General features: G+C 42.3%; 1 protein-coding gene and 1 long non-coding RNA gene across 8 annotated transcripts; one reads left to right on the forward strand and one right to left on the reverse strand.

The window, feature by feature from the left end:
• Positions 1 to 21,696: 21,696 nt before the first annotated feature.
• On the reverse strand, positions 21,697 to 84,623 carry VPS26C (VPS26 endosomal protein sorting factor C). Of its 3 annotated transcripts, none has more exons than XM_067739480.1 (8): positions 84,355 to 84,623; positions 50,088 to 50,231; positions 48,836 to 48,985; positions 43,713 to 43,793; positions 41,545 to 41,619; positions 39,666 to 39,816; positions 39,231 to 39,383; positions 21,697 to 35,985 (listed from the first exon to the last, which is right to left on the reverse strand). In XM_067739480.1, the coding sequence occupies exons 2-8, from the start codon at positions 50,226 to 50,228 to the stop codon at positions 35,903 to 35,905; spliced, it is 834 nt and encodes a 277-aa protein (XP_067595581.1). In that variant the 5' UTR covers positions 50,229 to 50,231; positions 84,355 to 84,623; the 3' UTR covers positions 21,697 to 35,902. The 3 variants fall into 3 exon arrangements, with proteins under 3 accessions (XP_067595581.1, XP_067595579.1, XP_067595580.1); XM_067739478.1 differs by lacking the exon at positions 84,355 to 84,623 and adding an exon at positions 83,906 to 84,299; XM_067739479.1 differs by lacking the exons at positions 21,697 to 35,985; positions 84,355 to 84,623 and adding exons at positions 36,010 to 39,024; positions 83,906 to 84,302.
• Positions 84,252 to 118,262, forward strand: LOC137225449 (uncharacterized). 5 transcript variants are annotated; one of them, XR_010943850.1, is made up of 5 exons: positions 84,252 to 84,387; positions 91,957 to 92,023; positions 96,805 to 96,905; positions 101,435 to 101,549; positions 102,504 to 102,956. It is a non-coding gene; the product is annotated as an uncharacterized lncRNA (long non-coding RNA). The 5 variants fall into 5 exon arrangements; XR_010943852.1 differs by lacking the exons at positions 101,435 to 101,549; positions 102,504 to 102,956 and adding an exon at positions 118,034 to 118,262; XR_010943848.1 differs by lacking the exon at positions 101,435 to 101,549.
• The last annotated feature ends 840 nt before the right edge of the window (positions 118,263 to 119,102 follow it).

Below are 119,102 nucleotides of genomic sequence, written 5' to 3' on the forward strand. Positions count from 1 at the left end.
CCCTTTTTTCCTGTGATGTCCAATTACAGGAATATTAGGCTACTTGAAGTTATCTTACAGCTCAATGATATTATGTTCATTTTTTTCAGTCTTTTTTTTTTCTCTCTGTTTCATTTTGGGTAGTATTCGTATGTCTTTAAGCTTACTAATATTTTTTTTACTACAGTGTTTGATCTGTTTGTCACCCCACCAAATGTATTTTTCATCTCATTGTAATTTTCAAGTCTAGAAGTTCACTTTACGTCTTTTCAGTATTTCTGTGTCTCTACTTAACATGCTTAGCCTTTCCTCTACCTTCTGGAATGTGGTTATAATAACTGTTTTAATGTCCTTGTCTAATTCTATCATCTCTACTCTTTTTTGGTCTGTTCCTATTGATTAATTTTCTCATCATTATGGGTCACGTTTCCCTGCGTCTTTGCATGTCTGGTAATTTTTTATTGAATGCTTGACAGTATAGCTTTTATCTTATTGTATGGCAGATATTCTTCTATACCTATAAATATTCCTGAGCTTTGCTCTGCAGTGTAGTTAAGTTACTTGGAAGTAGTTTGATACATTTATCATTTGCTTTCAACTTTGTTAGTTCAGACTAGATTTTAATCTGGGGCTAATTTTTTCTTTACTACTGTAGCAATACCTTCTGAGTATTCTATCTGATGCCTTGTGAATTACAAACCTTTGTGTTCTAGCTGTTTGGAACAGTTCCTGGTCCTGAGTGAAGCTTAGGGGTTATCCCCTCCAGTCCTTTTGAGTGATTCTTTCTCCAGTCTGTTAGTTTCTTTATTTGCATGTGTTGGTCAGTACTCAGCTGAAGACTCAAGGGGGACCCTCTGCAAATCTCTGGGACTCTGTATGATTTCCTTTTCTCTGGGTACTCTGCCTTCTCAGACTCTGGCTGCCTTGGCCTCTTTCAACTCTCAGCTCCATTTCCTCAATTCAGGGAGCCCACGGGCCTCCATTGGGGTTTCCCCTCCCTATGCTGTAGTCTGGAAACTCCATACAGTGAGTTGGGGACATTATATGGCTCACCTCATTTTTTCCCCTTTCTGGAGGATTAGTCTTGTGCTGCCTGATGCCCAGTGTCTGCGTATCATTGTTTCTTTCTTTTTCTTTTTTTTTTTTTTTTGGTGTTTCAGTGTTTGAGTAGGAGAGCACCTCTTATCCTTGTTATTCCTGGAAGCAGTAGTCTTAGAAGGCATTTTTAAAAATGGTGGTAAAATGTACGTAACATAAACTTTACCATTTTAACTGTTTTTTTTTTTTTTTTTTTGGCTGCATTGGATCTTTGTTGCTGCAGGCAGCTTTCTCTACTTGCGGCGAGCGGGGGCTACTCTTCGTTGCGGTGCGCTGGCTTCTCATTGCAGTGGCTTCTCTTGTGGCAGAGCACGGGCTCTAGGCGCACGGGCTTCAGTAGTTGCAGCACGTGGGCTCAATAGTTGCAGCACGCGGGCTGTAGAGTGTGTGGGCTTCAGTAGTTGTGGCTCGCGGGCTCTAGAGCACAGGCTCCATAGTTGTGGTGCACGGGCTTAGTTGATCCGCGGCATGTGGGATCAAACCCATGTCCCCTGTGTTGGCAGGTGGATTCTTAACCCCTGTGCCACCATGGAAGCCCCTTAACTGTTTTTAAGTGTACAGTTCAGTGGCATTGAGTACGGTTGACCCGTGAATGACTGGTTATCATCATCCCCCTCAGCTGAAAATCCATGTGTGATCTTACACTTGCCCGCTGTATGTGAGGGTCCACATCCGTGGATTCAGCCAGTCGTGGATTGTATAGTGCTATACTGTTTATTGAAAAAAATCCACATCGTACTGGACCCATGCAGTTCAAACCCATTTTGTTCAGGGGTCAACCGTACGTTCATATTTTTGTACAGCCATCACCACCATCCATTTCTAGAACTTTCCATCTTCTCACACTGAAACTCTGTCCCCATTAAACACTAACTCCCTTGGATTAGATACTTGATACTGTGGATGCTCCACTGTTGAGAGTCTGTAGTTCATTGTCTTAGTTCATTGTCTTCCCTTAAATAATGTGTAGTTTTATGCTGGAAGGCAGTTCATTTGCTGATAGAGCTTAACCTTCCCAGTCTTGTTAGTAGGCTTTGCGAGGGACAGATGGCCCTTGCCCTAAATGACTGGGTTGTTAGCCTAGGGGTCTCCGCTCTGTCTGGTCAGAACTCCAGCACTGCGTGATTCCCCAAAGCTCCCCTCGTCGCACGGCCCCGCGGTAGCTGTTCTCTGCCGGGCCTGTGGAGTCCTGTCCCGCACACACAGCTTAGCATTTGGCTGAGGTACAAGGGAGCTTCGATGGCAGTTTCTGGAGCCCCTTCTCTGTGCAGGTTTTCTCCTCTCTTGTACCCTGCCCTGCGGATTCCAGCCACCTCAGCGGCCTGAACCTCCAGTCTCTCTTACTTGTCCCCAGTGGAGAGCCCAGCTGCTGTGGGGCCCCTTCCCTGTGCCCCGGGTTGGGAAGTGTCCCCAGGCAGAAAGCCACGGTGAGTCTGCACTCACCTCAGGTTTCACTTTCCTCCAGGGTCATCATGGTCCTATGATGGTTTTTATCCAAAGTCCAGAAGCAAGTGCTTCCTATTTGTCCAGCTTTATAGTCTTTTATTGTGAGGGAATAGGTCCTATACCCGTTCTTCAGTTCTGACGAGACCTGAAAGTCCTGGAGGGCATTTAAAACACAGGATGTCTAACTCGCCATTTGAAGTTGTTCGCGTTTCTGTAATACAGACTCCTACTTCCCAACCCTCCCACTTCTTCATGAGGTATATCGCAATTACATATCTGTGTAGGGCAAGGTTGTGTGGAAGGAACAGATGGAGGAAGAGTTTCATGACTCAGTTGAGGTGTCAGAGCAGCAGAAACCCGGAGCAGCAGCCACTCTGAGGACAGAAACCCCCATGGAACTTGCCAGTATATTGAGGGGAAATTTGGATTTTTGACGAGGCCGGGCAAAAAAAGGAATGGATTCAACTTAACCTTGCCTGACTCAGAAATCCAAGAAATCCTGCTGACATCTTAGTTATCTTTATATTCCCCATAGCACCTAACAGGGGCTTCCAGTTAGAAAACGGAAAGAAGTTATCATAGAAACACAACAAATAAATGAATGAGTTTATGGTCTCGCTTGAAAGGCAAAAGAGAATTGTTTCCTATATATTTTTGTAATTTGTTTTCTCGAGTGGTCACAGGATTTTAGATTTAAGTTCCAATAGCAAACTCTCTTATATCCTAACGCTTTTCCCCTGTGCCACACTTTAAAAGAGGTTGGCTTTTTCTGTCTCAAGAAGCTTCTGCGTGGGCTTCCCTGGTGGCACAGTGGTTAAGAATCTGCCTGCCAATGCAGGGGACATGGGTTCGAGCCCTGGTCTGGGAAGATCCCGCATGCCACAGAGCAACTAAGCCCGTGTGCCACAACTACTGAGCCTGTACTCTAGAGCCCGCGAGCCATAACTACTGAGCTCTCACACCACAGCTCCTGAAGCCCATGCGCCAGAGCCCGTGCCCCACAACAGGAGAAACCACCGCAATGAGAAGCCGGTGCACTGCAACCAAGAGTAGCCCCTGCTCGCGGCAGCTAGAGAAAAGCCCGTACGCAGCAACGAAGACCCAACACAGCCAAAAATAAATAAATAAATCTACTTTAAAAAAAAAAAAAAAGCTTCTGCATGTCAGGGCAGCCTGACCGCCCCAGAGGCAGGTCATTAGGCGTCTGGAGCGGTGCCCCTGGCAGGGCCTGCGCTCCCTTGACATGGCAGCTGGTGGAAAAGGGCCTCGGGGGACAGGGAGGAGAAGAAAGGAAAATGATTGTGCAGAATGGACTCTATAGCTTGTCTCCACATGCCTGCTGCTTTGACCAAAGCCCTGAGGCTCTGCCAGCCTGGGGACCAAGCCTGTGACTGTGGAGCCCAAAGAGCCCTAATACGGCCTTCTCGTCTCAGGGGGAGGCGGGGGCCTGGGGCGCTGGCTTTGGGGCTCTGTGGCAGTCCTGGTTTCCTGTCTTCTCGCTGACCCTCCACTGCTTTCTCAGCAACTTCTGCCTCCCTTGCTGGCCCGTCAGGCCGGGAGCTGTTCTGTGGGCAGCAGTAGGGCCTGCGGAGCCGCCCTAGTTGTCAGTCTGAGGAGGCAGAGCCGCTTTCTGCTGGGACGGGACTGCGGGGAGGGGCGGGGGGAACCTGCAGACCAGACCCCTGTTGCCACCGAGAGGAAATATAAAGAGTGGCCTGGATGTGTGTGCACTACCGAATGTAAACTAGATGGCTGGTGGGAAGCAGCCGCATAGCACAGGGAGATCAGCTGGGTGCTTTGTGACCACCTGGAGGGGTGGGATAGGGAGGGGGGGAGGGAGGGAGACGCAAGAGGGAGGAGATATGGGGACATATGTATATGTATAACTGATTCACTTTGTTATAAAGCAGAAACTAACACACCATTGTAAAGCAATTATACTCCAATGAAGATGTTGAAAAAAAAAATGGGGGACAGTACAAGGGGTGAAATGAGCCCGGAGCTCAGACAAAGGAGATGTGAACACTGGAAACTCCTTCCACGAGTCTTGCCAGTTGTCACCACATCAATCCTAAAAATAGTCTCTTTAATCCTGAAGAAGCAGCTAGAGGAGAAATTGGCTGGTTGGCTTTTAACCCTTCCGTGTCTGTTAGATGGGCTGGCGGTCAAAGCCCCTGACCAGGGGCTGTGCTTGTGGAGAGGAGGAACCAAGAGGTGGTGAGGCCGACACCGAACGGCTTTTGGCCGGTGCCCCCCAAAATGAATAAACCCCACTAACATCCAAACACTGGGGCTAAATAATACAGGCCGCTCCCTCCTCCTCTTCTGCTGCCGTGCTTCCCTCGCAGCCTGGAGATCACTAGGGTTTAGTGGAAAGAGTCAGAATCTTGGAGTGGAGCAGATGGGCGTTTAATGCCTGGCTAATGGCTTCTGTTTGGTGAGCCTCGCTCTGGGCTGTGAGTATGTTACACAGCTGATCCCAGGACCGTGCAAGGTGGAGGAAGTGCCTGAAATAGAACCCTTTCCCATCACAGACTTGTTCACAGAGTATCCTTCAGGGTGTCCAGCTGCTCTCGTCACTCGGTTGGAGTTTGCAGGGCCCGGGAGAGCCTGCGGACTCAGCTCATCAGCAGGTTGATGAGACTTCAGTCTTCACCCAGTGGTTCTCCACTGTGTTCTACTCATTAGAATCCCTGGAAGCCTTGAAGCGTCCCATGACCAGGGTTCCCAGACCAATTAAATCTGACTCTTTAGGGGTGATAGCCACGTTATAGACTGATTTTGTGTTCCCCTAAGTTCTGAAGCCATACCCCCCTGTGTGACTGTATTTGGGAGTGGAGCCTTTAAGGAGGTAAATAAGGTTAGAAGAGACCATCAGGTCAGAACCCTAGTCCAACAGGATGGTGTCCTTGTAAGAAAAGGAAGAGACACCGGAGAGGCTCGTGCCCAGAGAAAGGATCCTGTGAGGGCACAGTGAGAAGGCTGTTTGCAAGCCAAAGAGAGAGGCCTCAGGAGTAACCAACCCACAGCCATCTTGATCCAGGATCTGGAACTTCCAGCTCCCAGCACTGTGAGTGAGAGAATAAACGTCTTGTTTAACTCAGCCCATCTGTGATATTTCGCTGTGGCAGCCCTTGCAGATGAACACAATCCAGCATCAGCATTTTTCCTTTTTCAAAATAACTTTGGGGCTTCCCTGGTGGCCCAGTGGTTGAGAGTCCGCCTGCCGATGCAGGGGACACGGGTTCGTGCCCCGGTCCGGGAAGATCCCACATGCCGCGGAGCGGCTGGGCCCGTGAGCCATGGCTGCTGAGCCTGCGTGTCCGGAAAAACCTTTGGCTCTTCTAGGTTTTTTGCATTGCCAAATACAATTTAGAAGCAGACAGTCTAAAGCCTGCTGGGGGTTTTGGGATTGCACTGAATCTATGGATCAACTTTGAAAGACTAAACACCTGAATAATATGGATTCTTCCAATTTCTAAATACGATATATCTCTCCATTAATTTATATCATTTTTAATTTTTCTCATCAGTTTTTCTTTCTATATCATTTTTAATTTTTCTCATTGATGAGACACCAGTTTTCAGTCTGGTGTTTCATATCTTTCATTAAATGTATCCCTAAGTAGTCTATGTATTTTGATACTACTGGAAGTGCTATTTTTAAACTTTATTTTCTAAAAAAATAAGTTTTTGCTGGCACACAAATATAATTTTTGTATATTGACTTTGTATCCTGCAACTTTGATAAATGTTATTAATTCTAGTAGTATTTTTTATTCCTTAGAATCTTCTATGTACACAACCATGTCTGCAAATAGAGACAATTTTACTTTTTCCCTTCTAATCTTATGCCTTTTACTTTTTTCTTAATACACCGGCTAGGACCTCTGGTACAAGACGTTCTCACCTCGTTCCCAGTTTTAGGGGAAGAGAATTTAGTCTTTCACCATTAGTATGATGTTAGCTGTAGGTTTTCCATTAGATGCCCTTTCAGTTAAGGAAGTTTCCTTCATATTCCTAGTTTGTTGAGAGCGTTCTGTTGTTGTTTTTTAATCATTAATGTTGAATTTTGTCAGGTTTTTTTTAGTGATCATATGATTTTTCTCTTTTATTCTGTTGATGTGGTAAATCACATTGATTTTCAAGTGTTGAACCTCCAAGAAACCCTATTTGTTCAAGATGTATAGCTGGATTATATTTGATAAAATTCTGATGAAGACTTTTGCATCTGTGTTCATGAGGGAGCTCAGTCTGTAAATTTCTTTGTTGGAATGTCTTTGTCAGGATGTGGTATTAGGGTTTTGTTGACCTCGTAAAATGAACTGTAGTGTTCCCTTTTCTGAAAGAGTTTGCATAATGTTGGTATTATTCTTTGTTAAATGTTTGATAATTTGGATTTTTCTCTGGGGAAAAGTTTTACATAGTGATTATATTTTAAAAATGCAAGGCCATTCCCATTTTCCATTTCTTTTTGAATCAGTTATGGTAATTTGTGTCTTTCAAGGGATTTTTCGTTAATCTGAATTGTCAAACTTGTTGGAATAAAGTTGTTTAAATATTTCCTTACTATCGTTTTAATATGTAAAGGACCAGTAGATATTTCTTCATTCTTACTATTGGTTATTGGTATTTTCTTTTTTTTTTCTTCATTAGTTTTGCCAGTTTATCAATTTTACTCATATTTTCAGAGAACCAACTTTTGGCTTTGTTAAATTTTTCTATTGTTTATAGCTCTTCTTTTTCTAGCTTCTTTGATCATTTGTTTTAAACTTATTGTCTTTCTTATTACATGCATTTAAATGGCAAATTTCCCTCTAAATCATGCTCTAGCTGCATCTTACAAATTTTGATGTGTTGTGTTTTCCTTTTTATTCAGTTCAAAATATGTTCTAAATTCCCTTATGATATCTTCTTGGATCCATGGGTTATTTAGAAGTATATTTAGTCTCTAATATTTAAAGTTTTTCTAAATATCTTATTGTGATATTCAATTATATTGAACTACTGTGATCTAATATAATTCAGTTGTGATCTGAGAGCATACTTTGTATGATTTGAATCCTTTTAAATGTATTGAAATTTGCTTTATGGCCCAGCTTTTGAACCATGTTGGTAAATATCCTAAGTGACCTGAGTCTGTGCTGCCAGAGGGAGATATGAAACATCATCAAAGAGGAATCCAGGGGCAAAACGGGGGTGTGAGTGGTGTCCAAGGAGTTCAGGGACATGGAAGCATGGAGTGTGCAGCTGAGAGTGGGAGGGAGCTGGGCGGTGGGTAGGCCCTGGGAGCTTCGTCCTGTAGGGCAGGGTGGTGCCCCGCCCCTGCCCCAGGGTGGGTGCTTTGGAGATATGTGAGGATGTTTATGGTTGTTACAATGATTGGGAGTCAGGTGGGGAAGACCAGGGATGTGGGATATTGTGCAAGGAGTTGGGTAATCCCATAGAGTGAGGACTGGCCCATTGCCCAGCAACTTTCCAAAGTCCCACCAAGCTCAGTCTACACATCAGTGTTGCTGTCTGGTAATGCAAGTCACGTATCACATTTTAAATTTTCTAGTAGCTACATTAAAGAAGTAAAAAGAGGGCTTCCCTGGTGGCGCAGTGGTTGAGAGTCTGCCTGCTGATGCAGGGGACACGGGTTCGTGCCCCGGTCCGGGAAGATCCCACATGCCGCGGCGCGGCTGGGCCCCGTGAGCCATGGCTGCTGAGCCTGCGCGTCCGGGCCTGTGCTCCGCAACGGGAGAGGCCACAACAGTGAGAGGCCCGTGTACTGCAAAAAAAAAAAAAAAAAAAAAAAAGTGAAAAGAAACTATTAAAATTAATTTGGGCAATATATTTTATATAACCCAGTATATCCAAAATAATATTTCAACCGATAGAAACATTATATGTGTTACTATTGAGATATATTACGTCCTTTTTTAAAAAATTCTAAATCTAGCCTACAACATTCAGAGTAGCCACACTTCAAATGCTCAACAGTCACATGTGGCTAGTGGCTTATGAATTGGACAGTACGAGTTGAGACCCTAAAACTTCATTTTATGTATATAAATATCAAGTACCTTTTGAATTTTAATGTACTTGAATTTTCCAGGAATGTGTTACCATGCAAATAGAGGTTTGAGGGTTTTTGGTTTTTTGGGTTTTTTGTGGCCGTACCTTACAACTTACGTCATCTCAGTTCCCTGACCAGCGATTGAACTGGGTCCACAGCAGTGAAAGCCTGGAATCCTAACCACTAGGCCACCAGGGAACTCCCGAGGTTTGAGGTTTGACTCTACTTTTTTCTCTGAACGTTACCAAGAGTTGTTCACCATTTTGGAAAGTGGTATCATCCATCAGCACAACACACTGAATCAGCTACATTTGTAGCTGTCGCATTCATGGTGATCCTACCTGTGCATATAGGCACTGAGTATTTCAATATTCTGTCTTGATGTCTTCTAGTTTATCTATGTCTAAGCATCTACTTATTGAAATACATATTTTGTAACATTACTTTTTTTCTATTTAATTAATTTGGCTGCATTGGGTCTTCCTTGCTGTGTGCGGCTTTCTCTAGTTGTGGCGAGCGGGGGCTACTCTTCATTGTGGTGCGCGAGCTTCTCATTGTGGTGGCTTCTCTTGTTGTGGAGCATGGGCTCTAGTCGCGCAGGCTTCAGTAGTTGTGGCACACAGGCTCAGTAGTTGTGGCATGCGGGCTCTAGAGCGCAGGCTCAGTAGTTGTGGTGCATGGGCTTAGTTGCTCTGCAGCATGTGGGACCAGGGCTCGAACCCATGTCCCCTGCATTGGCAGGTGGATTCTTTTTTTTTTTTTTTTTTTTGCAGTACGCGGGCCTCTCACTGTTGTGGCCTCTCCCATTGCGGAGCACAGGCTCCGGACGCTCAGGCTCAGCGGCCATGGCTCACGGGCCCAGCTGCTTCACGGCATGTGGGATCTTCCCAGACCAGGGCACGAACCCGTGTCCCCTGCATCAGCAGGCGGACTCTTAACCACTGCGCCACCAGGAAAGCCCTGGCAGGTGGATTCTTAACCACTGCGCCACCAGGGAAGTCCCTATACCACATTACTTTTATTTCTTCTCTGCATTATAGTTGAACATGATATTGATTTTTAAAAATTATGTGCATGGTGGCTTATACTATGTGTTCATTTCTTATCAGGTTACTATAGGAGATACTTAAATATATTCAACTAATATTAAACTATTGCAAACCATGTAGATATTGGTTATAAGTAAAAATATAAAAAGTACTAGTTATTAAAAGGAATATCCTTTCCCCTGTGCTGGAGACAGGGAAAGGCCCTGGAGGCCGTGCAGCAGAGGAAGGGCCCCGAATTAGGTTTTAAGTCCCTCTCTGTCTGGAAGCAGGATAGAAACCAGAGCTGGTCTCGAATGTTGGGACAGAGAAAAGGGACAGATAATTTGCTTTATTCACTTTTTTATCTGAAAGCCACACCAGAAGTTCCCTGACTGTAGAAAACTCGGTGATGCCTTCAGATTGTTTTCCAAGGTGAAGGCCTTCCCAGAAAATATCTCCTACCATGTAAAATAACTTTTTAAATGCCATTTTTTCTTACTAAGCCAAATATTTACTTTAAAATATCAGGACCACCGTTCATCCTCTCATCTTGGAATCAATGTCCTGGTCTTAATCTGATTACATCCACCAGCATCTTATGAGTTTCCTCCTCTGAGAATTTTCCCTCTTAAAGTTGGGTGGAGAGTTAATGGTTCATCCGAAGGTCCAGAGGAGCGTACTATGAAATCACTTAGTCTCGTTATGCTGCCCAAGAAAATATGTTTTATGCTTTTACATGTTTCTCAATGGCAATAAAAAGAAAACATGACTCCTTAGTATAGATGTAGTAACTAATAGAAGAAAATGAAAATTTATTTTTAGGATATTACGAATATAAATTCAGGATTTCTCAGACCCTGTAACTGTTTTCTAGTCTGTCTTACCCTAAAGTGAGAGGCCAGTGAAAACAGAGATCATCTGCTTGACCACAGGGCCCGTCCCCAGCATAATGCCTGCCCCGCGGTGAGTGGCCAATAGATATTTGTTGATTAAGTTGCTCTGTTTGTCCCTGCCTCTCCGTTGCACACTTTGAGGGAATGATAATGGCCACGTTTACCCAGCACTTTTTAGGGGCCGGGTCTTGTGCCAGCTGTTTGAATCCTTCAAGGCGGAAGCTATTGTCCATATTTCATAGATGAGGAAAGATCTGATTTATCTTTCTACGTGCTCCAGAGGCAGGTCTGGGGATTATATGCAGTCACTAACTAAATATGGTTGAGATAATTTAGGTTTTAAGCTCATCTGTTCTTCAAAACAGTGGCCAGTTCAGCGGTACTAACCACAGGTTGGTGATCTCATCAGCTCTCCTCCAGGCCCTTATTCAACAAACTATTGTTGAGCACCTGCCCCATGCAGGGCCCGGGAGACTTATCGAAGCCTCTCATGCTGTGTGATGTGAGCTGGGCCCAGGGGTGGGGTTGGAAAACCTTGTCCCCCCCAAATTACTGCTCCATATCCGAGGGCGAAGTTTTAGAACTGCCAGAAATCACTGTCTTCAATGAGCGAATCCCCAGCACAGGCTGTGGTCCTCTGGCTTCAAATGAGAATCAAGAGCTGCCAGCCTGGGCTCTCTCCTCAGTGCTTAATCAGTCCAACTGTGGCCTGTAGGCTTTTAAAAGCCCTGCCCTAGATACTTCCAACATGCAACCCAGGTTGAGGACCAGGGTACCTGCAGATGTTGGCCACCTGGACAAGTGAATCACATGCATATCAGGCCTGGAAGGGTTTTCTTGAGAAGTGGCCTGGTCACCTCCCTCCCCATAGTCAGCGGCGTATTTGGGACCAGCAGTGACTGGGAGTGCCAGCTCCAGCACTCACCGCTAGGTGACCTTGGGCAAGTTGCACTGACCTCTCAATGCCTCAGTTTCCTCATCTGTAAGATGGGGACATAAGAATACTCTCTTTACGGCCTTGTTGTGAGAATTAGCAGTTAATACATATAAGGCATCTAGAACACTGCCCGGTGCATGGTAAGCACTAGATAAGTGTTAGCTGTCAGGAGAGACTCTGCCTCTCCTACCTTTAGAGACTCAAGCAAAACAAAGAAGGAAACAGCAGCCTTCCTCACTCCTCTCTTCTCGCCTGGGAGGCTTCGTCTGTACACAGATATGACTGCCCAGGGGGGGTGGGACCCATGGTCATGGACTTAGATGTGCTGACCAACACCTAGGTGAGGACCATCCTTGAGTCCTGAGGCTGCTCTGAGTTACACAGTCTCTTCTTCCCAGGTCTCACGCCTTTTTCTAGCTGTTTTTTAGGCACTCTCTAAGCCTTTACTCCATTTTGTCGGCTTGTTTCAGGTTTATATAAATCCCAGGATGAACTGTATACGTTGACAAAGGTTTAACGTCACATGTAATACGAAAATTATCACATCATACTTTACCTTTAAAAAATATTTTTGTAGATATTTTTTATTTTTCCCTTAACCTGAACCATAAATATATTTGTATATGTGTGTGTACATACATCCAGATATATGCCAACTTACAGTCCCATCAGCAATGCATTAGAACCCATAATTTTTTTTTTTTTGCCACACCACATGGCTTGCAGGATCTCAGTTCCCCAAGCAGGGATTGAACCCAGGCCACGGCAGTGAAAGCTCCGAATCCTAATCACTAGGCCACCAGGGAACTTCCAAAATTAAAAAAAAATTTTTTTAATTCTTTTTTTTTTGGAAACATAGTGGATTTATAATATTGTGTTAGTTTCAAGTGTACAGCATAGTGAGTGATTCAGTATTTTTTGTTTTTTTGGTTACACCACACAGCTTGTGGGATCTTAGTTCCCCAACCAGGGATCAAGCCCAGGCCCCTGTAGAGAAAGCACTAAGTCCTAACTGCTGGACTGCCAGGGAATTCCCATGAGTCAGTATTTTTGCAGATTATTTTCCATTATAGGTTATTATAATACAATGAGTATAACTCCCTGTGCCCTATGGTATATCCTTGTAGCTTATCTATTTTGCATATAGTAGTTTATATCTGTTAATCCCATACCCCTAATTTGTCCCTCCCCCTTCTCTCTCCCATTTGGTAAACACAAGGTTATTTTCTGTATCTGTGAGTCTGTTTCTGTTTTGTACATACTTTCATTTGTATTATTTTTTAGATTCCACATATAAATGATATCATATAGTATTTGTCTTTCTCTGTCTGACTTATTTGACTAAGCATAATATTCTCTAGGCCCATCCATGTTGTTGCAAATGGCAGTATTTCATTCTTTTTTTATGGCTGAGTAATATTCCACTGTGTGTGTATGAGTGTGTGTATTGCACATCTTCTTAATCCAATCATCTGTTGCTGGGCATCTGGCTATTGTACATAGTGCTCCTATGAACTCTGGGGTGCATGTATCTTTTTGAATTAATGGTTTCATTTTTTCCAGGTATATATCCAGGAGTGGGATTGCTGGGTCATATGGTCAAATAGAGCTGGGTCATTGCTCTAGTTTTAGTTTTTTAAGGAACCTCCATACTGTTCTCCATAGTGGCTGTACCCATTTACATTCCCAGCAACAGTGCGCAAGGAGCCCCTTTGCTCCACACCCTCTCCAGCATTTGTTATTTGTAGACCTTATGATGATGGCCATTCTGATAGGTGTGAGGTGATACCTCATTGTGCTTTTCATTTGCATTTCTCTAATAACTCAAAATGTTAAGCACCATTTATGTGCCTGTTAACCACCTGTATGTCTTCTTTGGGAAAATGTCAGTCCAGGTCTTCTGCCCATTCTAAATATTAATTAATTAATTAATTTTTGGCTGCATTGGGTCTTCGTTGCTGCATGCAGGCTTTCTCTAGTTGTGGCCGGGGGGGGGGTACTCTTTGTTGTGGTACGTGGGCTTCTTATTGCGGTGGCTTCTTGTTGCGGAGCACAGGCTCTAGGTGTGCGGGCTTCCGTAGTTGTGGCACGCAGGCTCAGTAGTTGTGGCTCATGGGCTCTAGAGCGCAGGCTCAGTAGTTGTGGCACACAGGCTTAGCTGCTCCATGGCACGTGAGATCTTTCCAGACCAGGGCTCAAACCCGTGTCCCCTGCATTGGCAGGTGGATTCTTAACCACTGTGCCACCAGGGAAGTCCTTGTCCTTTTTTTCTTTTCTTTTTTCTTTTTTTTTTAACATGTATCTATTCTTTTTCAAATTCTTTTCCCATTTAGGTTATTACAGAGTACTGAGCCGTGCTCCCTGTGCTATACAGTAGATCCTTGTTGGTGCTGCCCATTTTTTGATTGGATTGTTTAGTTTTGATATTGGATTGTATGAGCTCTTTGTATATTTTGGATATTAACTCCTCGTTAGTAGCACCATTTGCAAATATTTTCTCCCATTCCGTAGGCTGTCTTTTTGTTTTCTTGATGGTTTCCTTTGCTTTGCAAAAGCTTTTAAGTTTAATTAGTTCCCATTTACTTTTGCTTCTATTTCTTTTGCCTTGGGAGACTGAGCCAAGAAAATATTACTACAGTTTATGTCAAAGCGTGTTTTACCTATGTTCTCTTCTAGGAATTTTATGGTTTCATGTCTTACATTCAGATCTTTAAACCATTTTGAATTTATTTTTGTATATGGTGTGAGGGAATGTTCTAACCTCACTGTTTTACATGTAACTCTGCAGTTTTCCCAGCACCCCTTGTTAAAGAGACTGTCTTTTCTCCATCATATATTCTTGCCTCCTTTATCATAGATTAATTGACCTTAGGTGAATGGGTTTATTTCTGGGCTCTCTATTCTGTTCTGTTGATCCATGTGTCTGTTTTTGTGTCAATACCATGCTGTTTTCATTGGTATACCTTTGTAGTGTAGTCTGAAGTCTGGGAGGGTTATACCTCCAGCTTTGTTCTTTTTCCTCAGGATTGCTTTGGTAATTTGGGGTCTTTTGTGGTTCCATATAAATTTTAGGATTATTTGTTCTAGTTCTGTGAAAAATGTCCTGGGTATTTTGATAGGGATTGCATGAAATCTGTAGATTGCTTTGGGTAGTGTGGCCATTTTAATAATATTAATTCTTCCAATCCAAGAGCCTGGGATATCTTTCCATTTCTTTGAATCATCTTCAGTTTTCTTCATCAGTATTTTATAGTTTTCAGAGTATAGGTATTTCACCTCCTTGGTTAAGTTTATTCCTAGGTTTTTTTTTTAATGTGATTTTAAATGGGATTTTTGTTTTTAGTTTTTCTTTCTGATATTTCAGTATTAAAGAAATGAAATAGATCTCTGTATATTAATTAATCTTGTATCCTGCAAACTTGCTGAATTAATTTATTAGTACTAATAGTTTTGGGGTGGAGACTTTAGGGTTCTCTATGTAAAGTGTCATGTCATCTGCAAGTAGTGATAGTTTTACCTCTTCCCTTCCAATTTGGATACCTTTTATTTCTTTTTCTTGTCTGATTGCTGTGGCTAGGACTTCCAATACTATCTTAAATAGAAGTGGTGAGAGTGGGCATCCTTGTCTTATTCCTGAATTTAGCAGGAAGTCTTACAGCTTTTCACCATTGTGTATTACATTGGCTCAATGGGTTTGTCATAAATGTTCTTTATTATATTGAGACATGTTCCCTCTATACTCACTTTGATGTGAGTTTTTATAATGAATGGGTATTGAATTTAGTCAAATGTTTTTTCCACATCTATTGAGATGATCATGTGGCTTTTGTCTTTTGTTAATGTGGTGTGTCACACTGATTGACTTATGTTGAACCATCCTTGTGATCCTGGAATACATCCAACTTGATCGTGGTGTATGATCCTTTTTATGTATTGTTGGATTCAGCTTGCTAATATTTTGTTGATTTTTGCATCTATATTCATTAAACATATTGACCTGTAATTTTTTTTTTTTGGTAGTGTCTTTGTCTGGTTTTGGTATCAAGGTAATGGTGGCTTGTAGAATGAATATGGGAGTATTCCCTCCTCTTCAATTTTTAAAAATAGTTTGAGAAGTATACCACCTTCTTTATATGTTTGGTAGAATTCCCCCATGAAGCCATCCAGTCCTGGATTTTTGTTTGCCGGGAATTTTTAAATTACATTTCACTTCTAGTTATCGATCTGTACAAATTGTCTGTTTCTTCTTGACTCAATCTTGCCAGGCTGTATGTTTCTGGAAATGTGTCCATTTCTTCTAGGTTGTCAAATTAGTTGGCATATAACTGTTCATAGTATTCTCTTAGGATATTTTTGTATCTCTGTGGTATCGACTGTTATTTTCTCCCCTTTCATTTCTTTTTATTTTAATTTTTTAATCGAAGTATAATTGATTTAAAATGTTATGCCAACCTGCTGTACGGCAAAGTGACTCAGTTATACACATATATTCTTTTTTTAAATATTCTTTTCCATTATGGTTTATCACAGGATATTGAATATAGTTCCCTGTGCTATACAGTAGGACCTTGTTGTTTATCCATCCTATATATAATAGTTTACATCTGCTGATCCCAAACTCCCAGTCCTTCCTTCCCTGACCCCCTCCCCCTTGGCAACCACAAGTCTGTTCTCTATGTCTGAGTCTGTTTCTGTTTTGTAGATAGGTTCATTTGTGCCATGTAAGTGATACCATATGGTATTTGTCTTTTTCTTTCTGACTTGCTTCACTTAGTATGATAATCTCTAGTTGCATCCGTGTTCCTGCAAATGGCATTATTTTGTTCTTTTTTTTACGGCTGAGTAGTATTCCATTGTATATATGTACCACATCTTCTTTATCCATTTATCTGTCAATGGACATTTAGGTTGTTTCCATGTTTTGGCTATTGTGAATATTGTTGCTATGAACATAGGGGTGCATGTACCTTTTTGAATTATAGTTTTGTCTGGGTATATATCCAGGAGTGGGATTGCTGGATCATATGGTAGCTCTATTTTTAGTTTTCTGAGGAACATCCACACTGTTTTCCATAGTGGCTGCACCAACTTACATCCCCACCAGCAGGGTAGGAGGGTTCCCTTTTCTCCACACCCTCTCTAGCACTTGTTTGTAAACTTTTTAATAATGGCCATTCTGACTGGTGTGAGTTGGTATCTCATTGTAGTTTGATTTTCATTTCTCTAATAATTAGTGATGTTGAGCATCTTTTCATGTACCTACTGGCCATCTGTATGTCTTCTTTGGAGAAATGTCTATTAAGGTCTTCTGTCCATTTTTCAATTAGGTTCTTTGGTTTTTTGTTGTTGAGTTGTATAAGCTGTTTGTATATTTTGGAGATTAAGCCCTTGTCTGCAGAATCATTTGCAAATATTTTCTCCCATTCTGTAGGTTGTCATTTCATTTTTTTTAATGGTTTCCTTTGCTGTGCAAAAGCTTGTAAATTTATTTTTGTTTTTATTTCTATTGCTTTGGGAGATTGACCTAAGAAAACATCAGCAGGCTTCCCTGGTGACGCAGTGGTTGAGAGTCTGCCTGCCGACGCAGGGGATGCAGGTTCGTGCCCCGGTCCAGGAAGATCCCACGTGCAGTGGAGCGGCTGGGCCTGTGAGCCGTGGCCACTGGGCCTGCGCGTCTGGAGCCTGTGCTCCACAGCGGGAGAGGCCACAACAGTGAGAGGCCTGCGTACCGCAAAAAAAAAAAAAAAAAAAAAAAATTGGCATGATTTATGCCAGAGAATGTTTTGCCTATGCTCTCTTCTAGGAGTTTTATGGTGTCATGTCTTGTTTGTCTTTAAGCCATTTTGAGTTTATTTTTGTGCATGGTATGAAGGTGTGTTCTAATTTCATTGATTTACATGCAGCTGTCCAACTTTCCCAGCACCACTTGCTAAAGAGACTTTTTCCCATTTTATATTCTTGCCTCCTTTGTTGAAGATTAATTGACCATAGGCATGTGGGTTAATTTCTGGGCTCTCTATTCTGTTCCATTGACCCATATGTCTTTTTTAATTTTTTAAACCAATACCACACTGTTTTGATTACTGTAGCTTTGCAGTATTGTCTGAAGTCTGGGAGAGTTATGCCTTCTGCTTTTTTTTCCTCAGGATTGCTTTGGCAATTCTGGGTCTTTGATGGTTCCATATAAATTTTTGGATTATTTCTTCTGGTTCTGTGAAAAATATCATGAGTATTTTCACAGGGATAGTATTTAATCTGTAGATTGCTTTGGGTAGTATTGCCATTTTAACAAGAAAGAAAGCAAGAGAAAAGATGTGGTTTTATTTATAATTCAGGTAAAAATAAAAAGCACAGATAATGAACACTATTTTATTTAACTTTTTTTAATTTAAAATTTGAAAAAGACAGCATATCTCACTTTATCAAGCAATTTGTTTAAACCTAGAAGTTAAAGAATACGTTGGAAGGTGTTTAAAGATTGTTCAGATTAAGTTTGGCAGGAAGACAGTACTTATCTTTTGTCTAATTAATTTATAAATTAATTGACTGATGTGTAATAGTTATTAGCAAAGAGTAACACCACAGAGAATTTGATTATCATGGAGCAGAACCATGTTTTAAGTTTTACTTAGTGTTCCAGCTTGTTTCAATCTGATTCATTGGCAATAGGTTCTTTGTTTACTTCCCTGAGTTATAAATACTTTGTATTCTTAGTTTCTACTGGGAGGAAAGAACAGAAATGTGTAACACAGAGCTTGAATGGGAAAAGGATTATAGGTCATGTGACTGGCATTAGTTATTCTTTTTTTAAAAATTATTCCCACATTTCTGATTTCATACATTTCTGAATCAAGGAAAGAACTTACATAATTTTATTCCCACAGAAATCATGCTTTTTACCCCTATCACTAGGTATTCCAGAACAGTGGCTGATAAGTAGTATTGCTTAAATGTTTGCATACATGAAGAAGTTAATGAGGCTGACCTTTTTTTCATGAGTTTATTGGCCACATGATTTTTTCTTTCTTTTAATAAATTTATTCATTTATTTATCTCTGGCCGCATTGGATCTTCGTTGCTGCACGCTGGCTTTCTCTAGTTGCGGTGAGCGGCAGCTACTCTTGGTTGCGGTGCGTGGGCTTCTCATTGTGGTGGCTTCTCTTGTTGTGGAGCACGGCCTCTAGCTATGTGGGCTTCAGTAATTGTGGCACACGGGCTCAGTAGCTGTGGCTTGTGGGCTCTAGAGCGCAGGCTCAGTAGTTGTGGTGCACAGGCTTAGTTGCTTCACGGCATGTGGGATTTTCCTGGACCAGGGATTGAACCCGTGTCCTCTGCATTGGCAGGCCAGGGAAGTCCCTGATTTTTTCTTTCTTTTCTGAATTGTCTATTCATATTTTGACCTACTTTTCTTCTGAAATGTTATTTTTCTTACTGACCTGTGTGAGTGCTCTTATATGTACACTTCATGTCATTATGTGAATTTTTCCTAACTGGTCTTTTTTCTCTTTTAACTTATAGAAAAATGTAATGTATTGAAGGTTTTTACTTTTTCCATCAATATTTTCTTCATGATTTTTGTCAGTGTCATGTTTTAAAAGTTTCACCATCCAACAGTTACATATTATCTATATCTTCTTGTGGTATTATGATGTCATTATTTACTTTCATATCTTTATACCTTTGGTATTTACTTCCTTTTGAGGTGCTTATTGGTAATATAATTTTTTTAAATTAATTATCTTTGGCTGTGTTGGGTCTTCGTTGTTGCACGCAGGATTCCTCTAGCTGTGGTGAGCAGGGGCTACTCTTCGTTGCGGTGCGTGGGCTTCTTATTGCAGTGGCTTCTCTTTTTGCAGAGCATGGGCTCTAGGCACATGGGCTTCAGTAGTTGTGGTGCACGGGCTTAGTTGCTCCGCAGCATGCAGGATCTTCCTGGACCAGGGCTCGAACCCGTGTCCCCTGAATTGGCAGGTGGATTCTTCCTTGCTGAATTCTTACATATACACATGGGTCCAATTATGGATTTTATATTTATTTAATTGACCTGTCTCTTTTGGCACTACTACCACACTTTTAATTTTCATATAATACTATCTCACATCTGGTTTGTATTACTTTGTTTTTCAAGATGTTATTGAATATCGTAACATATTTATTCTTCCATGTGAACCTTAGATCTAAAGAAAATATTACATTAAGCTGTGCATGGAACAAAGTTAAATGTTAAAATTTAAAAATTAATGAGAACTGATATCTTTACGCTTGAGTCTATATATAATAACATGGCATTTTCCTCAACTTTAAAAAGTATTTCTAAATGTTTTATAGATTTCCTTAAATGTCTTGCAGATGTTTTATTAACAAGTTTTATTAAAATTATTCATTGTATTTTATAGTTTTATTTCTATTGTGAATGGAAACACTGATAAAATTAAATCTATTGTTTAGAAAGCTATTTTTACAGATCTATATATATAACAGGCTATTTTATTGAAGTGCCTTTATAGTTATAATAGTTTTTTTATTCAGTTGATTTTCTTGGGTTTCAAGGTTTTCAATCATATTATCTGCTAATAATGATAATTTTATGTCTCCTTTTGCAGTGTTTATACCTAATATAGGGAACAGAAACTCAGATTAGTTTCAGTGGAAAACTTGTTAGGATGCATCTAGACAAGATGCAAGGGAAGTCTAGGGATTTTTATTTTCCTCACCTACTCTCACAGTCCCCATGATCTCTGCATGCTGTGCAAACGGATCTATATCCTTTTCCCTTAGCATGAACCCATGGAAGGGGTCCTGGATTGGATTATCACTATGTCAGATGGAACTACCCTCTTGGGTTATCATAGTTGAAGTACCTGATCTAATCAATCAGTTAAATCCAGATTAGAAGGGTTTCTTTTTTTTTTTTAATTTTTGAATTTTATTTTTTTATACAGCAGGTTTTTATTAGTTATCCACTTTATACATATTAGTGTATACATGTCAATCCCAATCTCCCAATTCATCACACTACCCCCCCCCCCCCGCCGCTGCTTTCCCCCCTTGGTGTCCATACGTTTGTTCTCTACATCTGTGTCTCAGTTTCTGTCCTGCAAACTGGTTCATCTGTACCATTTTTCTAGGTTCCACATATATGTGTTAATATACGATATTTGTTTTTATCTTTCTGACTTACTTCACTATGACAGTCTCTAGATTCATCCAGGTCTCTACAAATGACCCAATTTCGTTCCTTTTTATGGCTGAGTAATATTCCATTGTATATATGTACCACATGTTAATATCTGAAAATCAATGTAATATACCATATTAACAGAATAAAGGTCAAAACAACCACATGATTATCTCAGTAGATACAGAGAAAGCAACTGACAAAATACAACACCCTTTCCTGGTAAAGACACTCAGCAAACTGGGGATAGCAGGGAACTTCCTCCACCTGATAAAGAGCATTTATGAAAAACCAATGTCTTACAAACATCATACTTAACGGTGAAGGACTGAAAGGTTTCCTCCACGATCAGGAAAAGAAAAGGATGTCTGACCTTGGCACTTCTACTCAAAACCAGAGGATCTAATCTGGGCATTTGGGTAAAAAAAGAAATGGGACATTCAGATTGGAAAGGGAAACATAAAACTATATTTGCAGATAACATGATCTTGTATATAGAAAATCCTGAGGAATCTATCAAAACAAAAAACCCCCCAAACCACCAAAACCTTTTAGAGGTAATAAATGTCAGCAAGACTGCTAGATACAAAACAATACATAAAAATCAATTGTATTTCTATACACAAGCAATGAAGAACCTGAAATTAGGTTAAGAAAACAATTGCATTTACAACAACATCAAAAAGAATAAGATACTTATAAATTTAACAAAAGAAGTATTAGAATTGTACGTTGAAAACAATAAATATTGTTGAAAGAAGTTAAACAGGGTGTAAATAAATCAAAAGACTTCTCATGTTCATGAACTGGAAGACATAATATTATAAAGACGATAATACCCCCAAAATTGATTCTTTGTAATCCCTATCAAAATACAAGCTACCTTTGTTGGCAGAAGTTGACAAGCTGGTCCTAAAATTCATATGGAAATGCAAAGGACCTAGAATGGCCAAAAGAATTTTGAAAATGAAGATAAAAGTTACAGGACTCACACTTGACAATTTCAAAACTTACTATAAAGCTACAGTAATCAAAACAGTGAGGTACTGACATAAGAATAGACTTGAGAGTCCAGAAACCAACACATATCTATGGTCAATTTTTTTTTTTTTTTAAAGGAAAGAGGTGGCTGCGTTGGGTCTTTGCTGCCGTGCATGGGCTTTCTCTAGCTGCGGCGAGCGGGGGCTACTCTGCATTGAGGCACGCAGGCTTCTCATTGCAGTGGCTTCTCATTGCGGAGCACGGGCTGTAGGTGCGCAGGCTTCAGTAGTTGTGGCATGTGGGCTCAGTAGTTGTGGTGCACGGGCTTAGCTGCTTTGCAGCATGTGGGATCTTCCCGGACCAGGGATCGAACCCGAGTCCCCTGCACTGACAGGTGGATTCATAACCACTGCACCACCAGAGAAGTCCCTATGGTCAATTTTTGACAAGGATGCCAAGACAATTCAGTGGGGAAAAAAATAGATTTCTTGACAAATGGTGCTGGGACGACTGGATATCTACATAGAACAGAATGAAGTTAGATTCCCTACTTCACACCATATAAAAAATTAACTCAAAATTGATTATAGACATAAATCTAATAGCTAAAACTCTTTTTAAAAAAACCATAGGAGTAAAATATTCATGACCTTTGGATTAGGCAGTGGTTCCTTAGATAGGACACCAAAAGCTCAAGCAACAGGGACTTCCCTGGCTGTCCAGTGGTTAAGACTCCATGCTCCCAATGCAGGGGGCACGGGTTCGATCCCTGATTTGGGAACTAAGATCCCTCATGCTGCATGGTGTGGCCAAAAACAAACAAAACTCACGCGACAGAAGAAAAAAATAGATAAACTGGTCTACATCAAAACTTAAAACTTTTTCTACTGCAAATTACACCATCAAGATGGTGAAAAGACAACCCACACAGAATGGGGGAAAATACTTGCAAATCATATATCTGAAAAGAGACTTATATGCCAAATATACAAAGAACTCTCACAGCTCAATAGTAAAAAGACAAATAATCAAATTAAATAATTGGCAAAAGATCAGCATAGATATTTCTCCAAAGATGATATATCAATACAAATGGCCAATAAACATAAAAAGATGCTCAATACCATCAGTTATTAGGAAAATTAGAATCAAAATCACAAGATACCACTTCACACCCACTAGGATGACTATAATAAAAAAGGTGGACAATTACAGGTGGTGACAAGGATGTGGAGAAGCTGGAAACTTGTGCATTACTGGTGGGAATGTAAAATGGTGCAGATGCTTTAGAAAACATTTTGCAGTTCCCCTAAAGGTTAAACACAGAGCCATCATATGATCCTGCAATTCTATTCCTAGATGTATATCTAAGAGAAATAAAAACATATGTCCATACAAAACCTTGTACATGAATGTTCATAGCAGAATTTTTTCTTAATAGCGAAAAAGTGAAAACAGTTCAAATGTCTGTTAACTGATGAATGAATAAACACAATGTGGTATGTCTATACAATGGAATATTATTTTGCAATAAACAGTAATGAGGTACTAGGGAGATCAGCCAAGATGGTACAGTAGAAAGACCCTGAGCTCACCTCCTCTCATGGGCACACAAAAATTACAACTATTTACAGAACAGTCATTGATGAAAAAGACCTGAACCTACCAGAAAAGATCTTCTGCAACTAAAGATATTAAGAAGGAACCACAACAAGATGGGTGGGAGGGGCAGAGTTGCAATACAGTCAGGTCCCATACCCTGGGGTGGGTGACCCACAAATGTGAGAATAATTACAATTGCAGAGGTCCTCCTAAGGGAGGGAGGGGTCTGAGCCCCACTGTGGGCTCCGCAGTGCCTATGCTGGGAAAATGAGCCCCCAGAACGTTTGGCTTTGAAGGCCAGCGGGGCTTACTTTGAGGAGTCCCAGAGGGCTGGGGGAAATGGAGACTGCTCTCTTAAAGGGCACACACAAAAGCTCACACTCCAGGATCCAGGGCAGAAGCAGTAATTTGAAAGGAGCCTGGGTCAGACCCACCTGCTGATCTCAGAGAGTCTCCCAGAGAGGCGGGAGGCAACTGGAGCTCACCCTGTGGACACCGACACAGGCAGCAGCCATTTGGGGAGCTCTTTCTGCCACATGGATACTGCTGCTGGGAAGCAGCATTTTGGAATCCTCCCTCTAGTTTCAGGACCCAGCCCTGCCCCACCCAATAGCCTGAAGGCACCAGTACTGGGAGGCCTCAGGCCAAACAACTAACTGGGTGGGGACACAGCCCCACCCACCAGCAGACAGGCTGCCCTAAGTCCCCCTGACCCCACAGCCACCCCTGGACATATAGCCCTGCTTACCAGGGGGTGCAGAACCTGGCCCCATAAACCAGTGTGCAGGCACTAGACTTGGGATCCCCCAGGACACAGCTCCACCTACCAAGGCACCAGCCCTGGAATCTCTGGCCTCTCTGCCAGCGATCCTGCTCTAGCCTTACCCACCAGCAGGCAGACAACAGCCCAGGACAAGCACAGACTGCAGACCCAGCCCGCCCACCAGCAGGCTGGCACCAGCCCTGGGGCTGGCTGGGCCCTGGACCCACCACTGGCAGGCTAACACGAGCTTCAGGACACTCCAGATCCTGCGGCCAGCTGTATCAGGGACTGGCCCCACGTACCAGCAGTCCGACATCAGCTCTGCTTGCCAGTGGGAAAGCACCAGCCCTGGGGTCTCCTGGACCCCAACGCTGCCCACCAGTGAGCCAGTACTAGCCCCAAGGCCCCCCGGGGTTCCACAGCCAGCTGATTTATTACACTGCCCTGCCAGCCAGTGGCCAGCAGCCTCTGCACAAGACAGGGCCTGCAGCCAACCAGACCGAGGGCCAAGCAAGCCTACCAGATGACCCACAGTCATCAATCTGCCACAACAGGCCCCACACAGCCCACAGAGGGGGCACCCCTAGAGCATACAGCTCGGGTGACCAGAGGGGAGTGCCCTGCTGGGACACACAGGATGTCACCTACAAAAGGCCACTTCTATAAGGTTGGGAAACATAACCAACTCACCAGATACATAAAAATAAAGACAGCAAGTTAGGCAAAATTAGGAGACAGAGGAACATATTCCAAGCAAAGAAGCAAGATAAAATCCCAGAAGAACTAAGTGAAGCGCAGACAGGTAATCTACCCAAGAAAGAGGTCAGGGTAATGGTCAGAAAGATGATTAAAGAACTTTGGAGAAGAATGGATACACAAGGTGAGAAGTTAGAAGTTTTTAACAGAGTTGGAAAATATAAAAAACAGAGATGAATACAATAACGGAAATCAATAATATAGTAGAAGGCATCAACAGTAGACTAAATTATAAAGGAACAGATCAGTGAACTGGAACACAAAGTAGTGCAAATCAATGCTGCTGAACAGAAAAACAATAAAAGAATGAAAAGAAATGAGGACAGTTTAAGAGACCGTTGGGACAACATCAACATACTACTACTTGCATTATAGGGTTCCCAGAAGAAGAGACAGAGACAGGGACTGAGTACATATTTAAAGACACAATAGCTGAAAACTTCCCTAATCTGGAAAAGGAAATAGTCATCCAATCAAGGAAGTGCAGAGCAGCCCCAAAAAGATTAATCCAAAGAGGAACACACTGTAACATACTGTAATTAAAATGGCAAAAATTAAAGATAAAGAGAGAATATTAAAAGCAGCAAGGGAAAAGCAACAAGTTACATAGAAGGGAACTCCCATAAGGCTATCAATCAGCAGACTTTTCAAAGGAAACTCTGCAGACCAGAGTGGAGTGGCATGATATATTTAAAATGATAAAAGGAAAAAACCTACAACCAAGAATACTCTACCCAGCAAGGCTTTCATTCAGATTTGATGGAGATGTCAAAATTTTACAGACAAGCAAAAGCTAAAAGAGTTCACCACCACCAAACCAGCTTTACAAAAATGTTAGAGCGACTTCTCTAAGCAAAAAAGAAAAGGTCACAACTAGAAATGTGAACATTACAACAGGAAAAATCTCATTGGTAAAGGCAAATATGCAGTAAAGGTAGTAAATCATCCATGCACAAAGCTAGTAGGGAAGGTTAAAGACAAATGTAATAAAATCATCTATATCCACAATAGGCAGTTAAGGGATACACAAAATAATTGTATGTAAAATATGATGTCAAAAACAGTAATTGTGAGGGGAGGAGAGTACAAATGCAGGGTTGTTAAAATGCATTGCAATTCAGAGATCAACTTAAAACAATCACATACATATATAGATTGCTATATATAAACATCATGGTAACCACAAACCAAAAATAATAGATATGCACCCAAAAAAGAGAAAAGAATCCAAACATAACACTAGAGAGACTCATCAAATCACAAGAGAAGAAAACAAAAGAAGGAAAAAGGCCTACAAAACAACTCCAAGACAATTTTAAAAAACTGCAGTAAGAACGTACATATCAATAATTAAATGTAAACGGACTAAATTCTCCAATCAAAAGACATATAGTGGCTGAATGGATACAAAAGTAACACCCAGATATATGCTGCCTACAAGAGACTCATTTCAGATCTAAAGACACACACAGACTGAAAGTAAGGGGATAGAAAAAGGTATTCCATGCAAATGGAAATCAAAAGAAAGATGGGGTAGCAATACTTCTTTTTAAAAAATACATTTATTTATTTATTTTATTTTTGGCTTCTCTTGTTGTGGAGCACGGGCTCTAGGCACACGGGCTCAGTAGTTGTGCCTCGTGGGCTCTAGAGCACAGGCTCAGTAGTTGTGGTGCATGGACTTAGTTGCTCCATGGCATGTGGGATCTTCCTGGACCAGGGATCAAACCCACGTCCCCTGCATTGGCAGGCGGATTCTTAACCACTGTGCCACCAGGGAAGTCCCAATAATTATATCAGTCAAAACAGACGGATAGAGACAAAGACGGACATTACATAATGATCAAGGGATCAATCCAAGAAGAAGATATAACAATTGTTTATTAACAATTGTTAATAAATACACACAAACACACACACACACCCAACACAGGCCACAGCAGTGGTCAGAAAAGAAAAAGAAATAAAAGGAATCCAAACTGGAAAGGAAGAAGTAAAACTGTCACTGTTTGCTGGTAACATGATATTATACCTAGAAAATCCTAAAGATGCCTCCAAAAAACTACTAGAGCTCACAATGAATTCAGTAAAGTTGCAGGATATAAAATTAACATAAAGAAATCTGTTGCATTTCTATACACTAACAACAAACTATCTGAAAGAGAAATTAAAGAAACAATCCCATTTGCAATCACATTAAAAAGAATAAAATACCTAGGAATGAGGCTACCTAAGGAAGTAAAAGACCTGTACTTAGAAAACTATAAGACATTGATGAAAGAAACTGACGATGACACAGATAAAAAGATACACCATGCTCATGGATTCAAAGAATTAATATTGTTAAAATGATAATACATCATGATAATACAATCTACAGATAATGATAATACAATCTACAGATAATACAATCTACAGGCAATCTACAGATTCAATGTAATCTCTATCAAAATACCAATGGCATGTTTCACAGAACTAGAACAAATAAATTTAAAAATTTTATGGAAACACAAAAGATCCTGAATAGCCAAAACAATCTTGAGAAAGAAGAACAGAAGAATCATGCTTCCTGACTTAAGACTATACTACAAAGCTACAGTATTCAAAAACAGTATGGTACTGACACAAAAACAGACACATAGCTCAATGGAATGGAATAGAAAGCCCAGAAATAAACCTACCCACTTATGGTCAATTAATCTACAACAAAGGAGGCAAGAATATACAATGGAGAAAAGACAATCCTTCAATAAGTGGTGCTGGGAAAACTGGACAGTTACATGTGAAAAAATAAAATGAGGACATTTTCTAATACTACATACAAAAAAAAAACTCAAAATGGATTAAAGACCTAAATGTAAGATCTGAAACCATAAAACTCCTAGAAAACATATGCAAACACTCTTTGACATAAGTCATAGCAATATTTTTTTGGATCTGTCCCCTAAGGCAAAGAAAAAACAGCAAAAATAAACAAATGGGGCCTAATTAAACTTAAAAGCTTTTGCACAGCCAAGGAAACCAATAAAATGAAAATACAATGTACTGAATGGGAGAATATATTTGCAAATGATATGACTAATAAAGGGATAATATCCAACATACATAAACGGCTCACACAACTCAACATGAAAAAAACAAAAAACCTGATTTAAAAAATGGACATAAGACCTGAATAGACATTTTTTCCAAATAAGACATACAGACAGCCAACAGGAACATGAAAAGATGCTCAATGTCATTAATCATCAGAGAAAATGCAAATCAAAACTACAATGAGATATTACCTCACACCTGTCAGAATGGTTGTTATCAAAAAGACAATAAATAACAAGTATTGTGAGGGTGTGGAGAAAACAACGAGGTATCACCTCACATCTATCAGAATGGCTATCATCAAAAAGTCTACAAATAACAAAAGTTGTAGAGGATGTGGAGAAAAGGGAACCCTCGTACACTGTTGGTGGGAATGTAAATTGGTGCAGCCACTGTGGAAAACAGAATGGAGGTTCCTCAAAAACTTAAAAATAGAACTGCCATACAATCCAGCAATTTCCCTCCTGGGTGTTTATCCGAAGTAAAAAAAACACGAATTCAAAAAGATATATACGCCCCTATATTCACTGCAGCATTTACAAAAGCCAAGATATGGAAGCAAATAAGTACCCATCTATACATGAATGGATAAAGAAGATGTGGTGTGTGTATATACACACACACACACATATATATGAACAATGGAATATTATTCAGCCATAAAAAATGGATTGTTACCATCTGCAACAACATGGATGGACTTAGAGGGTATTATGCTTAGTGAAATAAGTTCAGAAACACAAATACTATATGTTAATCACTTATATGTACAATCTAAAAAGCAAAACTAGTGAATATAACAAAAAAGAAAAAAGACTCACAGATATAGAGAACAAACTAGTAGTTACCAGTGGGGAGAGGGAAATGGAGAGTGGCAAAAGAGGGGCAGGGGATTAAGAGGTACAAACTACTATGCATAAAATAAATAAGCTAGAATATAAAGCTTGATATATTATATGGCACAGGGAACATAGCCAATATTTTATAATACCTATAAATGGAGTATAACCTTTAAAAATTGTGAATCAATATGTTGTCTGTATACCTTAAACCTATATAATATTGTAAATCAACTATACATCAATAAAATCAGCCAACTTATAAAACAAAAATAAAATGACTATTGAAAAAATAATATCTACTTTACAAGCTTCTGATAATGAGAACATGAAATAAGCTATGTAAAGTTTATAGCATAAGACACCTGGCACATAATAAGTACTCAATAAAGTTATTTTACTTATTGTGGTAGAAGATTTTTCTAACTTCCATGTAGTCTATTCAAATATAAATAAAAGCTGCCACGGAATATATTTATATCCATATTCTAGAATGGATTTAGGTCTGCATGCCCAGGAATGCAGGCAGTTCATTTCCATTTGATAGTCCAAACAAAAACATCTGGCTCTGGTATCTGAAAGAAACTGCATGAAGTTTTTTTTAAGTTAAGAGTGTTCTATTTGTAGATCACAAACCCTTATCTCCAGCTTTTTACTCTATAAAGAAAATGCATGTGTGAACTAACCATTTGGAATCCTCTCGTAAAAGGTGGTCGTTACCCACTAATTAAAAATACATCTAAACTATTAGGTATAAAATAAGCTACAAGGATATATTGTACAACACAGGGAATATAGCCAATATTTTATAATAATTATAAATGGAATATAACCTTTAAAAATTGTGAATCACTATATTATACACCTGTAACTTATATAATGTGGTACATCAACTATACTTCAATAAAATTTTTGTGAACTAATAACCTATTGAGTGACAACTTAAGACTCTACAGTTTTTTTAATTCAAGTACTTTATGTATTCCTATGTATATATTCAAACACTATATAAATAAAATGCAGTAATATACATATATACATATATTACTGCATTTAATTCTCATGATGTTCTTATGAATAAGTATCATTGGTCCCATTTTACAAATGAGAAAACTGTGGCTTATGGAATTCAGTTATCTTGCTTAGGGTTACACAAGAAATAAGTATCCCAGTGCCCTAGTTCTTAGTACAATGCCCCACATATTAAACTATTTAATAAATAATTGTGGAATTAATGACTGTTAGAATAAATTAATTTAAAAAATACATCTAAAAATGTAAAAAAAAACAAAACCAAAATACTTATGAGGGAGGGGGAGGGAAAGGCCAAGACAGAAGGAGCACGACGCGGCTGATAGGAGGAGACTAAGAGGCGGCGCTGCACTTGACAACCAGCATGCCAAGATGTCAGAAGAGGCAGAAGTAGATGGGAGAGAGAGACTCAGAGAGACAGAGAGCCAAAGAGGGCAAGAGACTGGACTCTAAGAGACCCCTGGACTGACAGCTCTATGCAGTTCAGAACCAGAACGACTATGGCTGAACCCGGGTTCATGGTGACATGGCAAAGCACTGATACTAACCTCTTATTCAGAATGTCCCAACAGGTATCAATGTTAAGGTACCAGAAAGAACCAAAACCAAAGCCCTGCTCTAGACTTTGTGGAAAGACTTACTGTCCTGCTGTGGAAAAAAACTGTAAAACCCCACATTGTCACGTGGTAGTGCATTTGTAGGTGGTGCACAGACAGGCAGAAAGTGTGCACCTGTCCTTTGCTTGGTTGTGGGAACTAAGTAATTCATTTCTAGGTTTGTTGAGGATTTGTCAGTAGCTGCCTCAAATGCAATGAGTGATGGATGGCTCACCCTAAAAAGGAATTCCCCATTTCAGGAATGTCAGTTTAATGATTCCTTACTTTGTAGCCATTTTGCTCCTTGAGGGTAGTTTTTTGGTGAAGCTCAGTGTCATTCACTGGGAAACAGTTTGATTGATTCTTACTTTGTGAATTGCCATTTTAATCCAGGGAAAAACTAGTTATCTTCAAATGAGTTAGAACTAAGCTGGGATGGATATACTGAGATTAGACTGACTCACACTTCAAACATCTCATCATTTCCCTTCCCAACTGCTTCTTTTTAGTTTTCTTGGACAGCTTTGGAAAGTAACTATGGGACTGAATAAATCTTAAAATATGCTACCCCTCCCCCCCCCCAAATAAAGCAGTTATGAGGTAGTGACAAACGTTACAATGCAAATGAACCTTAAATACATTATGCTAAGTGAGAGAAGCCAGTCACAAAAGACCACACAATATATGATTCCATTCACATGAAATACCCAGAATACACAAACCTATGCAGACAGAAAGTAAATTAGTGGTTGCTTGGGGCTGAAGAGGAAGAGACTGACTGCTAATGGCTTCAGGCTTTCTTTTTAGTGAAGAAAATAATCTAAACTTAGATTTTGGTGATGGTTCCACATCTCTGTGAGTGTACTAAAACTATCAAATTGCATACTTTACATGGGTAAATTTTATGGTCCATGAATTATATTTCAATAAAGATGTTAACAAAGACATCTTTTGGGTATGACATAATCTATGACTCTGTGCTTTTCTATACGTTTGAAATTTCCAAAATAAAAGGTTAAAATAATATATACCTTATGGCATCCATCAAGATGATCCTCAATAGAGTTGATACTTGACCTTTGACCTTTTTCCACCTTCATCCTTTCTCCCATTCTGATGCCTGGAATGCGGATGTGATGGCTGGAGCTCGCTGCTACTATCTTAGAACATGAAGACAAGGGTCACACCCTAGAAAAGGCATCACAGTGCGCTGGAAGTAGCCTGGATCTCTAAGAACATCTTGGCTCTGAGCTGCTACGCCAGCTCTGGACTACCTACCTGTGGACATTTATACGAGTCCTGTTTAAGCCACTCTTCACTTTGGGTCTCCCTTACTCACAGCTAAACCTAATCCTAACTGATAATGTCGTATTTTTATATTAGGGCTATGCTGGTTTCATAAAATAAATTAGAAGGCTTTTCATCCTTCTCTATATCCTGCAAAAGGTTAAATAACAGAGGAACTATCTAATCTTTAAAGCTTTGATAGAAACCTGCCATAAAACCATCTGGGGCCTGGCACCTTTTCAGTGATACTTCTTTGGCAGTTTTTTCAATTTCTTCCATAGGCTATCATTTTATTCTGGTACCCCATCTTTTCTGGAGTCACTCTGCATTTTATCGACATTTGCAAATTTATTAGCAGGAAATGCACATACTGTAATATTATAACTCTTATCAGGTTCCTTTTAATATGAAATTGTTCCTAGTGTTACATATTTTTCTCCCTTCACTTCATTTTGTTCTATTAAAGATCAGCCGGTTGAATTAGGCTTTTCAAAGTATAAATTTGTGGACTTATTTATAAATTTCCAGTGTTTTAAATTTCATATCAATATTAATTGGTTCCTGCTTTTATCATGTTTATTTCCTATTTATTTTGCTTATCTAGAGTTTTAATTTGAATGCCTAACTCATTAGTCTTCATTCTCTCTGGTATAATAAAAACATTTAAGGCTATGAATTTTCCTCTGACTGCAGCACTGGCCATAGTGCAAAGCTCTTACTAAACAGTATGCTCATTTTCATTAAATCTAAAAGGGTCCATAAATGAAGTTTTAGTTTCCTCTTTGAAGAATGTAATAAAATTTACAAGTGGTTATACTGAATTTGATTTTCCTTTTAGTATCAATTTCTAATTTTATTGCATTATGATAGAGTATGTGGCTTGGGCAATTTCTACATGTTAACATTTTACTGAGTTTTTTTCTTTCATTGATTTTTGCAATTTTTCCATGGATTGAAAAGTATGTATTTTCTGTAAAATATAAAGGAACATGGTGGTGAACATTTTAGGAAGTAAATACTCAATTCTTAAACTTGTCTGCTCTTTTACTGTACTGGGTTTTGAATTTGAGTTTTCTTAATATATACTGATGTTGAAGCTATTTTAAAACAAAAATGAGTATTTAAGATTTTTATTTTTCTGCTCTTTTCTACCACTTTTCCACAGCTAAGTCTGAGCACACCCCTTTCTTGGTGTATCCAGCAGCAGTAGGTCTGGGTTGCTGGCCCAGCCTCCCCCAGGTGGCTGCTCATCTGAAGACAGAAAAAGCTCCTCCCACTTCTGTCACGTAAGACCCAGAGGTTGTGGTCTTAAAACTCTAATCCTTGATCGAGATGGGAGGCAGTGATCACATCCCCTGTCATGGGGCCCTTGCTGAACAAACCCCATCTCTCAGAAATCCTTTTCTCTGGAGCTGCTTCTTCATGGACCTTCACAGAGCCTCCTGCCACTACTGGACTTTGTCAAGGGAATCAAACAGAGGCCTCTCCTGGAGAAAGGACAGCTGATCCAGATGACAAGCAACCAAACATTCTAGTGTTATCTCAACCCTTGGTCTTCAACAAGCAGGTGCTCCCCCAAATCTGATGAGTTCTGAAGAAGCAGGCACAAATGATGTCTTTGTGTCTTTCCATCAGCCGCAATCCCCTCAACTTTAAATGGGGATAAGAGTTCCCTCCTCATAGTGTTGCTACACAATTAAGATAATACATGCATGGCACTCAGCACAGGGCCTGATCCAGAATAACAATGAATGCTCACAGAGCTCCTGCTCTCATTAGATGCACAGACATGGCCGGTATCTATCAACACTCCAGCAACTGAAACCATCTGCGTGGAGGCCCCTGAGTGGGAGCGGCCCAGCCCTCGGGGAGGGTGGCCTCCCTTGAGGAAGCAGTGTCTGCAGGTTTCAAGGATGTGTGGGAACCAGCACCAGACAAGAGTAGCACCATACTCACCAGCCCGCAGCAGCTCTCCTCCCAGAACACAGGATCAAAGGGCTGCGTCACAGCTGTCATCACAGAATTTATCTTGGTATTGACATTTCTCCCAGGAAAACATAACCAAATCGTTTAGATCTCTAGAACAGTTAGTGACAGTGAAAACCAGCCTGTTTTCCTTCCACTCTGGTCAGGGAGGTTTTACTGGGTAGGGCTGGGTCAGCTGGGTCCTGGGGTGGCTGGATGAGGTCAGCAACAGCTCCGGGGAGTGCTGGTCTACACCCGCTCTGGTGTTTGACCAGCTGGGCTCGGGAAAGGTTCTGGACCCATCAAGAATCTTGATGCAGAGGGTGGGCATGAAGATAAAGGAGCATTTCTTCATACTACATGCATGTGGACCTCGGGCTGTACGAGAGGCATGGGTGGGATTGGACCCTACGTCACAAGCTCCAGGGCAGGACAGGGCAGGGCTGCTGCAGCCCAGACACCCAGCAATCCCGTGCTCTGAAGATGACCCATTCCTTTCCCTCTCCGGTGACCGCGACACAGGTGAGAGGCTAGCTGTTCGGCTCACACATTCCTTGTGCTCAGCATGGTCTAGGTGGGGAGTAGGCCTGTTCCCGTCCAGCCACGGGAAGGGGCCCACATCCTCCCTGTCACATGACCACACCCTGCTGCAAAGGAGTTGGAAGTCAGTCCCCAGTCAGGTGGGCATGGCTCCACGGAAATGCAACCCTATTTCTGAACTCGGAAGGGAATCAGAGAGGGGCTGTGGAGAGCACTGGTGATCTGCCATAGCCCAAAGTGCCGCCAGTATGTGGGGGGTAATCTTACCCCAAAGGTCTTAAAGGTAATTCAGACTCAGGCTCCGGAATTATGAGCCTCAAGAAGGCAGAAATGACACCAGGGACCCACCTCCCCCCAGCTACCGGAGCAGGTAGGCTCCGGACATGAGCTCTGGGTGAAGACAGGCACAATATTTTGGCTTCTTTTTTAAACGTTTTATTTCTGATTGACGTCTCCACCTTTCCTGCGGAACTCACGATGCAGCTGAGAACCAGAGCAAGGCCCCATTTCTGCTGGAGCTCCAAGAGCCAGAAGGTGCTCCTGCCTAACCGGGCATTTCCCAAAAAAATGTACTGTTTTAGGTTCATGGCCTCTCTCCTTCACCTCCCCTTCCTCCTGCTGTAATGGGAGAACCTGACAACGGACACCCCCAGCTCCAGCCAGGGACTGCTGCTGCCCAAGATACCCAAACGTCCGAGTTTTCCTTAATAACTTATGGTGGAGGTGCCCGTCCAGGAAGCGCAAGGAAATGGCCCTCACTCGGGCCCCTCGAGGTTGAATAAAATGATAAAGGCGGCCGGGCTGCTGGCAGCTCTTCAGGTGATGATTATTCCCTCAGGAGAGGAAGGCCAGGCAGCGTGCACGGCGCGCGGCTTACTTCTGAGGTTAACTGTGGACCCAGAGAAACAGCAGGATGTGAAGGAAGAAGTGTGTTGTAACAGACCCACCGTACACGGCAAATCCCAACAGGAGGCGAGGGAGAAAATGGCTTCAGGCCAGACTACCTCCCCCGACCCCGCCAACGTAGGTCCCTCAGGTGGGATGGAGGTGGGCCAAGTTCATCAGGTCCAGGCCCCGCCCAGCACAGAGGGCTCTTCGCTGCTGGCCTGGGCCCGGGTCCCCTGCCACTCAGAACCCAGCCAACAACGACGGGCGTGGACACGTGTTTTTATCCCCGACAGAACCTAGCACTTAAGCGGACTCTGGGAAGACGGCAGCAGGCAACTTCACACCAGGTCCTGAGACTCAGAACTACTCCAGCACCAGCCGTGGTCACCAGATCCCCTCCCTCCTGGGAGGGCGAAGCATACTTTCCCCAGGTCCCCAGAAGTTCTGAAGTTATCACGACAAATGTTATAAAAGACAAGAGAGTGGGAAACACGCTGCGCATCTGCAGCGGCGCCGCAGCACCCTCCTTGGCGGGCGTCCGCCAACGTCATGAGCAACCAGCACGCCTGTCGCCACCCTGCGGGGTCGGGGAGCTGTCAGGAGCCCTGGCCACAACCGTCGGCCAGACGGGAGGTTTCCTTTGTCCCTGACCTCACTTTCCAGCAAAGCTCAGACTCCGTTACAACTGTGCTCTGAACCTAAGAAGGAGCAGGTTGGTCAGGAGTCACAGGAAATTTACTCTCTGGGAAACGATCTTGCCAGCGCCATGAAGAAATCCTGATGAATTTCAAAGGGAAGCTCTGACTAGAGGGGCCTCGAGGGAATGAGGAAGAAGGGTCAGACTCATTTCTGATACAGAACCATCAAGAGAGCGAGTTCGCTGCCGCCGGCTTCGGCTCCCGTAGGTCGGCACGGCTGCATCTCCCCCTGTTCCCGCCTACATCCTGCAGAGCTTCAGCGGGAAGTTCTCTGTGATGAGGTGCTCAGGGTGAAGCAGCACAACGATGTTCACCTCGAACTCTGGGAAGAGAAAGGACAGGCTTTATGCCCACCGGCCCGGAGCAGCGGGAACCAAACACCAACCCCGCCACGGGCGCAGCGAGCTCTCGATAGAGGGAGCACCGGGCGCTGCGTGGCTTTGCACGTACGTCATCCCAAGCGTCCAGGAGAATCAGTGTAGATGCTACACTGGCGGGACTGCCTAAGTAAGCTGGTCTTCTCACCTTGGAACACGCTGTAAGGCCTCAGCTTCCCCAAACACTCTCCTTGTCCTTCGTCTTTACTGCAGAGAATCTTCTAGAATCCTGTCAATTCACGTGTACTCTTTGGCTTTATTTTTACATTTCCTACAGTTCTTAATGGGAGAGTGGACTCCAAACTGGCCCACCGCTGTCTGGGGACACGTCTCCCAGCCCAGGCAAGAAACAATGTTCAGAAACAGCAAACAGTCTAACTGTACTTCCTTTGGATACTGGTTGGTTTCCCTACAACACCTGTTCAAACATTCCTCTTTTACCTTTCAGAAAACAGGAGTCTTCTCCCCAGCTCTCCAGCCGCTAAGGGTAAGCTTACTGACAGGAGGAGGGGCGTGCGTGACGAGGGAGTCCCCGAAGAGAGTCCAGCCCGGGTCCCTCCCCAGCATGAAGAGCGAGGCAGGCAGCACTGCAGCGCAGGGCTCAGCTGGGGAAGGGGCTGGGGGTCAGCTCGTCCAGGACCCCGCCTGCGGCCCAAGGACAACGTCCCCGTGTGTGGCTGTCACCTTCGCCAAGCATCAGCCGGGACAGGAGTTGTGCACCAGCAGCACGCACCCTGTTCCTTTCCTTTCTGTTCCTTGATGATGGTCAGGCACCGGAACAGCCCCTGGCCCTGCCCGGCACCATCCCTCCCCAGGTCCTCTAACCACCTCACGGTCCTCCCTGGCGGGGGGCACCGTGAGCTGGGCTGGAGGACGCCACGGGCCTGGCCGTGCACACGAAGCCCCCTGCGGTCAAGGTGAAGGGGTACACCCAGATGTGCGCCTAACGCAGGACGCGGGGCTCACCCCGCCCGCACCCGAGACCCAGAGCCCGACCTCGCCAGCCACGCGACAGCAACCCAGGGGCTACGAGAGGCTGTGGCGCTCAATGACCGTGGGCCACCTCCTCCCTGCGGGACCCCCCCAGCTGACGGGGCAGCCACTGCGCAAGCCCCCAAATAGACGAAACAGGAGCCACGAGGACAAAAGCATCAGTGATGTCTTGGCTGAGGGACTGAGGGCGTTATTTCTATGGAAGAATCACAGGCACCTCATTAAATCTTATATGGACACTTGGTAAGTCTGACAAATACAACACACAGAAAATAGAGGTGCCTAATGCATAGTACAGCAGAAAAAAATAATTTTTGGACCTTTTTTGAAGTTTACGTAGGAAAAACAAGTTGAGAAATCAACAGACAAGCTCCTCCTCAACTTCAAATCAAGTACAGCCGACCTTTGAACAACGCCGACCCTGCACACGGCTGACAGTCTGCAGAGTTTACAGGCTGCCCCTTACTCAGCAGTTCCTCCACAGCTGTTCTGCGTCTGCAGGTTCAACCAACCACGGCTCATGCAGCACTGTAGTGTATGCTCCCCAATAAACACCCGTTTCAGAACACGGTGTGCAGCGTGGCAGGGAGCACCCCGGGGGGACACGCGAGGCTGGCACGAGGCTGTGGCTGGGAGGCTCCTGCGGGCTGCAGGCACCGACTCTGCACTCGAGGCCCTGCGGCCTCTGGACTGTGTACAGTGGGCGTATACCACCTACTCAGTAACCATACACAGTTTTTGAGAAAAAGCATGGTACCTTGTCAGCTCGGGTCAAGTCTGACCCTATGTCATCTTTCAGCTGACCGTGCTCTGTATTCGGTGAACAGCTGGGTCTGTCGCCCTCATTTCTATTGACAAGGGTGTCCTGACCGCATTATGTTCTCGCTACAATATAACGTTTCAGATAAAGCACTCGAGGGCTCCACTGTATTAGACTGTGCTTCTAGCCTGCCGGGCTGGCGGGGCTCCGGGGCTCACGCTCACACAAGGGCACAGCAAGGTCCGAGAGGCACCCCGTGATGCCAGGTGTGACCACCTTTCCCTCTCTTAAAACAAAGAGCATACACTCAACTTCGGTGATGAAATTCTACTTACTTCAATTTTTTTTTTTTTTTGGCTGTACCATGCAGTTCGCGGAATCTTAGTTCCCAGACCAGACACTGAACCTGGGCCACGGCAGTGAAAGCACCAAGTCCTAACCACTGGACCGGCAGGGAGTTCCCTCTACTTTCTTCAATTTTAAATTACATTATTTGTAATTATTTAAAGTAAAATCACAGTCTAATTAAAAAAAAAAAAGATTGTCTCTGGACTAGTAATAGTGTATGTTAGATGATTTAGGGGGAGTATGACATTAAGAAAACACACTGGCCTTAGGGACTGTGCTCCCATTTCTCAATGAAATGGGTATAAAAACAACCATTTACCAAAAGCTCCTTATTCTATCTATTCACCAGTGAGCCTGCGCGTGGCACAGAGGCCGGGGGCACTTCTGTGGTCTTTTGGTCAGGCTGCAGAAGGTCGTGTCAGCCAGGGCAGAGGCCCGAGGGTCCGTCCTGCTGTGTCTCTGTGGAGAGTAAGCTCTCCGCTGAACTTCGTAAGCAGGAACATTTTATTAGGATGAATGCACCATCAAAATACTTTATAAAAACACTTAAAACCATGGAAAGGTTCATAATATAAAGTGAAGGGAGGAAAAGCAGGATAGAAAACTGCATCTGTCATGTGATTCAGATCTTGTGGTCAAAATATCTACCCACGCATTCATGGACGCATTCATGGAAAATGGCCGACACACCTTCAGCTGCTGGAGCTAAAGCCCTCGGGAAGATTACCGTTCACACTGGGCTGTCTCGGGTCTCGCGCCTCCGTCAAATGCCAGCCCATCAGGGAGCCGACCTGACCTCCTCATGCGCCCGGCCGGCTGGTCCCTGGCTGAGTTAGTGTCCTTCACAGAGCTCGTGGTCACCTACCCAGCCCACGCTGTCCCCCTGGGGGGGGGGGGGGACACAAGTTCCTCGGAGCCGGGACTGCTCACCAGGGACCCTCAGCGCCACACAGCTGCTCTGCCTGCGTTTTTGTTGAGTGACCGAAGGACTGGGTGCGCTGGGCTGCATCTGACCCCAGCAGACCAGCAGGCCTGTCCCCTCCGGTGGCTGCACCCCTCCCGGGGGCACCCCAAGGGCAGCACACGTACCCACTTTGAAGTTGGTGGTCTCCAGTGTCGGGCAGGTGAAGAGCCGGGGGAAGACCATGTATATGGGGACAGAGAGGCCCCGACACACGTCCCCGTCGGCGATCTGAATGTTCTGAATCTCTGTGGCATCGCGGGCGTACCCTTCTGCACAGCCTGGAGCAGGGAGAAAGCATCACGCGGTCAGAACACAGCAAACGTCCAAACAGGCTGAGCCATAGGCCCTGCGTGGGTCTAGGAGAGCCTGCATCAGCCCACTCACCTGCTCTCCCCCCGTCTCTGCAGGATTCTGGAGTCCTCCCTCCCTCCACATCCCACGCTCCTCAAACATACGTTTCTTGGAATCGAGAGGTGAGCTCGTGGCTAAGGGCAGGCGGCAGCGGGGGCAGGGAGGATGGAGGGGAAGAACGGGAGACGGGGACGGAGTGGGGACCTTACCGCAGGTCTCCACGCGCACCAGCTGCAGCTCGATGCTTTTGATGGCGGCCTCCGAGCTCTCCACCACCAGCTCTCCCGTTAGTGGCTGTGTGATAACACAGTTGGTCGAGTTGAGATGTCCTCTGATGAGAAATTTGGGGAGCAGGGCTCTCTAAAACAAGACAAAAACAGACACATCAGGAGTGGGAGGCGCCAGGAGAAGGTACTCAAGTCACTTTGGTACAAATAAAAACTGAAAACAGGGTCAGATAATTTTTATAAAATCCACTGGGACCCTGGTTTACAAAATGGGAAGCAAGGTACAATAGTACTTACATTTTCTGTCAACTTAAGTAACAGACTGAATTATTCAACAGCTATCTACAGGCGTAAGGCACCTGATGTTGCTGGCACAGAATGCCCAGCTCTCTCACAGAAGCATCCTGATTGCCTAGATCAGGTCTGGAGCACTCCTTCTCACCAAGGACACGACATAAAAATGTCTAAAGAAGTTGCTGACAGTGTTTAAGGACAACCAAAAGGAAAAAAGAGGTTTTAAAAAGATAATCAATTTTTAAATGTTCCCAATTATACAATTTTGAAAAACCAAGACATTAATTTTATTTCAAGGAAATTTAAAGAGAACAATTTTCTTCAATGCTTGACTAAAAAACCTATGGACCTTTTCTCTTCAGACAGAGAAAAATGGTCATGGGTGAGTGACGATGCCACGGGAAAAACAGAACTAAAGAGTTAGAGACATCTGTCCTAGCAGTCTTTCCTATGGCTGTGTCCCAGTTACTGCAGGTAATTCAGAGTTTAGAACACCACTGTCCAACAGAAACATAATGGAAACCACAAATGTGAAGCAACTGTGTAATTTAAAATTTTCTAGTAGCCACATTAAAAAAGTAGAAGGAAACAGGTAAAATTAATCAATATATCCAAAATATTATCAATTCCACACATCATCAGTATTTTACAGTTATGAATGATGTTTCACATTCTCTTTTTCATACCGAGTCTTTGAAACCCAGTCAGTATCTCACCCTGAATCTCATCTCGATCTGACCAGCCCCACCTCAAGGGTCAGTGGGTCAGGCGTGGGTGGTGCCCTGTACTGGAGGTCAAGAGCAAGGGCGCTCTGTACCTGGTAGCCCCCAAAGGCAAAGAACTCTAAAAAAAGTCTTGATTCAAGACAGAATTCTAAAAAAAACTGAAAGAGGCTATTTGTTTAGAAAAAGGAAAAGCAGTAGCAGTTCCCATTAAAATTCTCTTAGGCAACTGCATGTTTCCAATCAAGGTTCAAATTCCTGAGAAGAAAATCTGACTGGCCTCCTGGGGTCACTGCTCCAGAAACCAGAGAAGGGAGAGATGTTCAATGGATTTCTGAAAGGCTCCCCATGACACACCCCCACCTCAGCTGTGCCTCTCGCAAGATGAAGCCAATAATCCTCCCAAATTGGCCTTTGACCCGACCCCAGTCAGGAGGGTCCAGGGAGCAGAATGCAGGGTTAGGGTAGGGAGGAAAAGCCACGTCCACAAAAGACAAGTGACCAAGGGCCCAGCTGAAAAACCAGGGTATGTGGCCCCCCTGACAGGCAGTGGCAGCCCCGGGGCTCAGGGGAGGGGTCTCTGGCCACAGTGCAATAAAACTGGGAGAAGACAGTAAAAAATTATAAACATATACCCTCTCTTTTAAAAACAATCCTTCTGCTAAGTAGTTACCGAATTTAAAAAGAAAGTAAAATTGAAAATACAGACTATTTCGGGTAGAGACAAAAATTTCCTCTTGCTGATGACTTGATACCCAAGTAAAGAACAGGTGGGCAACAGTCTGTCAGTGGGATCCGGTTACTAAGAAAGCCTCCCTGGCACTGGTGTGTAAGGAACACGTTACCTCTTTGACATTCTGTAAGGTTTCAGGCGTGACAGTGAAGGCCACGGGACTCGGAGTCAGTTTCCGCTTCTGAGGCTACAGAGGAGGAGAAACCAAACTCAGCAGAGAGTCCACAGGTCAGACTTGCCTTTCCCCATTTAAGGAAACACAAGGTAGCATCGTGAACCAGGAAGACCTTGGCACTAAGAGGCAGGACGCTTGGATTCTAAACACAGTTCGGCCAAGAAACAAGGAAGGCTGTGTGCTGTCCAAGGTCCTCATCCCCGTGACTCAGTTTCCTCATCTGTAAGATGAGGGGACAGGCTTCTTAGTCTCTAGGGTCCCTTTCAGGTCCAGAATTTAAAAACAGAGCAGTATTGTTGGGAGACATTTATTCTGAACCTCTTTCTGAGAATAAAAGCCACTGAATCGGCACCATGACCCTGTGCAGAGCTGTTACTGGCCCTGGTCCCACTTCACAGATGACAGTGAGGCACAGAGGGCTCACATGGTGGCTCAAGCATGGGGCAGAGCTGAGGTCCAAACCCAGGCAGCCTGGCTCCAAGGCCGGGGCAGTTAGCCACTCAGCTGTACAACTGTCTACCAGGAAGAATCACACCTATAACGTAGTTATATGTTAACATAATTAATTATATGTTGCCGTAATTAGTTAGCAAGGATCATCTCCACATTACATACGTGCGGAACCCATCAGTACAGACAAGCTTCACGGGGCCTGCCCAGTGTCGTTTACTCATGGGCTGGGGCCCAAAGGCCACTGGCGCCCAGACGGCCGGGGAGCCGTGGAGGAGAAAGGGCACCGACCGATTTGCCAAGTTCACTCACTCACCAAAAGCTTCTTCTAGGAAACATTCTTCCTGAATATATTCTTTTTACTAATAGGTTCATGAACGTGTTCTTTAGGGAGTAATGTATTCCTCCTCACAGTATACAGAGGAGTATGTAACTTCATGTACTACAGGTCACAGCATGGTTTGGCTTCTAGTGAAATCAGTCCCGAAGACTCTTGAAGGCCGAGTGCGGGCGGACCCCCAGGAGCAGGGAGGAAGCCCGAGCTCTGCGGCCACCCGTGGGCCGGGGGCCAGGGTCTGCGGGCCCAGCTCTGGGCGGGGGGCTGGGTTCGGGCTCATTCTTCTTCACAAAGTTGGAGGCGCTTTTGATTTAGCACCTAAAATGGCAGGTGACTTTTTTAGGGGATAATCTACATACGAAAAAGTTTTTTTGCTTCACTTTGAAAACCCTTGCTGGAAAAAGGGAAAATATCCATCTAAATCAAGTTAACTTCCAAAAAGGATAAATATTTTCATCATATTTTACATAAAATATTGTATCACTGAAAGAAATACTTAACACTATGATTATTAAAAATTTATAAACAGGGAAACTACAAATATTGGAAATCCTAAAAAGTCACAAAATGATGCAAGGGCATCAGCGATTTTGCCAATCTTATGCACAAGAAATCGGTCTTACATTTTCACTTAATCTTCACTACAAGATACCCATGGACATTTCATAATAGTGTAAAAGGCCCCGCCCCAAAGGACCTGGAGAGGCTGAGACACAAAGGGATCCAGGGCCGTGGGCACAACTACTCACCACCATGTGTCACCTGCAGCCCTGGCACGTGAGAGGAATCTTTAAGGACACTCTGTCACTGCAAAGTACTAGCAGAAGGTGTCAGGAGGGGCTCCCCACCCCGGCCCGAGCAGCCCTGCATGTTCTTGCTGTACAGGCCGAGAATGCAAGGCCCTGGCCTTCTCTCCCTGGGCTGGGCCATTTCCCCCAGCTGTTCGCTGAAGCTGCCTTGAGGGACGAGGTGAGGTCTCCCTCCAGGACAAAGAGCAGGCTTGCTCACTGCCTGCTGTAACAAAGGCGGATTCCCCAGCTTGGGGCTCCGCAGCTGAGGCACAAACCCCTCAGGTGCAGTGCCCCTTTGGGCCCGTGGCGTCACCCCACAGGGCTCTGGCCCAGGGGAATGACACACATGCTGACACCAGCCATGCCGGGAGAAATCCAGTCCCCTGTCTCTAACCCAGGAGTCCCGAGTCTCTCCCCAGCATCCACAAAATACTACCAGGATAACTTATTGCTTGTAAGTGGGGTCCAGTCCCAGACCCCACAGAGGATTCCTATTACTGAGCCCAGAGCCCCCGAGTGCAGCTTACAGCAGAGTGGACGATGAATTCACAGGTCTTGGTCAAGTCCTTGGCCAGCAGGGACCGCCTCATGTCACAGCGCAGGGTATACTGGAGGGAAAGGCAGAGGAGAATACATCCTTTCAGATGGTTTGCTTTCATCCAGGAATTTCTTACAAAGAGGCAAGTCAGTCAACATATTTTAGGGAAACTTTGTCCAATTAATGTGTTATATGAAATTAATGTACATAATGGGGGGAGTTAATGCTCAGAACAAAAACAGTGCTATTAAAAAAACACTTTAAGGTTATTCCTCAGACCATTCCCGCGGCCATTCTGTAGCTGGACCCCCTGGAATACAGGTGCAGAGCCTCCCCTGTAGCACAGGACAGAGCAGAGAGGCAGAACGGGAGGGCAGGCCTGGAGCAGCAGCTCGCTCACACCCGGTCCTCTGCCTTACCGGACGAGCCCAGACAAGGAGCACAGCTTCCCTGAGCTTCAGCTTCCTGCTCGCTAACACCACCTTAGTGAGGACCCAGCGAGGTAACGTGTGGTAAGCCAAGGCCTGGCACACAGCAGCTCTGGGTAAAACGGCTGCTGTTTCGTAGTAAGGATGAGAAAACACAGCAGCAGGACTGCAAACCCCTGGATGGCATCTGGACTTCACAGGCCAACCTGGGAGACGTGGGTCAGCCCCCGACTCGCTCTCACTCGCTGCGTTCTCTGCATGGGCGGCACCGCGCTGGGTGCCGGCGCAAGGGCAGAGCTGCGCCCCACGTGGGGAAGGGAAGCGATGCTAGTGACAGTGCTGAGTCCTGGAGCTCAGGCCTCCAGGGCATCTCAAAATGAGCTCTTCATATCTTAACCTTAGGAGGAAAAAAGAGGGGAAAGTCTTTGCAAAATTGTCATTTTAGAAAATTCAAATGTATGCAAACGTAAAGAGAAGCGTATAAGGAAGCCCCAGATCCGTCAGCCAGCTTCCCCAACGGCCAGTCCTGTTCTTCTCCTCGGCCCCCCCCCATTGGCCAGCAAAGAAGTATCCTGCGAGCAAAAGAACGTGGACAGGAAAGGGATGGAGCATCACGCTTGCTTTGAACTTGGCCGTATTCAACTCCTCTGCTGTCCCTGTGCTGTCCTTCTGAACTAGCCACTGCCGGTGCACCTGCTGCAATGGGCCCTGAGCCGAAAGCTTGGCTTCACCCGGGACTGTCCCTTCACATCCCGGTCCACGACAGACTGTGTGGTAACAAAACTCTACAGCACGATCACTGTCTTAATGTTAATCTTAAACAAAAAAATCACAGAACGTATGTTGGATAAAGTGAGCTGTTGTTTTAATCATCCGAGAAAAACATTAAAATAATTTGTAGAACTGGAACTATATGCACAGTTGAGTCAAGAAGCTACAACTATTATGACCAATCTGTCCACGTTAAATAAGAAGCTGCTATGTATTTAAGGTACTCCTGGGAGATTAAAACATTAAAGAAAAAAAGAATCAACCTTTGTCTGCAAGGGCCTTCATATATATATATACAGAGATATAGATATAGATATAGATATTATCTATCGAGATTTCAATCTGGTCTCCCCAACCAGACAAGCTCAGCGAGGGCTGTACCATATATGTATATGCTATGTTTGTGTGTATAATATACAATATATACATGCACGTATGCACGTCCATTGTCTCTCCCCTGTACAGCCCACACGCTGCCTAGAAGAGGCAGCATTTTACTCGGGCTTTGCCTGGTCTCCTTGATGGTTTTCCCGATGGGAACGTCCCTTCCTCATTTTCAGTCTCAGGGCTTTGGGCGGGGCTGATTTCCCCCCATCCCACGGGGGTGTGGAAGTGACCAGAAAGGCAGGACTGTTGCTTGGCCACAGGAAACAGTCCCTTCTGCTGGGGCTGCCAGGCCAGGAGATTGTAAGCCTGTGGCCGCCGGCCAACAACCAGCTTCACCCCCGAGAACACCGAGCTGGGGGCTGACCGGTGCCCGCCCTGGCCTAGACGGTCCCCTGGAATGGAGAGTTCCATGATCCAATATCCCTTTTTTGGCTAAGCCAGTCTGAGCTGGATTTCTACAACTTGCAGATGAGAGAGTGTAACGGGCACCAACTTTTGGTCACTGAAGGTTTTTAAGTGTGAAAGCAATAATTACTAATATAAGGCAGCTGGTGGTAAGTGGGGGGAAGGGGAGAAAGATGGAGAAAAGAGGAAAAACACTGAGAGTATGTTTTAGGAATTGTGTTAAGTGCTTAAATTTTTTTTCTTTTTTTTTGGCCACACAGCACAGCTTGTGGGATCTTAGTTCCCGGACCAGGGATGGAACCCGTGCCCCCTGCAGTGGAAGCGCGGAGTCTTAACCACTGGACCGCCCGGGAACTCTCAAGATTTGATTTTTTTCGACTGTCAGTAAACACAGGACAGGAACGAGGAAAGAAAACGCGTGTCAACAGATTTAAAGCAGACTCCTAGAAAGGAGTCTGTCAACAGGAGGACTACCACCTCTACCATTTGAATCTGAACACACAATTTCAGCAGACATGTTGGTACTGCTGTATTTTGTGTTTTATAGTATAAAACCTTGCTAGTATGGCCACAAGAGTAAAACAACCATAATAAAACTTCCCTGTGATTTAAACAACTTTTAAAGGAAAAAGTGGCTGCACAGGGGACGACTAGAAAGACTGCCGGCTTCCTGTATGCTCTATCTACTAACAAGGATGAGAAATGGATGCAGGATGGCTGAGAAGAAGAATCAGAGCAAACAGGATCAAGCCCTCTAAGAAGTTACCACGAGTCCAGCCCCTGCAAGCTGACAATTTAATACCGGCTACATTTTAAATCCTTTATTCTGTCTTATGATTTTTCCTGTTTTTACATTACGTTACTATAACACAGTTCAGAGGATAAATGCAAAATGTCTTTGCACCCGTATAATCTGAGAAAGATGTTATTAGGGCTCAACAACAACACTTTCTATCCCAAGTCACACACCCGGGACTCTTCACGGGAAGCTCGATAAGCGATGGCACTGAGAAGGTGATGCCCCGTGTGGCGCCTCTCTGCAGGGCACCTGCTCCACTGTCCAACAAGGAGGGTAGAAAAAGCCCCATCTAGAGACTGAGTGAATGAGTGAACTGATGAATGAAAAAGAGATCAAGAAGCTATAATCCTAGTTTCTCTCAAGAAGTATATTTCTCAAAAGAAGCAATGACAAGTTTGAATAAGAGCTGACAATTTGATGATATTGGGGAATTTTTATTCATTCTGATAGCTGTGAAAATAGTTAACTGGGATTATGTAGAAGAATGTCCCTATTTTTTGGTGATAGATATTGAAGTATTTTGAAACGAACTGTCAAGATTCTGTAACTAACTTTGAAATGATTCAGAAAAAAAATAAATACAGATGAAACAAAGGTGGCAAAATTCTAATAAATGTTGAATCTAGTGGTAAGTGTAAGGTGACAAGCTCTTATAAATTTGAGGTTGAGAAGACACCTCTACGTTTTCAGAAATTTATGAGATATCTGGGGAGGTGCAGGATTCCAAGTTGTAGCCTTCTGAGGTTCACCCTCCAAGTGGTAAAATCTGATGACCAGAATAAAGGGGGTCGGGGTGATTGTTTACCTTACTAAAGAACTAACCACATGTGAACTCTTCTTCTGCATTTTAGCTAGTCTCCAACTCACACACAGCTACACAGGAACCCAAGTTTTGTATGTATATCTGTCTGGTTTCTTGTCAATATTTGGAAAAGGGTGAGATTTCCAATTTTATTTTAAACAAATTAATCTTTTAACAAGAATGATCAACACAGGAAAAGAAAGTGACAAGTAAGAAGTATGACCACAGAGAATCTGACGTTATTCTATTCAGTTTCTAACGAATATATGCTTCTGTTGCTAAGTGAGCAGCATCGAAGAACGACTGTGCGGGTAAAGCAGGTTGATGCTGATTCCGGCAAGAGAATACAAATAATTTTGAAAATGCAACGTTTGAGATATTTTCAGTCTAGCTAAAAAGTAAAAAGGCAATACTTTCTTTCATGGTGAAAGTATTCCCAGCCTAGAAAGCTGGTCAGAGGATGCGGGTCTCTACAGCAGCGATCTGTATGTCTATGCAAGGGGTCTCCTTTGAAGCTAGACACTTTACTGTCACTTCTTATGAGCTGCCCAAAGCCTTCAGTATATTTATTGCCTGAAACAGGTGCACCGATAACAAAGGACTCGAAAAGTTTTTCTTTACAGAAAGGTATTTATTGCGATAGAGTACATCATACTACATGAGTTTCTTCTTGACCGATCTCTTAGGCCATACATAAAACTCACATACAGACAAACCTTTGGTTTAACTCTCACAAGTGTTTGCAGGATTTCTATTTTAAAAGTGCTACATTTTAAGCAGGGGAATGGTCTCTACCAAGACCAAATTATCAGCTAAAAATTAATAAATCAAAAAATTTCCTAACTGCCAGCCCTCTTGCACATACGTAAGACAAAATACTTTTGTCTCATCCAGCAGGGGAACCGCTGCAAGGCTGATAACACAAAAGTACCTTTCTTTCCGCTGAATCAAGGAAAGGCTCTCTTTCTCTCGCTCTGAGTCATGACTCCAAACTGCCCCTGAGACAACAATAGGGACTGTGAAAGAACCCTGAACCAGCGGAGGTAGACGGGAAGTCATAAATCCACTTCCCCCTCATTTACAAGGTTTGTTCAATAAAGAATACAAGCCTATGTCAGAGCGGGAGCCTTTGGGTATGAAACAAAGAGATATTTATACGTATAAAATAGAAAAGTTAGTGCGGGTGCCAGAGAGAAGTGAGGGCACGTCTACTACCAACAATAAAAGCACCCCTTACAGTGTCAGCGTCGCCTGAACAGAGCCCCAAAGAAACAACGGAATTCTGGAAAGAAGCTACAGATTGGGTCCTCCTAGATGCCCATCAAAGATAATGGTCATACATGACATATGTTCTGCAGGGCAAAATGAGAAATCAACACCGAATATACATGGGAGGGCTCAGCAATAAACAGAGTATTCAATTCTTGGGTCCACCTATGAACTTTCAGTGAAAGAAAGACCAAGCTGTTTTGCAGAAGAAAAGTTGTGAAGTCAGCTTCACGGGATAAGGAAACGCTCACCTGGATGTTGACAAACACGCCGTGGTAAGTCTCATACAGGACTCTGTTACCCTTCACATGCAGGGGAAATTCGAAAGGAATTTCTGTTCTGCCGCTGGGAAATTTACCTGGTTTCACCATTTCGATGGTGCTGTTGATAATCTGGATGGGCTGTAAAAAAAACCCAAGTCAGTCCATCAACAAGCACTTCTTGATGCACTTTCTTTCACGTTACTGCGTCTATTAAATAAGCTCCTGAGACACCGCACCCCAGCCCTCGGCCGCTACCATCCTGATGCCCTGTCAGCGGTGAGTTGGCCCAAGGTCTCTGGTTCATTTGCAGGACTGGATGCTTAGGCGTTTGGTGCACAGTAGGAAGTGATCTGATATACGTCCCTCCCTTATCCCGAAGTATCTCAGTTGACTGTCCTAACGACGCTTCCGGCGGGCACCTCCACCTTCAGAGTGAAGCAGACGTGCACGACACTTGGCAAGGTGCGGGGCCCTCGCGCAGCCCAGGGCACCCGTGCAGGCCTCCTCGGCTGGGCCCTTGGAGGGAAACAGTACTCACACCTGGAACCTGCCTAAAAGGCAGGTGTTACACCTTACTTAGTTAAGGTACTCTAAGCCATTGATTTACAATCACTTTGAGAAAATCCACAGCTTCTGAAGTGAGTCTCTAAGTGTTGATGGAAGAAAATAAGAAAACTGTGGAAAAACCTGGGAAGGTCCTGAATCTGAATACTCTTAATGAACCTTTCTTTCCTCTCAACTCTTTCCCCTTCAAAACTTAAAGAGTTAATAATATGTCCTTCAGGAAAAGGAAACTATAAGTATAGAAAAAAGACTTCACTTTCTAGAACACAGAACTTTAAGTGACAGAAAAGAATGGCTCTACCTGCATCTTACCTGAATGCCATATCCAACAGCAGCTGGATTAAAATAACAGTTAAAAGAACAGTTTTGTTTCAGGAACGTAAGTGCCAGAAGGCCCAGGCACAACTTCTCAGAGAGCTCTTGTCTCCTTAATGGCTGATATTAGTCCCCCCCACCAATCCTATCTAATGGGAATAAAAACAAGCAGACTTTCAATAACAGAATATATTCAAAATCAAAACATCTGAATGTTTTTTCAGTTTGATTAGTAAATAGTAAAAGCATGACTACCACCATTCCTTGCAAAATAGCGACAAATAACAAGCCAGACAGCAAGTAAAAACCACCACAGACGTTTGAAAAACGAACTAAAAACGTGCAACGCTAGCATTCTTACCTTAACAGAATTATAGAATGCTTCGAACACACCCACACTCTTGGCACTGAGTTGGAGGTTCACGGTTCCTTCCACTGTCAAGGAGACTCCCTGGTGCTGGACCGAATCCTTCCCAGATACGACCACCACCCCGGAGAGCATTTCCTGGGGGAGGGGAGACAGCCACCCAACACGTTAGCACGGCTCTTTCATCCACCTGGTCTACTAGCAAAGTCAGCCTCCGTAACCATCAATTTGTTCAAAGATGCAGACACTCATTGAGTGCTTATCACAGACCAGATGCCTGGATACCAGGATGAGGAAGGGCCGGCCCTGGGGGGTCCCGGGGGAACGGGGGGCAAGGAATCTCATCCCATCACCGCCTTTCGGACACACCTTCGTTCCTGCTGGAGAATCCAAACAAATGTCTGATTTCAAAAGGGCAAAGAGAAGGGCCTGGGGGAAAGGCAGATTCACAGACCGTTACACAGGAGCGTGTATGGCGATCTCCTCAGAAGGAATATGACACAATAAGAGCCTTTTCTTTAGGTTCTTTCTCAATTATGCTGACTAAGATGATTACACACTGTCAAACGCATGAGTAATTGAGCACGGCTGCTGGCCGGGTGTCCTCTGCCCAGAGAGCCTCGTGGGGGGCCTGGAGGTCGTGGATATACCACCCGACGGCCACACGGCCCTTCACTAAGCCCCCAGCCCCTCTGTGCCTGCTTCCTGCTGGTGGACAGTCGAGCCCAGATTTCCCTGGTTCATGAATCATTTAAGAAAGACTTCACAACAGAGCATCCATTCACATCCATTCACTTCTCTGGAGATAATCACTGAGTCACAGAATATGGACATTAACTACATTCCTTCCTGTCACCGTGGGCTTGACGGTCTCAAGTTGCGACTGGGGTTTGCGTGGAACAGGAAGTTGAGAAGATTAACTAGCACCAACCAAAGGAAATCCACAATAATCACAAAACAACGTGTTTCTGAAATGACCTCGAGAAACGGTTTGTGACTGTTCTCAAATGGTAATGTGATGGCAGAACTGTTGACAAAAAGATGAAAAAAAGAAAAACAACAAAAATGGCCCCACAAAGCAATTATACCCCAAAAAAGATGTTAAACAAAAAATGGCCCCACAGATCAAAGCATTAAAAAAATCTGTCCTCCTGGTGTTTAAATCTGTTTACCTTTTATTTTCTCTAGTCATCTGGTGAAAAAACTTTCACCAAGTTCTTACATTATGTGAAATTTTGGGAGCGGGGACTATTCTATGTCCCTTAAATATGCTAAGTATTTTGGCTTTGTTTCCCATTCCCCATCCCAAAGCGCTGAAGTCTAAATTAAACAAACACTCTCAGCTCCCTTTTAAGCAGAATTCAAGGGGTAGAACTCATTTTGTTCTTAACATAAGAAGCTCGTAAGAGAATTTAAATGAAACCCCTTCTGAAATACTAATTTTACTTTTAAATTTAATTAAAATTAATTCTATTAATTTTTGTACAACCTAAATGAAATTTAAAAATCTGATTTTTAAGAATTTAAATCCACTAGTATATTTTAAGAAATATGCTTTACTAGTATGTCCCAGAATTAAAATCAGAGAAAACAATTCATGAACTTTATCAATTAAACAACACAATAGTACTTGGTTCTGCTTCTATTTAATTGTAATGTATTCAGTTAATCTCATGGGAACAGGATCTGGGTTGACCACTGAATACCATATTATAATCACGACATCAATAGAACTGTTTCCTTCCTTTAATCCCTATGGCATAAGAAGGAAAAAGCAGTGAAGTACCCTGGAAATTAGCAGAGTAAATATTTTATGATTCTTTTGTCATTCCTTGATTTCAATTAAGAAATATAGTAGAGAAAATAAAAAATTCATATAATATTTGCAGATAAATTAGGCATTCTAACAATACACAGGTCCATTCAATTCCTACCAACATAAGAAAGATAAAGAATTAGTCCAAGTACAGCCCACGGAGCCAGGAATTTTAAAACAGATATTTCAACAAAGAGTTAAGACCCATGGTAAGAAGACGACTGACACTTTTTTGTTTTTTTAAATTGAGGTATAATCGACATACAACACTGTATTTGTTTTAGGTGTACCAGACAATTCTTGGTTAATCCTGGTGAGAGAGGAGAGAATAACTTGTATAACTGAAATTAACGAGAACCCAAGACCTCACCAAGAACTTCCCGCTCAGACTTCCACCTAGAAGGGTCAACAGGGAGAAAAGATCAGGGCCGTGGACAGCGAGGGTACCTCGCTGGTACCGTGATGTGATAAGTGGGGTCCCTCACTGAGGGCCATGATTTCAAAGAGGAGCCCCTCCTGGACGTAAGGATGACAATGAACCCCGGAAACAATGTACAGCGTGTGCTGATTTTCGGGGGGAGAAGAGCCATGGCTTTTGTCACATCAGCAAGGAGGCCCTTGCCCTGAGAAAGGTTAAGAAACAGAGAAAGACGCAGGCTCCGCACTCGTGTGCGTGTAGCCGACACGAGGAGACAGATCCCAGCGCTCTGGCCCGCCCGTGTGGCCCTCAGAGGGGACCCGCAGCCGCCACACTCCCACCAGCATCGGCAGAAGCCGGGCCCTGCGGGGGTGCGTCCCGCGCGCGCCCGCGGCCAGCCCGCAGCAGGGGGGCTCCAGGCTCTGCCCGGAGGAGCCGAGTCCAGAGGAAGGCCTGGAACCCCGGCACCAGAGCCAAACCAGAAGCGGGGGCGCCCGAAGTCTCCGGGTCTCCCCGGCTGACCGGCCGCCGGCTTTCTCCGCAGAAGCCACCGCGGAGGCTTCCCGAGGGGGCTGAGAGGCTGCGGCTTGTAACTTTGTATTCTCTAAACGGAAGAGGCCGCTAGCGAACTCCACAACTCTTTTCTTCTTTGTTCTCCGGAATCTAATGCCAAACCCATAATTAGGGCTCTGGGCTGCAGGAGGGCAGCGTCGAGTCAGCAACGCCCCCGCCCGGCCTCCTGGAAATCACCCAGAAGAACAAGGCACAAAACCACAAACGCCCTTCTCGGTGAAGCAAGGAGACGGCTAAGTGCCGTGAAATAGGTGAAGACGAGCAGGGGCCGCGCAGTCAAAAGGCGAAGTGAGGCCCGCGGCTGCAGGAAGCCGCTTCTGCAAGGTGAGGGGCACCTGGGAGGGAGCCTCCCGACGCCCCACGCGGGAAGCAGGAGCTGTGACCCGCCCCCCAGCTGCTTCTCACATACGCGGGCCGGGGGTAAAGGTTAGAGAGACTCACGTCAAACCTCAGCCCGCGCGGTGCAGGAATAAATCATCTCCTGCAAGAAGGAGACACTGAGAGAACCAGCAGAGGTGCCTGGACAGACAAAGCACAGACCACGTGGCTCTTCTACGTAAAGGAACTCCACAGGGTAAAAAGGCCAGTCATTTCCACGGCCCTACAGCTGGGGGGCTCCAGCCCCACCTGTGTGACCTCATCTCTAAACGCTCCCCCTCAGCCACTCCTCTCCACCGTCCTGGCCCCCGCATCCAGCCTCAGGACGTGTGCACACACTCCTGCCCCACCTGGATGCTCTTCTTCCAGAACCCACGTGGCTCGTGACGAAGACTCTCTCCTTGACCAAACTCAGCCTCTCTTTTTTATTTTTATTTTTTGCGGTACGCGGGCCTCTCACTGTTGTGGCCTCTCCCGTTGCGGAGCACAGGCTCCGGACGCGCAGGCTCAGCGGCCATGGCTCACGGGCCCAGCTGCTCCGAGGCATGTGGGATCTTCCCGGACCGGGGCACGAACCCGCGTCCCTTGCATCGGCAGGCAGACTCCCAACCACTGCGCCACCAGGGAAGCCCTATTCAGCCTCTCTTGAGCTCTTTTTCAACTAGGCCTCGGCTTTTGATTTCCGTGTTCCTCTCTGCATCGTCTGATTGTAGCAAGAATTCTGCTAAGCCAGCTGAACCATCCTCCATATCCATCACCCTCAACACCTGACCAGGTTCCTCATTCTCCACCTCTCCTGGCCCCGGGGGGTGTCTGATGAACCTGGCCTGCCTTCAGCAAGAACCCTGTGAGCTGGTTTATTCCTTTACCCTCCTGATGTTTCTTCTCAGTAATTTTCCATCCAGTGACCCCCCCCCCCAACACTCTGCTCCCTGGCGATAATTACCACTTGCCCACACTGCACTCAGAGTGGAGCCTCTTTTCGCCACTGCAAGACCCCACTGCAGTGGTCCCTACATCTATCGCAACAGTTCCCCCCTGAATAAAGTCTGCTTTACCATCTTCAACAAGGGCCATGGATAATTTTTTCTCTCACACTCGCTCCCTCTTCTCCATCAAGTTGGTGCTCAAATGACAGCATCCTCATGAGGACTCCCCTGACCACTCCTATTAAAACTGCACTACCCGCTTTTCAACACTCACTTATCCCCCCTCCCTAACTTTGCTCTGCAGCACTTGTCGCCTTCTAAAATACTCCGTAAGTGCTTATCTATTTTACTTATCATCTGTACTCCTGGAATGTAAACTCCACAAGGGTAGAGTGAGAGCAAGAGCAGGCACTCGATGTTTACTGAACAAATAAATGACTACCCACCAGAAAAACACAGCACCATCAAGCACATGGAAACTGTGAGCATGCATTTCACCGTGAATTTTTCAACGCCATGATGCAATTGCTTCTCTGAGGGATGAACACAAGACAGAGCTATGAGAGTTCAGGGATAAGATGGTGAGGCAAAAGAAAGAGATAAAAATATAAGAGGAGCTCAGAAAAGAAGTGGAAGGAAAAAACAAAACAAAACCATCACAGAAAAGGAGGTGAAACTGAAAGGGGTTCAAAATACATACAGGACAGAAATGAGAAGATTCAAACAAATCGTGTGAAAATTTAAGAAAGAATTAAAAAGAATCACCAGAGAAAAAGATAAATACAAGAGACCATGAGGAACATCCAACATATGCATAATGAAGTTCCCAAATAAGAAAACTGAAATAATGGAACACAACATGTTTACCGATGTAATTTGCAAACACTGAAAAAGCAAATGGATTAGGAACGGTTAAGAAAATGATAGACTCTAGTAGAACTATTCTACTTAAAAAAAGAAAGAATCCTTTAGGAGTCAGGCAAAAGAAAAGTCACTTACAAGAGGGGGAAAAGCAGACTTCTTCACAGCAAAATACAATCCAAAATGAAAGTACAGCAATACTCATTACAATGCTCAAGGAAACAAGTGTGATGATACTAGGGTTTTAGACTTACCTAAACAATTGCTCACATATAAAAGAAGTTTTACGTGTGCAGAAACAAACAAACAAAACCCCAAGGAGCACTGCATAAAAAGCCTTCTTGAGGAACTGATTAGATAGTGAACTATAACTCTTCAAGAGAAACCCTCCATCAAAACCAATTGTGAGGACTGGGTCCATTCAACTGAAAGAATAAGACTAAGAGGTATGTGATGGTTATGGTGAGAGAGCAGAGTGCAAAATACAAGTCCTGACAGTGCAGAAACTACTTAAATAACACCAGTTGGGCAACTAAGGGGCTAGAAAGTGGGAGGCAGTACAATGTACGTGGCTTCCTTGTCCTTGACAGCTGGGGTTTAAAAACGTATCATTGAAACCATGCTCTCCAATACGGTAGCCACTAGCCATATGTGGCTATTTAAACTTAAATTTATATTAATTAATATTAAGGAAAATTTAAAGTTCAGGTTCTCAGTTGCCCTAGCTACATTTCAACTGCTTGCAAGCCACATTATGGCTAGTGGCTATCACAACGGACAGGGCAGATAAATAGCACATTCACATCATCACAGAGAGTTCTACTGCACAGTGCTGATTTAAAGTTAATAAATCAAATAATGTTGTACAAATAAAGTTAACAAGTTAAACACCAATAAAGGTAATATTTGTAAATAACTAAGATCAGTTGGTAGAAGAGAAGGGAGAAGGAAAGAAGAGGAGCTATACTAATTTCACCATTGTTCATAGTAGAGAATTAATAAGTAACATCTAAAACAGAGAAGATTTAGGGTACAATAAAAAGCTGTAAGGATAAGAATTATAATAAAACTGCAAATTATTAGAAGATCATACAAACAACATAAAGCAAATAAGACTGTAGAGAGGCAGATGTTCTAAAAGCTACTTTAAAAACAACACCCCAAGGACTTCCCTGGTGGCACAGTGGTTAAGAATCCACGCTCCCAATGCAGAGGCCCGGGTTCGATCCCTGGTCAGGGAACTAGATCCCACATGCATGCTGCAACTAAGAGTTCGCATGCCACAACTAAGGAGCTGGCGAGCTGCAACTAAGGAGCCTGCCTGCCGCAATTAAGACCCAGTACAGCCAAATAAATAAATAAAATAAATATTTTAAAAAATGTTTAAAAAAACCCAATCCCTCAATTGATAACATAGTGGCAGAATTAATGCCAAACATATGTCATATTAATAAACAGGCTAAATTAATACCTATTAAAAAACAGACATTCAGATTTTATCTCAAAGCAAAACCCAATTTTATGTTGTACGACAAAGAAGCACCTAAAAACGGCAGGGGTGAGGGTGGATTTGGAAAGGCTGCAGAAGAAAGGATAAGCAAAGGTATATGAAGCAAATGGAAGAAATAAATCGCGGGCTGTAATCTTAATATCAGACAAGGCTGAGTTCTGAGAAAGAAGGATTAAACCAGACAAAGAAGGGCACTGTATGCTTTTAAAGGGTACAGCCCTCAGGAGAGACATGCGGCATCACTATCTGTGGATCAAATAACACAGCATCAACACTCACAGCAAAAACCACAGGGGATACAGGAGAAAACTGAGTAAAACACATTCATTGTGGGAAATGTTAATTTACCCCCCTTAGCCAGGATGGAAAAGAGGACAAAAAGAAGAAAAGATATAAGCATCTTAGTTACACATCAATAAAGTATAACTAACTGAACTCAATATACAACATGCTGACCTCCACACCCTGAATGGAGTAAGTCCAACAGGTCTTTCTTTAGGAAAAAAAATAGCAAAACAAATTATTAATCTAATCGAGAAATAAATATCAAAGATATAGCAGTAATTAAAATAAGAATAAAAGAACACATTGTTCAATTGCATATAAGGAAATTTGAAAAGTTGGTAAAGTGAATTACTTTTCTAGGAAAATATAATTTACCCAAACTAACTCCGAAAGAGACAGGAAAGCTAAAGCAAATAAATCACCATAGAAAAATCAGAGAAAGTTATACATAAGCCCCCCCAAAGCACCAGGCCCAGAGACTTTCACAGATCATTTCCAAATGTGTAAAGTACAGAAAATTCCAATGTTAAACTACTCCAAAGCACAGAAAAGTAAAGAATTTCTTTTAAAAAATAAAGCAAATATATCAGTGACACCACAGTAAGACAGTATCTATACACACAACACACCCATACAAAAAGAAAACTATATTTTTCTCACTTATAAATACCAGTGCAAAAGCCCTATATAAGATACTAGCAATACAATCCAGTAGCAACTTAAAGGAATATTACACCGTAAGTATGTGGGATTTAGTCCAGGAATGTATGGATAGCTCAACTGTTGAGGAAAACTATTAATACAACTCACAATTAATAGCTCTCTAGAGAAAAATCGTAGAGTCATTTCCATAGATGCTAAAAAGTCACTTGCTAAAATTAATATCCATTCTTGATAAAATTCTTATTAGTAAAATAAGAATAGAAGGATATTTCCTTACCCAGAAGCCAGCATCAAACTTAACGGGAAATGAAATACACTGCATTTAAGTCAGGAATAAAAGAAGGATGACCACTATCATCACTATTAACATACTATATGTACTAGTTAATGCGATGAAACTAGAGAAAGAAGTATGAACTGAAATGGAGGCAAAATTATCATTATTTGTAGATGACATGACTGCATGCCTGAAAGAACCCAAGAGAATTTACTGAAAACTATCAACATGAAGAGAATTTCAGGAAGGAAGATAGCTGGGTACAAAATTAATATACAGAAATCAATAAGGCAACATGTACACAACAACAATCAATGAGAAGATACATTGGAAGAAAATACTTTCTTTTTAAAACCAACAAAAAGTTAAAACATTATAAATCAATTTAACAGGAAATGTCTAAAACCCTTAGAAGATGAAAACTTAAAACACAGTTGAAGGGCACAAAAGAAACAAATGGAAAGCCACACCATGTTTTTACACCCTTTACATGTCTACTTTCAGTCTGTAAAGGTAACATAATCCAAAGAAAACAACATCAGAATTGTTTTTTCTTTTTTAGAGGTGGGCTGGGGTGAGACAGACTAGACAAGCTGATTTTAAAACTCATCTGGAATAATAAATAATAATAATAAATAATAAATAAATTTTGAAATGAGGAGAAATGAGGGGAACTAGCCCTACAAGATATTATAACACCTCAATAACTTACAAAGTGAGGTGCAGGGCATGTACAGGCTGAAAGATCAATGGAACAAGAGGGAAACTCCAGATATAAACCCAGATACATGGGAATTTAGTAGGTGATAAAGGAAGCATTTTAAATCCAGAGGGAGAAGTTGGAACATTCACTAAATAATACTGGAAAACCAGCCAGAGGTCTGGGGGGAAAAACTGTCCAGAAAACTGGCAAAAAAAATTAAGCTGGATCCATACTGCAGACCTTTGCAGGTAAAAAGTTCTAAATGCATCGAAGACTTAAATGTAAAAATTGAATAACCAAAATTTTAGAACCACAGGGAATGATTTTTATCATATCAAAGTGGGGAAGGCCTTTCTAAGAATGACTCAAAACTCTGAATAATAAATGACTACAAATACAACCAAAAATAGTTTGTTACATAAAAGTGATTACAAGCAACATCACTTATATAAATGATAAACTAGAGAAATAATGCAACTTAATATAACAGGTAAAAGGCTAATTTCTCTACTATGTTAAGAACTCCTAAAAAATAAAACAAAAACCACCTAACAACCTAAGAGAAAAATTGAACGATATGAAAACAGGTCACAGAAAAGGAAAAGCAAATTACTCCTAAGCCCATGAAAACATGCTCAATATCAATGATAACATGAGAAATGATCATTAAAACTATACTAAGTACCATTTTCCACCTATCAGATTAGCAAAGACCAAAATATATGATCATATTATGGTAGGGGAGGGGGCAACAGGCACTCTCATACATTGCGGAGGGTAGCTGAGAATACCACAGTCTTGTACGGGCCATTTGGCAAAACCGAAAACACTCTACAAACACCTGGGCCCAGCAATACCACTTTTAGGAATTTTCCTCAAAGACATTTGCACGTTGAAATGATTATGAACAGTAGTTACTCACTGCAACATTGTTTGTAATAACAAAAGAATGTAAATAACCTAAATTCCAACAATAAGAAAATGGTGGGTTTTCCCTTTAATATCTTGGAGATATTCATATTAGTACATATATGTTCTTTTTTTTTTAAAGGCTGCATGTTGCACCATTGTGAAAAATGGGGAGAAAAAGAACATTTATATATATTTACTTGTATATGCATAAAATAACTTTGGCAGAAATGACAAGAAATCGAGAGCTTTTAGTTGCCCCATAGGAGAGGACCTTGATGGACAAAGGAGGGCAGACGCATCCATCCTGGAACTCATGAATTTTAAACCATCTGCACTGATGTTAACTGGTAACATAATAAATCAATTTTAAAATAAGATCAATCCCAGACTGGGTGACCTCTAAGTGTAAAAGTGTACAAAGTTCTAAGCCCCTTAAATGCTGATGACCCAAGGGCACAGTCGTCTTCCTCAGTAAAAGATCTAAAGATTGTACGCTAGAAAGTCACAGTCTCTGGATTACCTCTTACTTTGGACTTGAACACAACTGCTAGGGAAGTGAAAGTCTCTGGGTTAATGCCTCAGCCGCTCTCTAATATTTTCCTCTCTGATGAGCCCAAGCAGCATGAGGAGCCTCACAGCCATCGTTGTCCCCAGGAGTCCTCTGAGTCTCTGAACAAGTCCTTCCTTCCTAACGTTTCAGCGATACTCTTAGAACCGCCTGGGATCCTTATACCACATTGGTCTAGAGATCCTGTACCCCAAGAGTGAGTTGCCCTTTCATTTACAGACAGTGAACCAAATGTGTTAAGCAGTTCACTAACATAAAAAAAAAATCACAAGGTAAATCACTGAGCTAGGTGGGAAAACACAAGTGGACTTTGGCTTGTTGAGACTCTAGTCCTTAGTGGCACTGAGAGACCCATTTTGGTTGGAAAAGGGAAATCAGACCCATTGAAGAGATTTCAACTTCTTAGGTGTCCCCATCTCCATTTTTCTGTAAAACAATTGTTTTCCATCGTGTTTTAAAACAGAATAAACAATCACCAGATATTTCTCCACATATTAAGTAATGGGCCAATATTGTGTGGTGTTTACTAAGGTTCTAGAAAGGAGAATTTTGAAGAGATGCATCATCTCCAATTTATCATTAAAACCAAGACAATGCTGTTGAGCAATCCCATTCCTAGATTCTACTCAAATGAAATCGGAGATTATGTTCACACAAAAATCTGTACACAAGTATTTCTTGTAACTTCACTCATCATCACCCAAGTGTCCTTCAACGGGTGAATGGAGGAACAGTGGTACATCCATGAAAGAGAAGACAACTCAGCAATAAAAAGGAACAAACTACTGACACACAGCAACTTGAATGAGTCTCAAAGGCATTATGCTAAGTGTTAAGGCCAGATTCAAAAGGCTGCGTGTCGTACAACTGCATTTATGTCACATATGTGACCTTCTGCGAAAGGCCAACTATAGGGATTAAAACCACATCAGTGCTTGCCTGAGGCTGGGGCGGGTGTGGGGGAAGAGGCTGAGTACAGAGGACACGAGGGAATTTGGGGGAGTGCCAGAACTGTTTCATATCTTGATTGTGATGGCGGCTAAGGTCTCGGAAAAACTTGCAGTGAAAAGAGCAATCTATTGTATGTGATATACGTCAGTTAAGAAGCTCCCAAAGATAATCAAGAAAGAAACACAGTTATCCTACCTTGTTGACAACAGGGTCATATTCTTAAAGTGATTAATATTTAAGTAAAAATCAAGCAGTTCATTAGCAATGAAACTGTAACAAAATACTGAGATACTAATTTGTGTGGCTTATACACACTTACTGCCAAAACAGTAGAAATAATATAATCATTCAGTCAACATATATTTTTGGCATGCGTACCATGCATCAGATACCGTTCCAGGCACCAGGGACAGGGCAGTGAACAAAAGAGGTAAAGCCCTTGTTCTCAGTGGGCTTACATTTCAGTACTGCATTCTGATGGTGTACTAATATGGTAAAACAAAGCAGGTTTCTTCTAGGTCAGTATAGTACAAGTATAGGTCTAAATACTCAGTAAAATGGGCTGACAAAAATCACAGCTACTGTCCGATGGAGCCATCTCTGAAATTTCTAGTTCTGAAATTTTCTTGAGAGTCTGGAAAAGAAACCTGAGCCCCTGAATAAAAGTTTGGATGAAAGGGGCAAAATGAGATTGCCAATACTAGTCAGAAAAGTAAAAATTAATAAGAGTAAGTAAATATGAGGTCTTTAGCGCAGGAATATTAAAATCGAACCTTGGTGTGCTGTGTGGTTTCACGGGTTAGATACTACATATTAGCAAAATTATGAGTTAATACAGATGACTAGATTTCAGATTTCAATAACATTAAAACTCACAGAAACTTTATAGTGTTGATATTCGTTTGGCACTATTGGCCTAAGTGAATGCAAAGACTCCAGACTATAAACCCAAGAGTTTAGGAGAGCTCTGACCGCAGAGGCGTCTGGGAGATGGTCTGATTACAGGCCAAAGTAATGACCGTGCAATACAGGCAGATGGCCAAAGAAAATGCTCTGAGTAGCCAGCCCAACACTTACATAACGAACCACCACCACCAAATTGAATAGCAGTCAGAGGGAACTCAAGTATGAGACCGACGGTGCACCATCCAAATCCAAGGCACAGGCAAACTCCAGGAACAGAAGAGCGAGCGGTGAGCCCTGCAGCAAACTAGGCCACGCCAAGGGCTGCTGAAAGCAGGAGCTCACAGAAGAGCTCAGGGCAGTCACGTGCTGCCCAGCACAGGTGCAGCCTCCCTGCTTCAGACTGGCCCGGCAGCTCCCAGGGCCACCGTTCCATCCCACAGCAGAGGCTGGGAATGTGGAGCATTAGTCCTGGGAAATGCATACGGAGCAGTGAAGGGGAGACAGAGAATATTACTTCTCATCTGATACTCCCTCCTATTACTTGAATGTTCTCAGCAAGTTAAAAGAAAACTTTTTTAACGTACAAAACAAATATAAACTCTTTTGAAATATCCAAAACAAATGGACACTATTATATCTTTTTTTAATTTTAAAAAAGTTTTTTTCCTGATTATTATTGAAGAGGGGAATTTCGGTCCATCTGCCCCTTACTTTTCCACTGATGGGACTTGTGCTCCTTTCCCAAAGATTATGATTTGCATTTTAGAGTAATGGTCCTAAACGATCTCTTCTGATGAAACAAAGGAAGGGCCGGTTTTTGGTTGACGACATGACTAGTGTGTGACAGTAAAACTGTAAGCCTAAGTAAGAGTATCATCATGGTGGGACAGGGTAGTGAGGATTAATGGAACCCAGTCGTCATTAGAAAGCATGAGTGCCAATGTCATACAGCACAAGAACCTGCCAACAGCTGGGAGGACAGCTGGTGTAACCCTTCCAGTTCCTCAGGGGCAAGCTCTTTCTGGGCATCAGAAATCCAAGGTCAGAATAGATTAATTAGGTACAGGTTCCCATCAAGAGTTAAAGGCTACGTACAATCTCATACTACCCTTCCCAGGATGAGTTTAAACACCAGGGAGAACAGTGAAGGACAGACTCCATCAGCTTCTGCTGGGTCTACTGGCCCAAGAACCCCAGGTGAGCAGGTTTCAAGGAGGAAACTGGCAGAAGCCTAACCAAGGATGCTCAGTCCATGGGTAACCTTGGTACTCATGGATGGTGGGTCTATGATCTGTATGGAGTTAGAAGGCTACCTTTTTTTGACTTAAATCCTCCAATAAATAAAAGCAAAATGCTTGAAGCCTGGTTGTACGCACTGTTATATCAGAAAGTTAACAGAGCCTGTAAGCTTTGGCATAAAACAAACTAAAATGGGATGATATGAAAAAGCTTCAACCTTGTTGGCTCTGGCTAGTCACTACATCCTACAACTAGTAGTTAGTTTCAGTTAGTTCCACATGTGTGCAGATGCCTCAGCAGCCACTTTGGGATTTGAGGAAGAGTCAGGGAGGGCAGGGTGGGGGGCTCACTTCAAATGAAAAAGTTCTGCTTTTATCTGCTTATAAAATGAACTATTTTAATGGATATTATATTTATTAAAATTAATGTATCAGAATGCTAATTGATAAGACTTCATTTAATAAAAGAGTCTCACTGCTTCGAATTGCAGCAGGGAGGAGTGGAATCGTTATTCTAAACAATGTTGTTCACTTTCTTGAGCTGTTTATGAGGAAACATTCACTGTAGTTTGTGAGATGAAGGGTAAGATATAGTTTCCGTCACCTTTAGAAAGGCTCCATTTCTCTGAGCCTGAATCTTCTCCTGCCTGCAAGTGAGAGAGTAAACTGTCTCTTCAAAACAGACAATAAAAGACAAAGGAAATCCTTGTAAAAAATTTTTACTGAAATATAGTTAATTTACAATATCGTGTTAGTTTCAGGTGTACAGCAAAGTGATTCAGTTACACACATATATGTTCTTTTTCTACATTCTCTTCCATTATAGGTTATTACAAGATATTGAGTATGGTTCCCTGTGCTACACAATAGGTCCTTGTTGGTTATCTATTTTACATATAGTAGTGTGTATATTTTAATCCCAAACTCCTAATCTATCCCTCCACTCCTCCCCTGTGGTAACCGTAAGTTTGTTTTCTATGTCTATGAGTCTATTTCTGTTTTGTAAATAAGTTCCTTTGTATCATGTTTAGATTCCACACATAAGCAATATCATATGATATTTGTCTTTGTCTGGCTTACTTCACTTAGTATGATAATCTTTAGGTCCATCCGTGTTGCTGCAAATGGCATTACTTCATTCTTTTTTATGGCTGAGTAATATTCCATTGTGTGTGTGTATCTCACATCCTCTTTATCCATTCACCTGTTGATGGACACTTAGGTTGCTCCCACAACCTGGCAATTGTAAATAACGCTACAATGAACATGGCGTGCATGTGTCTTTCTGAATTATGTCTTTCTCTGGATATATGTCCAGGATTGGGATTGCAGGATCATACGGTAGCTCTGTTTTCAGTTTTTTAAGGAACCTCTATACTGTTCTCCATAGTGGCTATACCAGTTTACATTCCCACCAATAGTGTAGGATGGTTCCTTTTTCTCCACACTCCCTCCAGCATTTGTAGACTTTTTGATGATGGCCATTCTGACTGGTGTGAGGTGGTACCTCACTGTAGTTTTGATGTGCATTTCTCTAATAACTAGTGATGTTGAGCATCTTTTCATGTGCCTTTTGGCCACCTGGTCTTCTTTGGAGAAACGTCTTTTTAGATCTGCTGCCCTTTTTTTTTTTTTTTGCGGTACGCAGGCCTTTCACTGTTGTGGCCTGTCCCGTTGCGGAGCACAGGCTCCAGACGCGCAGGCTCAGCGGCCATGGCTCACGGGCCCAGCCACTCCGCTGCATGTGGGGTCTTCCCGGACCAGGGCACAAACCTGCGTCCCCTGCATCGGCAGGCAGACTTTCAACCACTGTGCCACCAGGGAAGCCCTCCTGTCCATTTTTTGATTGGGTTGTTTGTTTTTCTGATATTGAGCTGTATGAGCTGCTTGTATACTTTGGAGATTAATCCCTTGTCAGTTGCATCATTTGCAAATATTTTCTCCCATTCTGCAGGTTGTCTTTTTGTTTTTGGTTTCTTTTGCTGTGCAAAAGCTTTTAAGTTTGATTAGGTCCCATTTATTTATTTTTGTTTTTATTTCCATTACTCTAGGAGACGGATCCAAAAAGATACTGTTGCGATTTATGTCAAAGAGTGTTCTGCCTATGTTTTCCTCTAGGAGTTTTATAATAGCCGGTCTTACGTTTAGGTCTTTAATCCATTTTGAGTTTATTTTTGTATATGGTGTTAGAGAATGTTCTAATTTCATTCTCTTACGTGTAGCTTTCCAGTTTTCCCAACACCTCTTAATGAAGAGACTGTGCTTTCTCTATTGTATGTTCTTGCCTTCTTTGTCATAGATTAATTTTTTTAAATAAATTTATTTATTTTTGGCTGTGTTGGGTCGTCGTTGCTGCACGCAGGCTTTCTCTAGTTGCGGCGAGCGGGGGTTACTCTTTGTTATGGTGCACGGGCTTCTCATTGCAGTGGCTTCTCTTGTTGTGGAGCATGCGCTCTAGGCACGTGGGCTTCAGTAGTTGTGGCACGTGGGCTCAGTAGTTGTGGCTCATGGGCTCCAAAGCTCAGGCTCAGTAGTTGTGGCGCATGGGCTTGGCTGCTCTGTGGCATGTGGGATCTTCCTGGACAAGGGCTCAAACCCGTCTCCCCTGCATTGGCAGGTGGATTCTTAACCACTGTGCCACCAGGGAAGCCCTGTCGTAGATTAATTGACCATAGGTGCGTGGGTTTATTTCTGGGCTTCCTATCCTGTTCCATTGATCTATCTTTCTATTTTTGTGCCAGTACCATACTGTTTTGATTACTGTAGCTTTGTAGCATAGTCAAAGGCAGGGAGCCTGATTCCTCTAGCTCTTGTTTTTCTTTCTCAAGATTGCTTTGGCTATTCAGGGTCTTTTGCGTTTCCATACAAACTTTAAAATTTTTTGTTCTATTTCTGTGAAAAACGCCATTGGTAGTTTGATAGGAATTGCACTGAATCTGTAGATTGCCTTAGGTAGTATGGTCATTTTGATAATATTGATTCTTCCAATCCAAGAACATGGTATATCTTCCCCCCTGTTCCTTTTATCTTCAATTTCTTTCTTCAGCATCTTATAGTTTTCGGAGTACAGGTCTTTTGCTTCCTTAGGTAGTTTTTTTCCTAGGTATTTTATTGTTTTTGATGGAATGGTAAATGGGATTGTTTCTTTAATTTCTCTTTCTGAACTTTCACTGTTAATGTATAGAAATACAACAGATTTCTGTGTGTTAATTTTGCATCCTGCAACTTTACTGAATTCATTGATGAGCTCAAGTAGTTTTCTGGTAGTGTCTTTATGATTTTCTGTGTATAGTATCATGTCATCTGCAAACAGTGACAGTTTTACTTCTTCTTTTCCAATTTGGATTCCTTTCATTTCTTTTCCTTCTGATTGCTGTGGCTAGGAATTCCAAAACTATCTTGAATAAAAGTGGAGAGAGTGGACATCCTTGTCTTGTTCCTGATCTTAGAGGAAATGTTTTCAGCTTTTCACCAGTATGATGTTAGCTGTGCTTTACCATATACGGCCTTTATTATGTTGAGGTAGGTTCCTTCTATGCCTGCTTTCTGTGGAGTTTTTGAATTTTATCAAAAGCTTTTTCTGCATCTATTGAGATGATCATATGGTTTTTATTCTTCAATTTGCTAATGTGGTGTATCACAGTGATTGATTTGTGGATACTGAAGAATCCTTGCATCCCTGGGATAAATCCCAATTGATCATGGTATCTGATCCTTTTAATGTATTGTTGGATTCGGTTTGCTAGTATTTTGTTGAGGATTTTGCGTCTATGTTCATCAGTGATACTGGCCTGTAATTTTCTTTTTTGTGTGGTATCTTTATCTGGTTTTGGTATCAGGGTGATGGTGGACTTACAGAATGTTTGGAAGTGTTCCTTCCTCTGCAATTTTTTGGAATAGTTTCAGAAGGATAAGTGTTAACTCTTCTCTACGTGTTTGCTAGAATTCTCCTGTGAAGCCATCTGGTCCTGGACTTTTGTTTTGGGGAGTTTTTAAATCACAGATTCAATTTCAGTACTTGTAATTGGTCTGTTCATATTTTCTATTTCTTCCTGGTTCAGTCTTGGGAAACTGTACCTTTCTAAGAAATGAATAAAGCAATCTTTTAAAGAGATTAATGTGCCCAGAAAGTCCTATGTGCAAGTAGAGGACAATACTTGAAATTGATAGGCATTCTTCACTTCACAAAAGTATTTTACAAAAATTATACCTTTACTTGCTTGTGCTTATATGGAAAAGTATCTGAAAAGAGGCAGGACCCCAAGGCCAGAGAGCAACAGTGTACAGCTAGCTGGGTCTACCGCCCCACGCAGGGATTCAGACAGGCCTGAAGCAAGTCACTGCATGAACTGACCTCTCCCTAAACCCTCCATCCAAACAGGCCAAAGTTTATTTCTGAGCTTTGGAACGTTGTGCTTTTCTTGTTGGCATAATACCATCCGTTGTTGATTTGCTAATAATGTTCTTCTGCAACAGTCCGGGCTTCAATGTGCTCACTGGGAAGGGAAGCAGGTCAGCCCATCTGGCCGACGGCTAACGAGTAAGTCGGTTCTCCCAACAGAAGTTGAAGCCTAGAACCCTAACTGGGGGAGGGGGTGGTGTCACAGATTTGTCTGGTAAATGAAGTGCATTTACAGATAACAACTGCCGATTAAAATCTCTGAATGAAATGAAAACATATTGAGAGCTAGGGGGTTAAAAATCCCCAAAGTGGAGCTGAGATGAAAAAGGAAAGCAAATAGATAACTGGCTTCAACTTACAACTTTTCTGGAACCTGCCTGTACTAAGAGGGCAGCTGACAAGCCAAGAGGCCTGCAGAGCACACGGGGGCAGAGGTGCAGGGAGAGTGGTGGGAGTGAGAGGGGGCCAAGGATGGAAGTCAGGGAGGACATCAGAGAGTCTGGTTGGCTGAGCCCAGAGGATGGTGGGGAGGGAGAGGGCGCAGGTTTTAGAATCGCAGGACCAGGGAGGGGGAGGTAAGCAGGACAGTAGCAATTAAGCTCCTGGCAGGTTGAGAGCGGGGACCCTCTCTAAGGAGGGTCACCTAGACTGGACACCTATAGAAGAGAGCAGCTGGGCTCTGCCAACTCAGGCTGGGGCAGCAGTGGGGAGGGGGTCAGAGAGGGGGAATGACAGGAGAAGACGGGTGCTGCTCACTCTCCAGCCTGCGAGCAGCACAGCTAGGAGTTCAGCACTGGGGGACAGTCACTGCAGGAGTGGCTGGTGTCAAAGACTGCAGGTTTCGGCCCACGGAGAGGGCACTGCTGGCTGCACGGGCTGAACCCAGGACCACACAAGGCCAGGAGGTCTGGACTGTGGTCTCGGCATCAAGAAGAAGGTGGGGGAAAACCCAACCACCCTGCAAGAGTCAGAGCAGCCGGCAGGGGGAGGGGAGTGTCAAGGGTGTCCCTAACATGTTGAGACTTGTCCCGAGTCTAGACATGGACACGCCCACAGGGGCCAGGCAGGCGTCACTAATGCTCAGGCCAGGACAGAATCTGCTGCAACAAACACCAAACGGAGAACTAACGAACACTCTGACTGCATCCCACGGTTCAAACGGCATTGGACAACTCTGAAAATACTTCTCATGCATTATATAAGGGTTGGACAAACCTTTTCAGGAGTATTAGATAATTAGTGAGAAAAAACACCCACTGAAGGTTCAGATGACTGCGTTCCTTAATGGGTTCATACCTCCCACAAAGTTATTTTGAGATCCCTCCTAGCTCAAAGTTCTACCCTCAGAATTTGCACCAGCATCCAACTATAACTGACCGTTCACAAATCAAAAATCCAGCAGAACAAAGTAGAACAGTTAGGCTTCTTTTTTTCATACCATTCTAGCTTTGCAATTTTTCTTCATAATAATGAACTGGCATATAAAGGATTTTTCCTCTTTAAATTTTTCTTTTTTTAAACAAGAAATTACATGAAAGCCAAACAAGACAAAACGCAAACCTAGAAGTTCTTGTGGTAACAGTGATCAGCCCACCGTGCATAAATCCTTTATCACTGTAACCTGGCTATGCTGGACAGTAAATCTCCCATTTATATTTTTCACAACCGTAATATATAACAGTGTCATTTTCATGAGTACACGTGCCAGGGTTTCAGAAGGTAAAACATTCTGAATTTATAAAAACAAATGAACTATATTTACATTGCAAAAAGATTTACTGTAGGTCTCTTTTAGCCAATAAGCTCTAGTACATTGAAAATATAATGCAATTTAGAATGCATTTGAGTCAAACTTTTGGTTCAAGAATACATCTACTGCACCCAGCAAAGAAGTACATAACAAAGCCCAAGCCACACCCAGCTTGCAGTGCCCAAAATGCTGTCATCTGTATGCTCTCCCGGGTCCCTGGCCTCCGTTCTCCAAGTTCACCACGGGGAGACATCCAGCAATCTGTACAGCATCTGATAAGCCCTTACTGTTTGTAAGGTGCACCATTTGTAAGGTGCATGAACGACATGATTAACAACAAGGCAGACAGAGCATTCTAGGTGCAAACTGAGATTGTGGAAAAGCGTAAGGATACCACCACCTACCGTTTGACCCCTACTTCGGGTCAAACCTATAGTAAATGTCTTGAAACTTTCTCTCATTTAATTCTCACAACAAAGCCTCTGAGCAGGTATCAGCCCCATCCTCCGGATGAGAATTAAGACCTGGAGAAGGCACACAGAGTTCCAGGCTTGGGAATAAAAAGACGTGATTTCAAACATTCACTCTTACATCAATGCCCTTGACATGTCGCTGAATTCTCTGAGCCTCAGTCTTCCCACACATAAAATGGGAGAGAAATGCCATCTCTTCAGTATTTGTGAGCATTAAAGCAGTCTGTGTGTTGGAAAGGGCTGTACTGGTACCATGTTATCATAAATAAGTGTTCTCTTCCTCAAAATTTCCAGGAATTTTCTCTGGAAATACACAAGTAGGGAATTTTTTTCACATTCCTGATTGCTCTGTATCATATATGGGGCTTTGGAAACACAAATTAACTTTCTGGATTCAATGAGTCGTCTCAGGGAGAAGGTTGCATTGCTCAAGCTCTGAGGAAGGTCTCCTGTCTCTGAGCTGTGCAAATTGTGACAAAGACTCTGGGGAATCAAATTCTGGACAATTTTCTATTTCTGAGTTAGAAGATAACCATATATACAGGAAGTCTGAAGTCCCTGTTCCCACATTTATTTGAACCATTCTCTTATGAATGACCATCCTAGGGACTTCCCTGGTGGTGCAGTGGTTAAGGATCTGCCTGCCAACGCAGTGGACACGGGTTCGAGCCCTGGTCCAGGAAGATCGCACATGCCACGGAGCAACTAAGCCCATGCACCACAACTGCTGAGCCTGTGCTCTAGAGCCCATAAGCCACAACTACTGAGCCTGTGTGCCACAACTACTGAGCCCGTGTGCCACAACTACTGAAGCCTGCACGCCTAAAGCCCATGCCCCGCAACAAGAGAAGCCACTGCAATGAGACGCCCGTGCACTGCCACGAAGAGTAGCCACCACTCACCGCAACTAGGGAAAGCCCACGTGCAGCAATGAAGACCCAACACAGCCAAAAATAAATAAATAAATTTATTTTTAAAAAGAAGAATGACCGCCCTAAAGCAAATACAAATAATGGGGGGGGCGTCATGTGTAGCTGTGGGGATACATCAAAATAAGAATCTTACCAGCATCTGTCTAGAATTTATGTCTAGAATATTATTTATAATTACAAAGCAAAATCTGACTATACTTATAAGACAATAGTTTTCCTTTTCTGATCAATGCATTCATAAAACTATCAGTCTCATGAATTTTGCTTAAAGTCTATGTTTTAAGGCTTCAACTATCGTTTAATAAAGTTTCTGAGCACTTACCAAGTGGCAGGTACTGAAAGGCCTAGGAATACAAATATAAACAAATTATTTTAGTTAGGCCGACTCAGAGAACAAATTAATTACAACAGAAGTTAATCAGTGTGATGACTACGGTATATATAGAGTATGCTAGTAACCCATTATAGGTCACTACTAAATTATAGAAAACAATCCCGTGTTAGTCTTTCTTTTCTCTGACCACTGGAATTTCCTGGCATTCTTTTTCATCACAACCTCACTTTCTGGTTAAAGTTACTCTTCTCATAAGGACTTCTCTAAAATTTAAATATTAAACTTGGGAATTACTATAAGCCTCTAGTGAGAGTTTTTATAACAGAAATTAGAACACACACTTCTAAGCAAGTCACATGTCAAAGAAAAAGATCATAATGGAAATTAGAAGAAATTTACGTTGACAATCATAAAAATACTATGAATCAAATCTTGAGGGACAGGGCAGTGGAGCTTCTTTTGGGGTCTTCCCACATCCCCACAGCACCATCTTTTGAAACAGCGCCTTCTGCCAGCATCTAGGCAGTGATTTGACTTCTTCCAATCTCTCCCTCTCTCCTGGTCCCCTACTCCTTTCCTGCAGGACCTGGGTGGGGTTTCAAGGGCGTCTGCTTTACAATAATTCGCCAACCTATTAAAAACAAAAACTTACGGGATGCAACTAAAGTTGTACTTAGAGAAAAGTGTCTGCATTTTAAAAAGATGGTTACAATTTAGTAAGCTAAACAGCCAATTTATGAAGTTAAAAAACGAAAACAGGGACTTCCCTGGTGGTCCAGTTGTTAGGACTCTGCGTTTCCACTGCAAGGGACATGCGTTCGATCCCTGGTCAGGGAACTAAGACTCTGCATGCTGCCAGGCTTGGCCAAAACAAACAAACAAAAAAACAAACAAAAAACACAGGAGAAGAGCAGAGTAAACCTAAGGCAAAGAAAATAAATATTCTGGGAAGAGAATATAGCAAAGTCACTTAAAAAAAAAAAAATCATTGTCAAGTGGGGGAGGGGCATGAAGAAATGGAAGGGAACGCAGCCAGTGCTTTCCCCATCCACTTAGGCACTGGGGAGCCTCTTGGGCTCCCGGGCCTAAGCCTCTGCCCTGGGAGTCTCCCTCCTGTCGGGCAGAACCTGAGCCCCGCACCTGCACCCCTACCCGGGGCCCCACCCCTACACGCGGAGACCCCCTCTGAGACCACCTCCAACATGCGGGGCCTAAACCCCACCCACACACACCCACCAGGGCCCCACCTCCAAACTCTGGAAGCCCACACTCCAGAGGCCTTGCTTCCCACAGGCTGCCTCTCCCCTTCCGCGCAGGCCCTAAGCAGAGGCCCCGTCCCACGCTCGAACGTCACCCCCCACCCCCACCTAGGCCCCGTCCCACCTTGAACCCTGCCCCTGCCTAAGCTCCACACCACCCCCACGCCCGGCTCCTAAACTTTGCCCCCATAGCCAAGGCTTTTTTTTTTTCTTTCTTTCTTTTCTTTTTTCCTCATTTAGATCAGGGTTCTGTTTTACCTTGTTGATTCACTGTTGTAGATTCTTTTATATTTTTATTCTTTCTAATAAATCTTTTATTTTTCTAATTTTATTTTATTCTTTATACTTTGTTATATATATATCTCTTATATATATCTCTCCTTTTGGCTTGTTCCCCCCGCCCACCTTTTCTTCTTTTCTCTGCTGTGGTTTTATTTTACCTTCTTGCAGTTGTTTCAATTATAGCTTAATTTTTCCTAATATACTTTTTATCTTTCTAATTTTATTTTGTTTTTTATTCTTTGATATCGTACTGCTCCTTTTTTTCTTTCTTTCTTCCTTTTTTTTTAACCACTCCAAAAAGCTTGCAGGATCTTGGCTCCCAGACCGGAGGTCAGGCCTGAGCTCCTGTGGTGGGAGCTCTGAGTCCAAACCACTGGACTAACAGAGAACCTCAGACCCCAAAGAATATCAATTGGAGTGAGGCCTCCTGGAAGTCCTCATCTCAGCACCAAGACCCAGCTCTATCTAACTGCCTGCAAACTCCAGTGCTGGACATCTCAGGCCAAACAACCAGTAAGACAAGAATACAGCACCAGCCATCAAAAAAAAAAGAAATGACAAATGTATGTTACTGACGAAGGAGCAAGGTAAAAACCTTCAAGACCAAATAAATGAAGACAAAATAGGCAACCTACCTGAAAAAGAAAGAAAATGATAGTAAAGATGATCCAAAATCTTGGAAACAGAATGGAGAAAATACAAAAAACATTTAACAAGGATCTAGAAGAAAGAAAGCGCAAACAAACAGTGATGAACAATGCAACTACTGAAATTAAAAATACTCTAGAAGGAATCAATAACAGAATAACTGAGGCAGAAGAACGGATAAGTGAGCTGGAAGGTAAAATGGCGGAAATAACTGCCAGGAAGCAGAATAAAGAAAAAAGAATGAAAAGACTTGAGGAGAGTCTCAGAGACCTCTGGACAACATTAAATGCAAAAACATTCGAATTACAGGGGTCCCAGAAAAAGAAGAGAAAAAAAAGGGTCTGAGAAAATATTTGAAGAGATTATAGTCGAAAACTTCCCTAACATGGGAAAGGAAATAGTCAATCAAGTCCAGGAAGCACAGAGAGTACCATACAGGATAAACCCAAAGAGAAACACACCAAGACACAAATTAATCAAACTATCAAAAATTAAATACAAAGAAAAATATTAAAAGCAGCAAGGGAAAAGCAACAAATAACATACAAGGGAATCCCCATAAGGTTAACAGCTTATTTTTCATCATAAACTCTACAACCAAGACAGGAGTGGCAGGACATATTTAAAGTGATGAAAGGGGAAAACCTACAACCAAGATTACTCTACCCAGCAAGGATCTCATTCAGATTCAATAGAGAAATTAAAACCTTTATAGATAAGCAAAACTTAAGAGAATTCAGCACCACCAAACCAGCTTTACAACAAATGCTAAAGGAACTTCTCTAGGCAGGAAACACAAGAGAAGGAAAAGACCTACAAAATCAAACCCAAAACAATTAAAAAAATGGTAATAGGAACATACATATCAAGAATTACCTTAAATGTAAATGGATTAAATGCTCCAACCAAAAGACATAGACTGGCTGAATGGATACAAAAACAAGACCTGTACATATGCTGTCTACAAGAGACCCACTTCAGACCTAGCGACACGTACAGACGGAAAGTGAGGGGATGGAAAAAGATATTCCATGCAAATGGAAATCAAAAGAAAGCTGGAGTAGCAATTCTCATATCAGACAAAATAGACTTTAAAATAAAGACTATTACAAAAGACAAAGAAGGACGCTACATTATGATCAAGGGATCAATCCAAGAAGAAGATATAACAATTGTAAAGACTTACGCACCCAACATAGGAGCACCTCAATACATAAGGCAAATGCTAACAGCCATAAAAGGGGAAATCGACAGTAACACAATCATAGTAGGGGACTTTAACACCCCACTTTCAACAATGGACAGATCTTCCAAAATGAAAATAATGAAGGAAACACAAGCTTTAAATGATACATTAAACAAGATGGACTTAATTGATATTTATAGGACATTCCATCCAAAAACAACAGAATACACTATCTTTTCAAGTGCTCATGGAACATTCTCCAGGATAGATCATATCTTGGGTCACAAATCAAGCCTTGGTAAATTTAAGAAAATTGAAATCGTATCAAGTATCTTTTCCAACCAAAATGATGAGACTAGATATCAATTACAGGAAAAAGTCTGTAAAAAATACGAACACATGGAGGCTAAACAATACGCTACTAAATAACCAAGAGATCACTGAAGAAATCAAAGAGGAAATCAAAAAATACCTCGAAACAAATGACAATGAAAACACGACAACCCAAAACCTGTGGGATGCAGCAAAAGCAGTTCTAAGAGGGAAGTCTATAGCAATATAATCCTACTTCAAGAAATGAGAAAAATCTCAAATAAACAACCTAATCTTACACCTAAAGCAATTAGAGAAAGAAGAATAAAAAAACCCCCAAAGTTAGCAGAAGGAAAGGAATCATAAAGATCAGATCAGAAATAAATGAAAAAGAAATGAAGGAAACAATAACAAAGATCAATAAAACTAAAAGCTGGTTCGTTGAGAAGATAAACAAAATTGATAAACCACTAGCCAGACCCACCAAGAAAAAGGGAGAAGACTCAAATCAACAGACTTAGAAATGAAAAAGGAGAAGTTACAACTGACATTGCAGAAACACAAAGAATCATGAAAGATTACTACATGCAACTATATACCAATAAAATGGACAACCTGGAAGAAATGGACAAATTCTTAGAAAAGCAGAACCTTCCAAGACTGAACCAGGAAGAAACAGAAAATATAAACAGACCAATCACAAGCGATGAAATTGAAACTGTGATGAAAATTCTTCCAACAAACAAAAGCTCAGGACCAGATGGCTTCACAGGCGAATTCTATCAAACATTTAGAGAAGAGCTAACACCTATCCTTCTCAAACTCTTCCAAAATATAGCAGAGGGAGAAACACTCCCAAACTTATTCTATGAGGGACCATCACCCTGATACCAAAACTAGACAAAGATGTCACAAAAAAAGAAAACTACAGGCCAATATCACTGATGAACATAGATGCAAAAATCCTCAACAAAACACTAGCAAACAGAATCCAAGAGCACATTAAAAGGATCATACACCATAATCAAGTGGGGTTTATCCTAGGAATGCAAGGATTCTTCAATATATGCAAATCAATGTGATACACCATATTAACAAGTTGAAGCATAAAAACCATAGGATAATCTCAATAGATGCAGAAAGGCTTTTGACAAAATTCAACACCCATTTATGATAAAAGCTCTCCAGAAAGTAGGCATAGAGGGAACCTATCTCAACATAATAAAGGCCATATATGACAAACCCACAGCCAACATCATTCTCAGTGGTGAAAAACTGAAACCACTCCCTCTAAGATCAGGAACAAGACAAGGTTGTCCACTCTCACCACTATTATTCAACATAGGTTTGGAAGTTTTAGCCACAGCAATCAGAGAAGAATAAGAAATAAAAGGAATCCAAATCAGAAAAGAAGAAGTAAAACTGTCACTGTTTGCAGATGACATGATACTATACATACAGAATCCTAAAGATGCTACCAGAAAACTACTAGAGCTAATCAATGAAGCTGGTAGATTAGCATGATACAAAATCAATGCACAGAAATCTCCTGCATTCCTATATACTGATGAAAAATCTGAAAGAGAAATTAAGGAAACACTCCCATTTACCACTGCAACAAAAAAGAATAAAATACCTAGGAATAAACCTACCTAAGGAGACAGAAGACCTGTATGCAGAAAACTATTGATGAACTAAGACACTGATGAAAGAAATTAAAGATGATACAAACAGATGGAGAAATATACTATGTTCTTGGATTGGAAGAATCAATACTGTGAAAATGACTATACTATATATATGAAAATGACTATATATTGCTACCTAAAGCAATCTACAGATTCAATGCTATCCCTATCAAACTATCAATGGCATCTTTCACAGAACTAGAAGAAAAAATTTCACAATTTGTATGAAAACACAAAAGACCCCGAAGAGCCAAAACAATCTTGAGAAAGAAAAACGGAGCTGGAGGAATCAGGCTCCTGTACTTCAGACTACACTACAAAGCTACAGTAATCAAGACAGTATGGTACTGGCACAAAACCAGAAATATAGATCAATGGAACAGGATACAAAGCCCAGAGATAAACCCACACACAGATGGTCACCTTATCTTTGATAAAGGAGGCAAGTGTATACAATGCAGAAAAGACAGCCTCTTCAATAAGTGGTGCTGGGAAAACTGGACAGCTACATGTAAAAGAATGAAATTAGAACACTTCCTAACACCATACACAAAATAAACTCAAAATGGATTAAAGACCTAAATGTAAAGCCAGACACTATCAAACTCTTAGAGGAAAACATATGCAGAACACTCTATGACATAAATCACTGCAAGATCCTTTTTGACCCACCTACTAGAGAAATGGAAATTAAAACAAATATAAACAAATGGGACCTAATGAAACTTAAAAGCTTTTGCATAGCAAAGGAAACCATAAAAAAGATGAAAAGACAACCCTCAGAATGGGAGAAAATATTTGCAAATGAAGCAACTGACAAAGGATTAAGCTCCAAAATATACAAGCAGCTCATGCAGCTCAATATCTAAAAAACAAAAAACCTAATCCAAAAATGGGCAGAAGATCTAAATAGACATTTCTCCAAAGAAGAAATACAGATTGCCAACAAACACATGAAAGGATGCTCAACATCACTAATCATTAGAGAAATGCAAATCAAAACTACGATGAGGTATCACCTCACACCAGTTAGAATGGCGATCATCAAAAAATCTACAAACAGTAAATGCTGGAGAGGGTGTGGAGAAAAGGGAACCCTCTCGCACTGTTGGTGGGAATGTAAATTGATACATCCACTATGGAGAACAGTATGGAGGTTTCTTAAAAAACTAAAAATAGGGGCTCCCCTGGTGGCGCAGTGGTTGAGAGTCCGCCTGCCAATGCAGGGGACACGGCATCGTGTCCCGGTCCGGGAAGATCCCACATGCTGTGGAGTGGCTGGGCCCGTGAGCCATGACCGCTGAGCCTGCACGTCCGGAGCCTGTGCTCCGCAACGGGAAAGGCCACAACAGTGAGAGGCCCGCATACCACAAAAAAAATAAAAAACTAAAAATAGAACTACCATACAACCCAGCAATCCCACTAATGGGCATATACCCTGAGGAAAACCATAATTCAAAAAGAGTCATGTAGGACTTCCCTGGTGGCACAGTGGTTAAGAATCTGCCTGCTAATGTAGGGGACACGGGTTTGAGCCCTGGTCCAGGAAGATCCCACATGCTGCGGAGCAACTAGGCCCGTGCACCACAACTACTAAGCCTACTCTCTAGAGCCCGTGTGCCACAACAACTGAGCCCACGTGCCACAACTACTGAAGCCTGCGCGCCTAGAGCCCATGCTCCACAAAAAGAGAAGCCACCGCAATGAGAAGCCTGCGCACCACAACGAAGAGTAGCCTCCGCTCACTTTAACTAGAGAAAGCTCGCGTGCGGCAACGAAGACCCAATGCAGCCAAAAATAAATAAATAAACAAATTTATATAATAAAAAAAGAGTCATGTACCACAATGTTCATTGTAGCTCTATTTACAATAGCCAGGACATGGAAGCAACCTAAGTGTCCATCGACAGATGAATGGACAAAGATGTGGCACATATATACAATGGAATATTACTCAGCCATAAAAAGAAATGAAATTGAGTTATTTGTAGCGAGTTGGATAGACCTAGAGAGTGTCATACAGAGTAAAGTAAGTCAGAAAGAGAAAAACAAACACCGTATGCTAACACATATATATGGACTCTAAAAGAAAATGGTTCTGATGAACCTAGGGGCAGGACAGGAATAAAGACGCAGACGTTGACAGTGGACTTGAGGACATGGGGAGGGGGAAGGGTAAGCTGGGATGAAGTAAGAGCGTGGCATGGACTTACGTATACACTACCAAATGTAAAATAGATAGCTAGTGGGAAGCAGCCACATGGCACAGGGGGATCAGCTCGGTGCTTTGTGGCCACCTAGAGGGGTGGGATAGGGAGGGTGGGAGGGAGACGCAAGAGGGAGGAGATATGGGGATATATGTATATGTATGGCTGACTCACTTTGTTATACAGCAGAAACTAACACAACACTTTAAAGCAATTATACTCCAATAAAGATGTAAAAAAAAACCAAACATTAAAACAAATCACTGTCAAACGAGATGAACATGAGCTGCAGTGAAAGGTGGGGAGATGGAGTAAAAGAAGCCGTTCACTGGACTCACTGCCCCACAAATGTCTGCTAGCTCCTGTCCACTGTGCTCGCACTGTCTGTTCCTTCTGATGGAAACACACAGTGCCAGGTGGGGAGGGAGACCCCGGCCCCGCACACAGCTTTCAGAAGTAGGCTGGAGCCTCACTGCCTCAGTGAAGCTCCAGAAGGGCCCTCCCCCACCCCCAAACGACTACACATTCCTCTGAGCTCCCTCACACACCAGAGATGCACCCATTCCAGCACAAGTACGTTAGCACCTTTTGTTTTCTCTTTATCTACTTCTCTCCAGACCTGTAAGGAGATTCACAGACACTGGTTGAATACAACTGTTTTGATTCAGTAACAGTCTGAAAAGAATGAGCTGATGAAGATGTGGTATAAGGAAAGGTATCCAAGGTAAGGATATACCATTCAGCAAAAAGAACAAGTTTTGTGTATGTCTGCGTGCGTGTCTGCGCACACGTGCAACTATTACTCACAGGAAATGTCTGGAATAGTACATAAACTGTCAGTGGATACGTCCAGGGACAGAAAAAGGGGTCAGAAAGAGGAAGAACTTGACTTTTCACTTTCCAGCCTTCTGTAAAATGTTATGTTTATATTTTAAAAAATTATTCAACTGTGATTTTTTAAAAAAACACCACCACTTTGAATGAGCGTCTTTTTCTAGGAAAAACCCAAATGACAATTTTAAACCCAAGAATAACTTAGGCTCACTGGTGTCCACAGAATCAAAACCATTTTCAAATGCTTCCACAACAACTAAGATACTGAAAAGCACAGGAACAGACTTGGCTGCACACGTTCCGAGGAGTCGTCACAGCAGCTTTTTAACTGAAATATTACAATGCTATTCACAGCACTCCTAGGAAACTAATAACTACTATTCCTACGTAAAAAGCTCCTCCATTTTGCACAAAAATGGGCGCTCTTAGGGAGGAGGTGTAATAAGAGTGTTGGCTGGACACACTTTGCAATCTGATGACCTGCACTGGAATCCAGGCTGTCATTAGCTGGGTGATCTGAGGCAAATTCCTTAACTTGTCTAGGCCTCAGTTTCCTCGTTAGTAAAATGGGAGTGATGCTGCCAGGCTCACAAAACCCTACACCAGTGTTTCCCGAGTCCCTCAGGTGGAACATAAGACCGTCGTTACATGGACAAGTATGTTTCACTTGAATGACAAGCACTTAAAACCAGAGAGCACAGGTGGCAGCCACCTCGAGCAAACCAGGACAATTACAGGTGCTGTGTTCTGGCAGGCGCATGGATGAGTCCAGTTTATAGCAACCGAATCTTTACCAATGCTGTTGAGCTGTACTGAGAAAACTGGAAATTTGTATTTATTAGTCCCACCTGCCGCCAGCCAAGAGTGGAGAGGATGAGAAAGACAGGACCCCCCCTTGTACAACCATGGTGCAAACTGGGCTTGAGACACGCGCTGTCTGCAGGCACTGAGACCTCGGAGGGTCCTTCGCCCTGGAGCTCTGGGAGCAGCCCTGACGGTGCTGGTTGCCTCCTCTACCCATCCTTAACCACAGATGACGGAGTCCATCCAACACATGAGTCACAGCATGTGTTTCCAGGTGTATATTTTTGTCCAGTGATTATATTTATTCCTTTAATAACTTTTTTTGGCTTTAAAAAATATACAGTTGACCCCTGGACAACATGCGTTTAAACTGTGTGGGCTCACGGTGGATTTTTTTCAATAAATATACTGGAAAAAGTTTTTGAGATTTGTGACGATTTGAAAAAAACTCACAAGAAAAACCATATAGCCTAGAAACATGGAAAAAATTAAGAAAAAGTTAGGTATGTCACGAACGTGACATTGGTGTATAGGCTAGGCTACCACAAAGCAATCATACTGTCGCTTTTTTATTATCAGGGCATGAACTGTTACGCCTGTAAATAAATGTGAATTTATTTTTCACAGTATCTCTTGACTTTTGATGTCTAGTGTTAGTAATACATATAGCATCTACAGTGTTTTGTATAAGACAATATCGATGTAGGTACTGACAGACGAGTCACCTTGTAAAGAGACAAACTATGGTATTGATAAACACAGTACAATGCTCTGTAAATGTTATTTTTTCTTCCTTACAATTTTCTAAATAACATTTCCTTTCCTCTAGCTTACTTCATTGTAAGCATACAGTACATGATACATATAACACACAAAATATGTGTTAACAGTGTATGTTATTGGTAAGGCTTCTGGTCAGCAGTAGTCTATTGGTAGTCAAGTTTGGGGGGAGTCAAAAGTGAAACATAGATTTTCGACTGCACGTGGGGTTGGCACCTCTAACCCTTGCATTGTTTAAGAGTCAACTGTACACAGCAACCCTCTATTTAGGAGAAGTTACACAGGGTTTTCTTTCACAATGGCCATATGAGGTCTCCTTTTAAAATGCATTTAGTGTAAAATACATTAAGGGTAAAAGTGAAGACTGGGAAACACTGTCATAAGCCAACAGGTGCAGATTCTGTTCCTAATCCTGGCATGAAGAGATGTGCACCAGATGAGCAGAGCTAATACCTGCTTCTACCCTGCCACCCACAAGGAGTGGTCCTGGCTGCGTTAAGACTTCCAGCTGGGTCAAATGGATGATTCCATCTCTTCAACTTTTTCAAATGTACTTTTCATTACTGATACCATATTTTAAACCACAGAAAACGTTTCAGCATCTCAGCTGCTATAACATCCTTGAATGGAATCTGCGAACTTCTGAATGAAAATAATAAGTATTAAAGTTAAGTGTACATATCGCCTGTCACTGCCTCCCCCAATTCTTATTTTGATATTTTCCAAGCTACAAAAAAGTTATGAGAATACAAAGTAGAGGAAAAATTGGAACTCTCACACACCGCTAGTGGAGTGTGAAGTTGTGCTTTGGAAAACAGTTTGGTAGGTCTTCAAAAAACTAAACATAGAGTTACCATAACACCCAGCAAATCCACTCCTAGGTATATATCCAAGAGAAATGCAAACATATGTTCACACAAAAACTTGTACTAGAATGTTCATAGTAGCATTATTCATGATAGTCAAAAAGTGAAAACCACCCAAATGTCCATCAGCAGATGAATGGATACATAAAATGTGACATATCCATACAACAGATTACTATTCAGCCATTAAAACAAATGAGGAACTGATACATGCTCCAACATGCATGAACATTGAACACATTATGCTAAGTGAAAGAAGCCAATCACAAAAGGCCACACACTGTATGATCCCATATACATGAAATGTCCTAATTAGGCAAATCCACTGAGACAGAAAGTAGATCTGTGATTGCCAGGGGCCAAGAGGGAGAGGGAATGAGGAATGATTACTCATGGGTACAGGGTTTCTTTTGGGGGTGATAAAAATGTTCTAAAATTAGATGGTGGTGACGGTTGCACAACCCTGAATATATTACAACCACTGAATTGTACACCTGAAAAGGTGTATTTTTATGGTATTAGATCTCAATAAAGAATACAAAGTAGACCCATATAACTTTCAACTAGAGTCACCAGTTAATATTTTGGCACATTTGCTTTCTTTCTCCTCATATGTGCGCACACGATACGGCTGGACCATTTAAAATTTAGTTATTTTGACCCTTCACTCCTAAGCACTTCAGTATGTGGAGTATTCTCTCACATAACCAAAATATGAATATCATACTGGGGAAAATTAACACCAAAACAAAACTTGTATTTAACATATAGCCCATATTCAAATTTATCAAAAATTAGGTACTGTATTTGGTTTTCAAATCCCTTTCATCTCTTGAATCTAAAAAAATTCTTTTTAATGACACTAACATATTTGAAGAATCCAGGCCAATTACTGTACAGAATGTTTCTCAATATGAACATGCCTGTTTCCTTATGAACTGAGGGAAGTTAAGCACTTTTGGCAGGAAGGCTACATAGGTGAGTTGTATCCTTCTCAGTTTTTCATGCCAGAACCCTCTATTGTTATGCCAGAACATGTCAATCTCATTAGTGGTGACAGTGATGGAAAGGTGGTATTCATTGTTGGTCTTGGTTAGGATGGTGACTAGCAGATTCCTCCACTATAAAGGTAACTTTTCCCCTCTGTAATTAATAATCTGGAGATGACCGATTGAATCTGTAAATATTAGGTTTCCGCAAATATCTTGCACCGAAAGGCTTTAGCGGCCCTTTTGAGACCTCCCTGCATTCACGTGACCAACCACTACTCTCAATTTTATTCCACCGAGTGTGAGAGCTGGTTGTGATTTCAACCCCGGCTGCACATCAGAATCACTGGTGTCTCTGGGTGTGAGACCCCAGTTAGCGTATTTTTAAATTCCCCTGAGTGATGGATTCTGAAGTACAGCAAGGGTTGAGATTCCCCGACTTAGAGGTAGAGGAACCTTGCATCCTCATTTGGCAAATAAGGAAACTGACGCCCTAAGAGATTAAGTAGCCAGTGGCCCAAAACTTGTTAATGGCATAGTTAAGATTTTTTCTGACTTGCATTTTAATATGCTATTCCTTTTGTATGTTATTAAAACAACAAAACCAGAGAAATGAATAACTTTTGTATGGTGTTAAAGCTGAGCACGGCCTAAAGTGCGTATTTCTGCTTCCAAGTTTATTTCTGCCTTTCTGTCCTTAGACCTTTGCACTCAACTTAGAAGTGAGGAACGGGGCGTTTGGTCATCAAGCTCCTCCCCCCTCAGTGCTCTAGGCGACAGCTCAAGCCCGGGGGCCAAGGCCGAGCTGGATGTTCAAGGCGCCCGACGGTTAGCGCTGCAGCCCTCGGGCCAGCCTCTCGGCCTTGCATGCCTCCCCAACCCCGGCGGCGACTCCGGCGGGGGCCGCTCTCAGAGCAGCCAGCCGCGCAAGCGAGACGCACCTGGCAGGGATGCACCTGGCTGGTCCGCACCTGACCGGGACTTACCTGGAGGTGCGCCTTGCCCCCCCCAAGAAAACCCAGAAGTATGCGGGACCTGGGAGACAACAGAACCTGCAGGCACACCCACCCCTACTTACCCCGGCGTGATAAACCTTGTTCGCTCTTTTAACCTTAATGTCCAGGACGGTCCCCATCTCGAATACTCCGTTTCGGGAACCACTTCCTGCCGCGCGTGACCCAAGGGAAGGGAGGGCACCCCACCCCTCCGTCCGGGGTCCCGCCCTTTTCTTCTCTCCACCAGCAGTTGCGACACGTGACACCGCGCCTGACGCCTGTTCGACTCCCCCGCCTTCCTCCTTCCGGTGCAGGGGCGGGCCTTAGCTCTTGCCGAAGACTGTCAGTCTTCGCCCCGCCGGCCAGGAAGGGCGGGACAGGATTAACCCCACCTCTTCCGTAAAGATAGTCGTTAACACCGGAAATACCCTTCGTCTCGCCCGTTTACTAGAGAAAGGGGGAAACTCGGCTCTCCCGGCGTGCCCCGCGGCAGGGGGCGGTGCCAGGGACTCGTTGCGGGCGCAGCCAGTACCTAGAGGCTGAGGCTCCCGTCAGGCTGTGCGGGGTAAAGAGGCGTTGCGCTGTTGAGTTGGCTTTAAGGCGGTGATAAGTGGGGGCTGCCTTCGCTTCCAGTCCCTTCCTCTTGTTGTCTCTCGTCCTCTCTCGCTTTCTTTCGGGGGCTCTGAAGGCGGAGGCCTTGTGTCCGTCCTCGGCTAGGCAGTTCTCCCTGCCCGTTCCGAGGCCCCGCGCTCGCTGCCTGCAAAACGTGGATTGGCGGGCGGCTCGGCCGTCCCGCCCCCGCCGCCGAGCCGGGGGCCAAGGTCTCGGGGAGCGCGGGTGACCTCGCCCAGCCTCGCAGGGCCGCGGGGGCTTGTGGGTACTCCCTCGGCGCGCGCCCTGGAACGGGGTGCGCAGAATGTGGGGAGGCGCGGCTCGCAGGCCTTGGGTCCTGACAGTGCATGGAAATGAAAACCTAAAAGCAGAAACGGTCCTGCCTAATCTTTTTTTTCCCAGGAAGAGCTGACTACACACAAGGAGTACGTTGCTTTGTGGGAGGATTGCCTCCAGACAGGGCAGCGGTACGGTGCTAGGCAACATACTACGTTGGTTGAAATAAAATCCCTTGTCAATGTTTTAAACAAGAACTTTTCTAATAAGCAGAGAGGTAAATCTTCATTGTTTTGGTAGCTGACTTAATACAGTGCTTTTTGTTTATTTAAAATTCTTTGATTCTGCTATTTGTTTTTTTAAGTGCGTTACTTTTAGAATTACATGAGAATTTTTCCGTAAAACGGTATCCTGAATTAGTATCACGAGTGCCTCTCTCTTGGGAATGTAAGGTACTTTACAGGACAACAGTGATGGTGCTATAGCTACAATTGCTTTTGAAGGTTGATACATTGGTGTTTCCCAATATTCAGTTTTCAGCTCCTCCGTGCCCTCGGGGCTTCGTCTCGGTCTTAGATACCTTCCTGACAACTCAAACTCAGCAATTCTAAAACAATTCATTACGGACTTAATAATCACTGTCTAGTCTATTTGCAGTTCAAGACGTGGATCCGTTTCCACCAGACTCACCCATCATTTCCAAATGGTAAAATGTCAGTCTCAGTAGACAAAGCTGGGAAACAGGAAAAGAAACACCTTAAAAGGATCCACATTCCAGACTTGTTTGCTTCAGCAAACCTGCTTTAAACTTATTTTGTAACAGAACATTTCTTGTTCGTTGAGGACAAGTGTGCTATATTTCACTCATCTATGTAGGTTGTACACAATTTTTCTGGAATGCTGGTGCACTGCAGAGAGCTTTAGTTCCGGCAGTTATCAGTGTAAACAGTTTGTTGGACCCTCTCCGTGTGATGGCTTCCAAACATAAGAACAGTCCATTTTTTCTCCGATCGCTGTTCTTTTGAATCTTTTCTATCCCTTAACCACACCTTAGGTGATACTGTTCTGGTCAATTCAGTTACTAAAATCAGACCCTGTTAGTGTGTTGATCTCGTGGCTTGAGTGGGATCCTAGATTCTTAGAGTGCTAAGGTACAAGTCATGGTTCTGGTTCTCAGACACTTCCTCAACATCCTCTTGAAGGCCTGGCTTCTTCTGTGTTGAGGCAAGTTTCTCTTAACTGGCCACTGCTAGAGTTCTATCTTAGTTGATCCCTGCTTCTCTGGATAACAGGCTCTTGTTTGAAACTCCTTTCATGGGGTACATATGGGAAGACCTGATGGGCCTTGTCCTCTCCATACGTTTTCATGGAAGATCTACCTTCAGCTCGATCTTTTCCATCACCCCACTGACCGCACCGAGCAGTATACCAAGTCTTGTGGGTGAGGGTCCAGCAAGAAAGCTGGAGACGATTTATCTTCCACAGAGTCCACCCGACTCTTGAGAAACACGCGCCCTTGCCACACAAAAGGGCCAGACTGGAGGCTGCCCGTGGCCTCTGCTCTCCACTCTGCCATCTCTCTTCCATCCTCTTCCTCCCTCCTGAAACACAGAGAGAAGTAAATCAGCAAGAATGCTGACTAGACAGGTTTGCAGGTAGGAAATGGAACACCAGCCTCTCCTTCCAGTAGGCCCTACTGATAGCGGAGAGATTATCGTACAGCCTCCCCACTACATCACTTCCCACCAGAAACGCTCCCCAAGGCCAACTACCTCCTTTCATTCCTTCGCCTGCCTTCCGATATAGACTGAGAAGGAGAGGATTGAGAAAGTATTCCGTGGAAGCAGGGCTAGATCTGCAGCTTTTATTAATCCGTGCGGAAAGTGTCTGTCTCCGATTGTGGCATCTTTTGTTAGAAGATGGGGTACTATGTTGTTTTCAGCCGTGAGCTTAGTGCTCATTCTGGGACAAGAGGAGAGGCCCCACTAAACATCTTTTAGTGGATGCTGTGATTCTCTGTTCAGACCTTTCAGGACTGAAGGACATGTTCCCTGATCTACTCAGAATATAGCTCTCAACAGTTCTCAGTTACGTCACTCTTCAAAACTTGCCCTCAGCTGAAGAAAACTGCTTTGCCCTAAGTCATGGTCCCTTGGGGAGGTGGGGGAGGGGAGGGGGGCGGGGACAGCCCATATCTAACGACTGGTCAGTTTAGAATATGAAGACCTCTTTCCCTCACCACAGTTTGGGACAGTTCCAACTCCAAAGCTCCCTATATTAGTATCTACTGTGCATAACAAGTTACCGCAACAGTTAATAAAGTGGGTAAGAACTTAGGAGCAGCTTCACTGAGTCGTTCTGGCTCAAGGTCTCAGGTAGTTGCAGTCAAGATGTTAGGGCCACAGTCATCCAAAGCCTTGACTAAGGCTGGGAGATCCAAGATGGCTCCCTCCCGTGACTGTTGGCTGGAGGCCTCAGTTTCTCAGCATGTGGGACTCTCCAAAGGCTGCTTTTTTTAAAATTAATTTTTATTGGAGTATAGTTGCTTTATAATGTTGTGTTAGTTTCTACTGTACAACAAAGTAGATCAGCTGTACATATACATATATCCGCTCTTTTTTGGATTTCCTTCCCATTTAGGTCACCACAGAGCACTGAGTAGAGTTCCCTGTGCTATACAGCAGGTTCTCATTAGTTATCTATTTTATACATAGTATCAATAGTGTATATATGTCAATCCCAATCTCCCAATTCACCCCACCTCCCCGCTCTTCCCCCCTTGGTGTCCATAGATTTGTTCTCTATGTCTGTATCTCTACTTCTGTTTTGCAAATAAGATCATGTATACCATTTTCTAGATTCCACATATATGCGTTAATATACAATATTTGTTTTTCTCTTTCTGACTTACTTCGCTCTGTATGACAGTCCGCAGGCTGCTTGAGAGTCCTCACAGCATGGCAGCTAGCTTCTCCCAGAACAGGCAATCCCACAGGGAGAGCAAACAGGGAGCTACAGTGCCTTGTATGGCCTGACTGCTCACATTCACTTTTCTTCTGTTCATTAGAAGAGAGTCACTAAATCCAACCCATACCTGAAGGAAGGGGAATTTGGCTCTACCTTTAAAAGGGGGCATCAAAAAATTTGTGACATATTTTAAGCCACTTAGCTCCCATTGGATGGGGAGCCTTTGTTGTAACTGCGTGACAGTTCAACTTTTCCCTCTGCCCAACCCAGTCCTGTTTCTTCACCCTATCCCTCCATTCCTGTTGCTCACCCCCAATATTCTTCCTGAACATTAATCTCCATCCCGAGCCTGCTTCCTGCAACAATCCTGTCACGCTAGCTTCCTGACTTAACTTCTCTGAGCCTCAGTTTTCTTCATCTGTAAAGTGATCTCACAATACCTTCGTTACAGGGAAGTTAATAGAATTCATAACAGTTCATATATCTATCAAGTACTTACTGTGGGCCAGGCACTGTTCTAAGCACTTTAAATGTTTTGATTTATTCCATCTTCATAACAGTCTTATGATACAAGTACAATTACTGTTTACTCACTTTATAAAAGGGAAAAACTGAGGCATTGAAAGACCATGTAGCAACCAAATGGCAGCCACCCATTTTGATTCCAGAGCTCACATATGCAATCACCAATCACCGTGCCACAAATGTGTGTACAACAAAGGCCTGGGGTTATAGCAGAGAGGCACAGGACCTTAATTAAAAGACTGAGCAAAGGACTGCCAATCAAATGTGAAGATCAAGCAGGGGTACAATGTTACAGTACAAGGTGATTTTAAAGAAAGGACTAGGGGTCATTTATCAATTGATAGTGAAGACTATTAAAATTATGGCAGAATTTTATAGTTATTAGTTTACTAGTGCAGCTGTAACAAAATACAGTACTACAAATTGGGTGGCTTAAAACAACGGAAATTGTGCTTTCACGTTAGCTTCTGGAGGCTGGAAGTCTTAAAACAAGGTGTTGGCAGGATCGGCTCCTTCCTAGGGCCATGAGGGAAGGATCAGTTCCAGGCCTCTCTCCTTGGCTCGCAGACCGCTGTCTTCTCCCTGCGTCCCTTCACATTGTCTTCTTTTTCTGTGTCTTCACTTTCACAGGGCGTTCTCCCTTGTATGTGTATATGTCTCCAAATTCTTCCTTTTTGTAGAGACACTAGTCATACTGTATTAGGGCCTACACTAATGACCTCATTGTAACTCCATTAACTCTGTAAAGACCCTGTATCCAAATTCTGTCACATTCTGAGGTGCTGGGGGTTAGATCTTCAACATATGAATTTGGTGGGGACACAATTCAACCTGTAACATATAGTAACAAAATATATACAACAAAAATATTCAGGCATATAAAGATAAATAGGTACAGTAAGTAAAAGATTTTAACACAACACAGTGTATCAGCGATCAAGCAGATAAAAAACAAAGACATAGAGGATTTTAACAAAATAAATAAGAAGAGCAATTAGCAAATAAGATGGAATTACAGGGAATTCACTTTTTCGAGTGTCCATGATGCATTTATAAGCATTGATTGTACACTAGGCCACAAAGACACTCTCAAATTCAATTAACTAGGTATAGTACAGAAACTTTAACCACCAAAACATTGACCACTTGGAGATTAAGACATACTTTCCCAAATACATTAGGTCAAGGAGTAAATAAAAATACAATAACCAGCTAAAAAATAACAAGGTAAGAATGCTTCATATCAAAACCTATGGGATACAGCCAAAGGAAGAAAAATTATTAGAAAAAGTGTTTGAAAATTTATTAAAGAAACCGTTTGGGGCTTCCCTGGTGACGCAGCGGTTGAGAGTCCGCCTGCCAATGCAGGGGACGCGGGTTCATGCCCCGGTCCAGGAAGATTCCACAGGCCGTGGAGCGGCTGGGCCCGTGAGCCATGGCCGCTGAGCCTGCGCGTCCGGAGCCTGTGCTCCACAACGGGAGAGGCCACAACAGTGAGAGGCCCGCATACCGCAAAAAAAAAAAACAAAAAAAAAACTGTTTGATGCAGCAACGAAGACCCAATGCAGCTCCCCCAAAAAAATTGTTTGAAAATTTGGCCAGAGTAAAATGATATGAAATCAGGGATTTGCTATAAAATAACTCCAGGCCGAGGGAGAGCAGCAGGAAGAAGGGAGGAGTTGTGACCGGCAGGATGATTGTTGAAACAGATGTTGATAATTACTGAAGCTGGGTGATGGGAACGTAGGGCTTTATTGTACCATCTCTCTGCTTTGTATGTATCTTTGAATTCCATAGTAGAAGACAAGGTAAATATATGCAGTAGGATAATATTTTTTAACTATTAGCTGAAGTATTTTTTATGCCCTGTAATTCCTAGTAGGTGACCCCCAAAATTCCTTACATCAAATTTATACCTTGAATCAAAAAATGTGTGATAAACAGCACTTTTCCAAAGATATGAAATGTGTCTGGTCTAGAGGAAGGGGTGTCAACAGAGAATGGAGCAAAAATATCCTGGGGTGAGGTCTGGCTATCTGTCCTCTGAAGTCAGCAGCCCACTTGGAGTTGGGGATGGACAGGGCTGCAGAAAATGATGGAAAACTCAGAGAGGCTGAGTGAGCGTGAAGGAGCAGAGGATGAGCAGATCCAGCAAGAGTGCGTTGTGAGCTGGGTGGGGAGAGCTCAAGCTTACTCTAGAAGCCCTCTAGCGTGGTGTTGCCTTTGCTGAAATGCACTGCAAATTACTGCAGCTGGGTCACTGGCCAAGATACATGGCATTTTCTTTTTTTGTTTTTTATTGGAATATAATTGATTTACAATGTTGTGTTAGTTTCAGGTATACAGCAAAGTGAATCAGATATACATATACATATATCCACTCTTCTTTAGATTCTTTTCCCATATAGGTCATTAACGAGTAATGAGTAGAGTTCCCTGTGCTATATAGTAGGTCCTTATTAGTTATCTATTTTATATACAGTAGTGTGTACATGTCAAGTCCAGTCTCCCAATTTATCCCTCCTCCCCTTCCCCCCTTAACCATAAGTTTGTTTTGTACATCTGTGACTCTATTCCTGTTTTGTAAATAAGTTCATTTGTACCATTTTTTTAGATTCCACATGTAAGCGATATCATATGATATTTGTCTTTCTCTGACTTACTTCACTCAGTATGACTATCTCTAGGTCCATCCATGTTGCTGCAAATGGCATTATTTTATTCTTTTTGTGGCTGAGTAATATTCCATTGTATACATGTACCACATCTTCTGTATCCATTTCTCTGTTGATGGATATTTAGGTTGCTTCCATGTCCTGGCTATTGTAAATAGTGCTGCAATGAACATTGGGGTGCATCTATCTTTTTAAATTATGGTCTTCTCTGGATATATAACCAGGGTGGGATTGCTGGATCATATGGTAGTTCTATTTTTAGTTTTTTAAGGAACCTCTATACTGTTCTCCATAGTGGCTGTATCAATTTACATTCCCACCAACAGTGCAAGAGGGTTCCCTTTTCTCCACACCCTCTCCAGCATTTATTGTTTGTAGATTTTTTGATGATGGCCATTCTGACCAGTGTGTGGTGATATCTAATTGTAGTTTTGATTTGCATTTCTCTAATAATTAGTGATGTTGAGCATCTTTTCATGTGCTTTTTGACCATCTGTATATCTTCTTTGGAGAAATGTCTGTTTAGATATTCCACCTATTTCTTGATTGGATTGTTTGTGGTTTTTGATGTGGAGCTACATGAGCTCTTTGTATATTTTGGAGATTAATCCCGTGTCAGTTGCTTCATTTGTAAACATTTTCTCCTGTTCTGAGGGTTGTCTTTTCATTTTGTTTATGGTTTCCTTTGCTGTGCAAAAACTTTTAAGTTTAATCGGGTCCCATTTGTTTATTTTTGTTTTTATTTTCATTACTCTAGGAGGTGGATCAAAAAAGATCTTGCTGTGATTTATGTCAGACAGTGTTCTCCCTGTTTTCCTCCAAGAGTTTTATAGTATCCAGCCTTATATTTAGGTCCATTTTGAGTTTATTTTTGTATATGGCATTAGGGAGTGTTCTAATTTCATTCTTTTACATGTACCTGTCCAGTTTTCCCAGCACCACTTATTGAAGAGACTGTCTTTTCTCCATTGTATATTCTTGCCTCCTTTGTCATAGATTAGGTGACCATAGGTGCAGGGGTTTATCTCTGGACTTTCTATCCTGTTCCATTGATCTATATTTCTGTTTTTGTGGTACAGGGCATTTTTGAACCACACGACTCTCCCATCCCAGCCAAGAAGGAGAATGGGGATGTGAAAGGAGAAGGTAAGACACTATCACTTGAGTTCCAACTGAACAGTAAGATTGAATTTTTTCCCCCACCCTCAGCAGAAATGATTGCTGGAGAGCTAAACTGGGTTAAGTTATAGAGAAATGAAGATTGTTACTTTTTTGGCCATTTATATGTTGTGCCTGTAAATCTTAAAACAGCTACATACACAAAAATCAATAGACATTTCTATTTAACAGCAATAACCAGTTAGAAAATAAAATGAAAATGGGGATTGTATCCTAAATAGCAATAAAAATCTAAAATACTCGGGAGTAATTTGAATGTAACATATGCTTGAGTTACATGAATAAAGTTATGAGGCTGAATTAGGATATATGAGTTATGAAAAATGGAGAGATGTGTAGTATTTCTGAATAGAATATCTAAATACTTCTAAATGCCCATCCTTATAAAATTAATTTTTAGTCTTCATTAATTCCCTTCAATATAATTTTTAATGAGGGAATTTAATGAAATCACGTTAAAATTCTTCTGAAAACATAATGAATGCTAAAAAATGATGTATCTTTTAAAAAAGTTAATTGCAGGGAAAAGAGTCCTACTTAGCACAAAGTAGAGCTATAAGAGTTAAAACCACATCATTCTGGCATAAGATCAGTTGGACAGGATAGCTCAGAACAGACACCAATATATTAGTATTTAAGATTTTAATATATGATAAACGAGTTATCACAAATCTGTAGAAAACAGAGGATTATTTGGCAAATGATATTAGACTAAATGACTTGATAGAAGAAAAATTCATTTAGATTTTGCTCTCTCACCATAAGCTCTCCTATCCCCTCCTCCTGCCAAAAATTAGTTGGATTAAGAGTTCAGGAAATGACAAAACAGGGAATTCCCTGGCAGTCCAGTGGTTAGGACTCGGCCCTTTCACTGCTGGGCCCAGGTTCAATCCCTGGTCAGGGAACTAAGATCCTGCAAGCTGTGCAGTACAGCCAAAAAACAAATAATAATAATAAAAGGAAATGATAAAACAAGTTAGGCATAGACTTTTTTTTAATATAGTTTTTTTTAATGTTTATTTTATTTTTGGCTGCACAATCTCCCTATCTTAAGGTTAACCATGCCACATAACAACATAATCCTGGGAGAGATATTTCATCGTATTCACAGCTTCTACCCACACTCAAAAGGGATGAAATTATACAAGGGTGAAAGTCATTGGGGGATCATTCTTAAGATTTTTTTTTTTTTTTTTGCATTACGCGGGCCTCTCACTGTTGTGGCCTCTCCCGTTGCGGAGCACAGGCTCCGGACGCGCAGGCTCAGCGGCCATGGCTCACGGGCCCAGCCGCTCCGCGGCATGTGGGATCCTCCCAGACCGGGGCACGAACCCGTGTCCCCCGCATCGGCAAGCGGACTCCCAACCACTGTGCCACCAGGGAAGCCCCATTCTTAAGATTTTGACTGTCAAATCTATAAGAAGAACTTTAAAACGCAGGATATGAATAACACTTGCAAAAGAGGAAATTAAGTAGTAAGCAGACATATGCAAAAATGTTTAACTTAAAAGAAAAAAAAAACCCAAAGAAATGCTAGTAAGAATCTTCCATTTCAGAGATTCATTTAGCAAAAAATACTCAATATTGGCAGATAAGAGGTGGAACAAACATCTTCATTCATTTATAATAGTAATGTGAATGGTATGACAAAGGTAGAAAAAGATTTGGCAATATATACCAAAGTTTCTTAAATGTTAATATTCTCTGACTTGGTAATTTGACTGTTGTAAATCTATCTAAACAATATAATCCTAAATTTGAAAAAAAAAACCTTAAACATCACAGTATTCACAGCAAATTATTAGTAATGAAAAATTGGAAAAAACCTACTTGACAAAACAGTCTTGTTTTGGTAAACTATACCTTCAAATCAGTGAGAAATTATCAGCCACTAAAAACATGGTTATGCTTAAAGAAATAAAAGAAGACCTAAACTGATGGAGAAATATTCCATGTTTATTGAGTACAAGACTCAATATTATTAAGATGACCATTCTTCCACTCAGTGCAATCCCATTTAGCAACCTCAGTAACCTTTTTGGTAAAAATGGACAAACTGATTTAAAAATTTACACGATAATGCAAAGAACTCAAAATAGCCGACGTAGTTTTGAAAAAGAAGAACAAAGTTGGAGGATTTATATTGTCTAACGAACAACCTTATTAATAAACGGTCAAGAGACTTCAGTAGGCACTTCACAAGAGAAAAAAATATGAATAGCCAATAAACACACTTAAAGATGATCAGCATCATTAACTATTATGGAAATGCAAATTAAAAGTATGCCGAGATATACTACACAGCACTAGCATGGCTAAAATGAAAGAGTTTGACTATACCAAGTATCGGTGAGGCTGTGGAGGAACTGGGACCCTCACTTGCTGATGGGAATGAAAAGTGAAACAACCATTTTGTAAAACAGCTTGGTAGCTCCTTATAAAGTTAAACATACCCTTATGATACGGCTGAGCACAATCACTCCTAGGTGTTTACCCAGAAAATGAAAACATATGTCTACACAAAGACTCGTACTTGCATGTTCGTAGTAGCATTATTGATAATAGACAAAAACTGGAAACAACCCGAATATTCATCAAGTGGTGAACGGACAAACAAATAGCAGTATATCCACACAATGGATCCCTACTTATCAATACAAAAAACAAGCTATTGGGACTTCCCTGGTGGTGCAGTCGTTAGGAGTCCACCTGCCAATGCAAGGGACATTGGTTCGATCCCCGGCCTGGGAGGGTCCCACAGGCTGCGGAGCAACTAAGCCCATGCACTACAACTACTGAGCCTGCGCTCTAGAGCCTGAGAGCCACAATTACTGAGCCCACGTGCCACAACTACTGAAGCCCGTGCGCTCTAGGGCCCATGATCCACAACAAGAAAAGCCACCACAATAAGCAGCCTGCCCACTGCAACGAAGAGTAGCCCCCGCTAGCTGCAACTAGAGAAAGCCCGTGGAGCAACAAACACCCAAAGCAGCCAAAAATTAAAAAAAAAAAACAGAACAAGACTACACAGTATTACAAGAAAAAGACAAAACAACCACAACAACTAAAAAACAAGCTACTGATACATACAACAGCATGGATGAATCTCAAGACATGCTGAGCAGAAGCCAGCCATAAGACTACATAATTAATATAAGTTCCAAGCAGGCAAAACTAACAAATAGTGACATAAAATGGATCAGTGGATACCCGTGAGGAGGCTGGGGGACAGACTACAGACAGTCAGGAGTGTACTTCTTAAGATGAAGGAAATAACCTATATCTTGAGTGCGAGTTAGTTACACAGGTTATCCATTTGTTAAAATTCATCAAACTGTGTATATATACGGTAGGTGTGGCTTATTTTATATAAATTATATTTGCATAAGTTGACCTCAAAAGTCATACAGTTATGCAGATCATATTCTAACATAGAAAATGGTTGTGCTAAAATAAAAATTTAAAAAGAATTCAGAGTTTTAGCTATAATATGATTACAGCTGTGAAAAACAGGCAAACAAAAAAGTACATGCAACATAAGTCTCTAAGTTAAACAAACAAACAAAAAAAGCACAGAGGGCTTCCCTGGTGGCGCAGTGGTTGAGAGTCCGCCTGCCGATGCAGGGGACACGGGTTTGTGCCCCGGTCCGGGAAGATCCCACATGCCGCGGAGCGGCTGTGCCCGTGAGCCATGGCCGCTGAGGCTGCGCGTCCGGAGCCTGTGCTCCGCAACGGGAGAGGCCACAACAGTGAGAGACCCGTGTACCGCAAAAAAAAAAAAAAAAAAAAAAAAAAGCACAGAAATCCTAGCAGAAAAAGAAATGCCCCCCAAATATTAACAGTGTCTGTACTGGGGTGATTAGGACTATGAGTACCTTTTGTTCTTTTTTAGTTCTTTTCACAAACATGCATTATTTAAAAAAATATTTACCATCAAATTTAAAGTATTTTCTATTAAATTTAAAAAAATAGTTACCATTAAATTTGAGAAGCGGAAAAAAGAATTCATAAGGGCAGAGTCAGCATTCTTTCAACTGCAAGAGCCAGAAACCTACTTAAATGATCCTAAGCCACACACAGGTATGTTGGCTTTTGTAATTGAAATGCAAGATGGAGTCAAGTTATACACAAGATTAATTTACTCATTTCTGGATATTCTTCCTTAGAGAGGAGCCTTATCATTTATGGGGGAGACATCTAAAATATCTCTCAAATAGGCAAATTGATGAATACTACACCATAAACACTTTCGGTATTAAAAAAGCTGTAAGGAAAGGAAAACTTGTTAAGACCATATATTTTATCTCCTACGTTAATTTCATTCCCACAGCCTTCCAATAATTCAAATTGTGTAAAGTTCACATTTGGTGCCAAGCTTCTCCTTTCCTGGTTTGTTATTTCCTTTCCATTTACCTACCTGAAGTAGAATGTCTGTTTACCATGTCGATTACCAAGGAGATATTGCTGATGCGCCAACTGTAAACTTCATACAGTGTATCAACAATGGACCATCATGCCCTGAGAGTTAGTGTACTGGAGTTATCCAAAATTCTACAGTGTGAACCCACTAAGAAGAAAATAGAACAAGATGATGTTTTGTAAAAGATTTTCGTGAGGAAAATCACTGAAGTTAACTTGATTTCCTGCCATTGCTCGTGAATGCCTAAGGACGTGTCAGGGATGGAGCTTATCAAGGTTTAAATATGGCAGTGGCCAGGTCCCCACTCCAGCTCCTGTATCCACTATAGGAGTGTGGTGCGCTGGACTCCTCCACAGACTACTGGGTTTTCCTGGACTTCCAGGCGGGCCAGGTGGCAAGGAGATATCAGGTGCTACCACAGCCCTGTAGGTAAGTTCCACCTTTTGGTTCACCCTCCCCGACCCTAACTGAGCAGGCCAATGGCTGCCCACCAAGGGGCTCATCCTCCAGATGAGGTATCCTCTGCTCTGTCTCGGTTATGGTGCCAACTGTTTATGATTTTTTACAGTTTTTTTTTACCTGTAATTGATTTCTAATCTCATAGCATTGTGATCGGAAAAGATGCTTGATATGATTTCAATTTTCTTAAGTTTACCTAGGCTTGATTTGTGACCCAAGATGTGATCTATCCTGGAGAATGTTGCGGGTGGACTTGAGAAGAAAGTGTATTCTGCTGCTTTCGGATAGAATGTCCTATAAATATCAATTAAGTCTATCTGGTCTAATGTGTCATTTAAGGCTTGTGTTTCCTTATTAATTTTCTGTCTGGATGATCTGTCCACTGGTGTAAGTGGGGTGTTAAAGTCCCCCACTATTATTGTCTTACTGTCGATTTCCCCTTTTATGGCTGTTAGCATTTGCCTTGTATACTGAGGTGCTCCTATGTTGCGTGTATATATATTTACAGTTGTTATATCTTGCCCCATTGGTTTATGTTCTCCATCATCACGGAGCTCTTCTTGGTTTTCCTGGGTAGTTTCCACACTAATCCTAAACTGAGAACAAAATGTTTTGTTAGATACTCTCTGCTAAATACACACCAAAACTGAAAATAGGTAAGGATCTGGAATAAAAGAAATGCTAGGTAACTCTGCAGAGCTCCACTTTTAAAATTCCAATTTTAAAATTATAAACCCACATGATCCTAGCGCTAGTGCAAAGGGCCAAGGATATGACTTTCAGGAAGACTGGCAGTCTGCTGTCCTAGAGCTATCTACTAAACTGAACAAGCATGTTTGCCAGGCACCCTGAAGGCCCTTATGATTCACAATTCATAACCATATGAGAGAGATTGATGGGTAGATAGATATGTGATAAAGCAGATCTAGCCAAGTGCTAATTCTAGGATCTAGGTGGGAAATGCCTGGTCACTGTACAATTTTTTCAGTCCCTCTCTATGTTTGAAAGTTTTAAAATAAAAGTTGGGGTGAAAATGGAAGTAGAGATACTTATACAATTTACGGGGAACATATATTACTCTTCCTTTGGTGAGTTGTCTCACATCTACTTACTGGATGCCGGTTATGAATTATGCTAAATCCTGAAGACAGATATAGTCTTCCCTTCATGTAGTTTACAGCCTAGAAAGGAAGAGAGATGGTTGAACAAATAATTCCAGTAGAATGTGAAGAATTATTGTAGGGCTCACTCCAGTGACCTCGTTTTACCTAATTATCTCTGTAAAGACCCTATTTCCAAATAAAGGCAGTTTCTGAGTACTAAGGGTTAGGACTCTAACATGTCTTTTTTGGAGGGACACAGTGCAACCTATAACATGAGTTGATCAGCTTTGCATGTTAGAAAGATCCTTCTGACTGCAATCTCTGCAGAGTACATTAGGGGAGGAACATCACACAAAGCATCTCAGAAGACATATGTAGTAATCTTAGCAAGAGACGTTAGTAACTGGACAACGGTCATAGTAATAAGGTAGGATGGAAAGAAGTGGGCCAATAGAGACACTTTAGGAGCTGGTCCCGATGTGAGCTCACACATGAGCTGGGAGAGTGAGAAGGGGTCTCCCTATGCATGAGGGGTTCAGGGTCCCACGTCTCACCCAAACCCGCATTCGCAGCAGGTATGACCATATGGCCTTTGTGAAACTTGTAGTCATCACAGGGAAGAGTGTTCACTTCCTGGTTCTCCAGGCCCTGGAGCTTCCCTTCCACTCTGAGATGCCACGCCCCCATTCAGCAAGAGCTCAAATTATCCATTCACTGATAATCATTAGATCATTCAGGAAGTCGCTGAAGGGAAAACTCCTGTTTATTTCTGGAACCATCAAACTTCCATTTCACGTTCTTCCCTAGAAGGTATTTACGTGACTGTCTCTGATTTTTTTTTAAGGGAACGTTGATGTTTGGGTGCTACACAAAGGGTTCCTGTTACATTACTCCAAATATGGGCATGAGACTAGAAGTAACAAGGCAAAAACTGTCTGTCTTCTGGAACTGAGCACACCTGCATGTGAATTAAATTCACTCTCTGAAAATGTCCATGTAATCTTAGAGGTTTAGTCAGGAACTCTGGAGGGAATGCTAGATGCCCTCAGTACATGTCCTCCCCTTCCTCTGGAGTAGTAAAAACTCCATTTTTTGTTCTCAGCTGTGTATGTGGTTGCCCAGAAGAATTTGTACAAGGGTGTCTCCATCACCCTTGTAACTAGGTGTGGCCACGTGACTACGTTCTGGCCAAAGGGATGTTAGTAGAAGCCACGTGTGCTACTCCTGGGAAGTATCTTTAAAGAGAAGGTGTAAATCCTTCTTTTCCCCCTTCCTCCCACTGCTGGCTAGACTTTGGGATGTGTTGGTTACAGTTTGAGGAGTCCTCTTGGACCTTGAGGTGGAGACTTCTTGCTGAGAATGGAAGAGGGACAGTTTAGAAAGAGTCTGAGCTCTTCCTGACCCTGGACCCTCCATCCTGGCCCTGACTGCCTACACTTACGTGTGAGAGAAGGAAACTTCTTTCTTGCTGTAGTAGACAGAATAATACTCCCTCTCCCCCCCAAAAAAGATGTCTACATCCAAATCCCTGGAAACTGTGAATGTGTTACCTTACAAAGAGACTTTGCAGCTGTGATTAAGTCAAGGATCTTGAAAGAGGGAGATTATCCTGGATTATCCAGGTGGGCTCAAGTTAATTAAACGGGTCCTTAGAAGAGGAACGTCAGAGACAGGAAAAGGGGATGCAGTGATGGAAGCAGCAAAGGTTGGAGCGATGCACCTTGAAAATGGAAAGAAGAGCCGTAAGCCAAAGAATGCAGGTTCTAGAATGCCTCTAGAAACTGGAAAAGGCAAGGAAACAGTCTTCCCTGGAGCCTCCAGAAGGAACTTAGCTCTGATGAACCTTGATTTTAGTTGCAAAAGACTCATCTCAGACTTCTGAGCTCTAAAACTGTAACAGAATAAATGTGTGTTATTTGAAGCCACTAAGTATGCGGTAATTTGTTATAGCAGCCACAGGAAACTAATACACTTGCTTAAGTGCCTGTTATTTTGTGCTTTCTAACACTGGCAGCCGACTCCGGTCATAACTAATACAGAGTTGGGTATCCAGAAGTGGGAAGATGCACGCGGCAGAACCTAAGTTGCAGCACTGAGGTAGCAATTGGACAGTGAGGGCTCAGATACTGCAGGGAGGAAAAATGACAACCGTTAGTAGGAAAAATGACATTTGGTGGCATGTTCCCAGTATTACTTTAGAAAGCGTACTACCTGCTGACCAAGGCTGCGCACTGGGAAAAATGATTGAAAAAAATCAGAATTTGGAGCACATTGGGCTGCTTCCTTCCACTTTCTGCAAAGTGCAAGAGAGAGGTGAACTCGGGGGGAAAGTCAGCCAGTCTGTAAACAGGGAATATTATTGTGCCAAGGAAGCCCTCTCTGCCTGGAGTCTACGATTTCATTTGACTGATAAACTGATAATCTGGGGTCTGCTTCCATACCCCAAGCAAAGGCAGCCCGGAAAGATGGTTTTACTGAGGTTTCCAAGTTTTACAAATGGCTTCATACTTCAATTTTTCTGCCCGAGGGTTAGAGCCAGTCCAGAGGTAAACCTTAGTGTAAGGGTGTTTTACTTTCCCAACCGAGCCCATCATTTCTTGTGTCCTCAAGGTATTAAGGTGAAGAGAAGCATAGTGCACAGTAGCTAAAAGACCAAAGTCTTCAGACAAAAACTGTCCAGGCAAGTATTTGGGCTCCAGTTAGTTGAACACGGAATAGAGTTGCCAAATAAAACACAGGATGCCCAGGTACATTTGAATTTCAGATAAACCATGAATAATTTTTAAAGGAAAATATGTCTCAAATATTTTAATTCTAGAGTATTTTTCATTGTTTATCTGAAATTTAGGTTTAAATGGGAATCCTGTGTTTTCTGTTTTTTAAATTTGCTCAGTCTGGCAACCCTAAAATGGAACAGACCAGAAACAAACATATCAGAAGCCTACTAAATGTGTGAGGGTATTCATTATATTGTTAAGGAAACCGGAAACTGTCTTGCAAACGCAGGTGACTCAGCAATCCGTAAAGCAACTCCTAGGACCCCATATCTGTTCAGCTCCTGAGAAGTGTATTCCCTCTAATGCTTACTTCCAATGTGGTTTTTGAAGATAAGGGACAGGGAAGTCCTCCTGCCGGGCAGGGCCAGAAGGATAACAAGAAGAGACTTTGGTCCAGAGCAGAGGGTATTCAGATGCGCTGACCAAGGAATCTACTCTGCTGGCAGAGAAGGGGTTCTCACCACTCCTGCTCCCACAGGATTTGATCACTGCTATGGGCCAAGGATTTCCAGGTGCTTCCCATGAACCCCTTTTCCAAATGGGAGGTTTTATTGTAACTAGCTTTTCCTACTGCACGACCGTATGTTGCTCATTTTGAAGCAGATAACTTTTCTTTTAGTTTGTGGGTTTCCAGACCACAAAGAGTCCCTTTGGACCAATGGAGAGCTCCGTATACCACCCACAGTGCAGGTCTCTGAGCTGGAGGGACTTTGGAATCGCTGCTCTTGGGAAAGGTATACATCTGTATACGTGTGGGAAGAAAGGAGTGTATAGATATAAGGGCAAAAGGGCAAGTTTGCTTTTTAGGCAGCTTTCCTTCCTCTTCCAACATCCTCCCCTTCTTCTGGAGCAGAATATCTTTTTTGTGCAGCATGCTGGGATGTCACAACTAAGTTACAAGCTTATTCAGATACTGGTACCCTCACTTTCAGGGCAGATGAGTGAGTCTTGGAGCACATACAGCCTTTGGCCACAAACAGCCTGTCCTTTTGCTCCACTGGGCCGTCATCAGGAAATGGTTGGGATGCTATGAAATTAGAGACGGCATAGTCCACATAAAACCACTCTCACTTCTGAGACCAATTACAAGTTTGGGGGAGTCTCAAAAGCACCCTCAGATTCAATAATTCATTGGAAAGTCTCACAGAACTCGCTGAAAACTGTTCTACCCATGGCTATCGTTTTTTACAGCGAAAGGATACAGTTTAAAACCAGCCAAGGGAAGCAGTGCACAGGGCTGGGTCCAGGAAAGCACCCAACAGGGAGCTTCCACTGTCCTCTCCCTGTGTAGTCATGGATAGTGTTACTCTCCGGGCATCGATGTATGACAACACATATGGAACATTGCCACCCAGGAAAGCCCACCCAAATTTTGAGTCCAGGGTTTTTATTGGGGCTTCTTCATGTAGTAATGCTGACTTATCAGATAGCTGATCTCAGTCCCAAGCCCCTCTTGAAGTTGAACTAATACCCAAAGCTCCCTCCCTAAATCACCCTAAGTTACATAGACTTTCTGCCATGGCCAGCCCCCAACCTAAACAAAGACACATCTACTGAGCATGGCGACCTATTAGAAGCGGAAGGCAAAGGTCAGACCTCTCTGTGGGCAAGGTTAAATTCTTTACTACACAGATACACTCTTCTACAATAATAGAACCCCAATTCTTTTTCTTTCTTTTCTTTTTCAGCCTCACCACGCGGCATGTGAGATCTTAGTACCTGCGGTGGAAGTGCGAAGCCTTAATCACTGGACTGCCAGGGAAGTCCCAGAACCCCAATTCTTAACTGAGCACAAGGCACCCAGAATCCAGAATCCCAACCTCGGCCAGAATCCCAACCTCGACCAGAATCCCAACTTACTGTGTGTCTAGTTGTGACGATGTGACTAAATTCTAGGCAATGGGATATGAGTGGAGGTGGTATTTGTCACTTCTGAAAAGTGTCCTTAAATGGAGACCATTTCTCCGCCCCTCTCTTTCTTCTTGCTGCCTAGATGGGGCTTCAGGAGCTGTCTTGGCCCATAAGGTAAAGCCTCATGTTGAGGATGGTGAGCAACAAGGTGGAAGGAACCTGGGTTCCTGTTGACTGAGGCACCCTTCATACGGCTGTTAAGAGAAAACATTAAATCATGTTTAAGCCAGTGTTACTTTAGATTTTCTGTCATTTGCAGCAGGATCTAATTTCAACATTTACTTGAAACTTACTTTCATATCGCTTACATCCAATTTTGCAAAACTCTTTGCTCATCACTCACTGGATTCCATCTTTAACCCAACTCACCCACAGGCTGTCAGATGCTCCCCGGTCATTTCCTCTCTGTGGTAACTCTTGCCTGTCTAGGACACTGGCCTTTATCCCAAGCCTTTATCCCATCCAGGCATTTCACTTTCCATTTTCAGCTGAGGCATGAGGAAAGGAAAGGGATGTTTTCTGATTATATGATCATATTTTCCACGGCTAATTGATTGGTGACTGACTGACTTAACACCTAAACTTTATAGTTAAACTTACAGGTCAATTTTCTTGATACACCTCTTAAAAATTGAAGAACAGATATTTGCTTAATCAGAATGAAGATTTATAAACCTTTCTAAAACCGAATATTTGAATTTTATCCACATTTTATCAAAATGTAGCAGTGTTCCCTACGCCCAGTTCCTTTGCATCATGTACACAGAAGGATACAGGAATATACGAGGATACAGCAGGATAAACACTAAGTTTTTAATTTTTATGATTTGGCGTTTTGTCATCCATTGTTCTTCATAAAAACTTCGTCCCAGCTTTTACAGGCATCTAAGAAGTTAATCATTGAAACATAAAGGATGGGAGTTCCCTAGTGGCCTAGTGGTTAGGATTCCAGGCTTTCACTGCTGTGGCCCGGGTTCAATCTCTCGTCGGGGAACTGAGATCCCACAAGCTGTGTGGCGCGGCCAAAAGACAAACAAACCAACAGAACCAACCAAATAAAAGAAAATAAAGGACGCACTAATACTACTTCTTAGATTATGAAGACAGGGGTTTTATCCTTCCCTTATGTAAGAACAGCAGGACACTGGGACATCGTGCAACCTCTGTCACCTTCTTCATGGTCTACCAGTCTTGAAACTGGAGGCGGGCAGAGGGTGGAAGAAATGACACAAACCCGAAAGTCTCACTTCTCATTTGCCTACATTAATGACCTGACTTTCTCATTTTCATGGTAGAAAGAGATATGTGTATATCTGAAATATAAAAGTTAATTTTCTCATTACTGCCCAGTCAAAATCAATATTTAAAACTTCAATATGTATCAATGATGTGATTCTTACTTTGCTCCATTACAAACTCAAGGAAAGAAAAGATGTATAACACCTGAAGAATGGAAAAGTCCTAAAGCCTTAGGAAGGTTACCAAATAACTTTAGGAAGGTTGTCTAATCATAATTATTAGACAAGGACTTGACAGGGATTTGTTCCCTCAGTGAAAAAGGCCTCATGGAATCTTCTTGCTGAAAGGAACCTAAGGACTTAATGACATGAGTTTCCTCCAGATGAAATAACCAAGGCCCCAGCGAGATCAAAGTAGATGCCAAAGGTCACCTTGCTAATTAGCAGCAAAGCTGGAAGCAGCATCCAAGTTGTTCTCGACATCCCATGTGTCCTCTGTGATGGTTACAGAAGTTTCATATCATCAAGTTTAAGATGAAAGAGCTTCTCCTAAGCTGCAGACATGTTTAGATGCAACCTCAGCAAACAATTGGATCCACTTCACCTGTGCTCTTCTGATTGGAAAGAAACTTGTATTCTGGTGAAGTAAAAGATTTCTGTCTCCAGAATAATACAAAAACTATTTTCCTGCCGAACCAAATCAAAGCAAACCAAAGAGAGAACGTGTTGCTGTCCAAAGGTCCTCAGCAACACAGATCAGCTAAGGAATAACACTAACGTCATAGCTCCTCTTGTAACTTGTTCATTCCTTGAGGATGAGAATCACTCAGCTTTGTATCTCCTACCCCACTTAGCACATCGTTGGTGCTGAAATTTCTTTTTAATGAATGAAGTATATAAATCATTGCTTTGTTGCCCTAGCATTGTACCCCTTTCAAAAGAAGCACTTAGTAAATATGTGTCTAATTTCCTGTGCTGTCAGAAATATTGTTTAATCATACTGTTAAAAATAAAGACCTCCAGGGCCGACTGAACTAAATTCTCCAAACCACTAGATGCTCTTTCCTCTTTGGGCCACTCAGCTGTGCAGCCGGAAATGGATCATGGGGAGAGAGCTGCAGCTCTTCCTCAAATACCCCGGAATGTTGGCTATGTCAGAAAGTGTTTGGAGAATGCCTCGGAAGCTGAGAGAATATTTCCAGAGCAATATACACACAAAGATATTTGAACCAGAGAATATGCACTCGAAAATAGATGCATGGAGTGCATCCATGGAATACCAAGTTTTTACCAGGTTTAGGAGCTGCAGCCCATTACCGTGAACCCAAGAATTAAGGTAACTATAAAACATGCGTTTGCACTCAGGCATGTAGTTTTACATTGATCTTCTTACAGTAAAATACGTATAAAATTGTGATCAAACTCATAGGCATATTATAAGTGATAAGACCTGATAAAGGACACTAGCATGTTTCAGGAAAAAAACCTGTAGAAACAATTATATCTTGTTAAAAAGACATACAATGATTTTTCACTGAAAACTAGGTATCTTTAGTTGAAATCTGGGAATACAGCTAAGTGTTGGGCCCACACTAGGATAAACAACCTCTCATATTCTCTGCCAATTCACACAGTCAAAAGGATGTGCACGTTTCCTCAACGGACAACACAGACACAGGTAGGAAGTGTCTAGGTTTGCAGTTTCTAGTCCTGAGAAGATTCCCACCATATCAATGTGAAAACGTGCTGTTTCAGAGAGTTGAGAGCAAATCAAGACATTGAAAGTATCGACCCAGTGGAATACTACTCAGCAATAAAAAGGAACAAACTACTGACCCACACAACAGCCTGGATGGATCTCAGAAACTTTCCACTAAGTGAAAGTTGTCAGACCCAAAGACTGCATACTTAAAGATTCCACTTATGTGAAATTTCTAGCAAACACAAAATTATAGAGACAGTGTAGAACGGCAGTTGCCTGAGGCTACGGGTGGGAGCAGGGAGCAGACAGGCAAAGGTAGCTTTCCAGATGGATGGAAGTGCTAGAAAAACTGGATTGCAGTGATGGTTCGTAAATGTATAAATTCACTAAAACTCACCAACCATACCCTTATAAGAGTGATGTTTAAATTATACTTCAATGAAGCTGTTTTTGTAAAAAGGAGAAATTAAGAGATGATTCTTTCAGGGCCAGCCTGTTGCACAAACAGGTTGCCTCACCTGTAATATTCATGGTAGCCATTGTACTTTCCAAATGTGAGAGGAGCTCTCCACAAGGGGTGCTTTGACATACACATCTAGATGCTGTTATATCAAATCAGGTTTCCAAAATTAGAAGGTACAATTTCTAAGCGTAATTTTTATTCTATTAGTGTACTCACAGTACCAATGCCATGTTCAAGAATGTCAGTAGGTTGAATTGAGGGAAACAAACAAAAAGCTTCCCTGATTTGGGGGAACGGTGGTGTGACTGGGAGTCCAGCTTCACGGGCTTTTCTTGAACCAGGCAGCTGTTTAGGGCAGCTCCCAGGGCAGGAGGAAAGGTATTTAGGGTGTAGACTTAAATGCCTTCACTAACAACTGTGGTATGCTGGCTACACTCATCCCTACCACCACAGAAATGTGGGGCAATTATATCAGGAAAATTCATCCTGTTCAAAGGGCAAAGAATGAATGGAACATTCTGGGGTCAACTTGACTGGTGTTTCTGTCCACAGCAAGTGGTTCTCATACTTGGGAGTGCATCAAAAATCTCCGGACTTGGGCTTCCCTGGTGGTGCAGTGGTTGAGAGTCTGCTTGCCAATGCAGGGGACACGGGTTCGAGCTCTGGTCCGGGAAGATCCCACATGCCACAGAGCATCTAGGCCCATGAGCCACAACTACTGAGCCCGCGCGTCTGGAGCCTGTGCTCCGCAACAAGAGAGGCCACGACAGTGAGAGGCCCGTGCACCGCGATGAAGAGTGGCCCCCGCTCGCTGCAACTAGAGAAAGCCCTCGCGCAGAAACGAAGACCCAACACAGCCAAAAATAAATTTAAAAAAAAAAAAAAGATCTCCTTTAAAAAGTCAGGTTCCCGGGCTGGGGCCTAAGGCTGCCAAACTGGGTGTCTGGGAAGCAAGGCCAGAGTCTGAATCTTTAATGAGCCCCCAGGTGATTTTTATGCTGATGGTCTCCAAAACACAGGTTAAGGAACACTGAAGAAAGAGAAGAAAAGCAAAGAGAAAGAAGACAAGAGAAGAGAAAAGGAAAGAAAAGAAAGGAGAAGAGAAGGGAAGAGAAGAGAAAAGGGAGGGAGGAAGGAAGGAAGGAAGGGAAAGGAAGAAAGAAGGAAAGAAAGAAAGGAAGGAAGGAAGGAGGGAGGGAGGGAGGGAGGGAAGGAGGAAAGAAAGAAGGGAGGGAGGGAGGGAGGGAAAAAGAAAGGAAAGAAGGAAGGCAGGAAGGAGGGAGGGAGGGGAATAAGGAGTGCCCCATGAAGGAGGTGAAGATGAAGATGAAGAAGGTAAAGGCCTTGCTGCCTGGGTACCTTCGCTGAGTTTAGCTTTAATTCCTTCTAAGCCACCAGCTGTGTTTCATCTCCACCTCTTACACTGTGTCCTCTTTACCTGTCTCTTAGCCCTGCTTTCAGGCCGAGGAGTCTCACCTGTGTTGGACTGGAGACAAATAGTAGTTAAAGCATTTTCTCTTTCATGCCCCCCACCGACCCCCATGGGCCAAGACTGAGCTAGAGACAGATTAAGCCTTTGCTCACTGACCGGTAGGGTGGTCTTCACCTTGGGATCCCTGGAGAGGAACCTGCAGGGGATTCTTTGCTCTGAAACGTTGCTGAGGGGGAGGGAAGCAAGAGTCGACTGGATCTGACGGCCCAGTCCGGAACAGAACGCTTCCCCTGCTGGGGACACCTGTTGTCACGTGGGGAGAGAGGAACGCCCTCCTGCCTGCACACAGTGGTCCACGTGGACTCCTTAGCTCTAGAGATGCTTCTGCTTTCCTTCCTCCTTGGCAACAACCCAGCCGGTGAATAGTGGCCCTTGGCTATCTCTGGGAGATTCTGCCCACCCACCAGACCACATGGGTACGCCATGTTTACAAACATGATAGCCATGTTTGTAACACACATGTGACCCACTGCCTCAGTCACTGGTGATTGGACCAAGAATGGACACTTTACCCAAACTGGCCCAATCGGAGCCCCTTTTCCTGGAAACTTGCAATTATGACTAAGATATCCCCATCTCATTGTGGGCTGGTTTCTCATACAGAGAAGGAGGAAAACTCAAGAACTTTAGCATTGCTTTTTTCTACTCATGAGGAAGGAGCAGCCTAGAAATCTAGGAAGGAGAAAGGAGAGTTGTGTGATAAAGAGGACGCCCCTGGGGTGACTGCATTTATTTGCCAGTTCAGTCCCTTCTGGGGCCCAGCTGACCTCCCGAGCTGCATTCAGTCCCCTGAGACGCTCCAGTACTATTGGAATAAAGGGTCCTTCTATGGTTCTTTAATCCAGCTCTGCCCTGCATTCAGAGTCCTCACGAGTCCAGGTGCGATCATATTTCCCTTTGGCCATCCCTGTCTTTGTTTTAACTCACATCCCTTCCTTCTGCAGACAGGAAGGCAGACCACATTGTCTTCCTGATGGTGCAAAATGAGAGCTTTCCTCAAAAACTGATTTGGTTTTAATTACTGACTATAATATAATATGCTGACCGTATTTGAAATTATGAAATAATAATTAATTTTTAGGTGCAAAAATGGAACTATGAGTATGTTTCACTTAAAAAAGCATCCTTGTCTTTAGAGTTACATATTGAAATATTGATGCTTGAAACGATATGATGTCAGGATTTGCTTCTAAACAATCCCACAGGGCCGGAAGTGGGTGAGGCATAGATGAAACAAAGTTGACCTTGAGCTGATAATTGTTGAATCTGGGTGACTGGGGTTTATTGTACGAGTCTGTCTACTTTTCTATATGTTTAAAATTTTCCATAAAAAGAAATTCTAAAAACACCAATGGGAAGTTTTTCAGGGGATTACCTCTGAAATGACATGAAACTATCAATGTTCAAAAGTAGGAAGAAGCTTTTTAAATTAGAGATCTAAACGTGTCACTCCAAAGGCAGTCACCCCTAATGGGAGTGGGTCTCAAGCACCGTTCAGCTAGTGTGTGAATAAAAACACACCAGGTGTGTGTGTCCCCCCTTCCCTTGAATGGAAATAGCAACTTTGAGTTTGTGTTCAATTCATCTCTGATGATGCAATCCAAGATAAAATATCCAAAGATCTATAGCTTTTTTATATTAAAAAACTACACACTTGACTATATACTTAGTGGGTTTTATTTTATTAAAAATTATTTGGTAGATTTAAAAGAAACATTATCTCAAAGTAGAATATTTTCCAAATAGGTTGAAAGCATGTGTGCAAGAAAAGAAAGCATCTTGGATGCTCTCCAATAGCTCCAAAAGGCTTCATGTATCTATGCACACCTTCTTATTTAGAGCAGTGAGTAGGAGGTGGAGGTGGAGAATGCTTGTTGAGTATTCCAGAGCATCTGATTTCATTCTTTACATATTCACTATGGTTAAGAGTGGTCTTTTCCGGGGGCGTGGGTTTGCGGAGAAGTATTTCAAGTTTAAGTTGCGATTGTCCATTTCACCTCCATCCCTACCCATTTTCAAGGTGGCCAAAGTCAGTTCTCTGTAGGAAAACCCAAGGGGACCATCTGTTCCTTGTATGACCCATTGCTGTCCTGATTATATGGATGCTCTCACACTGTAGACACATTCTGGGGTGTCTGCCTGAGGCCAGGAGCCCCAACTGCCCTTTTAGTATCTGAATGTCCATTTCTTTTCATTGGTCCTTTCCTCCATCAGCTTTATTTGCTCCTTCTATCCATTCAGGTTTACTTTGATTGGACTTTGCAACACTCCACTCCTGACTGGTTTTTCTACTGTAGGCTTTTGCTCTTGTAACCCACGTGTACTCAAAGCAATTCATCCTACTGCCTTAGTTATGGCTTCTTTGGTTCCAAGCACTGAAGACCCACTCTACTTCATGGAAATAGGAGTTCATTGCAAGGACAGTTTTGATCAAAACATACTGGGATCAAAAAAAGGAAAGAAAACCAACAAAAACCCCAACCAAACCCATTTCTACACTCAAGAGCGTGATGACTGCCTTCATTGCATCTCCAGGTGTTCATGAATTGAATGAGACTAAAGGTTTAGAATCACAAAGATAGCACCTAAAGATCTCCTTGTTAATAAGAAATATTTATACCACAAAAATAAAGCTAATAATAGAGCTGAGTCAATGAACCAATTAATAGCTGACATCAGTTTTCCATGGAGCCGTATTCTTTCACAGTGAGGGTGCTATTAACAGGAAATAAAAACATAGACGAGGCCTCACATCAATGCATCCCCAACTCAGGCTAAATTTTCATTACGTTCCAAACTTCAGACCTTAAAATGATATTTATTTTAAAATATTTTAAAGAAAAATGCAAAGGTCTCTTAAACTACAATTTCTTCTATGGATTGTACCTCTATAGATGTGACTGACTATGAAATAAAGTATCCTATCATATCACATGATTGTTTAAGACTAACACGGTAAAATTGCTTACGCTTACGGTCAGACATAAGAAGAATTTTGTTCAACCTATTTAGTATGTTTGGACTATAACTTCGTATATTATATAAAGGACTTTTGAATATTTTTGTCCAGTACCCTTTTTCACCTTTTAGCTATTATGCATAATGCTGCTATCAATATCTGTGTAGAAGTCTTTGTGTAGACATATTGTTTTCATTTCTCTTGGCTGCCTGCCTAGCAATACAGTAAACCCTGAATTCAAAGTTATCCAAAACAATATTTAACTTTTTCCCTAAATATTCTGATATTTTCTATCATGTTCTCTCTCTCTCTCTCTCTGTTTTGTTTCGTTTTGGCTGTACCGCATGGCACGCGGAACTTCCCCAACCGGCCTAGACCACCAGGGAAGTCCTCTCTCTTTTTTTGAAAAGGTGTTGTTATGAGTCACAAAGCTGATGTCACAAACTACTTATGCAAAGTGACCTGAAGTTTGGAAAACATCGCTTTATTAACAAATAATGACAAAGAGTATTTAGTGATAACAAACATCCAGGTAGTCATTGCATGGATTTGAAAAATCCTAACGTTTTCCTGTATCCACTTTAGATTATTTTTTAAATTAAAATATTGTAGCTGGAATCAAAGACCTCTTTGTACCCCTCTCGGGTCCAGTGCATCTTCTGCCTTCCCAGGAGCAAGAACTATTCTGAATTTGGTGGCTATTGTCCCCAGGACAGGTTTTCACGTAACTACTACCAACGTACGGATTCATAGCAATACATAATATCGATTCCCATGTTCATGAATTTAAAACAAATGTTATATTATGCTGCAACTTATTTTCTTTCCTATCATTGTTTTTAGGTTTTATCCATACTGATGGATTCCTTTCATTCATTCATTCATTCATTTCATTCATTCTAGTTCATTTAACTGTTATTATATTCTACTGTATGAATATCCTTCTGCCCTTTTGTCCCTCCCACCCTCTCAAAACTTTTTGAGACATTGATGAAGAGAATGTAATTATCAAAGTAGAATCTGATTTACATAAACAGGTCAGAGAAACCACCTGCTTTTCCAAACCCCTGTCTCATATGTGTGAGGATCACCATCAGGGACACAGAATTACCAGGACTATATTTTCTTTTTTAAAAAATGTATTGACTGGGCTTCCCTGGTGGCGCAGTGGTTGGGAGTCCGCCTGCCGATGCGGGGGACACGGGTTCATGCCCCGGTCTGGGAAGATCCCACATGCCGCGGAGCGGCTGGGCCCAGGAGCCATGGCCGCTGAGCCTACGCGTCTGGAGCCTGTGCTCCGCAACGGGAGAGGCCACAACAGTGAGAGGCCCGCGTACCACAAAAAAAAAAAAAAAGTATTGACATAACTCACACGCCATAAAATTCACCCTTTTAAAGTAAAAATAAAACAAAACAAAATAACATAAAATTTACTGTATGTTCATAAAGTTGTGTAAATGTTGCAACTATCAAATTCCAGAACATTTTTGTCATCCCCAAAGGGAAACTCTGCGTCCAATAGCTGTCAGCCCCAATCCATTCTCCTTCCAGCCCCTGGCAACCACAAGTTGCTTTCTGTTTCTGTGGATTTGCCTATTCTGAACATTTCATATAAAAGGAATCATACAAATATGGCCTTTTTGACTGACCAGCTTTCCTCACTTAACCATAATGTTTTCAAGGTTCATCCATGCTGTAGCTTGTATTGGTACTCATTCCTTTTTATGGCCAATTAATATTCCACTGTATGGATATACCACATTTTGTTTATCCACTCATCAGTTGATGACATTTGGATTGTTTTCACCTTTTAGCTATTATGCATAATGCTGCTATCAATATTTGTGTAGAAGTCTTTATGTGGACATATTGTTTTCATTTCTCTTGGCTGCCTGCCTAGGAATGGAATTGCTAGGTCATACGGCAACTCTATGTTTGACTTTTTGAAGAAATGCCAGACTGTTTTACAAAGCAACGGCTGCATTTTACACTCCCAAGAGCAAAGTATGAGGGTTACAATTTCTCCAGACCCTTGCCAACACTTGTCATTACCTGCCTTTTTTTTATAACCATCCCAATGATGTATTTCATTGTGGTTGTGGTTTTGATTTGTATTGACCTAGTGACTAATGATATCATGCATCTTTTCATATGTTTACTGGCCATTTGTATATCTTCTTTGGAGAATGTCTATTCAAGTCCTTTTCTCATTTAAAAAAAATGGATTATTTAATTTTTTATTATTGAGTTGTAAGATTTCTTTACATGTTCTATATACAAGTCACCTACTGGATATATGATTTGCAGGTATTTTTTTTCCCATCCTGTGGGCTGTCTTTTGACTATCTTGATAATGTTCTTGGAAGCACAAAAGTTTTAAATTTTGATGAAGTCCAATTTCTGTATTTTTTCTTTTGTTGCTGGTGCTTTTGGTATGGTATGTAGGAATCCACTGTCAAATCTAAGGTCATAAATATTTACTCCTATGGTTTCTTCTAAATGTTTTATAATTTAGCTCTTACATTCAGGTCTTTGACCCATTTTGAGTTAATTTTTGTCTGTGGTGTGAGGTAGGGCTCTAACTTCATTCTTTTGCACGTGGCTACCTAGAGTCCCAGCACTATTTGTTGAAAAGACTATTCTTTTCTCATGAAATTGTCTTGGCACTTTTCTCAAAAATCAATTGACTTTAAATGTATGCTCTATTTCCAAACCCACTATAGCCTACAGTTGTACCTTGGTATCTGTGGGAGATTGGTTCCGGGACTCCCCTGCAGATACCAAAGGCCAAGGATGTTCACAGCCCTTAGTGGGCCCTCCATATCCTCAGTTTCCAAAGTCGAGGATTCAACCAATCAGAGATCCTGCACTAAGCTTATGATCCTCAGGTTGGTTGAATTGGTGAATGGGGAACCCACGTATATGAAGGGTGGTCTGTATTTCAATGAGACTTGGGCCTCCTCTGGCTAATAAACCAGCTTATTAGGGGGAAGAGAAGACAATCAAAACCAGAGGCAACACACACTGCCCTGTGAACCACTAGGAGAAAAGTGCTATCAGTAAGACCATTTCACAGGTAAGAGGCTCAGGGCGAATAAACAGTAGCTGTCGAGGGAGCGGCGCTTTGCACCCAGTGCTGCCTTCTTGCAAAGCTGCAGTTTGTGACTCCTTTCCCAGGCTGCCTTCCCTCTCGAGGTCTATTAAGGAGGACAGTAATAGAGAAAGCAGCTCACCTGGGTTGAACACTTTGTGCGCGCCATTCCTCACTTTGGGAGACCCGTTGATGGGTAGGAAATGTTTCCGTACCCACTGTGCGAAGAAGGAAAACAGGCTCACAGCTCTGAGAGTTCTCCATCCCCAGCCCCTCGCCAGCCTCCACGCTCCATCTCTTTCCCCTCGCGCGCCCACACTCAACTTCTTGAGCGTTTGCTGCTGCACGATGTGGGCCTTCTTGGGTGCGATAAGGCGACCACCCTTCATTATGCTCAGTTCCCCCACCGCCAAGGTCCTGCTGTTTGTCTGCCTCTGTGCCTGGAATTTGCGCCGCCCCTGCGCCGAGTCCAGGCAGGCACCAGAAGAGGCGGGGCCGTTGATTTTTATTTGTCTTTTAAAGTCATACTTGGCAAAGCCAAAAAATTTTTTATTTTTTTATTGAACTATAGTTGATTTACAGTGTTGTGTAAATTTCTGCTGTACAGCAAAGTGATTCAGTTATACATATATACATTCCTTTTTAATATTCTTTTCCATTATGGTTTATCATAGGATACTGAATATAGCTCTCTGTGCTATACAGTAGGACCTTGTTGTTTATCCATTCCACATACAATAGCTTCCATCTGCTAGTCCCAGCCTCCCACTCCATCCCTCCCTCAACACCCTCCCCCTTGGCAATCGCAAGTCTGTTCTCTATGTCCATGAGTCTGTTTCTGCTTCCTAGATAGGTTCATTTGTGTCATAGTTTAGATTCCCTATATAAGTGATAGGCAAAGTAAAAACTTAATAGCCATATACCAATCCACACAATTTGGTCAGTATATTTTACTGGTCTCTAAAGCAAAAAAGTTTGGAAAATGCTAGTTTAATATCTCATGGTTATATGGGATTTCTTATCGTGATGTTAGATATTACTTATCTGTTGCTTATATTTAATTTCAAAACTTAATGAACAGTCAGAAAAAAAATGTGGGTATGTATCATGTACACATATAGATGAAAAATCTGAAACTACCACCAAATAGAATTCAGGACCACAGTGACTACTTTACCTCAGGAATGTAGTATGGTAAACTCCCACTTCCTCCATCCTTTGTGCTATTAGTGTTGTATATTTTACTTCTACATATATATATATATATATATATTTTTTTTTTTTTTTTTTTTTCCGGTACGCGGGCCTCTCACTGCTGTGGCCTCTCCCATTGCGGAGCACAGGCTCCAGACGCGCAGGCTCAGCGGCCATGGCTCACGGGCCCAGCCGCTCCACGGCATATGGGATCCTCCCGGACCGGGGCACGAACCTACGTCCCCTGCATCGGCAGGCGGACTCTCAACCACTGCGTCTACATATATTTTTAATTCCACACTACATTATTATTATTATTATTGTGCTAGAGCATACATTCTTGTCATGCGGGGTAATTAGATAAAAATGCCTAAAAATGTTGCTTAGGAGGGTTATAATGAAAACCTTGAGAATCACTGCTCTCGGCAGTCAATTATCTTTTAATAAAAATTTAATTATAGAGGAAAATCATATTTAACGCATAAACGCATATTTACCATTTCCAGTGCTTTTTATTCTTTTGTGTGGACCCAAGTTTCCATCTGGTATCATTTACCTTCAGCCTGAAGAACTTTCTTTCTTCAATATTTTAGTGCAGGTCTGCTGGTGACAAATTTGGTCAGCTTTTATTTATCTGAAAAAGTTTTATTTCACCCTCATGGGGGGGTGTGTGTATTTTTGCTGGACGTAGAATTCTGAGTTGACAGTTTCTTTTTATATTTAAAGATGTCTTCCAATTGCCTCTGGCTTTTCTAGTTTCTGACAAGAAGTCTACTGTAGTATTATCTTCTGACTTTTTCTTTTTTCCTCTGGCTACATTTAAGATATTCCCTCTATCAGCCAAGATATGGAAGTAATCTAAGTATCCATCAACAGATACATGAATAAAGAAGATATGTACAAACACACACACACACAGACACACACACACACAGACACACACACACACAATGGAATACTACTCAGCCATAAAAAAGTATGAAATAATGCCATTTGCAGCAACATGGATGGACTTAGAGATGATCATTATTAAGTGAAGTAAATCAGACAGAAAAAAACAAATATCACATGATATCACTTATAGGTGGAATCTAAAAAAAATGATACAAATGAACTTATTTACAGAACAGAAACAGACTCACAGACATAGAAAACAAACTTATGGTTACCAGGGGGGAAGGTGAGGGGGAGGGATAAATTAGGAATTTGGGAGTAACATATACACACTACCATATATAAAATAGATAAACAACAAGGACCTACTGTATAGCACAGGGAACTATACTTAATATTTTGTAAGACCTATATGGGAAAAGAATCTGCAAAAGAATATGTATATTCAGATACATATATATATTCAGATATACATATATCTGAATCACTTTGCTGTACACCTGAAACTAACAAAACATTGTAAATCAACTATACTTCAATTAAAAAATAAAGATATTCCCTCTATCATTTATTTTTAGTTATTAGATTTTGATACATTTGAATTGGTTTGTGTGTGGGGGGGTGTGTGTGGGGGTGTGCATGTGTGTGTAAGTGAATTCTGTTTAGAGGTCATTGAACTTTTGTGGTCTATGTGTTTATAGTTTTCAAATTTGGAAAAATTTTCAGCCATTATCTTTTCAAATGTATTTTCTGCTTCCTACACACTCCTTGCTTTTTGGGTCTCCAATTAGATGTGGGTTAAATCAGTCTATATTTCCTGTAGATTATAAAACCTCTTTATTTTCCCCGCTTTTCTCTCTATGTATTTTATTTTAGAGGGATTCTATTTCTATGCCTTCAAGTTCTCTGATATTTTCTTATGCAGTGTCTAATTTTGTGTTAGTCCAAGCCAGTGAAAAGTTAATTTCATATATTGCATTTCCATCTCTAGAAGTTTCATTTGTTTCTTTTTTATTTTTCACTTCATTATACACATTTATTCATTAAATTCTTAAATATAGTTCTATTACTTGTTTTAATGTCCTTGTCTACTAGTTCCTTCATATCCCTCATTACTGAGTGCCTCCCACTGCCTGATTTTTCTCCCGGTTATAGTCACCCCTCCCTTGCATATCTGGCATTTTTCAGTTGAACGGTGGACATTGTATGTGTTACAAAGCAGAGTGTCTGGATTGAGTTTTCATCTTTTAAAGACTGTTTCAGCTGGCAGCTAGTTTACTTGAGGCTATCAGTTCGATACCTTCAAGGCCTGTCTTTAAATTTTGCTTGACCCACTAAGAGTAGCCTCATTCCAGGACTCCTTCAGACCCTACACTGACCATTACTCCTCTTGGGTCTCCACTGAATGTCGCCCATATTTCTACTCTGGCTGGACAGATGGAAATGTCTTCCTGCTCTGTGTGTGTTCTGGGTGTTACTTAGATTACAATTCTCCGGTCACTCTTCGTGGAGCTTCATGGGGATTCGCTCTCCCCATGTGCAGACTCAGTGGCGCCTCCACACAGGTTGCAGGAGTTCTTTCTCTGCACAGTGCCTTCCTTTCCAGAACCCTTTCCTGGCTTCAGCCTTCCTGAACTATAATCTCTGTTTCCTTCAACTCAGCAAGGCTATCCTAACTTGCCTTCCCCCCTTCTCTGCACCACAGTTCAGAACAAGTTTGTCTTCTTTCTCCAAGGGCTCACAGTTCTGCACTGTCTGTTATGCAATATCTGACAGCATTTGGTTTATATATGTTTTAAAGTTTTCTAGTCATTTATGGGGGAATGGGAAAGCTAAACTGGCACCATTTACTCCATCATGGGGGAAAGCAGAAGTCTTATAGATTTTGATATACCATTTAAAAAAATTGTAATTTATACAGCACAGGGGATAAATCCAATATTTTATAATAATTTTTATTTTATTTTTTGGCCACACCACCCAGCTTGTGGGATCTTAGTTCCCTGATCAGGGATTGAACCCGGGGCCCTCAGCAGTGAACGTGTCAAGTCCTAACCACTGGACCCCCAGGGATTTCCCTACAATAACTTTAAATAGAGTATAATCTGTAAAATTTTGAATCACTATGTTGTAAACCGGAAACTAATATTTTATAAATCAACTATACTTCAATTAAAAAAATAAAAATAATAATAAAATAAGAAGCATGATTTAAATAATCATTCAGGGACTTCCCTGGTGGCACACTGGTTAAGAATTCGCCTGCCAATGCAGAGGACATGGGTTCGAGCCCTGGTCTGGGAAGATCCCACATGCCACAGAGCAACTAAGCCCGTGTGCCACAACTACTGAGACTGCATGCCACAACTACTGAAGCCCGTGCGCCTAGGGCCCGTGCTCCGCAACAAGAAGCCACTGCAATGAGAAGCCCGTGCACTGCAACGAAGAGTAGCCCCTGTTCGCTGCAACTAGAGAAAGTCCACGTGCAGCAATGAAGACTCACACAGCCAAAAATAAATAAATAAATAAATTTTAAAAAATCATTCTGTTTACAAGATTCTCTAATTTCCCTTGGAATTTCTTTTTTGATCTATGAAATGTGTTGCTTTATTTCCAAAATATGGGGATGCTCTGTTTATCTTTTTGTTACTGATGTCTAGGTAAGTTTCACTAGGGCCAGGGCACATTCTCTTTATAATTACTATCCTTTGAAATTTGTTGAGATTTGCTTTATGCTCAGCATAGCGTCATTTTTGGTAAAGATATTGTGAACACTTCAGAAGAATGGATATTTTGTACTTAGTGTTATATATATATATATATATGTATATATATATACACACACACACGTGTATATGAATATGTATGTATATACAAATCATGCAGATAAACTGATGTAATTAACTTATGTAGATCACTGTATATATATTTGCATCATTTGCATTGTTCAAATCATCTATATTGTCACTAATTTCTTATTTATGTCACACATTGTATTTTCCAAAGATAGCTACAAAAATATCTTCCATCCCACAAGGTTTTCAACAATATGTCCTGGCTACTCTTCCCATCCAGAGATGAGGTCTATCACTCCCTTTGAATCTAGTGGGTTTGGCATGACTTCAACAATAGAGTATGGGAAAAATTTAACTGTATGACTTCCAAGGCTAGGCCATAAGTGGTGATGTAGTTTCTGTCTTGTTTGCTGGCACACTCATGCTAAGAGCCCTGAGCTGCTACTGAAGAAGGGCTGCGTCCCAGGCCACTGTGCCATGGGGACATCAAGCCAGGGGGAAAGACAACATGCAGATGTTCTGGTCAGCAGTCCTAGTCTTCCGAGCTT

This window comes from Pseudorca crassidens, chromosome 5, assembly GCF_039906515.1.
Source record: "Pseudorca crassidens isolate mPseCra1 chromosome 5, mPseCra1.hap1, whole genome shotgun sequence".
NCBI lineage: Eukaryota > Metazoa > Chordata > Mammalia > Artiodactyla > Delphinidae > Pseudorca > Pseudorca crassidens.

Bases quoted from the DNA above. Each gene is read 5' to 3' on its own strand.
- VPS26C (XM_067739478.1), bottom strand. From the start codon at position 83,962: ATGGGGACCGTCCTGGACATTAAGGTTAAAAGAGCGAACAAGGTTTAT. The intron at 48,986-50,087 runs GTAAGAATGCTA...TTTTTTTTACAG, and splicing joins CATTCTATAATTCTGTTAAG to CCCATCCAGATTATCAACAG. The intron at 35,986-39,230 runs GTACGTGTGCTG...TTCTCTTCCCAG, and splicing joins GACCACCAACTTCAAAGTGG to AGTTCGAGGTGAACATCGTT.